This window comes from Oncorhynchus keta, chromosome 13 (genome assembly GCF_023373465.1).
Source record: "Oncorhynchus keta strain PuntledgeMale-10-30-2019 chromosome 13, Oket_V2, whole genome shotgun sequence".
Classification (NCBI taxonomy): Eukaryota; Metazoa; Chordata; class Actinopteri; order Salmoniformes; family Salmonidae; genus Oncorhynchus; species Oncorhynchus keta.
Window position 1 is genome coordinate 30,815,717 of NC_068433.1, and position 143,213 is coordinate 30,958,929.

At 43.7% G+C, this 143,213-nt stretch overlaps 6 protein-coding genes across 20 annotated transcripts in view; 5 read left to right on the forward strand and 1 right to left on the reverse strand.

The window, feature by feature from the left end:
• Positions 1-10,195, forward strand: part of LOC118392175 (E3 ubiquitin-protein ligase TRIM39-like) — an 11,254-nt gene extending 1,059 nt beyond the window's left edge. Inside the window, exons 2-8 of the mRNA XM_035783879.2 lie at positions 1,898-2,475; positions 2,739-2,834; positions 3,942-4,175; positions 4,710-4,857; positions 5,067-5,093; positions 5,266-5,447; positions 8,990-10,195. Of these exons, the coding sequence (XP_035639772.1) occupies positions 1,898-2,475; positions 2,739-2,834; positions 3,942-4,175; positions 4,710-4,857; positions 5,067-5,093; positions 5,266-5,447; positions 8,990-9,355 (1,631 nt within the window). The 3' untranslated portion in view covers positions 9,356-10,195. The remainder of the gene's footprint in view (positions 1-1,897; positions 2,476-2,738; positions 2,835-3,941; positions 4,176-4,709; positions 4,858-5,066; positions 5,094-5,265; positions 5,448-8,989) is intronic.
• Positions 10,196-40,076: 29,881 nt separating this feature from the next.
• On the forward strand, positions 40,077-45,542 carry LOC118392176 (E3 ubiquitin-protein ligase TRIM39-like). 2 transcript variants are annotated; one of them, XM_035783880.2, is made up of 8 exons: positions 40,077-40,151; positions 40,778-41,355; positions 41,513-41,608; positions 41,832-42,065; positions 42,222-42,369; positions 42,466-42,492; positions 42,771-42,952; positions 43,231-45,542. In XM_035783880.2, exons 2-8 carry the CDS (start codon positions 40,780-40,782, stop codon positions 43,627-43,629), a joined length of 1,662 nt encoding a protein of 553 aa, XP_035639773.1. In that variant the 5' UTR covers positions 40,077-40,151; positions 40,778-40,779; the 3' UTR covers positions 43,630-45,542. The 2 variants fall into 2 exon arrangements, with proteins under 2 accessions (XP_035639773.1, XP_035639774.1); XM_035783881.2 differs by having other exon boundaries at positions 40,095-41,355.
• Positions 45,543-48,045: 2,503 nt separating this feature from the next.
• On the forward strand, positions 48,046-60,338 carry rpgrip1 (RPGR interacting protein 1). The gene is made up of 28 exons (XM_052460680.1): positions 48,046-48,261; positions 48,560-48,793; positions 49,024-49,077; positions 50,057-50,174; positions 50,305-50,516; positions 50,970-51,072; positions 51,580-51,726; positions 51,934-52,039; positions 52,169-52,192; positions 52,288-52,434; positions 52,543-52,616; positions 52,868-53,088; positions 53,386-53,492; positions 53,640-53,690; positions 53,808-53,987; positions 54,272-54,389; positions 55,397-55,909; positions 56,161-56,456; positions 56,713-57,064; positions 57,503-57,699; positions 57,806-57,865; positions 57,991-58,329; positions 58,750-58,825; positions 58,947-59,044; positions 59,168-59,357; positions 59,467-59,551; positions 59,685-59,818; positions 59,985-60,338. The coding sequence occupies exons 2-28, from the start codon at positions 48,706-48,708 to the stop codon at positions 60,230-60,232; spliced, it is 4,338 nt and encodes a 1,445-aa protein (XP_052316640.1). The 5' UTR covers positions 48,046-48,261; positions 48,560-48,705; the 3' UTR covers positions 60,233-60,338.
• Positions 60,339-60,617: 279 nt separating this feature from the next.
• Positions 60,618-79,433, forward strand: fam113 (family with sequence similarity 113). Of its 5 annotated transcripts, none has more exons than XM_035783889.2 (13): positions 60,618-61,236; positions 61,646-61,727; positions 62,081-62,160; positions 62,715-62,795; positions 62,948-63,099; positions 75,917-76,067; positions 76,292-76,538; positions 76,766-76,831; positions 77,300-77,398; positions 77,692-77,769; positions 77,991-78,133; positions 78,436-78,622; positions 78,878-79,433. In XM_035783889.2, exons 1-13 carry the CDS (start codon positions 61,234-61,236, stop codon positions 79,015-79,017), a joined length of 1,509 nt encoding a protein of 502 aa, XP_035639782.1. In that variant the 5' UTR covers positions 60,618-61,233; the 3' UTR covers positions 79,018-79,433. The 5 variants fall into 5 exon arrangements, with proteins under 5 accessions (XP_035639782.1, XP_035639784.1, XP_035639787.1 ...); XM_035783890.2 differs by lacking the exon at positions 60,618-61,236 and adding an exon at positions 61,259-61,477; XM_035783891.2 differs by lacking the exon at positions 77,300-77,398.
• A 75-nt stretch (positions 79,434-79,508) lies between these two features.
• Positions 79,509-108,651, reverse strand: LOC118392177 (dynactin subunit 1). 7 transcript variants are annotated; one of them, XM_035783887.2, is made up of 32 exons: positions 108,479-108,651; positions 104,298-104,552; positions 100,824-100,908; positions 100,467-100,498; positions 100,267-100,284; positions 99,566-99,589; positions 99,073-99,126; positions 98,192-98,362; positions 97,850-97,873; positions 97,252-97,449; positions 96,831-97,035; positions 93,309-93,387; positions 93,007-93,166; positions 89,955-90,059; positions 89,471-89,662; positions 89,124-89,240; positions 88,768-88,920; positions 88,473-88,639; positions 87,029-87,197; positions 86,642-86,710; positions 86,353-86,474; positions 86,182-86,272; positions 85,850-86,011; positions 85,051-85,182; positions 84,744-84,869; positions 84,442-84,584; positions 83,936-84,102; positions 81,574-81,704; positions 81,073-81,271; positions 80,878-80,951; positions 80,672-80,761; positions 79,509-80,572 (listed from the first exon to the last, which is right to left on the reverse strand). In XM_035783887.2, the coding sequence occupies exons 2-32, from the start codon at positions 104,523-104,525 to the stop codon at positions 80,435-80,437; spliced, it is 3,825 nt and encodes a 1,274-aa protein (XP_035639780.1). In that variant the 5' UTR covers positions 104,526-104,552; positions 108,479-108,651; the 3' UTR covers positions 79,509-80,434. The 7 variants fall into 7 exon arrangements, with proteins under 7 accessions (XP_035639780.1, XP_035639775.1, XP_035639776.1 ...); XM_035783882.2 differs by lacking the exon at positions 108,479-108,651 and adding an exon at positions 106,354-106,488; XM_035783883.2 differs by lacking the exons at positions 97,850-97,873; positions 108,479-108,651 and adding an exon at positions 106,354-106,488.
• Positions 108,652-123,669: 15,018 nt separating this feature from the next.
• The window catches only part of tdrd7b (tudor domain containing 7 b), a 27,037-nt gene continuing 7,493 nt past the window's right edge, over positions 123,670-143,213 (forward strand). The window contains exons 1-11 of one of the 4 annotated variants that reach the window (XM_035783895.2): positions 123,670-123,854; positions 125,365-125,577; positions 127,551-127,695; positions 136,180-136,396; positions 138,452-138,531; positions 139,327-139,580; positions 139,980-140,608; positions 141,483-141,678; positions 141,898-142,009; positions 142,133-142,335; positions 142,595-142,729. In XM_035783895.2, coding sequence (XP_035639788.2) covers positions 125,365-125,577; positions 127,551-127,695; positions 136,180-136,396; positions 138,452-138,531; positions 139,327-139,580; positions 139,980-140,608; positions 141,483-141,678; positions 141,898-142,009; positions 142,133-142,335; positions 142,595-142,729 — 2,184 coding nt within the window. In that variant the 5' untranslated portion in view covers positions 123,670-123,854. The other 3 variants (XM_052459979.1, XM_052459980.1, XM_052459981.1) reach the window with 3 other exon arrangements.

Consider the following 143,213-nt stretch of genomic DNA (forward strand, 5'->3'; position numbering starts at 1 on the left):
TGATGGCGTATTGATGCAGAATGCTGTGGTAGCCATGCTGGTCAAGTGTGCCTTAAATTCTAAATAAATCCCTGTCAGTTTCACCAGCAAAACACCCCCACACCATCACACCTCCTCCTCCATGCTTCACAGTGAGAACCACACATGCTGAGATCATCCATTCACCTACTCTGCATCTCACAAAGACACGGTGGTTGGAACAAAAAATCTCAAATTTGGACCAGACCAAAGGACAGATTTCCGACCGGTCTAATGTCCAATGCTCATGTTTCTTATATCTCATGTTGATTGGCCCAAGCAAGTCTCTTCTTATTGGTGTCCCTTAGTAGTGGTTCCTTTGTACAAATTCGACCATGAAGGCCTGATTCACACAGTCTCCTCTGAACAGTTGATGTTGAGATGTGTCTATTACTTGAACTCTGTGAAGCATTTATTTGGGATGCAATTTCTGAGGCTGGTAACTCTAATGAACGTACCCTTTGCAGCAGAGGCAACTCTGGGTCTTCCTTTCCTGGGGCGGTCCTCATGAGAGCCAGTTACATCATAGCGCTTGATGGTTTTTGCGACTGCACTTGAAGAAACTTTCAAAGTTCTTAAAATGTCCCAGATTGACTGACCTTCATGTCTTAAAGTAATGATGAACTGTCATTTCTCTTTGTTTATTTGAGATGTTCTTGCCATAATGTGGTCTTGGTCTTTTACCAAATAGGGCTATTTTCTGTATACCACCCCTACCTTGTCACAACACAACTGACTACCTCATGAAGCTGGTTGAGAGAATGCCAAGAGTGTGCAAAGCTGTTATCGAGGCAAAGGGCGGCTACTTTGAAGAATCTCAAATATATTTTATATTTAGATTTATTTATCACTTTTTTGGTTACTACATGATTCCATATGTGTTATTCAACAGTTGTGATGTCTTCACTGTTATTTTACAATATAGAAAATAGTACAAATAAAGAAAACCCCTTGAATGAGTAGCTGTGTCCAAACTTTTGACTGGTGCTGTACAGTATGACATTAAAAAGGCACTGTCACGTTATACTATTTCAAAGGTGAGAAATATACTGAACAAAAATATAAAAGCAACAATGCAACAATTTCAATTATTTTACTGACTTACAGTTCATACAACGAAATCAATGGACATGAATGAATTAAGCTCTCATCTATGGATTTCACAAGGCTGGGCAGGGGCACAGCCAATAAGAAAGAAAAAAAATCCCCCCACAAAAGGTCTTTATTTACAGACAGAAATAGGTTCTGGGGTGATGTAGTTACACGTGGTCAGCAGTTGTGAGGCCAGTTGGACGTACTGCTAAATTCTCTAAAGCAACATTGGAGACTGCTTAAGGTAGAAAGAGTAACATTAAATTATTTGGTAACAGCTCTGGTGGAAATTCCTGCAGTCTTTGGCATTGTGTTGTGTGACAAAACTGCACATTTTAGAGTGGCATTTTATTGATCCCAGCACAAGGTGCATCTGTGTAATGATCATGCTGTTGAATCAGCTTCTTGTTATGACACACCTGTCAGGTGGATGGATTATCTTGGCAAAGGAGAAATGCTCACTAACAGGGATATAAACAAATTTGTGCATACAATTGGAGAGAAATACGCTTTTTGTGCGTATGTCACATTTCTGGTATCTTTAATTTCAGCTCATGAAACATGGAACAAACACTTGCCTACATGTTGCGTTGATATTTTTGTTCAGTATAGTCATTGGTCGTCCACTCAACACTGACTTCCTCTCTCAGTGATCATTATGGACTGTATAATGTCAAACTGTCTGTGTCCTAAATGTCTCCCTATTTCCTAGGGCTCTGGTCATAAGTAGTGCACTACATAGGAAGTAGTTTGCGACGTACACTATATGTTCCTCTTTTCTCTCCAGGGATGGCTTCCCCTACTAGTCTGTTATCAGAGAATCAGTTCCAGTGTTCTGTCTGTCTGGATGTGTTCACTGACCCAGTCACGACCCCATGTGGCCACACCTTCTGCATGGCCTGTATCAGAGGGCTCTGGAAGATCAGTTATGGCTGTAAGTGCCCAACCTGTGGGAATACCTTCACAGTTAGGCCCCAAATTAGCATCAACGTTGCATTCAAAGAAATCACCGATCAATTCAAGAGGATTCAAGTTGGCGTCTCAAACCTAACTGTGGCTAAGCCTGGTGAGGTGGCCTGCGATGTCTGTACCGGAGGGACGATCAAGGCCCTCAAGTCCTGCTTGGTGTGTCTGACCTCTTACTGCGAGCCTCACCTGGAGCCTCACAAGAGAGTTGCTACGCTGAAGGTCCACAAACTGATTGACCCTGTGGAGAAGTTGGAAGACAGGATGTGTAAGAAGCACGAGAAGCTCCTGGAGTCGTTCTGTAAGACCGACCAGATGTGTGTCTGTCAGTTCTGCACCGAGACGTGCCACAAGACTCACCACACAGTTGCTATAGAGGAGGAGTGTGGGGAAAAGAAGGTACTGTAGGCATTGGGGGATGAATGTTGATACACAATAGTGATTAACTTTTTCGTGATCAATTTCTTTTTTTCCCTTTTTTTTTTAAAGGACTAGAATCAATAGGGCCCAAACTCTGACATTGGGTTTAACCCCAGTTTGGAAAAATCTACTCCTGCCAGCTCATCTTGACCCAGATCTTCACCCAGAATTGCAACAATTACTTCCAAACTAGTACTACTACACCTTCTTCTTAGATGGTTTGCCTGTCCTTCTTTCTGTAGGCTCAGATAAAGAAGATGGAGTCAGGAGTTCAGCTGATGATCCAGGTCAGACAGAATAAGGTGGAGGAGATCAAACATTCAATGGAACTCAGTAGGGTAAGTTCTGCAAACAATCACAGATGGATGCGCGATCAATACGGCAGGGTTGAATTATTGTCCAAATGTATTTAAACTAAAAGGTGCAACCCTATATTATGTAGTTGTAAGCTGAGCATTTCTGTCTTTGTGGGGTAACATAGGGTCAGTGGTATAAAATACTTAAGTAAAAACATGACTATTTTTTTATATATTTTTTTACAACTTTTACTTTTACATTCCCAAAGGAAAGATGATACTTTTTACTCGATACATTTTTCCCGGCACCCAAAAGCACTCGTTACATTTTGAATGCTTAGCAGGACAGAAACATGGTCAAATTCACATACCAATCAAGAGAACATCCCTGGTCATCTCTACTGCCTGATCTGGCGGACTCACCAAACACCAACGCTTCATTTGTAAATGATGTCTGAGTGTTGGAGATAGCCCCTGGTTATCCATAAAAAATAAATAACAAATAAAATAAAAATGGTGCCATTTGGTTTGCTACATATAAAGGAATTTAAAATGATGTATAAGTTTACTTTTGATGCATAGTCTTTCCTGCAGTCAGATGACCTAGTGGACTCATGGGTGGAATGTTATTAATAGTTTTCATAATTTCATAATTAATAAACATTATTTTAAAGATCCTGCCGAAAATACGATGTTTCTATTTCACACAGTTGTGCTATTTTTCAGTGTTCTGTGATGTATATAAAGTGTAATATTGGGATGCAAACTCAAACTTGAATACATTTCAACTCTATATCTCACATGGTACAGGTGTCTTCTTTTTTGTAAGCCCATAACCATGTGTGTGAGGTGTATACTTTTGTTCCAAAATAGATTTGTTTAAAACTACTAAGAAACACTCTGTGTGACCCTGATTTAGCCCACTTCAGTAAATTAAGTATATTTTAGCAATTACATTTACTTTTGATACTTAATTATATTTCAAACCAAAGCCTTGTAGAATTGTACTGGGTGACTTTCCATTTTACTTCAATCATTTTCTATTAAGGTATCTTTACTTTTACTCAAGTATGACAATTGGGTACTTTTCTCACCACTGCACAGGGTTCAAGTCTCAGTCCAACTTTTTTCGAAATGTATTTCATTTAGATAACTTCTAAGAAAGAGATGGAAGATGGTGCACAGATCTTCACCGCTCTGGTGAAATCCATCGAGAGAAGCCAGGCCGAGCTCAATGAGGGGATCGAGGAGAAGCAGTCAGCAGCAGAGAGGCGAGCTGAAGGGCTCGTCAAAGAGCTGGAGCAGGAAATCACTGAGTTACAGAGGAGAAGCACTGAGCTGGAGGAGCTATCAATCACTGAGGACCACCTCCACCTCTTACAGGTTAGTGTCCCTCTATCTGGTCAATATGGACAAGTGAACTTATACATTGATTTTAAGACTTGACTAATCAATAGACCATGGGTCCCCAACTACATTCAGTCACGGTGGTCGGGGGACCGGAACATAACTATAAATCATTTGTATATTGTAAATTGACTGCAAGAAGCCCAAACAGACATAGCACTTGACAAAAACATAATAATTTCAAACCTTGATGACATTGATTACATTGGTATACGATCACATAATGTCTCTCTATTTATGTGTGGGAATATTTGAGGAGATATTCACTTCATTGCAATCACTTGGAGCTGATTTCCTGGTGAATTACAGTATTTTAGGTACAACAAATGAACATTTTTATCAAATCAAATCCTCCGAAAACTTGGGTGACCAAATAAAATCCTACACAGGCAGAATTTGGCCCCCGGGATGCAAGATTGGGAACCCTGCAATAGGCCGACTAAACAATCACAAGACAAGACATCATTCTCCAGAAAGATGGACGTGTTTCTTTTTTTTGTCCTGTCTTAGAGTTTGCCATCGCTGTGCACCACTCCACCCACCAAGGACTGGTCTGAGATCAGTGTTGACTCTGACATGTGTGTGGGGAATGTGAGGAGAGCTCTATCTCAACTAGAGGACACACTTAAGAATGAGTTAGAGACCCTGAAAGAGAGAGGTAAATTAAACGCATTCTGCTTTTTTTAGGACTTGCGGAAAACCTATGCATATGCACAGATACAGTATCAACGAAGTGGGAAATTATACTAATCAAGCACATGGCTATAATATTATACTGCATGTTACTTTCATGATGAGAGTAATATGTAGTTCTGGTAATGTATTCCTGTAACAACTGAGAATATTTCATTTTCTATTGTGCCGCAGAATTTAAGAGGATCCAGAAGTATGCAGGTATAATTTCCCTATTACTATTTTCATAATGACTCTCACCCTCTTCATCATTCTCACTATCTTCATACTGCTCCATGCCTGCAACTCTGAGGTGGTATGACTGCTTCTAAAAGGCAATATAACACTTCATAAAGCATTTACGAGGATTTCCATGCTCTCTGTATCTCAACAGTGGACGTGACTTTGGACCCAGACACCGCACACCCCAACATCGTCCTGTCCTCTGACTGCAAGCAGGCACGGCGCGGTGACATGTTGCAGATTCTCCCTGACAACCCCCAGCGCTTCGACCCGGTGCTTTGTATCTTGGGGAAGAGAGGTTTCTCCATTGGGAGGTTCTACTTTGAGGTTCAGGTAGACAAACATTGGGCGAATCCTAACTTCCACTGATATTAGATCAGTTTCTGCAGTTTTTCTTTGCCTAAACCCTGTGTTGGGGAAGCTACTCTGAAGATGTAGTTTACCAAGCTACCAATTACTTCACAATAGAAGAAGTTAAGCTACCCTAAAGCTACCATTATGAAAAATATAGTTTAGTTAAATAAAGTTACTTTGAATAAGTAGTTCACTGCATCTAAACTATCATATCTAAATCTGAAACATCATAGACTACAAATTGCAAGAACAGATTACACTGGAGTCAGCCTACTAAACAAAAAAACAGTTTGAAGTGATAATTTGGCATGTCTGACATTCTTGCCTATGTAGCCGATGTGAAATGGCTAGCTAGTTAGCGGACGTGTGCAGAGCGTCCCTGGGTCGCGCCCAGATCGGGGCGAGGGGACGGACGTAAAGTCTATACTGTTACACCTACTTCACCCATATTTTCATTTATTTTTACAAAAAAGTAGGGTGTAGTTCAGTGGAGGCTCCTCAGAGAAGGAAGGGGAGGACCATCCTCCTCAGTGAATTTCATAAAAATAAAAATAGTGAAAAATAAAAGTAATCCTTTTTAGATAAAACTACTCTAAATATTTTCACATACCAACAAATAATTTATAAAAATACACTGTATTTGAAGGTCTATAGTAGCCTCAACAGCACTCTGTAGGATAGCACAATGGTGTAGTCGGAGGACAGCTAGTTTCCGGCCTCTTCTAGGATACATTGACTTCAATACAAAACCTAGGAGGCTCGTGGAACTCTTCCAAGTCAAGGTAAACTTTTGTTTTTATTAATTTATTGCCAGCGGGGCTCCCCGGTATGACTGCTAAACTGATTGCTAACTGTACACCGCACTGCACGATTGTAGCAGGTTTACTAACGCGTTAGTTCTAGTAGCTATGTTTACTTGACGTTAGCTAATATGTTTGTAGCGTTAGCTGTTATGAAAGTTTGCCTTGGAAAGTTTTTTTTGCCTGGTCACAGACAGCTGATGTATTGAACACTGAAGTCCATAGGCGAGGGGAAAAGGTGAGAGGAGGAAAGTGTGTAGATGCAAAAAGGAATTATACAATGATTAAAGGGATCATGCTGTCTGTATGTGGCTGCTATGAAAGCGAACTGTTTGCGTGTGATCAGGGGGGTATTTATTCCACAGATTCTGTTGAAAAACATTTCTTAAGCGGAAGCAAACAGAACGAAACACGGATAAACATGCCTGAATTTGTCCAATAGAAACTCTTGTTTGCAACTGTTGGAGTAATCATTTACATTTACATTTAAGTCATTTAGCAGACGCTCTTATCCAGAGCGACTTACAAATTGGTGCATTCACCTTATGACATCCAGTGGAACAGCCACTTTACAATAGTGCATCTAAATCTTTTAAGGGGGGGGGGGTGAGAAGGATTACTTTATCCTATCCTAGGTATTCCTTAAAGAGGTGGGGTTTCAGGTGTCTCCGGAAGGTGGTGATTGACTCCGCTGTCCTGGCGTCGTGAGGGAGTGTGTTCCACCATTGGGGAGCCAGAGCAGCGAACAGTTTTGACTGGGCTGAGCGGGAACTGTACTTCCTCAGTGGTAGGGAGGCGAGCAGGCCAGAGGTGGATGAACGCAGTGCCCTTGTTTGGGTGTAGGGCCTGATCAGAGCCTGGAGGTACTGAGGTGCCGTTCCCCTCACAGCTCCGTAGGCAAGCACCATGGTCTTGTAGCGGATGCGAGCTTCAACTGGAAGCCAGTGGAGAGAGCGGAGGAGCGGGGTGACGTGAGAGAACTTGGGAAGGTTGAACACCAGACGGGCTGCAGCGTTCTGGATGAGTTGTAGGGGTTTAATGGCACAGGCAGGGAGCCCAGCCAACAGCGAGTTGCAGTAATCCAGACGGGAGATGACAAGTGCCTGGATTAGGACCTGCGCCGCTTCCTGTGTGAGGCAGGGTCGTACTCTGCGGATGTTGTAGAGCATGAACCTACAGGAACGGGTCACCGCCTTGATGTTAGTTGAGAATGACAGGGTGTTGTCCAGGATCACGCCAAGGTTCTTAGCGCTCTGGGAGGAGGACACAATGGAGTTGTCAACTGTGATGGCGAGATCATGGAACGGGCAGTCCTTCCCCGGGAGGAAGAGCAGCTCCGTCTTGCCGAGGTTCAGCTTGAGGTGGTGATCCGTCATCCACACTGATATGTCTGCCAGACATGCAGAGATGCGATTCGCCACCTGGTCATCAGAAGGGGGAAAGGAGAAGACTAATTGTGTGTCGTCTGCATAGCAATGATAGGAGAGACCATGTGAGGTTATGACAGAGCCAAGTGACTTGGTGTATAGCGAGAATAGGAGAGGGCCTAGAACAGAGCCCTGGGGGACACCAGTGGTGAGAGCGCGTGGTGAGGAGACAGATTCTCGCCACGCCACCTGGTAGGAGCGACCTGTCAGGTAGGACGCAATCCAAGCGTGGGCCGCGCCGGAGATGCCCAACTCGGAGAGGGTGGAGAGGAGGATCTGATGGTTCACAGTATCGAAGGCAGCCGATAGGTCTAGAAGGATGAGAGCAGAGGAGAGAGAGTTAGCTTTAGCAGTGCGGAGCGCCTCCGTGATACAGAGAAGAGCAGTCTCAGTTGAATGACTAGTCTTGAAACCTGACTGATTTGGATCAAGAAGGTCATTCTGAGAGAGATAGCGGGAGAGCTGGCCAAGGACGGCACGTTCAAGAGTTTTGGAGAGAAAAGAAAGAAGGGATACTGGTCTGTAGTTGTTGACATCGGAGGGATCGAGTGTAGGTTTTTCAGAAGGGGTGCAACTCTCGCTCTCTTGAAGACGGAAGGGACGTAGCCAGCGGTCAGGGATGAGTTGATGAGCAAGGTGAGGTAAGGGAGAAGGTCTCCGGAAATGGTCTGGAGAAGAGAGGAGGGGATAGGGTCGAGCGGGCAGGTTGTTGGGCGGCCAGCCGTCACAAGACGCGAGATTTCATCTGGAGAGAGAGGGGAGAAAGAGGTCAGAGCACAGAGTAATGATAATGATTACACCCTAGATCAGCTAGATGAAGGCAAGAGTGTGCAAGGCGGTATTGAATGTGTCAGTCTGTCCACTTTGTAAAGTTTCATTCATAGGCTAGGTTGTAGCAACTTCATGATGGGTGTAGAGATATTTCGGTTATCATGTAGTAGCCTAAAACTATACATTGAGCTGGGTAAGTGGAATATGAATGACAGTCATCCAATATGCTGTAATAGAAATAAGACCACGCTCATAACTAAAATTACCGTCCTCCCTTATCTTAAACGGCACCAACCGCCACTGGTGTAGTTCCAGTAGTTAGCTACACCGCTACATGGCAAAAAGTTATTAATTACTGAAAACACTACCTAGATTTAAATTTAGTTCAACTACCACCAAGCTACTGCAAATTTGGTTTGATTACTTGTTGAACTACACATAGTTCACTACCCAACACTAAACCTAAGCCTAAACTTAACCCTAACTCTAGCCCTAGCACTAATCCTATTTTTGGTCTTCACAGGTGGGGGACAAGACCTACTGGGATCTGGGCTTGGTCAGAGGGTCCGTCAACCGGAAGGGGATGATAACTTCGACCCCAGAGAACGGCTACTGGACCATTAGGCTCAGAGGAGGGGAAGAGTACCGGGCCCTTGCATCCCCCTCCATTCTCCTCTCCCTGGGGGAGAAACCCCAGAAGGTTGGGGTGTTTGTGGATTATGAGGAAGGGTTAGTGTCCTTTTACGATGTGGAGGCCAAGGCTCATATCTATTCTTTTACTGGATACTCCTTCACTGAAAGGCTCTATCCATTCCTCAGCCCCAGTGTTAGTGATGATGGTAAAAACTCAGCCCCATTGGTCATCTCCCCTGTCAATCATGAAGGTTAGGTTTCTGATTTGCCTCTAACCATTCCTCAGTTCCAGTAGGTGTGTTCAGCAGGACACAACGTTTTGGAACTTTCAGATAGAAATATGCAATGTAGAACACACGTGCCTCTCTGACATGTAGAATAACGGTTCACATCAGCTCTATTTATGGCATTTCAATCTGCAACATTCAACAATATTTGGTTATTTAATGTGGCACACACGACACAATACGAATGCAGCCATTGTAAAAACATATTTTACTTGTATTTTACCTGGTTGACTGAAAACACATTCTCATTTACAACAGTGACCTGGGGAATAGTTACAGGGGAGAGAAGGTCGGAATGAAATGAGACAATTGGAAGCTGGGGATATTTAGGTGGCAATGATGGTACGAGGGCCAGATTGGACATCGGGGTTAACACCCCTACTCTTACAAGTGCCATGGGATCTTTAGTGAACACAGAGAGTCAGGACACACATTTAACGTCCATCCAAAAGACAGCACCCTACACATGGCAATGTCCCAATCACTGCCCTGGGGAATTGGGATCATTTTTTTGGACCAGAGGAAAGAGTGCCTCCTACTGGACCTCTACCACCACTTACAGCAGCATCTTTGCTCTCCCATTCAGGGATAAAATAACCTTGTGATTAAAGACAAACAAGTCGCTTAAATGCTTTGATTGACATTGCACTTAATCTTGACCAGTTGTCTACAAATTCTAAGAAATGTATTGTTTTAGATTTTTCAATTAAACTGTCTCTGATAAAAGTTTGCATCAATACTTGTCACATTACTTATTACGCCCTATGTATTATAATACTCAATGGGAATAAACATTTTGAATGTGCTCATTTACTGTAATGTCATGCTTTTCCTTCCATCTGAGTGTAGCTTACTAGTTTGCATCCACCCAGAACCAGAGTTTCCATGTGTTTTGCATAGGCCTACTGGTGCTGAGAGCTCAGATGCATGCAGAGACCTCAGAGGACATTGTCTGCATCCCAAATTACAAAATATTCCCTTTATGGTGCACTACTTTTCACTGGGGCTCTGGTCAAAAGTAGTGCACTATTTACTGTAGGAAAGAGGGTGCTATTTGGGACTTGATCATTTGCTAAATGAATCACATGCTTTTTTAAAGGGGCAATCTTGGATTCAAACAACAACAAACACTTGTTTATTGTAAATGCCTCAAATGATAGTGTTCTTCCACGTCTTATCAGTCAGTGAACCATACCAGGAATGCTAAAAAAAAATTACATTCTCAGGTTCCAATTACAATATTTATATATGCTCCTATTCTAATAGTTTACTATAGGGTTCTCAAAGTTTTTGCGTCCGGGGACACCTTTCGTGTTGGCAAATTCATCAGGGATCCCCTTCATAATCAGAACACCACTTGAGTGCGATAAAAATAGCCTACAAGGAGTTGTACTATGACGTCTTCAGTACATGTCTGTACGAACCAAGTCTCTGGCCCGGAGAAAGAACATTTATAAGGCCCACCTCTTGGCATCGGAGAGAACATTTAGCAGTTGTCATGCTAATTACCTGCAATTCAAGGGGAAGAGATATGTTTTGTTACTGCAGCTTATTACATTATATTGTATTACACACTTTACACTTATTTAATGGATCCCTTGGCTTAAAGTTGTTTAATCTGTTGTTAGTAATATTGATTTTAAAAAATGAAATGCACTTTTTTTGTTATGTATTTTTTTATATAACTACAGACTCCCAGCAATAACTGGGCGGACCCCCCACTTTGAGCAAACCGAGGCTAGTAGACCCTACAACTCTAACGGCCCACAGAAAGAGATACCTATTGCATTTTGAAGGTCAGGTTCAACTTGTGGACTGGAGAATATGTCTTAGAAACAGCATGTTTACTCAATAAAGGAAAACGTGATTTGGTTGACATAGTCACAGTGATCTAGCCCTAACCCTAACCTTAACCCTTACCCCAACGTAACCTTAGCAAGCAGTTGCTTATCAACATGTAGTTTGTTGATAGTACTACAGATTAAAAAACAGGACTATCCAAGTAAAGTGTGACCTGCATTTCCCCCACTAATGGTTAGGATTGAGGAAGGGGAAGCTGATCCTAGATCTGTGTCTAGGGGTAACTTCAAGGAGCCTAACACACATGCTCACATACAAGGTGACTGAGTAAAGGGGAAGAAGGCCATGTCACCTATATGTCTAATGTTTGCATCTTTCCATTTCATCCCAAATGGCACCCTATTCCATAAGTAGTGCATTACTTATGACTAGGGCTCTGGTCAAAGGAAGTGCACCATGTAGGGTGCCATTTGGGACACAACCTCCAGGTCAGAGAGAGAAAAGACCCAACTGTAAAGGAGGAGGGACAGATAAAGAAATAGGGAGAGAGAGGGTGCGGCAGTGTATCTCTGGGGCTGTCTTTGCATCATACACAGAATTGCATTTCTCCACAGGGCTGTGCACCCTCTCCTCCTGCCTCACCCATGAGTACAACTATGTTAACAACCCTAAGAACTGGACTGAGGCACAGAGCTACTGCAAAGAGAAGTACACTGAGCCGGTCACCACATTGGCTGTTCAACACTGATAATGGATCAGTCTAGATACCTGGAGAAGGGAGACACCATGGTGTGGCAGTAGTCTCTGGCAGACAAACATTACTACAGGGATGGATTAACCAGTATTTTCCATTAGCGCCGAGGTACGCAAAAACTGTCACACCAGTCGTTATTGAGGGCCAAGAAAGCAAGAAAGATGGTGGCGGCACAAGCACGGTATGCGTTGCCATGGTCATTTCAGTAAACAAACAGTGCAAATCAACATCCGGTAGATAACAACACAGCAGACAGCAAAAGTTTAAATATTTGAAGTCAACATCATTTACGTTCGTTCTCTCATTGAAAACAATGACATCCGGTTTGCTGTCCATCGTCTACCCGGTTCCGTCTAAACACAGCATACGCGGTAAAGAGTCGAAAATCACTTAGCCTAATTATTGTTTTCTGGCACATTCATTTATTTTCTTTTGCGTTTCACATAGCCAGCCAAGCGGAGTCTAGACGTATTTCAACTATTGACTGTGCTTTGATTGACAACTGAACAGCAAGTGTTTACTAATCGATAAAAGATGTCGAACTGACTGAATAAACTCGATCTCCTATATCCCTTTGCCATTCATAAATCATGCAACGTGGTTATATGTCCATGGTATCACATCCCGAAAAGTAAATCCAATTATTTCCTAGGTTTCCATTCTTAGGATGTCGGGGCTTGCTAGACAGTGGCGCTAAAGTGAGTGACTCTCCCCTTGTCAATCAGTAAGTAGCCTACCGAATGAGAGCCGATCATTTAGCTCCCTAATTTGCATAGGCCACTGGTAGTAGATCTAGACATTTTGGAGATTATCTGCAGAAAAATTATGAAAACATTCGATGAGGATGGTGAATCATCACTGCAGGAACAATAGAGAGAGAGCCTCAATCTGGTCCAAATGATGTAAATCAGGGCCGTCACAAAATCCAGGCTTTGAAACAGAATTCAACAATATTCAAAAATGTATTGACCTTAGTAGAGAATGAACTAAATGCAACTATATCCAAAAACCTAAATTTCTCTGATTGGTCTGCTGGTGTGATTTAAGAACTGTTGTGCTTTTATTTTACCCGTCTACCAATCAGTGCCCTTCTTTGCGAGGCATTTAAAAATCTGCATGGTCTTTGTGGTTAAATCTGTGCTTGAAATTCCGTGCTCGACTGAGGGACTTTACAGATAATTGTATGTGTGATGTTCAGAGCTGAGGTAGTTATCCAAAAATCATGTTAATATTGCACACAGAGTGAGTCCATGCAACTTATTACAGGACTTGCTAAGAACATTTTTACTCCTGAACTTATTTATTTAGACTTGCCATAACAAACGTGTTGAATGAATACTTACTGACTCAAGACATTTCAGCTTTTCATTTTTTGTTATCTGTAAAATTTTGTAAAAACATAATTCCACTTTGGCAAAATGGGGTTTAGGCCAGAAACAAAATATCTCAATTGAATCCATTTTAAATTCAGGCTGTAACACAGCAAAATGTGGAAAAAGTCAAGGAGTATGAATACTTTCTGAAGGCACTATATTTCTCTGGGAGTGAGTGGATACATAGCAATTTGCAAAAAACATTATTATTTGTCTGTAATAGATTCTCACCAAATACATGTCTGTTACTATCTAATCATGCCATGATCAGATAGCAAAAAAAATCAAATCTCTTCTATAATTTCTTTAAACAATAAAAGCTCATTTACCAACATTTCTGAAAATGGACATAGCATTTTAGCATTTTGGAATTAAACTCTTCATATGTATGATCCATATAAATCATGTTTGAAATTAATTATAAACGTGTTTGTAAAGTACTAATTCAATACATTTGAGTTAAACCTTGTAACTCTGGGCAGTGAAATAATTTCCACTTCTGTGTAATGATGTCATGGCCGCTGGTAGTGTGACTGTGAAGGTTTGGGCCTGATGTACCTTCACCTCTCACCTGCTGCATCCTCAGTCTCAGCTGGGAGGGACAGTGGAAACACTGAGCTTTTCCGGTCTGTCATTCAAAGCCACATGTTGGCAGCCTAATGCCTAGGCTTTAGCTCAGTGGTTCTCAACCCTCTCCTTGGGGACCCTCAAGCATTTAAACATTTCTGAACTACCTTATAAAGGGCTTGAGGATTAGTTGGAAAGTTGATTCAGTTGTGCTAGCTCTGGAAAAAAATAAAAACCATGGAATGGCTGGGGGTCCCCGAGGAGAGGTCTGAGCATCACTGATTTAGCTCATAGGTCTAACAGTTGTCTGGTGAACACAAGTGACCCAGGTTCAATCCCAGTTGGTCACCTTAGTCACATTCATCACTGGCCATTGGGATTTGCTAGGCTAATGAAGGGAGTGCCTATTACCATGGTGAGCGAGCCTAGGGAAATGACCGGTCATTAGGAGTCGCTAATGGATGACTTGGAGTTTCACCTGTGGAAGTCTGCTTATGGGCATTTTCACGGTAATGGAATTATGCTTTGAATCAGATTTTTCACTTTAGAATGTATGCCAAACAAAAACCATTGATTTCTAACTGCTTTGAACAATTTACACATTTATTGGAAGAACTGTGCAGATGCAAAGTTTGTTAACAGAATTAGGGTAAAATCTCGACCACATTTTCCAAAAACTCCAACTTGAGATTCAAAGATGTCTGCAGAAAGAATGGGGGTCAGTTATGACATGACACCTTGAGTTTGAAAATATTTGTTTTGGTTATTGAACAACAGTAGGTGAAGTGGATTTACATCCGGTAAATATATAAATATCATTCTCTTCATGGTGATGTACATTTACATTTGAGTCATTAGCAGAGGGCCAAGAGTCCAGAGATGGCAGAGTGGAGAGGTTGGGTTGCAGAGTTTTGAGCATAGTCTGAAGGTAGCATAGTCAGCATAGTCAGTTCCTCTTGCTTCTCTATAGGCAAGCACCATGGTCTTGTAGTGGATGAGAGCTTTGACTGGAAGCCAGTGGAGTGTGCAGAGGAGTGGGGTGACATGGGAGAACTTGTGAAGGTTGAAACCCAGGTAGGCTGCAGTGTTTGAGATAAATTGTAGGGGTTTGATGGCACAAGCGGGAAGCCCAGCCAACAGTGAGTTGCAGTAGTCCAGACGGGACTACTCCTGGATTAGGACCTGCACCACTTCCTGTGTGAGGTAGGGTTGTACTCTACAGATGTTGTAGAGCATGAGCCTGCAGGAGCGAGTCACTGCTTTGATATTAGCAGAGAACAGGGTGTTGTCCAGGGTCACACCAAGGATCTTTGCACTCTGGGAGGGTGACACTGGAGTTGTCAACCGTGATGGAGAGGTCTTTGAGCAGACAGGCCTTCCTTGGGAGGAAGAGCAGTGCCGTCTTGTCGAGGTTGAGCTTGAGGTGATGGGCCGACACCCAAGCTGAGATATCTGACAGGCACGCAGAGATGCGTGTTGCCACCTGTGTGTCAGAAGGGGGAAGGTGAAACGTAGTTGAGTGTCATCCACATAGCAATGACAGGAGAGAACATATGAGGATATGATGTGGCTGAGTGACTTGGTGTATAGAGATAAGAGAGCCTAGAACCAAGCCTTGGAGGACACCAGCGAGTACATGGTGCAGACAGATCCTCTCCACGTCACCTGGTAGGAGCGGCCTGCCAGGTAGGATGCAATTCAAGAGTGTGCAGAGCCTGAGACGCCCAGCCCTGAGAGGGTGAAGAGGAGGATCTCATGGTTCACGGTGTCGAAGATAGATCTAGGAGGATGGGAACAGAGGAGAGACGAGTCAGATTTGGCAGTGAGGAGAGCCTATGTGACACAGAAAAGAGCAGTCTCTGTTGAGTGACCCATCTTGAAGCCTAGTTCGAGTCAAGGAGATTGTTCTGAGAGAGATAATGAGAGAGTTGATGAGAGATAGCACACACAAGTGTTTTGGAAAGAAAAGAAAGGGATACAGGTCTATAGTTTGACGTCAGATGAGTCGAGTGTTGGTTTCTTGAAGAGGGGAGCAACTCGGGCCATTTTGAAGTCAGAGGGGACGCAGCCAGTGGTCAGGAATGAGTTGATGAGGAAATTAAGGAATGGGAAAAGGTCTCCAGAGATGGTCTGGACAAGGGAGGAGGGGATGGGGCCGAGTGGGTAGGTTGTCGAGCGGTCCGACCTCACTAGTCACAGGATTTCTTCTGGAGATAGGAGAGAAAGAGGTCAAGGCGTAGTGTAGTACTGTTTGAGTGGAACCAGTGGACTCAAACGGCTGAGTGAATGAGGAGCGAATGTCATCAACCTTCTTTTCAAAGTGGTTGACAAAGTCGTCTGCAGAGAGGGGGGTGGAGGATTAGGGAGGGAGGGATAGAGGCAGAAGCTTGACGTTTAGAAAGTGGCTTTAGCTGTGGATACAGAGGAAGAGAATGTAGGGAGCGGGCCGTGAAAGGACAATAGGTCTTCCGGAAGTTTAGTTTTCCTCAATTTTCGCTCAGCTGCTCGCATACCTGTTTTGTAAGCTCACAATGAGTCACTCAGGAGCGCAAGGCCAAGCCGGTTGTGAGGAAAGGGGACAGTACGAGTCATAGGATGCGGAAAGGGAGGAGAGTCGGGTCAAAGAGGCAGAATCAGGACACAGGAGGGAGAAGGATTTAGCAGAAGTGAGAAATTATAGGACAGAAGAGGAGAGAGTAGTGGGAGAGAGAGCGAAGATTGTTAGGGTTGGGTTGGAGGAAAGGGAGAAAGAAAAGTAGTGATCAGAGACCTGGAGGGGGGTTGCAGTGAGATTAGAAGGCGAACAGCCCTGACCTTAGAGAACCTTTATTCTCGATCATTATAATGATCGTGACAGAAGATCCCACCACAACTGGACCAAGCAGCGTGCCCGGGAGGAGATGGCATCCTGGTCTTTGGAGGAGGTAAAGGAGAGAATATCCTGGACTTGGGAGAAAGTCTTGGCAAGATATGAAAGCCTGCCGGGGAAAGAGACAACAGAAGAGAAGGGAGGACGGTGACGATGCCGGGGTTCGCGGCCACAGAGTAAGCCCAAAAGACGTGACACCAGGAGGAGCGTGACACCAGTCCGGTGTCATATGCACCAGTTTCACGCACCGGTATGTCCTGTGTCTCCTCCTCGCACTCTCCCGGAAGTACGTGTCCCCAGTCCGGTACAACCTGTGCCAGCTCCCTGCAGTTGCCGTGCGAAGATTGTCATCTGTCCAGGACATGTTGTGCCAGCTCTACGCACCCGGCCTCCAGTGTGTGTTCCCAACCCGGTACGCCCTGTGCCAGCTCCATGCACCAGGCTTCCAGTGCGTCTCCCCAACCTGGTACGTCCTGTGCCAGCTCCACGCACCAGGCCTCCTTCAACGGTCTGCAGTCCAGAGCCTCCAGTGACGGTCTGCAGTCCGGAGCCTCCAGCGATGGTTTCCAGTCCGGAGCCTCCTGCGACTGTTCCCAGTCCGGAGCCTCCAGTGATGATCCACGGCTCGGAGCCTCCAGTGAGGATCCATGGGCCGGAGCCTCCAGTGATGATCAGGCCCCGGAGCCTCCAGTGATGATCCAGGGCCTGGAGCCTCCAGTGATGATCCATGGATGCTCTGGACGAGGAGTAGTGGTTGATCCGAGCCTTCTGACCTAAAAACAACAGTCGATGCACCCAAGCTAACTGGCTAACGTTGGCTAGCTTGCTAGCTACTTCCAGACACAAATGAGAGAACAGCTCACTGACCATTGAATTCGCCCTTGCAGAGCTGGTTAGGCTGTTTTTATGTTATCCAGAGCTTTGGTGAATGCAACTGTGCTGCTGGCAACAATTTCATTGCACTTTTTTGCCAACGTTTGCTGACAACGGCCATATTCAACTGGTGTTGAGTGTTCATAAATTCATCAGTTATTCTGCGCTCTGGCACACTCAGACAAGAGTGCTCTGAAATCGGAGTAGATAGCCAGACCGAACATTCTATTGAAATAGGTACTTGCATAGCGGAGTCGTTTGTTTAGACATGTAGCTAGCCAGCTAGCTAAACAATTAACCATCATCCCAACTCATAATGCTACTACCCTGAATGAATCTGCAGGTAGCTAACCAACCAGGTTCAATGTAAGCTAGCTAACATTAGGGTATAACTAGCAATGCAAACAGATCATACACGTAATTTAGCTAGCTCGCCAGCCAGCTAACGATAGCTAGCTAGCTAACAGTACTCTTTAACTTTAATTGAAAATTAATTTCTGACAAAATTAGAAATGTGTAATATCTGAAAATGTAGCTAGCTAGACTCTCTTACCTGTATACATGGATAGACGCTTCTCCCTCTCTGTCACGGACGCCATGGTTTCACAAAGTTTGAAGATGTAATCCGGAGACAGGTCTTTTATACAACAGCCTTCTTCTGTGTGTTCTCTTTTCGACTCTGTCTGCTTAATTTCAATCAAATGCCAGAATTTTCTCCATCTCCTTAGCTATCATACACTAATTCCACTGATTTCAAAACCCTGTCCTCCAGACAGCAGAGAGCAACACTTATGCAGTTCTACTATGTGATATATATTTTTTTTTAAAGCTGCGGTAGAAAGGATTACCTACACATACTGAACCAGCTCATGTTACAGACAGAAGCGTGGTACATGGCAGACCAATCCAAAGTCATCTCTCGGCATGTCCAACCCACTCATTATCTCAACCAATCATGGCTTGCGGGAAGGTTGCTGCCTTTTTCAAGTATTTTTATGGTGAAAATTATCTTCCCCAAACTTGAAACTCACACATATATGTTTTGAAAAGGTTTGTAATCACAACTAAAGTGGCTAAATAACTTCTTAAAATGAAGCACATTAACCCGCTTTACAACTGGTGTAGAGCCTAATTGGCATACATAGGCAGCGTGTGAGTTTCAAGTTTGGGGAAGATAATCTTCACCATAAAAATGCACCTTTATAATAAAAGCATTCCATGCATAATTACATTTGCAGTCACTTTAAAAAATTGTGTTTTTCACTAATGGAACATTCACGCTTATAGCCTGCTGCCGTGTGCGCATTGCTGCACTAATAATGTGAAGAAATAGCCTAATAGTTTATCAACATTTTAAGCTAAACGTTCTCATCTGTTACGTCAGGCTCATTGCTTAAAACAGTTTTTATTTATGCTAGTGGTTGTATTAATTTGGGATCTATCGTATCCCACCATTGTTCTAGACTATGTTTGGAATATTTATTTTTTCGCACAGAATAGAATAGATCAACTTTGGTACTATGGGGGATAGCAGATTGTCATAGGCTAGAGCTTTTGCTGTTTGTTAGGCCTACTCATTTTGTTGGCTGACGAAAAGTAAATGTCTACAATTCTTCCAATATCTTCAATATAAGCGCAGTTGCATCCCCGATGTGTCTGTCTTCACTTGGAGCCTGTGAGAATGACCCGATCACGTGGCAGAGAGACCTGTGAGTGAGAGGTGCTTCGGCATGCAGCTGGGAGAAGGGAATTATAATTACTACATTCAGCCCAAGGGCACAATGGTCAGTGGCTGCAAAAGGCCTGGATTATTTAGGGAGCATTAGAGCCACAACAAAGGGGATGCAGTTGGGAAATTCGAGGCATTATCAAGTGCTCGTCAAATTGGGAATGAGAGACTGATGAAGTGTGTGCAGCCTGAGCAAAAAAACAAAGCAGAGCTGATGCCTTTCATGCAACTTTTTTCAAATCATCATTGGAGTCGCATCATGCAGCCTTATAATGTATTTAAAAAATCTAAAGATATAGCCCAGCATTTGTATCACAACTAAAGTTACATAAATAACTCTAAATTAAGCATATAATGTCTTTGTTAACTGCTCAACACAGAATAGACACATGTGAGCACTCCCTCAAATCGTTTGGAGAAAATATCCTTTCTATTTTATTCAGCTATGTTAAATTGTATTCCTAATACTATAAAATAATATAAAATAATGCCACGGAATTCTAAGCAAATCTTGTCTGCTATGTGAACAAGTGTATCCCACAGCCATACGGCATAGCCAGATCAGACCCTAACATAAGGACAACTCAGAGTACGCTATTCATTCTGTTTTTCTGATTTAGGCTACATTTTCTTCATATCATGTTTCTTTAGACCTATCTAAAATAAATAATGGATTTATTGTGGTGTGGGCTATATTACATGGATTTATTAGACTTTTTAAAATGTAGATGTTCCAAAGGTCTGCATCAGTGGCTTGTAGGCTGTGTGTGGAAGCCAGGAGATTCTACGTGTGTTTATATTCATTAACGGTCAATTACCATGAGGCTGGCAGTTATTTGCTTGACAATCACCAGCTGACAAAATTACACGACCGCCACAGCCTTAGCTCCACCCCCAAACAAGACCACATTATGTTGGTCCGACCAGACCAAATATGAAACAATTATAGATGTCTGTGTTTCACAAGTTTGGACATCACAGTACAGCACAGTAGAGTACAGTACAGCACAGCACAGCACAGTAGAGTTCAGTACAGTACAGTAGAGTACAGTACAATACAGTACATTAAACTGTACTCTACTCTAGTGTGCTCGACTGCATGTACTGAACACCACTGCACAGCAATCTACTGTACAATACTGCACTCTATTTGTCTCTACTGTACTCTGTTGTGCTGTCCAAACCTGTAAAACATAGACGTCTATGATTGGTTCAGATTTGGTCTGAACTGACCAAATTTCAACTACTTTTCAACGTCCATAGACGCCCGGTGTCAGTCGGTGCTCAGGCATGAGGATGCTTGTTACAGTGAATGGAAAGGTGGTAGGTGGTAGGTATCATGGTACAGTAGGTGTCAGTTAGAGCCGGGAGAGTATACATTAACTGGAGAGAGAGAAGATAGAGAGCGGCAGAGAGAGAGGGAGGTTGAAAGTGGTGGAGGTTCTCTAGACTGTTTTCAAAGTCTTGCTGTGACCACTAGACAACAGAAAGATAAAATTACTCAATAATTCATAATGTAAGGTTCTGAACAAATAGAGTAAACATTCAAACGAACGAGTAGGAAAAAGCTCAAACCAAGTTTATTCACCCCACTGGGTCATACAACTGCAAAGACAACATACAAGTCACATATGCACATCTTTATACCGTCTAACTAGGTGGAGTTATCTACTTGCATGTCTAAGATAGACACTCCTCTGTTGTTAGGAAGGAACACAATAGGTTCCTCTTACTGGTATTTTCATTGCCCTTCCGAAGTCTAGGACCCTTATGGGCGTGGAAATGTGTCTGCTAGATAGGACTGTAATCAGATGGTCTTTGAGGTGGGCCCCTGTGGCCAACCTCCCAGCAGTCTTCTCTCTTCAACTGTTGACGTTATCTGGAGTTGAGTTCCACATCCCTCAAGGTCCTGGTCCCGCACAGGAACTGCCTTATCAGGAACCGAAACTAGACTGTGGCACTTTGCCTCCCTCCTTAGGAACATTCATATTCAACAACAAAATATTTGAACAGAATATGAACTTCCCCTTTTCTCACTCAGTAACGTTCCATATCACTCAGTAACTTTCCACACACAAAGTTCCTTGATCCCTAACCCCTAGTTCTGATATGGTAACATGAATAAGTACATTTCAAGCTAGAATCTAACAATAAACAAACTTGAGATCATTAAAAACACTATAGCTAATTGGTAGGTCTACTTTTACTCATTACTTCTGAGAGCTTTCATTATCCTCTTGCCCCATGAGGGCCATGCATTATCATGCTGAAACATGAGGTGATGGCGGGGAATGAATGTCACAACAATGGGCCTTAGGATCTCGTCACGCTATCTCTGTGCATTCAAATTGCCATTGATAAAATGCATGGTGTTTGTTGTTTTGAGTTGGGGCGGCAGCGTAGCCTAGTGGTTAGAGCATTGGACTTGTAACCAAAGGTTTGCAAGATCAAATCCCTGAGCTGACAAGGTACAAATCTGTTGTTCTGCCCTTGAACAAGGCAGCTAACCCACTAGGCCATCATTGAAAATAAGAATTTGTTTTTAACCTCTAGTGACTCCCCATCCCGCATGAGGGAGCGTAATCTTCGCCTGACACTAATTAGCATAACGCAAAGGACATAAATATTCCTAGAAAATATTCCTATTCATGAGTGTTTTCTATCCTAAGCTGTCAATTATATGCATATTCTAGCATCTTGTCCTGACAAAATATCCAGTTTACTACGGGAACGTGTTTTTCTCCAAAAATGAAAATACTGCCCCCTAGTCACAACAGGTTTTTAACTGACTTGCCTAGTAAAATAAATTATGCCTGCCTATACCATAACCCCACCTCAAAAGGTGTTGCGTTACACTAATCGCACTGGTGACCTACTGTCTTCTACAAATTGTCCTCTTAACAGTGATGTACACACTAGTCCTGGTCTGTGTGCTTCTTGAGCTGTGTTAGTTTTAACAGGACGTGCAACCTCATCTACCCCCTCTCCCAATTCATTTCAATGTGATAATCCATCCGAGTTATTTGTCAAAACAGTTTGTTTCTCTTTCTGCTACCAAAATGTCGCTGACTGTGTTCGGCAGGTTGTCCTCTAACCAGTGCTGTAAAAATATGTCCAACAGCACATATCCCTCCTAATCGATGAGTGATTTATTGCCACTTGACAAAACAGGGGTTTTGGTTTGTGTGTAGTTTATAAGGTGGTTGTTTAAAAAAATATAAGTAAAATGATTGCTAGTATCGTTTTAAGGAAACCAATGCTAATACACTGCACCGTGAAAGTCCAGCATGTTCGTGGCACTTGGCCAGTCAAGTTTATTTGAAGTGCAAACATTTGTTTAAAAAATACCCACCCAGGATGATTTTAAAACCCATCCACAACAAACGTCTGAGATTTATCATAGTAAATGAACCCCAAAAAAGCTGGTGTGATGCTCAGAGCTACTGCAGAGTTCGCTACACAGACCTGGCCAGTGTGAGGAAGCAGGATTAGATACAGACACGAGTAGACAATGAGGCTGTGTGGCTCGGCCTGTTCAGACTCCTGGAAGTGGTCAGACAGAAGTGACTCCTCCTTCAGATACTGGTGGCCTTGACAACCCAATAATGACAGATGGATTCAGTCCTGTGATGCTGCAGTGCACAAGGCACGAGACACGTGGTCAGACAGATGGTTCAATTGGAACTGGAATGACAGCTATCCTTTCGTTTGCTACAGTTGTGAGTTACTGTATAGACTCTTCTACTAAAGTGTGAAAGAAATACAGTATTCTGTATTCTTCCATTTGTGGTCTTTGAGTGTTATACAAAATTATACTGTTGCAACCGTGAAATATAGTTATAAACAGTTTTCCATAAACAAGGTCTAAAACATGTTTGATGCAATTTGTAAGTAAAAATTTGTGCAGAACAAAAGGACGGTATAACTTTCCTTTTACTTTGTAACATTCACTGCGATCAACATGACGTTTTATCCACGTCGGTGTATTTGTAAGCTCCTCCGGTGAAGAAGACAAAGTCGGTGGTGAGAATGAGGCTGACCCCAAATGACCAGAACATGGACCTGAATGAACCTTGACTCATTCCACATTTTGTTGTGTTACAGCCTGAATTCAAAATGGATTAAATCGATTTTCTCTCTCTCCCCCATTTACACACAATACAGCGTAATGACAAAGTGAAAACCTGTTTTAAGACATTTTGCAAATCTATTGAAAATAAAATACAGAAATATCTCATTTACATAAGTATTCACATCCCTTTGCTATGGCACCCCAATTTGGGCTAAGGTGCATCCAATTTCCTTTGATCATCCTTGAGATGTTGCTACAACTCGACTGGAGTTCACCTGTGGCCAGTTAAATTGTTCGGACATGATTTAGAAAGAAACACGTCTATATATAAAGTCCCAAAGTTGACATTACCTGTCAGAGCAGAAACTTTACCATGAAGACAAAATAAGGACAAAAGAAGGACAGAAGAAAAAGGAAAAGAAAGAGGACAACAAGGTGAAACAGTTAGCACTTATATTGCAACTTCGTATTTCGTCGTCCTAACGTAGTCTACACTGCTATCTGCCCAGCAGCTAGCCAGCTAGCAAACGTCCACCGTCTACCGAATAGCAGCACTGTAGAAACTATTACAATCAACTGAACGACTTGATTAGTGTAGTGTTACCTAGCTACATAGTTGTCTTTGCTGTCTTCGTATCCAAGATAATTGTGTAGTTTAGAGCGTGTAGTCTTAGAGTGATTATCTTAATTTACCGAGGTTAGCTAGCCAGCTATTTGTCGTCCTTAACGTAGGAGACACTGCTAGCTAGCCAACAGCTAGCCAACGTCTACTGAATAGAACTTCCGCACTCAACAACCGGTCGCATTCCGCTCGCTCCACAGGTAGTATCACATTTTCATTTAATTTCATTACAGCACAACGGTTTGATTTGTTTGATCGTAGCTAGCTACATAGCTAGCTACATAGCCGTCTGTGTATCAAAGATAATTGTGTAGTCTAGAGCGATTTTCTAGGTTAGCTAGCCAGCTATTGTCGTTCTTTTAACGCAACGTAACGTAATCAACACTGCTAGCTAGCCAGCTAGCCCCGAATAGCAGCACTGTAGAAACTATTACACTCAACGGAACGACTTGATTAGTGTAGTGTCAACAACGCAGCCACTGCCAGCTAGCCTACAAAGTCAACAACGCAGCCACTGCCAGCTAGCCTACTTCAGCAGTACTGTATCATTTTAATCATTTTAGTCAATAAGATTCTTGCTACGTAAGCTTAACTTTCTGAACATTCGAGACGTGTAGTCCACTTGTCATTCCAATCTCCTTGCATTAGCGTAGCCTCTTCTGTAGCCTGTCAACTATGTGTCTGTCTATCCCTGTTCTCTCCTCTCTGCACAGACCATACAAACGCTCCACACCGCGTGGCCGCGGCCACCCTAATCTGGTGGTCCCAGCGCACGACCCACGTGGAGTTCCAGGTCTCCGGTAGCCTCTGGAACTGCCGATCTGCGGCCAACAAGGCAGAGTTCATCTCAGCCTATGCCTCCCTCCAGTCCCTCGACTTCTTGGCACTGACGGAAACATGGATCACCACAGATAACACTGCTACTCCTACTGCTCTCTCTTCGTCCGCTCACGTGTTCTCGCACACCCCGAGAGCTTCTGGTCAGCGGGGTGGTGGCACCGGGATCCTCATCTCTCCCAAGTGGTCATTCTCTCTTTCTCCCTTACCCATCTGTCTATCGCCTCCTTTGAATTTCATGCTGTCACAGTTACCAGCCCTTTCAAGCTCAACATCCTTATCATTTATCGCCCTCCAGGTCCCCTCGGAGAGTTCATCAATGAGCTTGATGCCTTGATAAGCTCCTTTCCTGAGGACGGCTCACCTCTCACAGTTCTGGGCGACTTTAACCTTCCCACGTCTACCTTTGACTCATTCCTCTCTGCCTCCTTCTTTCCACTCCTCTCCTCTTTTGACCTCACCCTCTCACCTTCCCCCTACTCACAAGGCAGGCAATACGCTCAACCTCATCTTTACTAGATGCTGTTCTTCCACTAACCTCATTGCAACTCCCCTCCAAGTCTCCGACCACTACCTTGTATCCTTTTCCCTCTCGCTCTCATCCAACACTTCCCACACTGCCCCTACTCGGATGGTATCGCGCCGTCCCAACCTTCGCTCTCTCTCCCCCGCTACTCTCTCCTCTTCCATTCTATCATCTCTTCCCTCTGCTCAAACCTTCTCCAACCTATCTCCTGATTCTGCCTCCTCAACCCTCCTCTCCTCCCTTTCTGCATCCTTTGACTCTCTATGTCCCCTATCCTCCAGGCCGGCTCGGTCCTCCCCTCCCGCTCCGTGGCTCGACGACTCATTGCGAGCTCACAGAACAGGGCTCCGGGCAGCCGAGCGGAAATGGAGGAAAACTCGCCTCCCTGCGGACCTGGCATCCTTTCGCTCCCTCCTCTCTACATTTTCCTCCTCTGTCTCTGCTGCTAAAGCCACTTTCTACCACTCTAAATTCCAAGCATCTGCCTCTAACCCTAGGAAGCTCTTTGCCACCTTCTCCTCCCTCCTGAATCCTCCTCCCCCTCCCCCCTCCTCCCTCTCTGCAGATGACTTCGTCAACCATTTTGAAAAGAAGGTCGACGACATCCGATCCTCGTTTGCTAAGTGAAACGACACCGCTGGTTCTGCTCACACTGCCCTACCCTGTGCTCTGACCTCTTTCTCCCCTCTAACTCCAGATGAAATCTCGCGTCTTGTGACGGCCGGCCGCCCAACAACCTGCCCGCTTGACCCTATCCCCTCCTCTCTTCTCCAGACCATTTCCGGAGACCTTCTCCCTTACCTCACCTCGCTCATCAACTCATCCCTGACCGCTGGCTACGTCCCTTCCGTCTTCAAGAGAGCGAGAGTTGCTCCCCTTCTGAAAAAACCTACACTCGATCCCTCCGATGTCAACAACTACAGACCAGTATCCCTTCTTTCTTTTCTCTCCAAAACTGTTGAACGTGCCGTCCTTGGCCAGCTCTCCCGCTATCTCTCTCAGAATGACCTTCTTGATCCAAATCAGTCAGGTTTCAAGACTAGTCATTCAACTGAGACTGCTCTTCTCTGTATCACGGAGGCGCTCCGCACTGCTAAAGCTAACTCTCTCTCCTCTGCTCTCATCCTTCTAGACCTATCGGCTGCCTTCGATACTGTGAACCATCAGATCCTCCTCTCCACCCTCTCCGAGTTGGGCATCTCCGGCGCGGCCCACGCTTGGATTGCGTCCTACCTGACAGGTCGCTCCTACCAGGTGGCGTGGCGAGAATCTGTCTCCTCACCACGCGCTCTCACCACTGGTGTCCCCCAGGGCTCTGTTCTAGGCCCTCTCCTATTCTCGCTATACACCAAGTCACTTGGCTCTGTCATAACCTCACATGGTCTCTCCTATCATTGCTATGCAGACGACACACAATTAATCTTCTCCTTTCCCCCTTCTGATGACCAGGTGGCGAATCGCATCTCTGCATGTCTGCAGACATATCAGTGTGGATGACAGATCACCACCTCAAGCTGAACCTCGGCAAGACGGAGCTGCTCTTCCTCCCGGGGAAGGACTGCCCGTTCCATGATCTCGCCATCACGGTTGACAACTCCATTGTGTCCTCCTCCCAGAGCGCTAAGAACCTTGGCGTGATCCTGGACAACACCCTGTCGTTCTCAACTAACATCAAGGCGGTGACCCGTTCCTGTAGGTTCATGCTCTACAACATCCGCAGAGTACGACCCTGCCTCACACAGGAAGCGGCGCAGGTCCTAATCCAGGCACTTGTCATCTCCCGTCTGGATTACTGCAACTCGCTGTTGGCTGGGCTCCCTGCCTGTGCCATTAAACCCCTACAACTCATCCAGAACGCCGCAGCCCGTCTGGTGTTCAACCTTCCCAAGTTCTCTCCGTCACCCGCTCCTCCGCTCTCTCCACTGGCTTCCAGTTGAAGCTCGCATCCGCTACAAGACCATGGTGCTTGCCTACGGAGCTGTGAGGGGAACGGCACCTCAGTACCTCCAGGCTCTGATCAGGCCCTAGACCCAAACAAGGGCACTGCGTTCATCCACCTCTGGCCTGCTCGCCTCCCTACCACTGAGGAAGTACAGTTCCCGCTCAGCCCAGTCAAAACTGTTCGCTGCTCTGGCCCCCCAATGGTGGAACAAACTCCCTCACGACGCCAGGACAGCGGAGTCAATCACCACCTTCCGGAGACACCTGAAACCCCACCTCTTTAAGGAATACCTAGGATAGGATAAGTAATCCTTCTCACCCCCCCCTTAAAAGATTTAGATGCACTATTGTAAAGTGGCTGTTCCACTGGATGTCATAAGGTGAATGCACCAATTTGTAAGTCGCTCTGGATAAGAGCGTCTGCTAAATGACTTAAATGTAATGTAAATGTAATGAAGTTCAGGGACCTGTCCGGAGATCTCGTAGATACAATTGTGATGAGGCAAATGTCTGGGGAAGGGTATACAACTATTTCTAGAGTGTTGAAAGTTTCCAAGAGCACAGTGGTCTCCATCATTGGTAAAATTCAAAAATTTGGAACTACCCAGACTCTGCCTAGAGGCACGTGAAAGACTCTGAGATTATAAGGCAAAAGGTTATGTGTTCTGCTTAGAGAGAACTGTAACTCTTTGGCCTGGAGAAATCCAGGGACAGCTCATCACCCGTCTAACACCATTTCTACCGTGAAGCATGGTGGTGGCAGCATCATGCTATGGGGATGCTTTTCAGCGGCAGGGACTGGAAGACTGGTAATAATAGAGGGAACAATGAATGGAGCCAAATACAGGCAAATTCTTAATGAGAACCTGCAAACGACCTTAGAGTGCAAACGACGGGGCGAAAATTTACATTCCAACAGGGCAATGACCCCAAGCATACAGCCAAAGCAATGCTGGAATGACTTCAGAACAAGAATGCAAAAGTCCTTGAGTGGCCCAGCAAAAGCCCAGACATGAGTCCCGTTTAAAAAATTTGTGGAAAGACTTGAAGATTGCTGTTCACCATGTACCGTTTCCAGCTAAAACAGTCATTTACAACATTAACAATGTCTACACTGTATTTTTGCTACATTTTATGTTATTTTAATGGACAACAAATGTTCTTTTCTTTCAATAACAAGGACATTTCTAAGTGAACCCAAAATGTTGAATGGTAGTGTAGGTTCTGGATAGCAGGAAGCTTTGCCCCAGTGATGTACTGAGCTGTACGCACTACCCTCTGTAGCGCCTTACGTTCAGATGCAAAGCAGTTACTATACCAGGCGATGAGGCAACCGGTCAGGATGCTCTCGATGGTGCAGCTGTATAACTTTTTGAGGATCTGGGGATCCATGCCAAATCTTTTCAGTCTCCTGAGGGGGAAAAGGTGTTGTCGTGCCCTCTTCACGACTGTCTTGGTGTGTTTGGGCCATGATAGTTCATTGGGGATGTGGACACTAAGGAACTTGAAACTCTCGACCCGCACCACTACAGCCCCGTCAATGTTAATGCGAGCCTGTTCGGCCTGCCTTTTACTGTAGTCCACGATCAGCAACAAGAGGTTGTTGCCCTTAGTTGAAGATGTAATCTGTAGCCTTCTGTGTTCTTTTTTCGACCCCGTCTGCATATTTGCAATCAAATGCCAGAATTGTCGCCGTCTCCTTAGCTAATACACTCTAATTCCACTGATGTCAACACTTGGTCCTCCAGAAAGTGGAGAGCATCACTTATGCAGTTCTACTACGTGCCATCTTTCAAAAAAGCTGTGTCAGAAAAGATTACCTACACATACTGACCAGCTCATATTATAGCTAGAAGCGTGCTACATGGTAGACCAATCCGAACTCATCTCTCGGCATGTTCAGCCCACTCATTATCTCAACCAATCATGGCTAGCAGGAAGGTTTGCCGTATTTTTCCATGGCTAAACAAACTAGGCTCGTAATTTAACTATTTATTTTATATTTACAGATGGCATACAAGTTTGCCATTGAGGCACATGAAAGTTCACATGTTCCAGAAGGCATTTCTGCCAAAAAAATGCATTTGGATAAAAAAATAAATGTCAAATGGCGCTCCTGTGAGGTATTGACACATGATATATGCTTAGTTTTCTAAAACGAGTCACATTTGGATAATAATGCATTTAAAGACTGACAATTAGTTGTTTTCCAGATTTTAAATATATATATCGATTTTTTTTAACGATGATTGACGGGAAAAGTATTGTCATACCCATTGGGTATCTCACTGGACCCTCATTTACCATGTGTTGAAATATGAAGACAGACAAATTAAAAGTACATTTCCATTGTAATACTTCTGACAGCCAACTCTCTAACTCCGCCCATAACCTTTGTACTTTATAACATTCCCAGAAGGCATGGATTTTTATTATGTAATGAAAAATTAGCCTGGTAAATCTAATTTAATTTACTGTGGGCCTAAGACCTATGGGTTTAACCTTATGAATTAATTATTATATGAGTTCCCGAGAACCCATCCATTACACAAAAAAATGACAGGAATGTATTTAGCCTAATTGTTTTTATGACTATATATAGTAGGCTATTAAATCTATTTTCCTGCATGAATTAATTTGTCTGCATGTCTATTCAACAGCATCAATATAGCTTCCCTCCCTCTCCTCGCCCCTACCTGGGCTCGAACCATGGGACCTCCACACACATCGACAACAGTCACCCTCAAAGCATCGTTACCCATCGCACCACAAAAGCCACGGCCCTTGCTGAGCAAGGTGAACAACTACTTAGCCTAAAGTAGGCTAATGCAATTGAAGGCAATAAATAGTTGCTTACTAAAACACCCAAAGTCGTCCAATTTCTTTAATAGGATTTGAAGCAATAGCCTACCCGCGTGTTGTCAATTATTTCAGCACCGTTTTGAGCTTCTTTGAGACTAGCATGGGGATTGGTTTCGATAAATCCGATTTTTATTTTCACTGAATCTTTGTTTGGATATTGGTTAGGCTACAATTAGGCTGTGGAAATGCAGTGGTGGAAAAAGTACCCAATTGCCATACTTGAGTAAAAGTACCTTAAGATACCGTAGTAGAAAATGACTAATATAAAAGTGAAAGTCACCCAGTAAAATAATACTTGACTAAAAGTATTTGGTTTTAAACATACTTAAGTATCAAAGGTAAATGTAAAAGTATGGATCATTTCAAATTCCTTATATGAGGCAAACCAGACGGCACATTTAAAAAATGTGTATACAAATAGCCAGGGGTACACTCAGACAATTTACGAACAAAGCATTTGTGTTTAGTGAGTCTGCCAGATCAGAGGCAGTAGACCAGGAATGTTTCCTTGATACGTGTGTGAATTTGACCGTTTTCCAGTCCTGCTAAGCATTCAATATGTAACGAGGACTTTTGGGTGTCAGGGAAAGTATATGGAGTAAAAAGTAAATTATTTTCTTTAGAAATGTAGTAGAGGAAAAGTCGAAGTTGTAAAAAATATTAAAAGTAAAGTACAGATACCCCCAAAAATGACTTAAGTAGTACTTGACACCACTGTGGAAATGTTAGGATTATTTAGGCGTACTAAATGACTGGTCAAGGTGTACAGCGCCACATTTTCCTAACGGAAACCCTGAGGCCTACATATGCTACTGTAAAATGCATTTTTTGTTTTTCTTGGAATAGAAACACCATATTGATCAAAGATGCCCTCTGGTGGTTGAACTAGCATTAATGGCAACAATGGCCGACAGTAAAATACTATGATGTCATGCACTCAAACATGCCATGCCATACCATACTTACTGCAAGCAGCTGTGCTGTGGTATGACGCAACTTTTAAATGAGGACCCACTGTAGTATTTGAAATAAAGGTTTTAGTATATCTACCATACTGTAATGTGTGTTTATTCTTAGATAAAACAGAACACTGTTGTCATAGCATGTTCTACCCCCATTGGACACTTGAAAACCATTTACTGTGTTATGCTTGGGATACGTCCCGAACGGCACCCTAGTCCCGGCCTATATAGTGCATTACTTATACAAAAGTAGTGCACTATATAGGGGATAGTGTTGCATTTGGGATGCATTTGTAGCGGTCTTTATATGTACCATAGAATAACCAAGAAATGAAAAGCGACACCACGGCTGTCTTTTTGGGCATTTATGTAGATCAGCAAAAATATTGTGAAAAGACAGGACAGGAATACATCGGTCTCCAATGCACCATATGACAAGTTGTTCTTTCTCTCAGTGTTTTCTATGACTCACACAATTACATTCATGCGTATAGCCATAATGTATAGAATATTTAATACAATGACTATATAAGAGTAATTCTTAGACAATAGAACCATACCTGCAATAGAATTATGAAAAGACAGGACAGGAACACATCAGTCTCCAATTCACCATCTGACAAGTTGTTCTACAGAGGAGCATGAAGAAAGGTAAAACACATACCCTGTCTTACATCTCCAATACATTACTAGGTGCTTTCAGTGTTAACAGTATTAAAATACAACAACTCATGTAGAAAAACACCGTAATACAAACAATCTACAACGTGAAATCGCATTTATCCCGTTCAGACCTTTGAGGGTTAAAACTACATCTCCCATAATGCAATGCTAGAATAAATAAACAGCTCAGCTAACCATCTACACCACAGAAAGACATGCAAGCTCTGTAAAACTATATCAATAACGATAAAGCTCTGAAAGTTACATGTTTCAATAGTCTCACACGCCCTTATAACAATACCTATAGCATTAACCTTGGGATGCTTTATTAGTTAACGTTATGGACTTCTAATCTGCGACACACCTTTCTCTCAATGTTTTATCGGATGAGGAGAACGGGAGCTACGGGTAGTACCAGGGTGATTGTAGGTAATGTATGCACCCAGATGAAATAAAACACATTTAATTTGAAAAACCCCGAAGATGTTAATATCATCCAGCTACTGTAGCTGCCTACGTAATATCAACAGGCAGTACGAGTAGTTCAACAATTGAAAATAGAAACCAAAAGTAAAGTTCCTGTTGATCATAGCGATCTGACTCCCCCTTCTGTCTGAACTTGGAATATTCCCTTTCGCGGGATTTGGCAACTGATCCTTAACCTGGATATATTTTCTGCGTTGTGCACTATTCTAATAATTTCAAATTTGATGGAATAACCATACACATCCATGGTCCCAACAACTACAAGGAAACATTTGGTAAGGAACAGAAAGGGGAAGCCCTTAAGTGAGAGGAAGCCCCAAAGTTTTTCTGAGACAGAATGACATCCTGGATAGTATCATTCCATTATGTAATGTTCTGAGTGTACTGCATTTACATGGAAAGATGTCTCGAGTCAGCTCCAGAATTCATGCTCCCTTAATGTACAGCATGTGTCACATTACGACCTGTGACTATAAATGGAAATAACAGTAAAACGTCACATTACAGTGCCCTTTTTACTATGTAGATTTTATCCAAGTGTTACCATAATTGGCTTACTGGCATGGTGAAACATGGCACTCATAAACATGTGACAGAATGTCTGTGGTCTGTCTGATGATAATGTTGTAATGTAGTTCATTCATCCTTGTGGAAATACGTAGTTACTCTGTAGCTGCCAGAAACTAAGGTTGTGTCCCAAATGTCACTCTATTCCCGATGGGTCCTGGTCAAAATTAGTGCAATAAAAAATAGGCTTCCATTTGAGGCACAACCTGACAAGAGAAAAAAAATATTTAGAAAAGAGATTTTGATGAGGAGCTCGCAGAACCCTGAACACTGAGGAAATGCAAATAACCATTGCCATAGATGGATCTGTGCCATTCACTTTGAACTGGGCATGTATAGGTCGGAATGCAGTTGTTTTGAAATCAAAGTGAAGGCTCCTAGTAGCCACATTTGCACATTTGTTCATATTCTTTGCTAGTAAGTGAGTTATTAGCCCAGTTATAGCTAATTTCTAGTCAACAGTGGTTGCTTTCAACAAGTGCACAAAATGTGTGCATTTCTAGCCATCTTTGAAAAGCATTCAGGTAGAGAGTGTTTTTTTGTCTTAAAGGGGCAGTGTTGTATTTTGAGACATCTTGAAAAAGCTAAGTAGCCACTAGGCAGAGTTTAGCGTAATTTGTCTGATTGTCTGTAAAAATGGTATGTGAATAATAATGCATTTTATTTTGTAAATGGATTTCTTTCATCAAACACAACATTTTCAGTCACCTCCTTGTCTGAAAGACAGGTGGATGAACGGGTTAATGTCAAGCTCTGCATGTTTTTTCCCCCAGAAGTCTCATGGAATGGTAGGCCTACATTGAACACCACACATTGGCTGCTACTGTAGGCCGAATGATAGAACAGCTATTTCCATGTTAAAATGTTATGGGATGCATTTTCTCCACGTTTTTGATGGTAGGCCACTCTGGTAGGCCTACATTATGATCAAATAGCCACAGTAACTTACTTGGCCACTGTTAAAACTGAAACTTTGAGCAGGTACAGCCTCAGTGTTCACAGTAAACGATCATTTTTAGTTAGGGCTCAGCAGACCTGAAATCAGTGCTGAAAATTCTTTGAGGGAACATTGGTAGGGGTGCTATCCTGGCCACAGGGTAAACCTAATCATGGAATAAAAAGTATTTTCAATTGAGATTCTCCATTAGGCCTAGTAATAGACATAATTTAACAGTAACAATATATTACTGCCACGTTGTATAATGATAGGAGACAAGCGCAGGAATACGTAATAGGCTTTTTATTTTCTCCACCCAAACAAAGAGCGTGGTGTAACCCTCTAAATACTACACAGGACGAGACCCGTAAAACAAGTGCACAATAACACATAGCATGGAAGCCGATACAACAGCACAGGTGCTCACAAGAGCAACGGACATGGTAGCAATAACCGACAAGGACAATGGGGAACACACATATACACATACTGATCAGGGGGAATTGGAATCAGCTGTGTGTAATGAGACAAGACAGTCCGGGGTTGCTGGTAATGAATCCAGTTCAGTGACGCCTAGAAGGCCGGTGACATAGACCTCTGGAGCTGGTGAGCGGAATGAGCAGCAGTACAGGGGGATCCTTGACAATTACCTGATTGTTAAACAAATCACTTAAAAAAGTAGGCTACCTGTGCATGTTTGTCCACTCCAAAATAATTCCAGCATCCAAACAGTGCGCTGCATGTACACTCGCTCCATCTGATGAACGGAAATAGACATCGGTTAACAAAACACCAAGCAGTGTGCCTCATGACATTCAGCGATTGCCATTGATTAGGCCTACATTAATAGATGTGTCTTGCTGATAAATTGACTTTTGTTGTAGCCTGAAAAGTTGGGACACCTGAAATGGGGCTGAAACTGTCCAGGGAAAAATGGGATGGTCACCCTAACACACATGGCCATGTAACGGATCTCGTCCTCCTCTTCTGAGGAGGAGTAGCGAGAAGGATCGGAGGACCAAAACGCAGTGTGGTAAGTGTTCATGATATAATATTTAATGAATCAAAACTGAACACTGAAATACAAAAACAATAACGTGAACGAACGAAAACCGAAACAGTCCTGTCTGGCGACATACACAAAGACAGAAAATAAACACCCACAAAACACAGGTGGAAAAAGGCTACCTAAGTATGATTCTCAATCAGAGACAACTAATGACACCTGCCTCTGATTGAGAACCATACTCGGCCGAACACAAAAAACCAACATAGAAAAACAAACATAGACTGCCCACCACAACTCACGCCCTGACCATACTAAAACAAAGACACAACAAAGGAACTAAGGTCAGAACGTGACAGGCCAGTTTATTAGACTAGGCCACAATGTGTATTACCATGAACATCAAATAGGCCTACCGGTAACAGTGACGTGGTGGTAAAGAAATAGGTGGGTAGATTCTGATCGCCGGTCACGGTGAAAAAAGTACTCTCCCTACTCTTTCAACAATGCATTTTTGGGGGAAAAAAGTGGGTAAACTGTGTTTACTTGCATTTACGCCTGAGTAACAGGCAGTTTACTTTGGGCACGTCAGTCATCCGAAATTCCGAACAATAACCAGTATGCCAAAGAAGTTATTAAAGCAGCAGAGAGACAGGCTGAAGGGCTCGTCAAAGAGCTGGAGCGGGAAATCACTTGGCGACAGAGAAATGTGTTTGTGTGTGTGTGTGTGTGTGTGTGTGTGTGTGTGTGTGTGTGTGTGTAGACAGAGGTTTCTGGACATCGCATCACAAGGAGGTCGAGTGCTTAAGAAGTAGACGGGTACATATTGTTATCCCATGGTGTAGGACTGCAAAACTATGATTCACACTTAGTGGAATATCACATCCTTGAAACAGTTCAATTCAACTCTTGTCTAGCTAAAGTGAAATCAACCCAGTTAAGCCATGGTTTATTTTTTACCTTTCACTACTAAATATTTCACAGGAATAACAAATCATTGTCTTCAGTAAGGTGGGGTTTAAGACATTATTTTGAAGATACTGTAGATAATGAATCATACATTTTGCACCAAACAACTCACCTGAAGATAATTCAGGCTAAGATAAGTCAGGCTAAGATAATTTAGGCTAAGATAATTCCAAGTGTTTTCCCCTACCTTTACCATGGGATCACTTACAAATGTCCTTGTTTTCTAAATAAAAGCTAAAAAAATTTGTCCATTAAAATAACATCAAATTGATCAGAAATGCAGTGTAGACATTTTTAATGTTGTAAATGACTATTGTAGCTGGAAACGTGTTAAGGGATGTTTTGTCAATAATGACTAATTATGTATACATTTCAATCAGGACTGAATAATCAGAATACTATTATGTTACTGTATAGATGTATGCATTTTCTTTTAATCCTAGTACTGAATATAATGTGTGTAAATATAATCAAGAATTAGAACAATGACTGTATGTTCCTTGGTAGAAATGAATTAACTTATCGTCAGACTGGCTAGAATGCTTATCTACACAGGGAGACCTTGGCTCGGTCATAAATTATATTTAATTGGTAGGGAGACGATGTGTGAAGGCTTGAGATACTGCCTTTGTACCAGGGTGGGAGAAGAGACGGAACAGTTCGAAAACTAATGACGTCATTTTCAGTTTATAACCTGTGGTAAACTGTATCGTGTTCAGTACTCTCGAGAATAAACGCTACTGATTGATTTTGAGACTGGTCTCTGTCCATTTTATGCAAATGAGGGTCTTACAAATTCTTAGGAGTGGACAGAGTGTTTAATTGAATTGGTTAAATAAAACATAAAGGAATTTAATTCCTGTAAACAAAACTGCAGATTTTTTTTATGGAATATCTACATAGACGTACTTCTAGACAGAGTTGCAAAGAAAAAGCCATATCTCAGACTGGCCAATAAAAAGAAAAGATTAAGATGGGCAAAAGAACACAGACACTGGACAGAGGAACTCTGCCTTGAAGGCCAGCATCCCGGTGTCGCCTCTTCACTGTTGATGTTGAGACTGGTGTTTTGCGGGTACTCTTTAATGAAGCTGCCAGTTGGGTACTTGTGAGGCAAAGTGAAATGGTCTCCCCACACAGACAGCATGGTGAATAAGGTGCAACAGCGCCCCTTCAACCTCAGGAGGCTGAAGAATTTTGTCTTGTCACCGAAAACACTTTTACAGATGCACAGTCAAGAGCATCCTGTCGGCCTGTATCAAGGCCTGGTATAGCAACTGCTCCACCCACAACCATAAGGCTCTCCAGAGGGTAGTGCGGTCTGCACAACGCATCACCGGGGACAAACTACCTGCCCTCCAGGACACCTACATCACCCGATGTCACAGGAAGGCCAAAAAGATAATCAAGGACAACAACCACCTGAGCCACTGCCGGTTCACCCTGCTATCATCCAGAAGGCGAGGTCAGTACAGGTGCATCAAAGCTGGGACTGAGAGACTGAAAAACAGCTTCTATCTCAAGGCCATTAGACTGGTAAACAGCCATCACTAACATTGAATGGCTACTGCCAACATACAGACTCAAATCTCTAGCCACCTTAATAATTAATAATTGGATGTAAGAAATGTATCACTTAAAACAATGCCACTTTATATAATGTTTATATACCCTATATTACCAATCTCATATGTATATACTGTATTCTATACCATCTACCTGATCTTGCCTATGCCACAAAGCCATCGCTCATCCATATTGTCACGAGTCCGACCGAGGGTGTTTCCCCTTCCCGGGCGGGTGGCGCTCGGCGGTCGTCGTCACCGGCCTATTAGCTGCCACTGATTGTTTTTCCTCCCCCTCCTTGTATGTTTAGTGGTAGCACCTGTTCATGTTTAATTAGTTTGTCTTTATTAGTCAGCCGGCCCGCCTGGTTGTTGTGCGGGATTATTTCTATGTAACCTTCGGCTCTGTTGTAGAGGTACGTGTTAGTGCCTAGTCGTGATTTTTTCCATTGTACTTTTTGATTCCCTGTGGTTGGGAACGTAACTTTTGTGAGCACCCTGTGGTGCGTTGGTGCTATTAAAAGACGCACAGCATTGAACTCTGTCTCCTGCATTTGACTCCACACCCACGACACCCGGAGCATTACACATATATTTATATGTACATATTCTTATTCATCCCTTTACACTTGTGTATATAAGGTAGTTGTTGTGAAATTGTTAGATTACTTGTTAAATATTACTGCACTGTCAACTAGAAGCACAAGTATTTCACTGCACTCGCATTAACATCTGCTAACCATGTGTATATGACCAATAACATTTGATTTGATTTGTTGTTGTCATGTTGTGTTGCTACCATGCTGTGTTGTCATGTGTTGCTGCCTTGCTATGTTGTCTTAGGTCTCTATTTATGTAGTGTTGTCTCTCTTGTTGTGATGTGTGTTTTGTCCTATATATATATTGTATTTTTTTTTTTTTACATCCCAGGCCCCATCCCGCAGGAGGGCTTTTGCCTTTTGGTAGGCTGTCATTGTAAATAATAATTTTTCTTAACCTCTTGAAACTAGGTTGTAAATAAGAATTTTTCTTAACTGACTTGCCTAGATAAATAAAAAAAATGAGTCCTGTTCTTTGAAAGCGACAGGTTTGGCTTCTGTTGGCTTCTGTTTGGGGTATGTACGTACAATCACTGTGGGGAAGACGTCATCGATGCACTTATTAATGAAGCCAGTGACTGATGTGATGTACTCCTAAATGTCATCGGAAGAATCCTGGAATATATTCCAGTCTGTGCTATCAAAACAGTCCTGTAGCTTAGCATCTGCTTCATCTGACCACTTTTTTATTGACCGAGTCACTGGTGCTTCCTGCTTTAATTTTTGCTTGTAAGCAGGAATCAGGAGAATATAATTATGGTCAGATTTACCAAATGGAGGGTGAGGGAGAGCTTTGTACGCGTCTCCGTGTGTGGAGTAAAGGTGGTCTAGAGTTTTTTTTCCCTCTGGTTGCACTTTCAACATGCTGGTAGAAATGAGGTAAAACGGATTTCAGTTTCTCTGCAATAAAGTCCCGGGCGACTAGGAGCACCGCCTCTGGATGAGCATTTTCCTGTTTGTTTATGGCGGTACACAGCTCATTTAGTGCGGTCTTAGTGCCAGCATCAGTCTGTGGTGGTATGTAGTAGGAAGCTACAAAAAAAACTGATGAAAACTCTCTAGGTAGATAGTGTGGTCTATAGCATATCATGAGATAATCTACCTCAGGCGAGCAAAACCTTGAGACTTCCTTAGATATCGTGCACCAGCAGTTGTTTACAAATATACATAGACCGTCACCCCTTGACTTACCAGAGGCTGCTGTTCTTTCGTGTCGATACAGTGTGTAACCCGCCAGCTGCATGTTATTCATGTCGTCGTTCAGCCACAACTTGGTAAAACATAATATATTACAGTTTTTAATGTCCTGTTGGTAGGATATACTTTCTTTTAGTTTGTCCAATTTATTATCCAGCGATTGTACGTTGGCCAATAGGACCAATGGCAAAGGCAGATTAGCTACTCGTCGGCAGATCCTCACAAGGCACCCGATCTCCTTCCGCGATACCTCTTCTGTCTTTTTCTCCTGCAAATGACGGGGATGAGGGCCTGTTCAGGTATTTGATTTTGAGAAATCATGGAAATTTATTTTTTGTCCTTCTGAATACCTGCCTATTTTTTGTCCTTCTGAATACCTGTCTGTTTTTATCCTTCTGAAAACAAATACATTTTACCTTAATTTAACTAGGCAAGTCAGTTTAGAACAAATTCTTAATTTCAATGATGGCCTAGGAACAGTGGGTTAACTGCCTGTTCAGGGGCAGAACAACATATTTGTACCTTGTCAGCTCAGGGATATGAACTTGCAACCTTCCGGTTACTAGTCCAACGCTCTAACCACTAGGCTACCCTGCCACCCCAATACCTGTCTGTTTTTTGTCCTTCTGAATACCTGTCTGTTTTTTGTCCTTCTGAATACCTGTCTGTTTTTTGTCCTTCAGAATAAAAGGAAAGGGAAAGGGAACACCAATACCTTCCTGTTTGACAGTGACTTTTTACATTGGAGTAGCACCAGGAAGACATCTTTACTATTGTTTGTGTTTCTTCAAGTATTGTGGTGCAATGTTATAATGTGTGTCAATGTAGCTCAGTGGTGAAATGGAGTGGAAAGAGTTAATACATCAGGAAGTTCCCATACATACACTATCCCACTGTATGAAGGGGAGGGGCTTAAGCAATTGATTGGAACACAGCGGAACCTAGATAACTCTACTCTGTCACCTGAGGGCAAACCCTTGTCTGCCAAGGTAAGTGACAACTTTGATGGGGATAAGTTTAGTTTCAAGGAAGAGGTTATGACTTCACAACGAGGCAAGAATTAAGGAGAGAGAAACTCTTAAATGCAGTTATTTCCTATTGACTATAACCTAAAACGCTGGGTTGGCTGTCACAGTACACTGGTTTCCTGCTCTGAGTATGGGCTATGATGACTCTTTGTACTTTGACCGCTGATGTTTTTCACAGACAGCTGATAAGGCACAAGGGCTGTATTCACTAAGAATCAAACAGGTCGAAACGGGGAGGGACTAACCTGAACTTTTCCAATAAGAAACGCTAGATTTCATCGAAAAATGTTCTGCTATGGTGTGCACTAATGAATACACCCCGGGGCTGAGTTTTAAGGTCATGGTTTGTCGCTAAAGCAACTGCATGCAGGGAGCTACACTATAAGTTTGAGTTAACTGTTTGATTTACTTTCTCTGAAGCATAGTGTTTTACATGGGATTATAATACATTTGAGTTTTTTTTTTTTTATGATCAAATTAGGGAGTATTTGATTCCATTTACAGCCGAAATACATTTGAAAGACTGCTTGGGCTATTTTGGGCTGCCTTTCTGAAACGGTGTTTGATCCTATCTGTTCTATCTGAAGACATGGCTTCTTCAGGCGATATATTATCTGAAGAGCAGTTCCAGTGCTCTATCTGTCTGGATGTCTTCACTGAGCCAGTCTCCATCCCATGTGGCCACAGTTTCTGCATGGCCTGTATAAAGAGACACTGGGATAGCAGTGATGCCTGCTATTGTCCCAAATGTAAGAGGGTGTTTGCGGGACGCCCTGATCTCCTCGCGAACTCATTCGCTAAAGACATTTCAGAAAAGATCAGGGCGAACAGACGGAACGGAATCAAGCAATCGGATGCCAAATCTGGAGGCGTGCACTGTGATGTCTGCATGGGGAGAAAGCTCAAGGCCCTAAAGTCCTGCATGGTGTGCCTGACTTCTTACTGCGAGACTCACCTGGAGCCTCATCAGAGAGTGGTGACTCTGAAGAGACACAAGCTGGTGGACCCTGTGGAGAATCTGGAGGACAGGATGTGTAAGAAGCATCAGAGACTCCTGGAGCTGTTCTGTAGGAGTGACCAGAGATGTGTGTGTGTGCTCTGCACGGAGACGGAGCACAGGGCTCACGACACCGTTCCAGCAGAGAGAGAGAGTACGGCCAAGAAGGTAATGCTCTGATTATTCTTTCATTTTGACTAAATCTCATATGTATTTTTAGCCCAGACAAATTCCTACGTTCCTGATTTTCATTCGGAATCTGTTTCCAATTCCGGTTCCATTATCTGGTTTCAATTCTGGTACTTCATCTGATTCTGATTGACAGGCTCAGATGAAGAAAACTGAGGCAGAGGTGCAGCAGATGATCCAGGCCAGATTGAAGAAGTTGGATGAGATCAAACACTCAATCAAACTTAGCAGAGTGAGTCCTTATGTTGAGCATCTTGTTATCTACTATCACTGATTCAGTTCCATAGGCACACCTGAATGTGACTGTTTTCTACAGTATTTCCTTGTTGTCATCAAGCAAGTTCCAAGAAAGAAATAGAGGGCAATGTGCACAACATCAATGTTCATTTCTGGGTGGGGTATCATAGGGTTCAACTCTCGGCCTAACTGTTTTCAAATGTATGTCATTTGATCAGATAAATTCAAAGAAAGAGATAGAGGATGGAGTGCAGGTCTTCACCGCTCTGGTGTGCTCCATCGAGAGAAGCCAGGCTGAGCTCATCGAGTTGATCGAGGAGAAGCAGTCAGCAGCAGAGAGGCGAGCTGAAGGGCTCGTCAAAGAGCTGGAGCAGGAAATCACTGATCTACAGAGGAGAAGCACTGAGCTGGAGCAGCTCTCACACACTGAGGACCACCTCCACCTCCTAAAGGTCAGTGTCCCTCTCTTAAGTTGAATTTTCACCTACTCCCTCATTTCCATCAATGAATGACGAAATGAAAATCCGACTTAAGTGGAAGTTAGGATTCACCTCACTGTCAACATCAGAGGATGTTGTCTGAAGTGTTTCTCCTGTTTCCCATGGTAGATTTTTCCATGCCTGTGCACCCCTCCAACCACCAAGGACTGGTCTGAGATCAGTGTTCACTCTGACCTGTGTTTGGGGAATGCGAGGAGAGCTGTATCTCTTCTGGAGGAGACAGTGGAGACAGCAAAAAACAAACTGTCAATTAAAGGTCGTTGTCATCTTCTGTCTTCTCACTACAGTTATGAAATCCATTGTAAAGACGTACATTTTTATGTTGTGTTTTCTGTGGTTCCTTACCTTGCAGAGCATGAAAAGATACAGCTGTGTGCAGGTAAAGTTTTCTTTTATTGTTGGAAATGGAAATGTATCATTTGAATTAATACTTTTTCTCTTCATTGTTCAGCTGTTGCTTCCGTGATGGTGATTCCCTAGAAGAATGGCCATGCAGTACAAATATAACAGAATCATTTGAACGTTGACACATGTAAATGTTCAATGTGTTTAATGTTATATGCCTGTTGTTACCTTTTGACCCTGTAAATTAGAGCGCCAAAGAAAAATATGGACAATAACATTTTGTTTTCTTATCTATTTTCTGTCTCCTCAAAGTTGACGTATCCCTGGACCCGAGCACTGCCAACCCCTGGCTGGTCGTGTCTGAAGATGGTAAGCAAGTCTGGGACGGGGACATGGAGCCGAGCCTCCTGAACGGCCCTCAACGATTCGACACGGCACCCTGTGTCCTTGCCATGGACGGCTTTGCCACCGGGAGGCACTACTGGGAGGTCGAGGTGGGTTTGTACTGAAATTAAAAGGAAAAAGCATGTTATATGTGTTGAATAATTGATGTAGGTCTATCAGACTAAAACATTGGTTAAAATACATCAAATCTGTGGGGCATCATGATCACCAAAGTTCTGGAGATTCTTTTATTTTTCAGTGTACAGTTTTTCTCCATACCCCTGGTAATACTGTAGGTATAGGTAAGCCTATAGGCACCTTACCCTTAAGTATTGGTAAAGCTACTGGACTATAGGGGTGTGAGTTATACTTTTTTCAATTGGTCAAGGTCGGAGACAAGACGGCTTGGGACCTGGGTGTGGCCAAGGAGTCCATCAACAGGAAGGGCATGGTCACACTGAGCCCTGAGGACGGCTATTGGACGATATGTTTGAGGAGAGGAAGTGAGTACAGAGCATGTGAGGGACAGTCGGTGTTGCTCCACTTCAGAGAGAAACCACGGAAGGTTGGGGTGTTTGTGGATTACGAGGAGGGGAAGGTGTCGTTTTATAATGTAACCGACAGGTCTCATATTTATTCGTTCACGGGCTACCAGTTCACTGAGAGGGTGATCCCTTTGCTCAACCCAGATGTGCGTGACAGCGGGAACAACATATCACCGCTCATTATATGTCCTGTTGGTGTTTTCAATGGAGGCGGTAGTTTGGATGATGACATAACAATATGAAATTTACTTTGTCATGGACAATACATTTCATTTTGAAAGTGTCCTAAAGAGGACAATAGAAAACAAAATGGACTTAAATTGCCGTGGACTAAAATTGATAAATGGGTTATAGAAAGATTCAGTAAGATTCACTCCATTTAATTTTGTTGAATTCAATTAAATTATGAATGCTCTTTTAAATGCAGATAGGTTGTGTTTTATTTATTTATATTTTATGTCATTGTCTGAGAAGAAGACAGAAGTTAATGCAACTATCCAAACCAATCTTTATTAGCTCATGTCATTAGCAACGGTCATCAACATTTTTTTTTTTTTTTAACTATTTGAATGAATGCAACAGTTGTACAATAGATGGAGATATTCCAAACTTTTCAAATCCATCATATACTGACTGAATAAAACATTGTTCTAGCATGGACAAATCGTTTATAGATTTGGGGTATTTAGGTTGGAATTCAGGTATTCAATGTACTGTAAAATGTTTTTAAAAATATAAACGTTGTGAAAAATAAATCTATATGTGCCTCATTTGCATACACTATCTATACACTATATGTATTTGCATACATTAATAAATTAACATAAAGGGGTGGAACAGGGCTACAACCACCAAAAAATGTATCTGTCTCAGACTACCTGAGCTGTCTAGACAGCCTCATTAATACTTTTGTCACATTTTATTACATCATTTAATAAGTGTGTCAATAGAAGGATGATGTAGTAACCAAAAAAGGGTTAAACAAATCAAAATTGGTAAAAGACAAAGTCCATATTACGGCAAGAGCAGCTCAAAAAAAGCAAAGAGAAATGACAGTCCATCATTTCTTCAAGACATGAAGGTCAGTCAATCTGGAAAATTTCAAGAACTTTTAAAGTTTCTTCAACTGCAGTTGCAAAAACCATCAAGCGCTATGATGAATCTGGCTCTCATGAGGAAGGAAGACCCAGAGTTACCTCTGCTGCAGAGGATACGTTCATTAGAGTTACCAGCCTCAGAAATTGCAGCCCAAATAAATGCTTCACAGAGTTCAAGTAACAGACACATTTCAACATCAACTGTTCAGAGGAGACTGAGTGAATCAGGCCTTCATGGTCAAATTGCTGCACAAAACACTACTAAAGGACACCAATAATAAGAAGAGACTTGCTTGGGCCAAGAAACACGAGAAATGGACATTAGACCAGTGGAAATCTGTCCTTTGGTCTGATGAGTCTAAATTTGAGGTTTTTGGTTCCAACCGCTGTGTCTTTGTGAGACGCAGAGTAGGTGAACTGATGTTCTCCTCATGTGTGGTACCCTACCGTGAAGCATGGAGGAGGAGGTGTGATGGTGTGGGAGTACTTTGCTGGTGACACTGTCAGTGATTTATTTAGAATTCAAGGCACACTTAACCAGCATGGCTACCACAGCATTCTGCAGGGAAACACCATCCCATCTGGTTTGCGCTTAGTGGAACTGTCATTTGTTTTTCAACAAGACAATGACCCAACACACCTCCAGGCTGTGTAAGGGCTATTTGACCAATAAGGAGAGTGATAGAGTAGTGCATCAGATGACTTGGCTTCCACAATCACCCGACCTCAAACCAATTGAGATGGTTTGGAATGAGTTGGACCGCAGAGTGAAGGAAAAGCAGTCAACAAGTGTTCAGCTTATGTGGGAACTCCTTCAAGACTGTTGGAAAAGCATTCCAGGTGAAGCTGGTTGAGAGAATGCCAAGAGTGTGCAAAGCTGTCATCAAGGCAAATGGTGGCTACTTTGAAGAATCTCAAATATAAAATAGATTTTGATTTGCTTAACACTTTTTTGGTTACTACATGATTCCATATGTGTTATTTCATAGTTTTGATGTCTTCACTATTATTCTACAATGTATAAAATTATAAAAAATAAAGAAATACCCTTGAATGAGTAGGTGTGTCCAAACTTTTGACTGGTCGTGTATGTTTGCGAGATCAGACATAATATTACTATAATTCGAGTGCTCATTTTTGGAAGATGCTTTCATCTGCAAACATTTCAACTGTATTAAATCTTACTTTTTCAATTGCACAAAGAATTAAGACCCACTTCTCTTTCTTGTGATGTAACTGTCGAGCAAAGCGTTAGCGCTTTTATCCATGCAACAGAAAGCCAATGTCTTCCATTGAGCCCATTTTAGCCATTGCCGGAGTGTGTTTGACAGGTCATTACAAATGTTTCCGCAATCGTTATGTTAACAGGAAAACACTAATGTTACAAGCAAGTGTGGGAAAGATTTAAGTGACACATGGATTTTAAAAGCAATCAATCCACTGAGATGTAGGTCCAGTAGCAATTTTAGCATGTATATCTTGGTGTGGCAAAACAAACAAAAAGATATGCATGCCAGCAAAGCCACTACAAAACACAACACTAAACAGTACATTAATTGCACTATAATGGTGACAAACGGTGCCCACAAACTGTTAGGGCCTACATAAAGCTGTCCCAACACCTTACCACTGCTACACCTGGCTATCATCGGAGCCTTGTCTGGCAGCGAAACAGTTCATGCAGCCTCATTTACTGCCTTTTAAAAAAACATACCTGATATGGCTGACTTGTTTAAACAAATGTGGTTTCTACTGACAATTGAGATGTACAAACTATGGCATAAGGGAACGATGAGCGGACAAGAGGCAATCCATAATGTAGAATAAGATATTAATGAGCAAGCTAGGATGGACGTAGTGAATATAACTATTTGTTCAGCACTTTTGAAATGTACAGCGACAGAATTCAGGACATGGCCCGTTCTTACCTTATTCTCCCTGTACACCAAGTCAGAACCGTAGGATAAATAACAGAAGCAGACAATGAAAGCTCTTACACTATTCAATGGTAACATTTCTCTAAAACAGTCTATAGGCTACATGTGCACCACCAAGTCAGAACAGTAGGTGAAATCAAGACCAGAAAAGGGACCAACTTATTATCAAGAGGCACATGGGCTACTAACAGGTTACTACACAATATACACTTAGTATTACTTTGTTTGCTACAGTATACATATCTCCCTGACATATTACATAATTTATGCAGCAACATACAATACATTTTTGGAGCTGTGTTCACTGCCTTCCAAACAACTCATTGTTGAATTTGCGATTTCCAACTTGTTGTGTAATGTTTATGTCCATGATACGTTTTATCTATACTTTCTCTTCATTATTTATCCTCATATGACAAGGATTGAAATGGATTTGTCAGTAGATTGTTGACTTGATTCATGATGACGACTGCTAGATAAGATTTTGAAAGTATGATGTTGGCATGATCAGTCCAATCAAAGCTACTGTACATATAACATGATTTGACATAATTTTATCTGTGGCCAATGACATTCCAATGTAACTCTATGGCAGCTCCCAAAGAGCTAGAATTTTCCATGTCTACCCTTAGACTTTGCAGTGACGTAGTGTCCCCAGTGACAGAACACTGAGTCAATCACGGTGCAACGCTCCGTATTTTCTGCTGGCTTGCCCAACCACCACAGAAAGCACTGAGCTAGGATGAAACACCTGCATTTTAGAGCTGCCTAACTCAAGAAAACAAAAAAAGAGACCATGTTTGTGCATATAGCCTAGCTCAGACTGTATTAACTCAATGACATCATTTTTTTTTACATTGTTTGCGAATTGATATGTTACATGTATTAACATTTATACTTTTTTTGCTAAAAATGTGGGGCTCAAAACAGGTTCTGCCCCACCTGCCTTTAATGACGGGTTGCCACTGTTTAGGTGATTATGTGGATGTTGCACCCCTCAAACACAGGAAATAGATTGCTGAAAAGGAAAGATCCTCAGGTGGGCGGGGCATGCATGTTGCTAATGTCTTGTATCCCTCCTTCTTCTTTTCCTTCTCTCCTCCTCCCCCTTCACCTAATAACCACAAGTGCCCCTGCCCACCTCTCTTCCTCTCACCCTCTCCTCCTTGCCCAGTTGTCTGTACATATCTAGGATCAGTTTATCCTCTCCTAATCCTAACCTCAGCCAGTTAAGCCAAAACCTAAAAACTGACCCCCAGTGTCTAACTTCATCCTAGACCATTCCTTCAGCCTAGCTAATCAGATTAAGACTGAGATAGGATTAGTAAAGGAGCAGGTGGGACACTAAGACTGTGTCCAAAATGGCACCCTCTTCTCTACATAGGGTCCATTCGGGCTCTGGTCAAAAGTAGTGCACTAAATAGGGTGCCATTTGGGATAAAAACTGAGACAGGCTGGAGGCTGTACACCAAGGAAGACAGAGACAGAGAGAGAGACAGAGACAGAGACAGAGACAGAGAGAGAGAGAGAGAGAGAGAGAGAGAGAGAGAGAGAGAGAGAGAGAGAGAGAGAGAGAGAGAGACAGAGAGAGACAGAGAGAGACAGAGAGAGAGAAGTGGGGGGGAGGGATCCTAAGGATTAGTTCTATTGGGCTCTATCATAGTAGCTGAGTTAGAGACACTTATAGTGCCTGGAAGATTGTGACGGGACAAAATGTAACCCTCAACTACTTCATTTTTTCACAATTGGTATCGTCATCATAACATTTAACAGCATCGACTTTGTCATCCTCAACACTTCTTCTGTAACTGATTACCTGCATGCTACTGTGACGAAACAGGTAGGTGACAACACTGCTTGCTACCATACTGACACTGTGCTGTGCTAAATGAGCTGCAAAAGGAATTCAGCTTAATGTCTGGGCTTGAAATGTCAGTGAAGTAGAGGTAATATGCTCAAAGGTAAGGCCCTTACTATCGTTTATGTTAAAAGTACAGAGTAAATAGGCATTATTCTTAAGATCTATTCTCTGCCATGTATGAGTCATCTGTGTGTTTTCTCCTAGCTCAGAAATTATTGTAAGGGACAACAAACATAATATCTGGAAGTCTGCTGCATCGTATTCTGTTGTTTATCAGGAAGCACCAAAAGAAAATGGATTCTGTGATCATACCGACCCACTACGTGTGATGTCAGTCCCATCCTCTGTGATGACATCACCACCAGAGCCCCATCTCCATAGAAATAAGCATTGTGATTGGCTGAACCTTCATTAGGACCAATCATGTCTCTGACAGTGGACGAGACAGCCGGAGATCTACCAGTGAGGGACGTAGGGCTGATGAGAGGAGGGCTGATGCCCACCGTACCAGGTAAGAAGGATGGAGTGGGGGAGAGTGAGATGGGAGGGGGTGGGGGGAGAAGAGTGAGGGGACAAGAGAAGAAAAGAATGTAGAAGAAATGAGTAACTGAACAAAAGTGCATTTACATTTTAGATTCATGTCGTATAAAAGGTTAGTATCAGGAAATAAATAGATTTGATTGAAGCAATGTGGTTTAACACCCTGTCTCCTTCGCTTTCTGTCTGTCTCTCCTTTGCCAGACTCTGTGAGAGACGGAAGGTCATGGAAGAAACCACAGGTGCTCAAGTTAAAAGGTCAAACAAAACCAGGAACTCACAGATCAAAACCAGGAACTCACAGATCAAAAGGACAATGTATCTATTTCTGGGAGTTTTTCACCTCTAATCCCTTCTCTATCTTTCTTCCTTCTCTTGTCTTTCTTCTCTTAGTCTCTTCCTCTCTTTTTTCTTCCCTCTCTCTTTCATCCCTCCTAATTACATTTCTTTCTCCTCTTCTTCACTGTCAGTTTCTTCCACCTCTCCCTCTCTCTTTATTCCCTCTCTCTTTCTCCCCTTTCTCTTTATTCCCTTTCTCTTTATTCCCTCTCTCTTTATTCCCTTTCTCTTTATTCCCTCTCTCTTTATTCCCTCTCTCTTTCTCCCCTTTCTCTTTCTCCCCTTTCTCTTTATTCCCTTTCTCTTTATTCCCTTTCTCTTTATTCCCTCTTTCTTTATTCCCTCTCTCTTTCTCCCCTTTCTCTTTATTCCCTTTCTCTTTATTCCCTCTCTCTTTATTCCCTTTCTCTTTATTCCCTCTCTCTTTCTCCCCTTTCTCTTTATTCCCTTTATCTTTATTCCCTCTCTCTTTATTCCCTTTCTCTTTATTCCCTCTCTCTTTATTCCCTCTCTCTTTCTCCCCTTTCTCTTTCTCCCCTTTCTCTTTATTCCCTTTCTCTTTATTCCCTTTCTCTTTATTCCCTCTTTCTTTATTCCCTCTCTCTTTCTCCCCTTTCTCTTTATTCCCTTTCTCTTTATTCCCTCTCTCTTTATTCCCTTTCTCTTTATTCCCTTTCTCTTTATTCCCTTTCTCTTTATTCCCTTTCTCTTTATTCCCTCTCTCTTTATTCCCTTTCTCTTTATTCCCTTTCTCTTTATTCCCTTTCTCTTTATTCCCTCTCTCTTTCCCCTCTTTCTCCCCTTTCTCTTTCGCTCCCCCCACACTTTTCCTCACCTCTGTTCCATTCCCTTATTTTCCCTCTCCTTCTTCGTCTTTTTTCTTCCTCCTCTCCAACAGACCGCCAGAGGGTGTTCCAGGTGCCCAGGGAGCAGCTGGAGGACCAGTGTTTCCGTCTGCAAGAGGAGAACAACCTACTGAGACAGCACACACGCACACAGGAACAGAGGCTACGCCGGTACTTTTCCAATGAGACACACTTCTTTTTGTTCTGCATTACATAACATTTTGCTACGGTGTGCCCTAATCAACACAACCCAGCTGAACCAGACCACCCAGTGTATATCCTCCATATCCTCTCTCCTCAGGATGTCCACCAAGTTGATGCGTCTAAGGGAGGGGCGTCCGGGTGAGGCCGGTACCAGGGTCAGGGAGGGGGACATGGAGGACATGATCCAGGAGCTGGAGGCGCGTGTGGCCACCTTGGAGAGCCAGAAGGGGGCACTGCAGAGCAAACTCAGCATGGCCAGGCAACACATCATGGACCTGGGGCCTGGACGGAGTTACCACAGACACAGAGGTACTTAGCTGTCTGTGTAACTATAGAGCAATATTTTGAGTCATCTTTGTGAAAATAATTTTACACAATATTGTTTATGAAATTATATTTATTGTCCTCCCTCCCTGTACGTCATCACTGATGTGACATGACCAAATCTCCACCTGGTACAGCCAGAAGAGGAGTGGCCAACCCTCAGAGCTTTGTTCCTCTCTAGGTTTCTTCCTAGATTCCTGCCTTCTAGGGATTTTTTTCCCGAGCCACTGTGCTTCTGCATCTGCATTGCTTGCTCCTCGAGGTTTTAGGCTGGGTTTCTGTATATCACTTTGTGACAACTGCTGGTGTAAAAAGGGCTTTATTAAATACATTTGACTGATTGAGTAAAGGAGTGAAAGCTATCCAGTGGATCCTCTGTAGGCTTCCACTGATCCAATCACATATCCAATCATACAACTTTCCCCTTTCTCCTTTCAGGGCGGGGAATGGATGGGCAGGGAGGAGTCACACGAGCAGCACAGACAGCTCCGCCCCACTACGGCCTCAGCCTGGAGGACACCAGAGGAGAGACAGAGAAATTGTAAGGAGAGAGCGAGGGAGAGGGAGAGAGTGGGTGTGTGTGTGTGCACGCAAGAGACCACGAGCAAAAAAAAACAGTTGAGTAGAGAAGCAAGTGTCCAACATTCGTCCAACATTCTTCCTTCCACCCCTCCACTACTGTACCACTACTAAACAGACATACGCTCCTCGGGTCTGTGAGTGAATGCCTGTCTGCATAAGAACAGACCATTACAATTGCAAATCACTCTGATGTAGAGCTGGGCAAGCAACCCATGAGGCAGATCATAGGCCATGTTCCAATATCCACACAAGCAAACCACTTAGAATACATGCTTCATTTAATACATTGCTTCATTCTAAGTGGTATTACTATGAAACCACATCAATTGCCTAACAGTACACTAACAGAGCCATAGATGACAATGCTTTGCTGTGAGGCCTGTGTGATCTTGCCTTACCAGAAGCATAACTACTCCTCTTTCCTCTCCCTCCTATATTTCTCCATCTTCCTTCCTCTTTGATCCAGCAGGTCCAGTGTGATCGAGACCCAGAAGGTGAGGGTGACAGAGCTGGAGCAGGCTGCCCAGTCCCTGAGAGACACACTTGGGGAGAAAGAGAGAGAGATAGAGGACAGTATGAAAGAGATGAGGAGACAACAGGCCAACGGACACAGGTGGGGGCAGTTCACACACACACACACACACACACACACACACACACACACACACACACACACACACACACACACACACACACACACACACACACACACACACACACACACACACACACACACACACACTTACCCATTCCTACTTCTTAGCACACCTCTGAGCTGTAGTATGTTGTGAATCTGAACGATGACCTTTTCCTTCTCCAGGATCACTATAAAGGACAATGTGGACGTGATCCGCCTGCAGAAGCATCTGTCAGACAAGAGCGCTGCCCTGCGTGTCAGCCAGGAGAAGTTCAACGTGTTGCAAGAGGTGGGGGGGGCTCTCTCTAGCTCGTTCATCCTTCTTTCACTTCATCATGATGAGAAACTGACAACATCTACCTTGTTCTTTCTTTTTCTCCCCCTCTCTTTACCCCCCCCCTCCCCCCCCCATTTCTAGGCTTATGAAGCTCAAATGGAAGAGGTAGTAAGAGAAACCTTCAGTGTGACTATGAACAATCAATCAATAACATGAAAGAACTTGTATTGACCGTCTAATATTCCCTATGTCCGCTAAAGGGTCAGAGGTCACTGAAGGAGAGCCAGGGGGCATTGCTGGAGAAGGTAGAGGAGCTGAGTGAACAGCTGAAACAAGAGAGACAGAGAGCGCTGACACTGGAGGGACAGCTCACCGCTGCCACTCTTTCCATGCAAGCCCTCGAGGAGGTATTGCAACGAGTCTGCAAGTAGGGGTGGAGGAAGTAGGTAGAAGTTGTCCCTCCCTACCCATTGATACAAGGCCAAATACTTCTAACTGCATACTATTCCATTCAGTTCCAAGAGAGAGTGTCAGACCTGGAAGGAGAGAAGAACCTACTGAAGGACAGCTATGATACACTCCTGGAGAGGTGAGGAATTAATTAACTATCGTAAATGGACTGACACTGTTTCTGTCTTTCTCTTTCTTCACCTGCCCACCTCTCTCTCTCTCTCACTCTCTCTCTCTTTCTCTCGCTCTCTCTCTCTCTCTCTCTCTCTCTCTCTCTCTCTCTCTCTCTCTCTCTCTCTCTCTCTCTCTCTCTCTCTCTCTCTCTCTCTCTCTCTCTCTCTCTCTCTCTCTCTCTCTCTCTCTCTCTCTCTCTCTCTCTCTCCTTCTCAGCACTTTATCTGCCCACTGTCATGTGGAGGAGAAGGTGGATAGAGAGAGAGAGCGGGAAAAAGATAGGGAGAGAGAGAAAGAGGAGATCTGGAGGATGGACATAAAACGGCTTGAGGAGATTCTGCGAGTGGAGAGGGAGGAACGAGGGAGGCTGGAAGAGGAGAAAGAAAGGTTGCAACTGGACAAAGAGAGGATAGAGGAACAACAGGAGAGGGAGAGAGGTGAAGGAGAGAGAGATGGAGTTCAATACTACTTATTGGTAAAGCCAAGAGTTTCTTCTTGACCATGTGACCTGACCTAGGAAATGGTACACTGGCTATTCTCAATTTTAGTGCACTACATGAGGAATAGTGTGCCATTTGCACAAAGCTCTGGCATATAACTAGGACCTAGGGTTTTTCCCGGTCAGGTCATGTGGTCAAGGAAAACTCCTTACTTATTGGGTATCAATTGTGTTATAAATATCATAGGCAGTCTATTCTGTTGTTTGACAATTCTTTTTATATGCATTTTCATAGAGTCCGTTGAGTCGATTAGAGGAAAACATGATCGAATGGAACAGGAAGTTCTACAGTACAGACAAGAAGTGACATCACTGCAGGAGAGACTGGACTCAGTCACAAAGGTGAGAGATTATTATTGACACGAATAACATGTTAAGAATATGTTAATAACAACTTAATAATATACTGTATGTTATAAAACTGTTTTGCTCCGTTTTTCATGTCTCTCCATTCTCTCTTTTTCTTCTTTCTCCCTCCGTTTCTCTCAGGAGTTTGACATGAGTGTTGAGGACCTCAGTGAAACCTTGATACAGATTAAGGTTAGTCCCTTCTCAGATTAGTTAAATAACGACAATATAACGAGCTAACAATATAAGAGGTCCTTTAAACCTTATTAACTTTCTCTCTTACTGTGCCTTTTGAAATCCCTTTCGTAGACATTTAGGTTACAGCAGGAGGGCCGTGAGGGTCTGCGGTTCCTCGGGATTGATGGGAAGGTGGAGGACTCATCGAGAGAGCTGAGGGACCTCCAGGCATCCCAAGCAGAGACTGTGTTAGAATTACAGAAGACCAGAGACTTACTGTTACTGCAGCACCGCATCAATAATGATTTGCAGGTAGGCAGACAGGCCTACTTGTTTTTCTTTTTAATTTCTATAATTGTAAAGCAATTTTGGGTCCTTGAAAAGAGATATATAAATCCCATGTATTATTATTATTATTAACACACACACACACACACACACACACACACACACACACACACACACACACACACACACACACACACACATACACACAGACACGCATGGACGCTTGCATACACACAAAGGTAATTATAAAGGTTATCTTCAATAACCCCCTCTCCTCTGTTCTCATTCCTATTCCTGTCCTGTCACAGGCTGAGTTGAACACAATGATAGAGAGAGCAGAAAGAGAGCGGGAGGAGACCAAGAGGAGGTTAGCGGAGAAAGATAAACTACTTGGAAGAAGAGCCTTGCAGATCAACACTTTACAAGGTACGAAGAATGTGGTAACACTTTATTTGAAGGTACACATATTAGCCACTAATTTGTAGTTTATAAGTGTGTAAATTAGTAGCTTATAAGGCCATTATAATGTCTTATTAGCCATATATTAGGTCTTAAGGAAGTGTTTTCTAATTCAAACATTATAAGTCACGTTTTACCGGCCAATCCTTAATAACCTCATTGTAAGCCATAAGAGCATGTTACACAAGAAACACACTTTTAGTAAGCAGTCTCATTGTGGGACTCATAAGGGCACAGTATCTCAACATGTGATCCCTATCATAAAGTGTGACGACTTAAAATGTTTGAATAAGATATCACTAATTCAATTCAAATGGTATCTAAATAATTATTCTTCAAAGGAATAGTCCGCTCAAAAATGATCTTTCGTATTTTTTTCATCACTCTACTGTTGATACAGTCCCAAAATGTTTTGCATGTCAGCAATCAAGTTTTCACGATATATGACTTTAAAGAAGCAAAGTGTAATGCCGCATTCACATGCTAGTCGGAACTAGGAAACTCTGAAATATCCGACTTTGTTTTTTTTTGTTTCCCCCCCACCTTTATTTAACCAGGTAGGCTAGTTGAGAACAAGTTCTCATTTGCAACTGCGACCTGGCAAAGATAAAGAGTTGCTGATTCATTGAACGCGGCAAGTGTATAACTACAAACAGTTAGCAAGTTGGAAATGTCAGAGTTTCCTAATTCCAACTAGCACGTGAACGAGGCATTACTTGCCACATCATCATCATGATGCGTTTTGCATCATATGATTCATTTTCATGATGTGGCAAGTTACGCTTTTCATTTTAAACGTTCAATATCTTGAAAACTTGACTGCTGACATGCAAAACATTTTGGGCAGAAAAGAAAAAAATACATATAGTTTTCGAGTGAATTATTCCTTTAATATCAAACATTAAATTGAGCGTTATCTACTAAAGCTCAGCTCAATGAGTTTAAAATCACTTTTTTCTTCTTCTTCTTTAAAGCGCAGCTGAAGGAGTTAGCCTACAGCCCTAGGAACTACAAACGGAGCATACCACTACAGTACACCTGGCCGGGGTGGGACCAGGAAGTGGTACAGCCCATTGAAGACGACACCACTTTCTCTCAATTACGAGCGGGGGAGTCCCTTTTGGAGATCCACCTCAGGGGGGCAACTTTCACCCCTGAAGGGCTACGGACCATGGGGGGCGCCCGGAAAGGGGCGGGGTCAAAAGATGAAGCGGTCGTGACCTTTTGCACTTACGCCCTCCTGGACTTTGAAATGCACTCCACACCCCTGGTTTCGGGAGGGCAGCCCAACTACGGGTTCACATCGAAGTACCCCCTCTCTGCCCGTGATTTGGGGAGGCTGGGGGGTCAGGGGGGAGGGGTGCTGGTGGAGCTGCACCAGGCATTGGGAGGGGTGCGTTTTGTGACCCGAGGGGGGGCACAAGTGCCACTGGTTGGAGCGGTAGAGAGGAGAGGGGAGCAGGTGAGCGGACGAGTCAACATCGCAGGTAAGTCTTAGCATCACCTGGTGTCATTATATTGCAGCAACAACGGTTTCAGCTATCATGGATCAACCACTGTTATAGCCACAATTGTGGCTTTATTATGTGTTCTAATGGGCATAATTATTAGCAGACACTATGCGAGGCCATGCAAATGTGGCCCAGTAGAACTGAAACATTAGATATACAGTATACCAGTAATATGACCTACTGTGTGATTGCGCCCATCACTGAGACTCACCTATTATCCCTTGAAGGCTCGGAGGGAGATGTCATAGGGATCCTGGACTTCTGGGTGCGTCTCTTCCCTCCTGCGGAGCCCGTGGACACACTGATAGAGAGAGGAGTGGACAGAATGACAGAGAGAGGAGCAGACAGACGGATAGAGAGAGGAGCAGGTCGAATGACAGAGAGAGGAGCAGACAGATGGATAGAGAGAGGAGCAGACAGGATGACAGACAGACTGATGGACAGAAGGACCATCAGTCCACAGAGACAGTGGAGCCCCATCTGGGCCCAGAGAGGTCTAGGCTTGGAGGACAGTCTGCGTGAGGTAGGCTACTGAGACAATTTTACAACAGGTCTGTCATTTAAAATCCCCAGGTTTTATAGAAATCCTAATTGGAAGATTTCCTGATATCCAGCTTATTCCCTCCTGATTCCAGGAATCTTCTAACTGGGATTTCTGTAAAACCTGGGAATTTGGGGAAAGTTACCGGAATATTGTAAGCCTAGCTCTGCTCTTAAAAGACCAAAGATTCACTGGGTGGTTGAATTCATGCAGAGCACAATGTTATTTTCCGCTACAGCAGGAACTATTTGACTATGGCAGAGGTATACCCAACGAGCTGGAGGTTGTGCTAGAGCATTGCGTGGGTCTAAGCGCCCGCTGGCCGGAACTACTTCCGGACTCCTACCTCATGTACCGTCTCTACGACCTGCCGCCTCACGCCTCCCCCACAATACCGTGCAGTGCCGACCCACTGTTCAACGACACGGTCAGCTACCCTCTGGCCGTGACCACTGACGTTCTGGAGTACCTAAGAGGGTGCAGTCTCTGGGTCTATGTGTTCGATGACAATGATGATCAGACTCCACCTGCTTACCTGGCCAAGACACCCATACCACTCCGCCCGCTGGCAGCAGGACGACCTATCAGAGGTGAGAAAATGACAACCCTAATCATACCCTATCTATCACCAATTCTGTAGAGCTACAGGGTGCCCTTGATTAGATCCGTCAGGTGTCTTAGTGCTGAGTTGGAGTAAAACCCTGCAAAACCTTAAACTCTTCACATTGTTAAAGACATAATAGATCATATTGTTTCATAGAAATAAAAAGTATGTCTCACCTTCATGCTCTGACCTCTCAGGTGACTTATCCTAAAGGTCTGTGTTCCCAAACTGTGCCCCCCCCCCTAGTTCCCAAACTCTCCATCAACAAGAGGGGTGTGAACAGTGTGTCATGAAGCTGATCCTAGATCTGTACCTAGGGGAAACTTTGGTCGCACCCCGAAGCCATGCTTCCTGCTATACCTCGCTTCCATCTGCATCTTGCTTCCTACCTTCCTCCCTTCTTTAATTCCTTCCTTACTCTCAGGTGACTATGTTCTGAGGGACACGGGTGGCGGCCGGCGGGGGATGGTCCGCGTGTTCATACGATGGATTTACCCCTTCCAACCACCAGAGGGCAGCACCCAAAGACACAAGGAGATGGACAGGATGGAGAGAGCGATGGAGAGGAGGAGCGAGAGAGCAGAGGAACTGCCGAGGCCTATTGCCAAGCCTAGGGTGAAGGTATGGTTCACATTTCATTTTTACATAGACTGGTCACATTAATTGTTAGCATCTCCTTTCTCTTAAAAACCTTTTTCTACCTCTCGTTATATTCTCCTTATTTCAGTCAAAGGCTGTTGAGCCCAGAGTGGACAGACCTGCTGCACATAAAGAGACCAGCATTCAGGTATGGCACACACTTGCACACAAACAACCAACCATTGTCATCTGAATATGCAACAAAGTATTTGCTCTATTATGAGATTTGAAAACCTCAAGAGATACTGAGTTATCACTCTTTCTACTTGTTAGCCCAAGCCCCGTCCTCCACCAATCAAGCTGCGATTACCCCAACCCAACGCCCAATCAGAGCGAGCCACACCTGTGACGTCCCCGGAACCCAGTGTCGCCACACCCCTCCAATCTCCAGCGAGAAAACGGTCCACGCCTCTTAGATCACCTGCCACACTCTTGACACCTGGGACGAGTCAAGCCACGCCCTCCCAGTCGCCCACCAGGAAGCAGGCCACCCCTCTGAGGCTACCTGAGGTCAGAGGTCAGCGTTCGCCTGTGTCAGAGTTGACCCCATCTCGACCTGACTCGGCTCGTTCCACCAGGAGTTCCGCCAGTGATGATAAGAGTTATTTTAAGGTGAGTGGATATAGATAGTATAGCAAAAATGTAAATGCAGACAAGGGCCATAAGCAGTGCAGGAAAGACAATTGGGCTCCCGAGTGGCACAGCGGCCTAAGGCACAGCATCTCAGTGCTAGAGGTGTCACTACAAGACACGCTGGTTCAAATCCAGGCTGTATCACAACCAGCCGTGATTGGGAGTCCCATAGACCGGCACGCAATTGGCCCAGCGTTGTCCGGTTTTGGCCGTCGTTGTAAATAAGAATTGTTTTATGTCTATGTCTATTTAAATAAAGGTAAAATATATAACGAATTATAGGGAATAATTTCAAAAGCAGGATCCCATTTAAAAGGTGTGTACTAAAAGGACTAATGATTTGATCATCATATGTTTAAGAGTGAACGTTTGACACCTTTGTCTCTTCCTCCCTCTCAGGACACCCCCCCACTGGAACAGGTGTCTATGGAAGAGGAGGAAGAGGAGGAGGAGCAAGAGGAGAAAAGTGACGAAGGTGATCATTCATTACAGTGCTATCTATATCCTATTTAAGAACAATAAAGTACTCTTGTCCTGGAGTTGAATAGGAATCTCCTGATGTCATGAACAGTCATTGGTTCTACTTCCCTCTGTAGCCCAAGTGGATCGTGAGGTCATGGAATCCAGAGAATCAAGGACCTCCAACCGTAGTGACGTCCTCATTATTCCTCCATCTTCAAGGAGAATCAGAAAGGTAAGAATCAATCAATCAATTGGGTCTGGTGACTAACTGATTGAGGTAAGAATGAGAAAAATAGAAAAATAGACATCTTACATTTTTCTCATTTTCATTGAAGTCTTTATTTCTGTGTTTCAGGGAGACAAGTTGAGAGTGGAGATTCTCTCTCTCTCTCTTGAGCCCACCTCCCGAGTGGCTCTCGATGAGTCAGTGCAGCGTGTCTATGTAGAGTACCGCCTCCTGGGAGTTCCCATGGAAACCACAGAGACACCCATGTCACTCCGTAAACCATCGGAAGGGGAGGAGATACATTACAACTTCACACGAGGTGTGTGTGTGTGTGTGTGTGTCTGTGTTTGGATGGGTGTAGGTGTTGATACTCAAAATCCCTGTCTCACCATATATTCTTTATTTCCCTCATCCTCCCCTTCTCCCAGTCATCTATGTGGATGGCTCCGAGGCAGCCCCACTAAGACAGTACCTGTACACCATGCTGGAGGGAACTGACCCAAACCAGGGCAGGTGAGAGAGAGAGAGAGATGACCCCCCCCCCCCAATTTATAGTGCCACCAGCCATCACTGGATGATACCCCTGAATGTGTATGTGCCCTTTTCAATAGAGTCAATACATGCTATACTGTGTGTGTCTACCCAGGTTGAAGTTCACAGTGGTCAACGAGCCAATGGATGATGACGATGATGAGGAGTGTACCGACGTTGGCCACGCTTTCCTGGACTTACAGGAACTGCTGCTAACAGGAAATGACATCACCGAGCGGCAGATCGACAGTGAGATTCTATATTTCTATTGTTGTAAATATTTCTGTGACATATTCTGTAATATCTCCTCCCTTATGCACTGCATTTCTTACTCTACTCACCCCTATTTCTCTACCACTCCTCTTTCTCTTCCTCTCTCCTTCTCTCCATCTCCCCCTCTCTCTCCCTAAATTAGTTGTCAGTGTGGATGTAGAGAAAGAGGTGATGGGAAAACTCAAAGTCTCTCTGGAAGCAGCAAAGACTTTGACTGGGATATACTGGGACTGTCGCCGGAAGAGAGATCAAGAGACCAAGAAGGATGAAGAGAATGACGAGAAGGAGGAAGAGGAGGAGCAAGAGGAGGAAGAGAAGGAAACATTGAAGAAAGGCAAAATACAAGTGATAGATTATGACATTGATGATGATGACAGTGACTTTTACTAAAAGTGGAAATATGAAAAGAATATCATGAAACAGATAGGAATTGTGGTCCCTGTGAATAGATTGTGTGACTGACAAACTGACCACTCTTAAAATAAAGAATATTGAATAACCGTAAACGTCTGACTTTGTATAATAAAACATATTACTGTCTGATAAAGTTATTATTTTTCAGCGTGTAAACTAACAAAATACTCTATAAATAATATTTGTAGAATCTTGTAGAAATGGAGATCAAACTGCATCTAAAAAAAATTGCTGCATGTTTGTTTGATCAATGAGTCCAATGGCAATGATACTGTTTATCATCTCGTTATGATCACAGTGACTTTAATTTACTACCATCTGCTGGACAAAGTTGGTCATTACGACCGATGAGCGCTCATTACGACGCCCGCTCCGCCAAGTTCAAATTCACAAATCAAATTTCACGGCGTGAATGGTTTGCAGATAGATGGAAGTCATCGGACCCAAAGATTAGACACATTTCGATGCAAAATTATTACAGTATTTTATCAAACCATAGAGAACTTATTGTCTAACGCTAATTGAAAATACATTTATGTTGATGGCTTTCTCGCAATGCAGGTGGAATTGGACTTCTCATTCCCTGTCTTGCTGGCTGGCTACTACTGGCTAGCAATACAGGTGCAAATTGGTATTGCAATTAATTCGCGTGCGAATGACTAGTCATATGTTCAATAAAATCAGACGAGGATTGTTGTGGCGAAAGAATCACGTACAAAAACTGCATATTTAACCAAACCGCTCTGGAAAATCAAGTTACCAGCAAACTGCATTATTTTTTTCGCTCCAAAAACTCACGGGTTTGCTAACGTTACTAGCTAATTGTAGTAGCAGCAGCCAACTAATAATTGGATCATTTGGACAATAACTCGAGTATTCAGATCAGGGGCGTCCTGGTTAAGAGGTTTGACTTCAACCACCTGCCTACATTTATTAATGTTAATAGCTCAATCAAGATTATTAAAGTTCAACCAATCATGGTAAGTATGGTGACCTGGTTGATAGCTTTGGTCCATGTGCGTTAGTGTCCGTGAGGAACGAGCACGAACGCCTTGAACCAGAGCTAACCTGAGACATTATCAAGGATTTAACATCCTTGTTAATAACAGTCTGACATAGTTGCAATGAGTTACCAGATAGCCTTTTGGCCTGCTTAGCAATATGTGTTAGCTTTATGTGGAATCTGCAACAATTGGACCCCATGCATTGGTGACTGTTGAAGTGAGTAGGCTACTTCCCAGCAATGTCTATGAACACACCACTAACTATATAATTGCTACTCTGTCCTCTGAACCTCTGTTATCCAATCAGTGCTCACACAATTTTAAATCAACGTCTGATAGGCACTCCTATAAATATTGGGAACCTAATCTGTACTTTAATGAACAGAGGGAGAACATGAAGGCTGTGAGCCAGCAGCAAGCCAGCCAGCTCTTACACAACAAGTTTGTTGTTGTCCTGGGGGACTCAAGTAAGTGAACCACTGACATACATTGGTTTGTACAGTCTTGCAATATCTCCAGGCCCAAGAAGCCCTAGCCCAGGGGTATCAAATCTTACCCAACGAAGTCTGGACACTGCAGTTTTTTTTTGTTCAACCTGTTAATGAATTGCACCCACCTAGTGTCCCAGGCCTAAATCATTGCCTGATTAGAGGGACACAAATAAACACTAACAAACAAAGCAGTAGAACTGGCTTCTGGGGTCCAGATTTGAGTGCTTGCCTGTGGTTATCAAATTGAATGTGCAGTGCACCCTTTGGATGACAAATTGCCAACTGAACTTATGTTCTCAGTCAATGTCCATAATTTGTGTTCTCCACAGTTCAGCGCTCCGTGTATAAGGACATTGTGCTTCTGCTGCAAAAGGACAAATATCTCAGCTTGGCTCAGCTCAAGAGTAAGGTAAACCTTGACTCACAGATTTGGTAGGTGAATGTGAGATATCCCATGCAACATTTCTAGAAAGAAATTGTATCTATAGATTAAGTCTGGGTGATATATTGTCTTTTAAGGTATAACGGTATGGATCCACATACCGGTATGGATTTTTACAATACAGTGCTAAATAAATGAAAACTTCACTGTCAGTTTTGTCATAGTTTGGTTGAGTATAAAAACAACATTTGATTGGAGAAAGCACAATAAAACTATTTAGAATGCATTAGTTGCCATCCTAGGGTCATGCATGACTCATAAAATAGAAAACGTGTATTATTCAGAAACATAAAATACTATCAAAACGCCATACTGTAAAAAATAAGAAAAACATTGATATTATATTTTGACCATATTGTCCAACCCTACTGTAGATACATTCTATCTCTCTATTGTAATATTTTTGCAGCTTGTCTTTCAATGTGTCCTAAAAAAAAACAGATCCATGATTGATTTAATAATACCAGGACTAAAGTGGCTTCTAGCTTCTTCCCCCTCACAATCTACCCCCTCATCACCAGGGAGAGATGAGCTTCGAGCAGGACATCCTGGTGGAGGGCGGACGGCTGGGTCAAATCACCAACGGGACGGAATACCGTGAGGTGCGTCACTAGGATGAGAAGACGGTGATTCTTTAGGAAGTATACCTGCACTGGGAATGAATGGTCCTATTTGACACAGTTATAACTCTTGGCTTCCACGTGCACTCCCTGATCTCTTATGACATCGGTCTTCTCCTTTATCTCGTCCTAAGGTGCGTCAGTTCCGCTCAGACCACCACCTGGTGCGGTTCTACTTCCTGACGAGGATCTACTCGCGCTACATGCAGAGCATCCTGAGGGACTTTGAAGACGGTCTCAAACCAGACGTCGTCATCGTTAACTCCTGTCTCTGGGACGTCTCCAGGTGACCATTCTGTTAAGGATGTCTGCAGGTTTTACACACACTTTTTTTTTTGTCCAGCATTCATGATACCTACTAGGTCTGTTTTATAGTGTTGACATAGTTAATCTTCTCAATCTGAAAAGTCCAAGAAGAAAAGGGGGCAATCAACTAAAAGGCAAGACGAGGACATTCTGCTTATGGATAATTCCTGTTTTCCTTTCACGTCTTCAAATCCGAAATAAGTTTAAGTTGTCATATTGCTGAAAACAAAAAAGCACTCGTTGTACAAGTAGATAATGATGAGCGAAGATAAAGAATGGGTTCCATTTCTCATTACTGGTGATGCGGGTGGGGCTAAATCTCTAGTCCTGTATCATTGGTCAAACACATATCCTTTCCAAACCAAGCCTTCAAAATAAGAGTTTGGTGTGTTGTGCGACAAATCTTTGTTTTAGTTGCAGATGCCAATTCTGAATAAACCAATAAGCCATTAGAGACTGAATGGTTTTATTGGTTCTGTAGGGATGTGTAATGGACTCTAGTTTTCTTATTATGGTAAAGTGTTTTCTAAAAATGTTTTTTTGCTGTGGCGGTTGACTTTGCATTGCCTCCTTGAGGGCTGGCTGCTCCAGTCATAGCTTTAGGCTATTTCATTCGGAAGATATTCAGACCCTTGAATTTTTCCACATTTTGTGACGTTACAGCCTTCTTTTAAAATTGATTTAATAGTTTTTTCCCCACCTGAATCTACCCCATAATGACAAAACCTTTAAAAAATAATAATAATAATATCACATTTACATAAGTATTCAGACCCTTTACTCAGTGAAGCACCTTGGGCAGCGATTACAGCCTCAAGACTTCTTGGGTATCAAATCAAATGTATATAGCCCTTCGTACATCAGCTGATATCTCAAAGTGCTGTACAGAAACCCAGCCTAAAACCCCAAACAGCAAACAATGCAGGTGTAAAAGCACGGTGGCTAGGAAAAACTCCCTAGAAAGGCCAAAACCTAGGAAGAAACCTAGAGAGGAACCGGGCTATGTGGGGTGGCCAGTCCTCTTCTGGCTGTGCCGGGTAGAGATTATAACAGAACATGACCAAGATGTTCAAATGTTCATAAATGACCAGCATGGTCGAATAATAATAAGGCAGAACAGTTGAAACTGGAGCAGCAGCATGGCCAGGTGGACTGGGGACAGCAAGGAGTCATCATGTCAGGTAGTCCTGGGGCATGGTCCTAGGGCCCAGGCCAGTTGAAACTGGAGCAGCAGCATGGCCAGGTGGACTGGGGACAGCAAGGAGTCATCATGTCAGGTAGTCCTGGGGCATGGTCCTAGGGCTCAGGTCCTCCGAGAGAGAGAAAGAAAGAGAGAAGGAGAGAATTAAAGAACGCACACTTAGATTTACACAGGACACCGAATAGGACAGGAGAAGTACTCCAGATATAACAAACTGACCCTAGCCCCCCGACACATAAACTACTACTATGACGCTACAAGCTTGGCACACCTGTATTTGGTGAGTTTCTCCCATTTTTCTCTTCAGATCCTCAAGCTCTATCGGGTTGGATGGTGAGTATCGGGTTGGATTGGGAGTATCGCTGCACAGCTATTTTGAAGTGTCTCCAGAGACGTTCTAGGAAGAGGGTTCAATTCCGGGCTCTGGCTGGGCTGCTCAAGGACATTCAGAGACTTGTCCCGAAGCCACTCCTGTGTTGTCTGGGCTGTGTGCTTAGGGTCGTTGTCCAAAGGGTCTCTCTGTCCTTTACCCTGTTAATCTTTCCCTTGATCCTGACTAGTTTCCCAGTCCCTGCTGCTGAAAAAATCCCCACATCATGATGCTGCCACCACCATGCTTCACTTTAGGGATGGTGCCAGGTTTCATCCAGACATGACGCTTGGCATTCAGGCCAAAGAGTTAAATCTTGGTTTCATCAGACCAGTGAATCTTGTTTATCATGGTCTGAGAGTCCTTTATGTGCAAACTCCAAGTGGGCTGTCATGTCTTTTACTGAGGAGTGGCTTCTCTCTGGCCACTCTACCAAAGGCCTGAATGATGGAGTGCTGCAGAGATGGGAGAATCTTTCCAGAGGGACAACCTTCTCCAGTGACCATCGGGTTCTTGGTTACCTCCCTGACCAAGGTCTTTCTCCCCCGACTGCTCAGGTTGGCCGGGTGGCCAGCTCGAGGAAGAGTCTTGATGGTTCCAAACTTCTTCCATTTAAGAATGATGGAGGCCATTGTGTTCTTGGGGACCTTCAATGCTCCTGAAACTTGCTGGTACCCTTCCCCAGATCTGTGCCTAGACACAATCCTGTCTCGGACTGCAAGAGGACAATTCCTTCGCCCTCATGACTTGGTTTTTGCTCTGACATGCACTGTCAACTGTGGGACCTTTTTATATAGACAGGTGTGTGCCTTTACAAATCATGTCCAATCAAATGAATTAACCACAGGTGGACTCCAAGTTGTAGAAACATTTAATGATCAATGGAAACAGGATGCACCTGAGCTCAATTTTGAGACTCATAGCAAAGGGTCTGAATACTTATGTAAATAAGATTTTTTTTTTTTTATACATTTGCAAAATAAACTGCTTGCTTTGACATTATGGGGTGGATTGGGGGGTGTTTAATAAATTTCAGAATAAGGCTGTAATGTAACAAAATGTAGAAAAGGTCAAGGGGTCTGAATACTTTCTGAATGCACAGTATATATTACCGTCCCAGGGTGTACAGTCCAGGCATTGCAGGAGCGAAGGTCGCGGGAGGCGTTAGACAGTCCCCTCACAGGTTTCCCTCCCAAACCGATCCCTAGTGTAGTTAGTCTGCTTAAATAAAAGATGGGCTTTTAATTAATGCTATTATGATGTTGACCTTTTTATTGTTAAGATGGCTTATGTTTGTTTTAAGTAGTAGAAATATGTAAAGTTTATAATGTAGGCCTGAGTTCATGAACCATTGTAGAGGTAAATCATTATTGTCAAATCAAACTATATTTGTCACTATATTTGTCACTTGCGCCGAATACAGCAAGTGTAGACCTTACCGTGGGCCTTACTTACAGGCCCTTAACCAACGGTGCAGGTCAAGGAAGAGTTAAGGAAATGTTTACCAAATAAGTTAATGTAAAAAGTTAGTAACACAATAAAATAACAATAACGAGGCTAAATACAGGGGTACTGGTACCGAGTCAATGTGAGGGGGTACAGGTTAGTCAGGGTAATTTGTACATGGAGGTAGGGGTGAAGTGACTGCATAGATGAACAGTGAGTAACAGCAGTATACAAATCAAATGGGTTTGGGGTGGTGTCGTCTTTGTAAATCATCTTATGACTTGGGGGTAGAAGCTGTTAAGGAGCCTTTTGGTCCTAGACTTCGCTCTCCGGTACCGCTTGCCGTGCGGTAGCAGAGAAAACAGTCTATAACTTGGGTAATTGGACACTGCCTAGTACACTGCTCAAAAAAATAAAGGGAACACTAAAATAACACATCCTAGATCTGAATGAAATATTATTATTAAATACTTTTTTCTTTACATAGTTGAATGTGCTGACAACAAAATCACACAAATTATCAATGGAAATCAAATTTATCAACCCATGGAGGTCTGGATTTGGAGTCACACTCAAAATTAAAGTGAAAAACCACACTACAGGCTGATCCAACTTTGATGTAATGTCCTTAAAACAAGTCAAAATGAGGCTCAGTAGTGTGTGTGACCTCCACGTGCCTGTATGACCTCCCTACAATGTCTGGGCATGCTCCTGATGAGGTGGCGGTCTCCTGAGGGATCTCCTCTCAGACTTGGACTAAAGCATCCGCCAACTCCTGGACAGTCTGTGGTGCAACGTGGCGTTGGTGGATGGAGCGAGACATGATGTCCCAGATGTGCTCAATTGGATTCAGGTCTAGGGAACGGGAGGGCCAGTCCATAGCATCAATGCCTTCCTCTTGCAGGGACTGCTGACACACTCTAGCCACATGAGGTCTAGCATTGTCTTGCATTAGGAGGAACCCAGGGCCAACCGCACCAGCATATGGTCTCACAAGGGGTCTGAGGATCTCATCTCGGGACCAAATGGCAGTCAGGCTACCTCTGGCGAGCACATGGAGGGCTGTGCGGCCCCCCAAAAATGCCACCCCACACCATGACTGACCCACCGCCAAACCGGTCATGCTGGAGGATGTTGCAGGCAGCAGAACGTTCTCCACGGCGTCTCCAGACTGTCACGTCTGTCACATGTGCTCTGTGTGAACCTGCTTTCATCTGAAGAGCACAGGGTTGCCAGTGGCAAATTTGCCAATCTTGGTGTTCTCTGGCAAATGAAAAATTTCCTGCACGGTGTGCGGCTGTAAGCACAACCCCCACCTGTGGACGTCGGGCCCTCATACCACCCTCATGGAGTCTGTTTCTGACCGTTTGAGCAGACACATGCACATTTGTGGCCTGCTGGAGGTCATTTTGCAGGGCTCTGGCAGTGCTCCTCCTGCTCCTCCTTGCACAAAGGTCGGAGGTAGCGGTCCTGCTGCTGGGTTATTGCCCTCCTACGGCCTCCATGTCTCCTGATGTACTGGCCTGTCTCCTGGTAGCGCCTCCATGCTCTGGACACTACGCTGACAGACACAGCAAATCTTCTTGCCACAGCTCGCATTGATGTGCCATCCTGGATGAGCTGCACTACCTGAGCCACTTGTGTGGGTTGTAGACTCCGTCTCATGCTACCACTAGAGTGAAAGCACCGCCAGCATTCAAAAATGACCAAAACATCAGCCAGGAAGCATAGGAACTGAGAAGTGGTCTGTGGTCCCCACCTGCAGAACCACTCCTTTTATAGGGGGTGTCATGCTAATTGCCTATAATTTCCACCTGTTGTCTATTCCATTTGCACAACACCATGTGAAATGTATTGTCAGTCAGTGTTGCTTCCTAAGTGGACACTTTGATTTCACAGAAGTGTGATTGACTTGGAGTTACATTGTGTTGTTTAAGTGTTCCCTTTATTTTTTGAGCGGTGTATATAGGTCCTGGATGGCAAGAAGCTTGGCCCCAGTGATGTACTGGGCCGTACGCACCGTCCACTAGCGCCTTATGGTCAGATGCTGAGCAGTTGCAATACCAGGCGGTGATTCAACCGGTCAGGATGCTCTCGATGGTGCAGCTGTAGAATGTTTAGTCTCCTGAGGGGGAAAGGGTGTTGTTGTGCCCTCTTAACGACTGTCTTTGTATGTTTGGACCATGTGTGGACACCAAGGAACTTAACTCTCGACCCGCTCCACTATAGCCCTGTCGATGTGAATGGGAACGTGTTCAGCTCCCCTTTTCCTGTAGTCCATGATCAACTCCTTTGTCTTGATCACATTGAGGGAGAGGTTGTTGTCCTGGCACCACACTGCCAGGTCTCTGACCTCCCTATAGGTTATCTCATCGTTTTCGGTGATCAGGCATACCACTGTTGTCATCAACAAACTTAATGGTGTTGGAGTCGTGTTTGGCCACGCAGTCGTGGGTTAACAGGGAGTACAGGAGGGGACTAAGTACACACCCCTGAGGGGCCACAGTGTTGAGGATCAGTGTGGCAGATGTGTTGTTGCCTACCCTTACCACCTGAGGGTGGCTCGTCAGTAAGGCCAGGATCCAGTTGCAGAGGGAGGTGTTTAGTCCCAGGGTCCTTAGCTTAGTGATGAGCTTTTTGGGCACGCTGAGCTGTAGTCAGTGAACAGCATTCTCATAGGTGTTCCTTTCGTCCAGGTGGGAAAAGGTAGTGTGGAGTGCAATAGAGATTGTGGATCTGTTGGGGCGGTATGCAAATTGGATTGGGTCTGGGTATCCGGGAGGATGCTGTTGTGAGTCATGCCCAGCCTTTCAAAGCACTTTATGGCTACCAACGTGAGTGCTATGGGGCGGTAATCGTTTAGGCAGGTTACCTTTGCTTCCTTGGGTACAGGGACAATGGTGGTCTGCTTGAAACATAGGAATTATAGACTCGGTCAGGGAGAGGTTGTAAATGTCAGGGAAGACACTTGCCAGTTGGTGCATGCTTCGAGTACATGTCCTGGTAATCCGTCTGGCCCAGCGGCTTTGTGAATGTTGACCTGTTAAAGGTCTTGCTCACATTGGCTACCGAGAGCGTTATCACAGTCGTCCAGAACAGCTGGAGCTCTCACATGCATGCTTCAGTGTTGCTTACCTCGAAGCCAGCGTAAAAGGCATTCAGCTCGTCTGGTAGGCTCGCGTCACTGAGGGTCTCCCTTTGTAGCCCATAATAGTTTTCAAGCCCTGCAACATCCGAGGAGCATCAGTCGGTGTAGTAGGATTCAATCTTAATCCTTTATTGACGCTTTGCTTGTTCGTCTGAGGGCAAAGTGGGATTGCTTACAAGCATCCGGATTAGTGTCCCGCTCCTTGAAAGCGGCAGCTCTAGTCTTTAGCTCTGTTAGGTTCTATTTATCAGAGTAAGAACTTGACGGACACCTTGAAAGCTTAAACTAGTGATGCACCGATATTACATTTTTTTTGTCCGATACCGAAATCCAATATTTTCCTTGCCCAAAAAAACTATACTGATAACCGATATTAAAAATGTTAGTGGCCTTTTAAGCATTCTAGTACAGTTAACTATTTAACAGGCACACGGACGCAGTGGTCTAAGGCACTGCATCTCGGTGCAAGAGGCGTAACTACAGTCCCTGGTTCGAATCCAGGCTGTATCACATCCGGCCGTGATTGGGAGTCCCATAGGGCGGCGCACAATTGGCCCAGCGTTGTCCGGGCCATCATTGTAAAACTGTCTTAGTTAAATGAAGGTTATACCCACACACATACACCACACTCACCACTAGTTATTTTGTAGGCATTTACTTTTTGTCCCCATTACCAGTAAAACCGATTTCTTTCACTTACTTGCTGTGCTGTTTTGTTCAGTCATTTCATTCTCAACCAGGATTTCTATTGAACGGTGTTTGTTTTTGTGTGTACCACTACTATTTGACATGTTAAGTAAACACTATTTTTACTAATCAGGACCTGAATACAACATAATATGACATCACATAATGTAATACGTTAGTTCATTTGTTACGTAGTAATTACACATTGATTACACTTTCCCTCGTATTTCATATGTCACAACGATTCATCGATACTTATGCTATGAAGCTGGTAAAGTTGTCTTGGGCACCTGCAGGGCTGGTCATTAAAAAAATAAATGCTAGCTAGCTTATGGATGCAAACAATGTTCTTCCCCAAAAATATAGCAAGCTAGCTAACTATATAGCTAGGTGTCATCTAAAATAACCCTAATTTATAAGACAGTTATTTGATTAATGGTGGTCGGACCCATCTATGTGAAGCTAGCCACAATAAGGATTAGCCACAATAGTGGACTTTGCGGTTAGCCTTCAAAATCAAAGTTTGGCATAATTCTATTTGTATTAATTTGCATCAATGACACTTATTTTGAAGGCAAACATCAAATTCCACTTTTGTGCCTAATCCTTACTATGGCTAGCTTCACAACACATTACTCGTCCGGTCAAGCTCTCTAGACTGAAGCTAGCTGGCTGCTTATAACGTTAGCTTTGGGCAACAGGGTTAAGCAGCTGGCTAGCTATTTATTTTCATGAACTGAAGTTCAATTTCAATAGACTAACAACAAGTGGCAACCTAGCTAATACTTACTCACAAGGATTCCTAAATCATTGCTAAGAATAATGAAAATAACTGCAGTTTCAATTGGTCATTGTTTTCAGGCTTGTTGTATTGGTGCTTGCTAGGTACCAAGCTAAAGCTAGCTATCCCAGAAGTTGCGGTATTGTAAACACATCATTCGTGGTCTGTGTTTGCTTGTTTGCAAACTTTTTTTGTACAGCTTTGACAGTGCTACTGTATCTTTTTTGACACCCAAAGACCCAAACGGCATTCCATAGTATGTATGTATGTATGTATGTCGTGAAGCTAATAGCAGTGACGCTATTACTGTGTGACTCTGGTAGGGCAACATCTGAAAAATAGCGCACTTGGTAGTGTGTACAGGTGCTTGACCAGTCGGCAAAAGCCAACATCCACGACAGAGAACGGTTGATTGTCAAGGGCTTTAATGGATTTCACCTTTGAGTTGTCTCGCTGAAATTCTCTTACTCTTTCAAATGACTGCTCGACTTGTTGACTGCTCTTTTCACACAGCAGTCATTGTGTGTGCTAGGTTAGGAATTCTGTGTTTGCCACGTTAAATTTTATTTTTATCGCTAAACATTGCATATTTATTGCTTGGCAGGAAACTAAGTGATACGGGCAATAAACGGTTCCCTTAACGTGACCTGACCTTGACCCCCTTATCCAAGGCTCTCTCCCCTTATCAGTACTTCCACATGTGACCATTTTCCCTGCACTCAGCCCATTCCAAGCTTAATTGCTCCCACCATAACCCTTCCTCCTACAGATAACCACTAACTCCAGATAACCATTAAGACCCTCGGCTATGGCACCCCTCATGTCTCTATTATAACTAATGATTAATAATAATAGGCTAATAATGGTTAAAGCTCAGAAATCCAAACCCATCAGCTCGATGCAGATGTTGCCTGTAATCCATGGGTTCTGGTTGGGATATGTACGTACGTCGTCAATGCACTTATTGATGAAGCCGGTGACTGAGGTGGTATTTATAACAGTTAAAACGGCCAAGAAGTAGCCAATTCTAATGGAGGCCTATTCATGTTCTAGAGTACAGACACAATTAAAACATTGACAGATTAAATTGTTTCTGTAGGGCCTATAAGCAAACAATAAATAATCGGGCACATTTGAAAACGGGCATAGAGCCACTTGGACCATGAGATCAAATCTATCCCCAAAATGCTTTTCTGGCCATCCCTTCCCATTTTCAACTCCCATTTGCACCTTTTTTTCTTAACTGAATTACACATGTTAATGCCACTGAATAGTGGCTACAAAGCACAATAAGGCCGACATCAAACGCCATAACGGCTACTCAGCGAAAGCAAACGCAGGACAAAAGTGGAAATAAAAGGCATAAATCAAAGGATTGGTTACACACTAATCACGGGAGCGAAGAAACTCGACTGAACAAATGGAGAAATCAGGAAGTAGGCCTAGACTACAAAGGAAAACTCCACGTTTTTAAAGGGAGCCGAGGCCACGACTGGCCTTATTCAGCACAGCTTAACAGACAGCGCATCTCCTGCATCTCCACTCTTTGTCACTGGTACGCCTATAGCGGAGCTCTGTGGTGCTGAAATGGACAACTCCTCTGTTCAGTTGACAACAGATACTGTATATCCCCTTTTGGGGAATTTTTGACTGGTTATAGGCATTGTCCTTTTTTGCCTCAGTGGATTAACGTGAACTTTTTCTGACCAGAAAGTTGACGCAATTGGGGAAGGTATTTGGTCCACTAACCGAAATGGAATAGAATGCTTAAAACCTTGGTATTATATCTATGGCTTAAAACACACAACCACCTTTAAGGTCACTTGTAGCCTAAGCTTTCCAAATCATGGTCCTTTGCTTTCACAACAAATGCTCAATTCTTATTTTGAAAGCTAGGTTGGACAGGATATGCATATGGTAAATGAGATGGGACTACAGATATAGCCCCACCCACATAACAAGTGATGCGAAAAATAACTAATTCCTTATTTTCTCTCATTATTTTGAAAAATAGTGCTTTTACATTTTTGGCAGTTTTTAGGCTAGTTCCAACTAAAAGCAACTTGTTTTTTTGATATTATGGATTTTATTTACCTTTTATTTAACTAGGCAAGTCAGTTAAGAACAAATTCTTATTTTCAATGACGGCCTGGGTTAACTGCCTGTTCAGGGGTAGAACGACAGATTTGTACCTTGTCAGCTCGAGGATTTGAACTTGCAACCTTCCAGTTACTAGCCCAACGCTCTAACCACTAGGCTACCCTGCCGCCCCAAAAGACATGAAAATGTGAACAAATTTTGAATTATGTGGAAAACCATTTAGCATCTGACAATTTTGGGCATAAAAATGGCCTAATATGTTTTTCTTGTTTGGACCGATGACATAAGCACAGTTTCACCGTTACTACATTTAGTTTAATTATTGGAGTGGCTCGCAACGCGAGTGAAGTGGATACGTAGATACCTTTTCATTTCGCCTGTAAGAACAAGTTCTCCAGTCTGACTAGTCTTCGCTGTCACTGCCATAGAGGAATAACGGAGCACAGTGACAGTCATGCTTGCACCTTAACATCACTGAAAACCGCAAGTTTCTAGCCCAAACCCCATTATACCGCAAATTGGCGCATATGTTATATAATTTTATAAACCATGTCGCGGACTGTTTTTTAAAAATGACTCTTGGTCTGTGAGGTTTTTGGTTTGATAACACACGACCATGTTTAGTCATGTTGCCTGGCTTGCTAGCTAACATGGTACCCCTTGGTGATGCACACATTTGGATGGCAAAAGAAAAAGGGATAGTTGGCCTACTCATAGTAGTGCCTCAAAAGTAGGAAGCGTATGTCTAATCAATGTAATTCTAAGCTAAATCTGAATCCAAAATCCATATTTTTCTGATGTTCCTTATTTTGTTTGGTGCCTAACTTTAGGGAGCAGTGTGTGTGTGAGAGAGAAAATGGATGTGTGTGTGAGAGAGGGAGAGTGTGTAGGCTGTGTGTAAAGTTGTCTGAAGAGTAGGCTATAGATGTGGGGTCCCCCGCCATCCTTAATGAAAAGGTAGATCATTATGCGTTTATATGACTTACTTACATTCCTCCTGCCCACATGTAGGCCTTTGGATATGTGCAAATCAGCTGTTTTCTGCAATAGCATTTTCTATTATACAGTAAAAAGTTCAGTGTTTCCCCTATATTAATTTAGCAGCGGCATACCACTGCTGCAAAATAAACTCGGCAAAAAAAGAAGCAACCCTTTTTCAGGACCCTGTCTTTTCAAAAATAATTCATAAAAATCCAAATAACTTCACTGTAAAGGGTTTAAACACTGTTTCCCATGCTTCAATGAACCATAAACAATTAATGAACATGCACCTGTGGAACAGTCGTCAAGACACTAACAGCTTACAGACGGTAGGCAATTAAGGTCACAGTTATGAGAACTTAGGACACTAAAGAGGCCTTTCTACTGACTCTTAAAAACACCAAAAGAAAGATACCCAGGGTCCCTGCTCATCTGCGTGAACGTTCCTTAGGCATGCTGCAAGGAGGCATGAGGACTGCAGATGTGGCCAGGGAAATAAATTGCCATGTCCATACTGTGAGACGCCTAAGATAGCTCTACAGGGAGACAGAACGGACAGCTAATCGTCCTGGCAGTGGCAGATCACGTGTAACACCTGCACAGGATCAGTACATCTGAACATCACACCTGTGGGACAGGTACAGGATGGCAACAACAACTGCCCGAGTTACACCAGGAACGCACAATCCCTCCATCAGTGCTCAGACTGTCCGCATTAGGCTGAACTGAGGGCTTGTAGGCCTGTTGTAAGGCAGGTCCTCACCAGACTTCACCGGCAACAACGTCGCCTATGGGCACAAACCCACCATCGCTGGACCAGACAGGACCGGCAAAAAGTGCTCATTGCTGACGAGTCGCAGTTTTGTCTCACCATGGGTGATGGTTGGATTCGCGTTTTTCCGTCAACGGAATGAGCGTTACAACGAGGCCTGTACTCTAGAGCGGGATCGAATTGGAGGTGGAGGGTCCGTCATGGTCTGGGGTGGTGTGTCGGAGCATCATCGGATTGAGCTTGTTGTCATTGCAGGCAATGTCAACGCTGTGTGTTACAGGGAAGACATCCTCCTCCCTCATGTGGTAGCCTTCCTGCAGGTTCATCCTGACATGACCCTCCAGCATGACATTGCCACCAGCCATACTGCTCGTTCCGTGCGTGATTTCCTGCAAGAGAGGCCAGCTAAGAGCCCGGATCTCAATCCCATTGAGCAAGTCTTGGACCTTTTGGATTGGAGGGTGAGGGATAGGGCCATTCCCCACAGAAATGTCAGAACCTGCAGGTGCCTTGATGGAAGAGTGGGGTAACATCTCACAGTAGGAAATGGCAAATCTGGTGCAGTCCACGAGGAGATGCACTGCAGTACTTAATGCAGCTCGTAGCCACACCAGATAATGACTGTTACTTTTGATTTTGACCCCCCCTTTGTTCAGGGACACATCATTCCATTTGTGTTAGTCACATGTCTGTGGAACTTGTTCAGTTTGACTTAGTTGTTGAATCTTGTTATGTTCACACATATTTAAACATGTTAAGTTTGCTGAAAGTAAACGCAGTTGACAGTGAGAGGATGTTTCTTTTTTTGCTGAGTTTGTGTATATCTTTATTTATTTTTATGAGTCACTCTGATGGCATAACATGGCAAAATGTATAGAATTGCAGGAAATTAGCTTTAAAACAGCAACATTTTCTCTGCGGCCAAGAGGGCCTATATAATCTAGTCAGAAACCGCTCTATTGTCCACAGCCACTACTACGCCCCGCCACTCCCCCATGCAAACTTTGCTGCTGATGAAAAATATCCTAGGGGAACACTGAACTGTGAAGTTAAATTCAATTTGTTGTATTGTGTTGAGGTGTAACTATCAGGGACAGGTTTTTGTGCAGAATGTATCCAAAACGGGAACATGTGTTCTGGGGGGGGACAGGGCTAACCCCTTGGGTATCCCGATACTACTCTGTATTGCGACAACTTCATCCTGAAAATAGACACATTTTCTTGCATTATACAACTTTTTTGTGTGCACATTTAAACAACATCTAACTTTTTTATGGCCCTCACCAGTTTGTCCCTGGTCTTGTCACCCAGGTATAACCCTAAATGGCACGATGAGTACCAGGAGAACCTTCATAAGCTCTTTGACAAGATGAACTCCATCCTGCCTCCTGAATGTCTGGTCATATGGAACATGACCATGCCCCTGGGGAAGAGGATCGTAGGGGGCTTCTTCGTTCCTGAGGTAGATGGATGACGAGGCCGGGTTGTGTTCAATAAGCGCGGATTTGGAACCATCTTGATTTACTACCCAAACTTGAACGCTTATTTTTGGCTTTCCGCTTTAAGAATGTTTGCTCCTATTTAATGTGACCCAGTAATTTCTCAATTATAGTAAATGATGTACAGTGCACAATAATGATGGCTAAAGAACTATTATAGCTTCCCCTTTTAATTTCTCCCAACCAGATAGAGCACAGGGGCCAAACGCTGTGCTACGACGTGATCCAGGCCAACTTCTACAGCAACAAAATGGCCGACGCCTACGGCCTTGACGTCCTGGACCTTCACTTCCAGTTCCGCTTCTCGCTTGAGCACCGCATGAAGGATGGGGTCCACTGGAACTCTCTGGCCCACCGACGCATCACCACCTTACTACTGCAACATGCTGCAGAGGCCTGGGGAGTGGTGCTGCACTGTCCTGCCACTACGATTGGTTAGTACACACACACACACACACACACACTGGAACTCTCCAGCTCACTGATGCTTCACATCCTTACTGCTACTGCACAGGTCTGGGGGTTTGTGCTACACTGTCCTCTCACCACCGTTAGTTAGTAGAACACCACACACAGAGTATAAGAAATATACATACACACATCACCTGTCTGTTTTTGAATTTGACTGTCAGTTGAAAGACTGGTATTCTTCTCCCTGTAGAGCACATTGATCATTCAGAGCAGCAGCAGCTCAAAGCCTACACAAAACCCATGACCAAGAACACAGGTAAGTGGTGGCTTCCTCCTCACTGTATTGGTCAGTACAGTTTTACCATGCCAGGTTATTGTGACGTTGAGGTTATAAGAATATTTTGAAGATAAATACACAACACAGAGGATGAGAAGAGTAAAAACTAGAGTACTAATGGGGAATTGTAAATAGGAGTTGGGTTTCAGTTCAACATCTGTTTAGAATCTGTGGAATGTCACTTGAACTCATAGCTACGTGTGCTACGGTCTGTACATTGAGTCTGGAGCAGGATACTTATTTGGCCATTGGCCCAGTTGTACTGCAAAGACTTCTGATTGGTCAACCCCAGGCTAGGGTGGGGGGGGATTATAAATGGCATCCTGTTCCTTTTGTTCTGTGGACAAAAACTGAGGACAGGGGAGACTGAACATCTACCTCCCAGCATAACATCTGATTTGTCCTTCTCAAATAAACCTATTTTTCTCCCCCTGATTTGCTTTGGAGTTGGTGTTATTCCCTCATTGCTACACACCTGGCACTACCCAACAGAGCCTCATTTCAGGAGACCAGACCCCAGGATGATGAACCCAGGTCACTGCAGTGGTAAAGTGATTGACTTGACTGCCTGGTTCACTTGACTACTGTGGAGTTTAACCTGCATCTTCACCTAATTCCACTGTAAAAAGGCTGCTGTCATTCACACCCACTTGACTTGCCTCCTTCACACCTGTCCCTCTGTGCACAGCACCTGAGTAACCAATTCATTCACAAGTCCCACAACTGCGTAATGATTCATGACCACAGGTTATGGGAGGGTTTGGATCCTAAGGAATCTTTCGGTGAGTGGAGACAAATGTATGTATAATGTGTACTGACCCTGCGATGTAATTCACCAGTTGCCTGGGCAACGGAGAGGTTTGGACACTATGACGGATACGAGCCTCAGGCAAACTATTTCACTCCCAATTCAGCAGGTATGAATCAGATATTTGTATAATGACAACGTCCTAATACAGCTCTTGTGAAACCTTTCTGGGAAGAACAATTCTGTATTCTTTAATTCAACTGCAACATCCGTCTCTCCTCGTGTCCTGTATCTCTAAAAGGTGGCAGCCTGCATTTGACTCTGTCCTTCAGATCTATGGAAGGATAGCTTACGTACATTAAACTGAACAACATTTCTCTTCTTTTCTAGCTTTTCTAGGATGGCATCCTGCTGAGGACTCGGGCCTTGAGCCCTACAGACCAGCTTCGGATGAACCCTACAGACCAGCTTTGGATGAACCCTACAGGCCTCTGGAAGGGAAATACAATGACTGCGGAGAACAGTTCCACGAGGTAAGGGGCAAACACCATTGAGGTTTTTAAAGGGACACTTCACCACTATTTCCTGTTTTCTCATGTAGATACTGGTATGTTGCTTGAAATTATGACCCCTTTAAAAGTGGTGAGGTTGAAATTGCACTTAACTCCACCGTTTTAGCTTGGCCTTTAATCTGTGATTTGATTGCCTTTTTACTTTTAATTTTATTTTTATTGAAGTGCTGCGATTCTAAATGCACTTTTAAATTGTCAAGTCACAATTTAACAATGTCCAACACATTTAAAAATGAATAGACAATTTGACTTGATTCTATGAGGACGCGTTCCCCAAGTCCGGCGCTGGCTACTTCGGCTTCGAGGAGAACCAAGCCAACAGACCGGTCAACAGACGGCCAACTGCCCCAGTGCATCACAGACACACGGCGGTCTACAGACATCCCCCAGTCAACAGACACTCACTGAACAACAGATGCAGTGAAAATAACAGGATGGTCCGGAACAGGAGTAAGTTGAAACGCGTGCACACAGTAGTTTAAACATGGGACCTCTGACACTGGCCGTAGTAGGCAAGACAGATTTTGGACACAGCCATGAAGTGTACCTATCCTTCTAGATTCCATTGTGAAGTCTCTCCTCCCTTGCTTGACGCAAAATGAATTTACAAGTAGAGCCTCTGCTCTGTAGCCAAGAATTGTATCAATCCTGGGGTGATTGGGCTATAAATGACTGTTTTAGCACTCTCCCTTTTCTCTCTTCCAGCTGGACACTCCAGGCCGGTGCAGCATAATGAGGGCTACCACCCCAGACCCTACGTCCCTCGCCGTCCTGAGAACAAGTATGTGATGAGGAAGAAACAACCCAGGAAGCACTACGCCCCATACACATGCCAGAGATACTGACTGGAAAGCTGTTATACAGGCCATGTAGCTCTTTGCTGTGGACTGTGCAAACTAGGACAGAGCTTTTCCTGGTTGGGTTAGGGGGGAAAACTCCTGGCCCTAAGGAGGGAGTGGCACATTGGGTCAGGAGTTTTTCCTGGACAATGTATATAGTGTTTAAAGTCATGGTACTTGCTCGTGTATGGGCAGTGCTTAAAGTTATTTCATAATTCTGTCATTTGCTCGTGCCTCACAACTACATTCCTAGAGGGCTGCGTTGTCTTCTGCTCAAGAATGTTTTTTTTTTTTTTTTTATTTTGAGGCTGAAAGGCTAACATTCTGTCAGTCTATATCTTAGTATGTTCTTGCCCTGGTGGGGGTTGGTTGTATGTTTAGGCATACTGGAAAAATTTTACAATAAACTTACACTGATTTAATGTTTAGTTCTCATTGAGTCTCCTTGTGTTTTAGTCCAGGTCTAGGCATGGAAGGAATTTCATGTTACCAAGTAATCAATTTTGTTAGGTAAGAACTTTATTGGTCTGTTTTTGGATACAGGACAGATGGATAGTCACTCAGTCCACAATGAACACTGGAGAGTAGGTATATATGGTTGAAATGTTCTGCACTGAACACGTTATACAGTATCATGGCTTTTGAGATTAGGATGTGGCTAGTGCTGAAAGTTAGACTATTCAGCATTTACAATTCATGTCTTTTCCACCCAGACATACATCTACCATAATGACACACCAACACTATCAGTGAAACCTGGTTGCTGTAGGCATGTCAAACACCCTACATTTCTCAAATTAGCATCCCATCTCAACATAAGTTAAAGGTGTCTGAATTGGAACTTAATTGTCATAGGGTGCCTTGACACCCTGATTTAGAATACATTAGTCTATCTCAAACGGGAATCACACATTAACGTGGCTAAATGGCATTTATTTCAGTGGTGAATTTGCTTGGTCCCGACTGCTGGTTTATACCGGTGTAGATTTAAATAATCACCACAGTACAAAAAAAAAAAGTGCAATGCATGAATAATTGTGCCATCTGCCGTTAACCAATTTCTGCTCCATCTCGCTTGGTGTGCATACATTTTGTTGTTTGTTTCTCCATACTTTTAAATCAATTCTAGAGATGCAACATTTACGAGTCAAGTCGTTTTAAAAAGACTTCTGACAATCATGTAGAACGTGTTGGTAAAGAATAGCAATTACTCTATGTATTATAACTAGACGAGAACACTTGTGTGTCTCTTTGGCATAGATCGGTAATACCTTTTGACCAGGTGGTGTAGTGTAACCGTGTCCTGAGAGAATCTGATGAACAATAGGAAATGGACTGGAACTGAAAACATTTTTTGCATCTGCTGTGATCTGATTGGAGGAGCTTGCTATCACTTGTGGACGCAGGCCAATGGGATGGCATCTTAGGTCATGAGGAGGCGGTGCACTTGCTGCAGGTGCTGCTGTGATAGGACAAGACGGTGCACCTGCTCCTGGCCCTTGGCACATGGGATGGCCACGCGCCCTATGAACACCGTACCCCCCTGCTTCTCCTCCTTGGCCTGAGAGGACAAGAGAAGAACAGGTCAAAGGACAACAAATAAAGTCTTATACCTAAACCAGGTATTTATTTGAGTGCCTACAATGTGTGTGTGTGTTACCTTGACGAAGGAGGAAATGGGGAAGGTGGCAAAGTCAGAGGAGACCTTCGCCCCAGGCTGCTGAGAAACCACATGCTCTGACACTTCACCCTGAGAGAGAGAGATGTGTCCATTTCCATGATAGACAGAGAGATAGGTGGACAAAATCTGTCTGGTGTAGAGAAATACTGATTATTACTAGGGTTGATCATATAAATTCAGGTCACCTTCAGTTTGTCCAGAGCGTCACTCAGAGACTGCAGTCGAGCTGTCTGGTCCAGGAGCTGAGCACTCGCACTCACTGTAGTGGAGAAAGAGACGGTACATATGAGATTTTATTATCTTAACGCAAATACACACGTACTGAAAAACAACGACGCTACACACTCACAACACCCTTCACACACCCACATCCCTCCCACCTGGAGTCTTCCCGGTGATGTCGACCACCTTAACGGCGGCACTCATCTTGAGCAGGGTCCCCAGGAGCTGGTCTGTCTTCCTGTAGAGAGCCCCGTGGAGAGGCCCCTCAGCAGGGGGAGAGGTGGAGGCCTCTCTCAGAGGAAGCTTGGGGACGTGGAGGGGAGGGAGGGAGGCTAACTGGGCTCTCATCTTCTCTGCCTGGAGGAGAGCGATATACAGAGTTATCAATAGAGACAGAGACACAGTCATCAACACAGAGCCAACTACAGTCAAACATACATGCATACATTAAAATGGACAACTAGTGAATATATGTTCCATGGTAAATAGACTTCAGTGAACTACATCAAGAGAAGCATACAACACAGACTTCTGTATGTTTGCAGATCATTGTTCTCATTACTGGTAACAAGAGAAAGAATGAATCCATATTTTGATTAGGACAGTAGAGCTGGCACTAAAAGTGACACACACAAGTCAGTTCCCTGCAGTGTTCTGACCTTCAGTCTGTTGTTCTCGTTCTTCAGGTGTTTGATGCCCAGTCTCTGGGTCTCCACCTGCTGACGGAGGAGAGGGGAGTCCACCACCTGCATCGGCCCAGACAGGCCCCCTGCTCCTGGGGCAACACCCGCTGGAGAGGAGGAAGGGAGGGGTAAGACATTTGTAAATTAAAACAGTCGGAACATATTTAGCAGATTATAAACCCTAATCACATGGCTTTAGGATTGGATGATATTATGATAGTATCATCTATCGAGGATGATTGACAGCCATCGATGGTGATGTGACAGACGATACCACGCCTATTTCAGCTTGACTGTGGCCGAGTCAGGCAAAGCCAGCAGAGAGTTTCATGGGTGACATTGAGCAAATGGCCTTACTTCAAAAAAAGTCAATGAATATTCATATTGTTACTAGATGTAACACGGGTATTTTCAGATTTCGACATTTACAAAATGTTGTGAAAAGTACAGTAAATGTAAAATGCACATAAAATCAACAGTCTTGTATCAGGTCGAACAACTATTGCGTCCTCACCTTTGGTCGGATCATTTCCTCATCATCTCCAAAGTGTTCCCTGTCAATTGCTACCATGGTCATGCATATGCTTTTTATAGTTCTTCTATTAGGAACATTTAACATCACCTTCAGCATTCAAATGTTTGTAAAATAGCTTGCACAAAATTACGCTTTATTAGTTGAGCGACAACCAATGTAATATCGTAGGTTATTTTTTATCAAATGTGCTGTTGAAAATTGTGTTTTACCAGAATAAGAGTAGCATAAGCTACCGCCAGAGATAACTCATCTGGCTCACATGCTGATCGGGGGCACTTACATTCAATTTCATTTTATTGCTGAGGGTGAACCTGAACAATTAGTTTTGGTAGTTTTGCTTGAAACAAAAATCTGTATATTTTAGATATACATGGTAAAGTTGATCATTTCACAACAAGGACAGCAATCACCAAGTCTTGTCCAAACGTAAACTGTCTAAATCATTCGATTATGAGACGGAGTACATCCAAAGTTGTGCTTTATATTCCTTGGCTAGGTTATACCAAATGTTTTAATTCAATCTTGCTCTAACACTTTTTTTTAAATAAAATTACAAATTAATTAGTGGGTGATGTTGATTTCAGATCAAAAGTGTGGGGGGGCGGGTGGTTGGACGAAAATAGCTAACATTTAACAGGCTGACTCATCTGCGTTGCCAAGAGCTAAAATAAAAGTCAGTTCTGTTTGTGACGCAGATCGCGGTGCAAGTCCTGCCTCTCCCATCTCCTCATTGGTTTATAGAAGCAGGTACCCACGTGCCATCTCCTCATTGGTTATACCCACGTGGGTGACTGAAAGACGAACGAGGTCGGTTGCGGTAATGCACCTAATTTATGAAAGTTGCCAATCGCAATATAAAGTCAAGAGAAGAAAAAGCCTAGAAGGAGGAGATATGACTAGAAACTATTCGGTTGACCGTTTTATGTGTGGATTAATTGTCGGAGTAGAGGACCTTGTGCATTTTAGCAACTGCAAGCTAGCTAGCTAAATTGCCATAAATGTTTAATGCTTTTCGACCTGTCCTCAAATTAATGTAATTGGTTCAGAGTTTGTTTTGATATTTTAACCTGTGTGTCGTGATAGCGTTTGGTGTGGGGGGGCAAAATAAATGTATGCACGATGGCGCACGCGCGCAGCCGGTTTGGGTTCCGTGTGGGGTGGTAAGTTTCCCTTATGGCTTAGCTCAGGTGCCTACATACACACACATATCACCTCAGACAGATCCAGCTCATGATCTCCATCAGCAGAAGATTTTAAATTTAGAACGGAAAGCTTGTGTGTGTGTGTATGCAACAAATGTTAGTGCACCGGATTGTACCGCATCGATCCCTTCCTCTAATCAAACCAATCGCATCGCTCATGTAACGTTTCTGAGCCAATGTATCGAGATACGCATCGAATTGTCTTGAAAAGGGAAAGATGCATATCCCCCCCAGACAGGCCACAGCTCCACCAGAATGGAACAGGGCAGGCTACTGGAATATATTTAGCTTCAATAATTTGCTTTGTCAATGTCATGGTAACCCTGTCCCTCCCGTAGCACGCAAGCTCGCTGTCTTAAAAAAAAAAAAAAAATACAAATTACATTCGTATTTGACATTTTTGGGATGGCCGCTGGGAGGGGATAATATAGTCTATCAGGTGATTTTCTAAGTACAAACTCACGACTAAAGTTGATTTCATCCAAAAACCCACATGGCTTTTTACATGTCAATCTTCTGAAAAAGCTTCATCAGAATGTGCGTGATGGTATAATGTGAGGTATAAAGGCGTGTGAGGTATCAAAAGACTCATGAGACTCACCTCCGGCGGTTCCTGAGACGATGGATGCGATGCCAGAGGCAGGCGGGGCCCTGAGGCCCTCAATGGTCACCTTTGACTGGTTGGAGAGACGCTGCTTCAGCTCTGCTTTCTCTGCCTCCAGCTGGTCGATGTCTGCCTGCAGGGCGTCCATGGTTTCCTCAAACTCCCTGGGTTGGGGAGGGAGAGTGAGAGAAAAAGAAAACGTAGGTTTTACACAAATACTTGATCAATGTAATACATTCACTATGTGAATTAAAATAATGTCCTCTCCTGGCTCTACAGCAGGCAACGATGTGAAAATATGCCATCTCTCCACCAAACAGACTATCTACCATCTTCACCCCTACTCCCCTCTTACGTCTCCCATATGTTGATCTGAAAGGCACTGGGATATGAGAAAGCTAAATTCTTTGCACACAACTATACACAGACAGAAGTGTCCTGATTCTAGAACATCCTCCTTCCTTGCTTAATAGTCCCACAGCCACCGCGTTCCCCAGTCCTACTTCTCTTTCTTCTTGAGCAGGGCGAGGGTCTCATCCAGTTTGGTCTGGATCTTCTCCACACGTTCGTCTGCATCTTTAGTGGACGTATCCAGCTTCTTCTCTAGCAGGCTGAGACGGACGTGGGCCTCACTCAACTCCTCTCCCTGGGTTAGAGAGACAGGGAGAGTGTGCGGGTGTTAATGTGAGAGATGGTGAGTGCATGCGAGGGAAAAATGTGTGTGTATAAGAAAAAGTGCAAGGATGAGAATAACCGTGTGTATCTTTGTGTGTGCGCGAGTTAGAAAGGAGAGACATGTCCGTACTTTGATCTTCAGGGACTTCTTGAGCTCCTTGATGACAGTGTCTCTGTCCTCCAGTTTGACTCCCAGACCCTCTGCGTCAGTGATCTCTGCCCTGAGGGCCACTGCACGAGCCTCTACCGGGGGAGTCTATGCAGGGAGGGGGAGACAGGAAGGGGATGAACTGTGAATGTCAATTAAACGAGGGGCAAACGTGCTACAGACGTAGTGTTCTTAGTTTTGAAAAGGCTAGAAAATGTGAAGAAATTCAGTCTCCAGCCATACCTCCCGCCTAGTGTCATACTCCCCCCAGCCCTAGTCCCGTACATACCTTTCCCTGTGGTCGCTCGGCGTCATACTCTCCCTCCTGCATGGCGGTAGCCATCTTGTTCATGGTGGAGATGACAGAGCTGCAGGACTGACGCAGACACTCATGGGGATTCAGGCCATGGGACCCATACACCTGGAGAGGAGGGAGAGACAGTCAGAGTGTTTGAAGGGGTCAGTTTGAGCAAGACAGAATCACTATTCTTGATCAGAAAGTAGTTCTTTGGGATGTAAGGTGATATTTTCTGTTTATTATTATTATTGTAATTTCACCCCATTTCTCTCCAATTTCGTGATACACAATTGGTAGCTACGCTCTTGTCTCATCGCTGCAACTCGCCAACCAGCTCGGGAAAGGCGAAGGTCCACCAAAACATGACCCGCCGAGCCACGCTGCTTCTTCACACACTGTTCCCTTAACCAGGTAGCCAGCCGCACCAATGTGCCAGAGGAAACACCTTTCGACTGAAGTCAGGCTGCAGGAGCCCGGACCGCCACAAGGAGTCGCTAGAGCGCAATGAGACAATGAAAGTCCCCCGGCCAAACTTTCTCCTAATCTGGACGGTGCTGGGCCAATTGTGCGCCGCCCTATGGGGCTCCAGGTCACGGATCAAACCCCAGACTGTAGTGGCACCTCAGATCTGCAATGCATTGCCTTAGACCGCTGCGCCACTCAGGAGTCCCTCAAGGGGATTTTTAATATTAGATCAATGATTCTGTGCAATCCAACTGCAATGTAGTCAATCGCAAACATGCAATGATCAGTCTATACTCAATCTATATTCAGTATATGGTCACAGTACCTGTTCAACAGCCTTGAAGGCCACGTCCTCCAGTTTGAGGGTGTTGAGCCCCTCCTGTTCTCCTAGAGGGGCGACCATCTGCGCCCCCGCCGCAGCTACCTCCTGGAGCACGGCAACCACCCGAGTCAGCTGACGCCTGCAGTCCGTTAGAGGCTCTGACACCTGGCATTGGTCCACAGAACTGTCAGTCAAATTCTCATGCAGTAGTCCCGGTTCCACAAATGCAAAGTTGAGTTGCATTACTGTACTTTATGAGCTACTGTAAATACTTGGCCCAGGGCTAAAACTTCCCAACCTAAACATAAGACCTAAGCATAGCACTCGGCACATACCGGTGCGCCAAAGGCCAGAGCGGCGGGCACCCCTGGCACGTCGGTCCCTGGCATCCTGCGTCTGATCTTCTTGCAGAACTGTTTGATGTCGCTGCAGGGGGTAAATGACAAAAGTATAAATTGAGATAAATTGATCTACATAGAAATTACATATTAAGTATTGTATTCGACCTGCAGGATGTGTCTAGGTCCTTCAGCAGGATGTTCAGGTCAGCCCCCTCTTGCCCCGGCTGCAGGAAGGCCCTGAGACGCACCACCTCCGCACCCATACAGTCCAATGCACTCTGGATGAACTGGAGGTCAGAGTTCAGAGGTCAAATTCGGTTCAGTGTTATAACTGATTTTATGTAAGATATGTTTGTAATAGGCTACAAGGGTATTTTCTTATTTTAAATATAGTCTTTCTAGCAATTATATAATAAAATGTAATTGCGCTTTTGTTGATGAAGGATGGTTGTACCTTGATGTGATCAGCCAGCTGCACGGTGCAATCTTCAGTCTGATCAGCCAGGTGGATGCTGTACAGTTGCTGCAAAATAAAAACAGATTAGTCAATGAGTGGCTTACAAGGCCTTACTCATAGCATTGATTAACTTGATAGTATGTCAGTGCTGGGGTGTGCGAGTTGAGAGAATGAGCACAATTGAGTGGACAGAGCGTGTGGAGTGTTCTGTCAAGAGTGGCCAAATAATGGTATGGTGAAGCAATAGTACGTCTTGGTCCTAGCGCTTTCTCAAGAGTGTACAGCATGTGCGGTCAATTGTGTGTTATATATTGAGTGTCAACAAGAGTTTGTGTGTGAAGTGTGTGTTCTCTGTTGCGAGTGTTCAGGGTGTGTATTGCGTACCTGGTAGTACTTGATGGCCTTGGTGAGAGGCTCCACGTGTACAGTCTCATCCAGCTGGTCTTTGTGCAGCAGGTCTATAAAGAAGTCTAGAGAACGCTCATGGACACTCATCTCTGAGTAGAGAGTCCCCATCCGCTTATACACCTCCACACTGCAGCAGTTCAGAGATCTGAGGGAGAGGGGAGAGAAAAGGAAATGTATGAACTTCCTGATTTGGCCTCGTTTTCAGTAAGAAATTAAGTGGCCATGATTGGAGCCAAACAAGGGATGTCTTGGGGGGGGGTTAATGTGGGTCTCTCATGTGTGTTCGCACGTGGCAAGCGTTTGTCCATTCACTCTGCCAAAACAGTACAAAGTCATTCACCCATTTAGATAACTTACCAGGTCTTGTGTCTTGAAGTCACCTAGGCTAGCTAGTGCTAGTCAACTTTTCTCACCAATTAGTTTCAGCTGGCTGGTGTGCAACCGTGGTAAAGATGGTTTGGCATTGGATAGCCTATCTCTGTGGCTAGTTATGGATCGTAAATAAATGAACAATGTAAATGTTACACATCTTAGTTCTCATTAAATGCTATTAATATTTGTATATACGCATTTCTACAATGCATAGTTGGTTTGAGGTTTTTAAGTTATTGAAATTTGGAGCTATCAACCTTTTAATATATTGTCCAATATTGTGTAATTTACTGATGGTCCCCAACTAACCCCATGGGGATATCGAATGTCAAACCAAATTGACCGTGGACATTAAGATCGGGCCGTGTGCAGCTGCACTCCAAATTGATACTTACTTGGGTGCTGCCAGCTGTGTGCAGGATTGAAATAAACCCAACCCAAGAAAAACTGTTACGTTACCCTTCATTCCGTGACATGCCCTTTTTTCCTATCATGCAAATCTGTTTTGGACGAGGCCGACTTCATGACCAAAATGATCCTATTTACACGTTGTAGTCCATTTTACACTAGAATAAATGTTTCTGACTCAGATGCTACATAGGCCATTTTCAAAACAAGAAGTTGCTTTTTTTTAGGGGCATTCGCTCTTTCAAGAACATGGCACTCCTTGATTTCCCCTTGCTCGATTATCATTAGATGTACACTATTGGAAAACAAGTGTGATCAGGCAGGCGAGAGAGACAAAGCAACCACTTCAATATGCTGTTACTATTTTAGAAGTATAAGTGGGATTATAAACTGGGTGGTTCGAGCCCTGAATGCTGATTGGCTGACAGCCGTGGTATATCAGACAGTATTCCACAGGTATGACAAAAAAAATATTTGTACTGCTCTAATTACATTGGTAACCTGTTGATAATAGCAATAAGGCACCTCTGGGGATTTCGGTATATGACCAATATACCACAGCTAAGGGCTGTATCCAGGCATTCAGTTTTGCCCTTAGCCGTGGTATATTGACCATATTGCTTAATTCGATCCTCCTTACTGTTCATATTTGTGCAGCGTGGCCTGTAGCAGGGTTAGAGAATACACCAGTCCAGAGGCAAAGCTGAGTTGTTCTCCAGGTGGTCCTCTCATCTTCATCCCAGTCCTCTCCACTGGGTTACCATTCAGATCAAACTTCTCTTGGGCCTGCTTGCTGATCAACTCAGCCTACAGAGAGGGAGGAACACACACATTAGGCACACTCACACACAGTAAGAACCTTAAATACTCACACATTCCGTCAAATTCTGAGCTTGTAATACTAATCAACTGGAACACACAGACGCACACAATACCTTGCAAATGAGTCTTGGTATGAGCAAGAGCACCAGAATACAGTCGTGGTCTCCTCCATGACGCAGGAAGGAGTCGGGCATGAAGGAGGTGAGGAGAGACACCTGTCGGTTGGCCTGGCCCACCTCCATCTTTCTCAGCTCCATCTCGATGGCCTGGGGAGACAAACGTGAATAGGATAAACATGTTATTTGTTGTTGCAATGGTAGAATCTCACACATCCTGAGATAATAGGCCTTTAAACTACTACATTCACTGATAAATATCTGATGTAAAAAAAAATCAAAAAACAGTGATCTGGTGGTCCCTGTAAAGGAACCACTGCACTAAAATGTATGTGTGTGGCACACTTTCTTACCTTGGCGTAGGCCTTGGTCTCAGCAAACTTGATCTTGAAGTCAAACAGCTCAGCAGGAGGCTGTTGGACCTGCTCTGCATTGGCATTCTGAGCAATGGTCAGCTCCCTGTTGGTATCCTACACACACAATTCATATACAAATAACCAAAATAAACCAGTCAGCTAACAAGACCTTTGCCATTTTGCCTAAAGGCTGATGTATTCAGGATGTCAGTAAAACCCTGACTGAGGCAAAGAAGTTCACAGAATCGTTTTTTTAAACTATTAACAACAATAGTGTTAAGTGTCCTTCTCCCGATTGCATGTTGTATGACACTACACCGAAACAATGAATTCAAACTCTATACCTGTAGGCTGGTGGTGAGCTCGCGATACTTGTTGATGGTCTGCTGATAGTCAGCCACTGTCTCCTGAGCGGCCTCCACCCTCTTCTGGGCCTCTCGCACCCTGGCCCCGTTCAAGTCCAGCTGCTCCCTCAGCTCCATCTCAGTCTCCCTGCTGTTCTCCTGCAGCTCGTCATTCATCTCGTTGATCGCTTCCTGGAATGGGTCAGAGGTGGAAGAGGTGTCTTGTGTGGTGGTGTGGGGAGTATTGAGTGGACAGGGTTCAAACACAAAGGGGTGTATCTCGGTCTCTAAAACAGTGTCCTTACCAATATAGTGTGTGCACATCAGGGGCATAGCGTTGACAGAGTTGGTTATTCAAAACATACCAACAGAGTTGGTATGGGTGTGTGAACTCAAATCACTGACTACTCAAACCATACAAAGTAACAGGGTTGACATTGATATTAAGGTAACAGGGTTGACAGGAGTATTGATTTGAACTCACCAGGTCTGTGACAGTCTCTCTGAGCTCTCTGACTTTCTCCTCCAGGTCCAGATTCCTCTCAGTCAGAGTCTCCACCATCTCCTCTGCCCCGAGAGCAGCATCAACCTAGGACACAAATACGTATGATGCAAAGCTCTTAAAAGCAACCGAGGCATATACAAAAATAAATTATACACATACAGATGAGAGTAATCAGAAGTGACACTAGCATAGAAAAACGTCCTATGTTGTTCATGGAGATCATTAGGTAACCTCAACCTGCTTCATCACCTCAAGTAGTATACAGTGCATTCGGGAAAGTATTCAGCCCCGTTGACCTTTTCCATATTTATGTTACAGCTTTATCCTAAAAATCGATTAAATAAAAAATGTTCCTCAATCTACACACAATAGGTGAAAATAGGTTTTTAGAAATTTTGGCAAATATATTAAAAGTTAAAAAACCTTATTTAAGTATTCAGACCCTTTGCTATGAGACTAGAAATGTAGCTCAGGTGTATCCTGTTTCCAATGATCATCCTTGAAATGTTTCTACAACTTGATTGGTCAACTCAATTGATTGGGTAGATTCATTGGACATGATTTGGAAAGGCACACACCTGTCTATATAAGATCCCACTGTTGACAGTGCATGTCAGACCAAAACCAAGCCATGAGGTCAAAGGAATTGTCCATAGAGCTCCGAGACAGGATTGTCTCGAGGCACAGATCTGTGGAAGGGTACCAAAATTGTTTTGCAGCATTGAAAGTCCACGAACAACAGTGGCCGCCAACATTCTTAAATGGAAGATGTTTGAAAACACCAAACTCTTCCTAGAGCTGGCCACTCAGCCAAGCTGAGCAATCAGGGGGAGAAGGGCCTTCGTCAGGGAGGTGACCAAGAACCTGATGGTCACTCTGACAGAGTTCTAGAATTCCTCAGTGGAACCTTCCAGAAGGACAACCTTCTGCAGCACTTCGCAAATCAGGCCTTTATGGTAGAGTGGCCAGACAGAATCCACTGCTCAGTACATGACAGCCCGGTTGGAGTTTGCCAAACAAGATTGAACTATTTGGCCTGAATACCAAGCTTTGTGTCTGGAGGAAACCTGGACCATCTGTACGGTGAAGCAGCATCATGTTGTGGGGATGTTTTTCAGTGGCAAGGATCGAGGGACAGATGAACGATGATGAAGTCCTGAACGCTCTGGAGCAGGTTCTCAGACTGAGCACACAGCCAAGACAACGTGTCTTCGGGACAATTCTCTGAATGTCCTTGAGCCAGAGCCCGGACTTGAACCCTATCAAACATCTCTGGAGAGACCTGAAAATAGCTGTGCGGCGACACTCCCCATCCAACCTTTATTTAACTAGGCAAGTCAGTTAAGCACAAATTCTTATTTTCAATGAAGGCCTAGGAACAGTGGGTTAACTGCCTGTTCAGGGGCAGAACGACAGCTCGGGGATTTGAACTTACAACCTTCCGGTTACTAATCCAACGCTCTAACCACTAGGCTACCCTGCCGCTCGAGAGGATCTGCATGCAGAATGGGAGAAACTTGTAGCGTCATACCCAAGACTCAAGGCTGTAATCGCTGCTAAAAATGCTTCAACAAAATACTGAGTAAAGGACACTTATTTAAATGTGATATCAGTACATTGTTTATACATTTGGAAAAATATCTAAACCTGTTTTTGCTTTGTCATTATGGGGTACTGTGTGTAGATTGAGAGAAATAACCATTTAATCAATTTTAAGGCTGTAACATAACAAAATGGGGAGAAGGTATAGGGGTCTGGGGGTCTATAGGGGTCTGAATACTTTCCGAATGCACGCACACTCAAAAGTTTGGGTCACTTAGAAAAGCACATTTGTTGTCCATTAAAATAACATACAATTGAACAGAAATATAGTGTAGACATTAACAATGTTGTAAATGACTATTGTAGCTGGAAACGGCAGATTTCTTATGGAATATCTACATAGGCGTAAAGAGGCCCATTACCGGCAACCATCACTCCTGTGTTCGAATGGCACGTTGTGTTAGCTAATCCAAGTTTATAATTTTAAAAGGCTAATTGATCATTAGAAAACCCTTTTGCAATTATGTTAGCACAGCTGAAAACTGTTCTGATTAAAGAAGCAATAAAACTGGCCTTCTTTAGACTAGTTAAGTATCTGGAGCATCAGCATTTGTGGGCTCGATTACAGGCTCAAAATGGCCAGAAACAAAGACCTTTCTCATGAAACTCGCAGTCTATTCTTGTTCTGAGAAATGAAGGCTATTCCATGCGAGAAATGGCCAAGAAACTGAAGATCTCGTGCAACGCTGTGTACTACTCCCTTCACAGAACAGCTCAAACGGTCTCTAACCAGAATAGAGTGGGAGGCCCCGGTGCACAACTGAGCAAGAGAACAAGTGCATTAGTGTCTAGTTTGAGAAACAGACACCTCACAAGTCCTCAACTGGCAGCTTCATTAAATAGCACCCAAAAAAACAGCTCTGGGTCTTCCATTCCTGTGGCGATCCTCATGAAAGCCAGTTTCATCATAGTGCTTAGTGGTTTTTGCGACTGCACTTGAAGAATCTTTCAAAGTTCTTGACATTTTCCGGATCGACTGAGCTTCCTGTCTTAATGATAAACTGTCCTTTCTCTTTGCTTACTTCAGCTGTTCCTGCCATAATATGGACTTGGTCTTTTACCAAATGGGGTTATCTTTTGTATACCACCTCTACCTTCCACAAATTAACCGCTTACAAGGCAAACCTGTTAATTGAAATGCATTCCAGGAGACTACCTCATGAAGCTGGTTGAGAGAATGCCAAGAGTGTGCAAAGCCATCATCAAGGCAAACGGTGGCTACTTTGAAGAATCTCAAATATAAAATACATTTTGATTTGTTTATCCCTTTTTTGGTTACAACATGATTCCATCTGTTATTTTGTAGTGTTGATGCCTTGACTATTATTCTACAATGTAGACAATGGTAAAAAGAAAAGAAAAACCATGGACTGAGAAGGTGTCCAAATGTTTGACTGGTACTAAAATATAAATAAACTGGCTGACTAACCTGCTCCTTCAGCTCATCAATGGTGGCCTCAGCCTGCTTCATCTCCTCCTGTAGCTTCTCCTTCTGGGTCCTCAGAGTCTCCAGCTCTCCATTCTTCTTCTCCATCTGCTTCTGGAGCTTCACATGCTCCTGCTTCTCAGAGGAAGACAGGTCACGCATCCTGGGAGGAGAGATAGTTATGTAAAAGCTCAAACCAAAGGATAGAAATGATGGATTGGTTTTCTGGACACACATTAAATTGAATCCTGGAGTAAAATGCATGTTCAAGGGAGATGGGTGTGTTTTTTTTTAAACACACTCACCTGACCAGAGCCTCTTTCAGTCTGCTGTTCTGCTCCTCCAGCTGCTTGACATGGTAACTGGAGGCAGCTCCATCAGAACCTGGTGAAGAAATGCAGTTAGGTTGTCTCAACTTGCCAAGCAATACTGGATAAATCCTCTTAAAGAATAGCTACTTTGTTTGTTTGTCTAAGGAAGTCTCAAGGTTTTGCTCACCTGAGGTAAAGCATCTCATGATAAGCTGTAGACCACACTATGTATTGTTCGTAGCTGTCTACATACCACCACAGACCAATGCTGGCACTAAAACCGCACTCAATGAACTGTATACCACCATAAGCAAAGAGGAAAACGCTCATCCAGAGGCGGCGCTCATAGTGGCTGGGGACTTTGATGCAAGGAAACTTAAATATATTTTTCCTCATTTCTATCAGCATGTTATATGTGCAACCAGAGGGGGAAAAAATTCAAGACCACCTTTACTCCACACACTGACGCATACAAAGCTCTCCCTGCCCTCCATTTGGCAAATCTAACCATAATTCTATCCTCCTGATTCCTGCTTACAAGCAAAAATTTTAAAAAGGAAGCACTAGTGACTTGGTCAATAAAAAAGTGGTCAGATGAAGCAGATACTAAACTACCGGACTGTTTTGCGAGCACAATCTGGAATATGTTCCGGGATTCTTCCGATAGCATTGAGGAGTACACCACATCAGTCACTGGCTTTATCAATAAGTGCATCGAGGACGTAATCCCCACAAATGTTGTACGTATATGCCCCAACCAGAAGCCATGGATTACAGGCAACATTCAAACTGAGCTAAAGGGTAGAGCTACCGCTTTCAGGAGCGGTACTTATAAGAAATCCCGCTATGCCCTCCGACGAACCATCAAACAGGCAAATCGTCAATACAGGACTAAGATTGAATCGTACTACACCGGCTCCGACGCTCGTTGGATGTGGCAGGGCTTGCAAACCATTACAGACTACAAAAGGGAAGCACTGCCGAGAGCTGCCCAGTGACACAAGACTACCAGATTAGCTCAATTACTTCTATGCTCGCGTCGGGGCAAGTAACACTGAAAAATGCATGAGAGCATCAGCTGTTCCGGACGACTGTGTGATCACGCTCTCCGCAGCCGATGTGGATGTTGGCCTGTTTAAAGGTCTTAATCAAAAGTCCACCTGGCCATGCTCCTGCTCCAGTTTCAACTGACCTGAGCCCTAGGACCGTGCCCCAGGACTACCTGACATGAAGGCTCCTTGCTGTCCCCAGTCCACCTGACTGTGCTGCTGCTCCAGTTTCAACTGTTCTGCCTTATTATTATTCGACCATGCTGGTCATTTATGAACATTTGAACATCTTGGTCATGTTCTGTTATAATCTCTACCCGGCACAGCCAGAAGAGGACTGGCCACCCCACATAGCCCGGTTCCTCTCTAGGTTTCTTCCTAGGTTTTGGCCTTTCTAGGGAGTTTTTCCTAGCCACCGTGCTTTTACACCTGCATTGTTTGCTGTTTGGGGTTTTAGGCTGGGTTTCTGTACAGCACTTTGAGATATCAGCTGATGTACGAAGGGCTATATAAATAAATTTGATTTGATTTGATTTGAAAAGGCCGCAGGGCCAGACAAATTACCAGGACGTGTACTCCGAGCATGCGCTGACCAACTGGCAAGTGTCTTCACTGACATCTGTAATACCAACATGTTTCAAGCAGCACACCATAGTTCCTGTGCCCAAGAACACTAAGGTAACCTGCCTAAATGACTACCGACCCTTAGCACTCACGTCTGTATCCATGAAATGCTTTGAAAGGCTGGCCATGGCTCACAGCTACACCAGAAACCCTAGACCACTCCAATTTGCATACCGCACCAACAGATCCACAGATGATGCCATCTCTACTGTACTCCACACTGCCCTTTCACACATGGACAAAAGGAACACCTATGTGAGAATACTATTCATTGACAACAGCTCAGCGTTCAACACCATAGTGCCCTCAAAGCTCATCACTAAGCTAAGGACCCTGGGATTAAACACCACCCTCTGCAATTGGATCCTGGCCTTCCTGACGGGCCACCCTCAGGTGGTGAGGGTAGGTAACAACACATCCGCCATGCTGATCCTCAACACGGGGGCCCCTCAGGGGTGCGTGCAAAGTCCCCTCCTATACTCCCTGTTCACTCATGATTGCACGGCTAGGCACGAATCCAACACCATCATTAAGTTTGCTGATTAATACAGTGGTAGGCCTGATCACCGACAACAATGAGACAGCCTATAGGGAGGAAATCAGAGACCTGACTGTGTGGTGCAAGGACAACAACCTCTCCCTCAACGTGACCAAGACAAAGGAGATGATTGTGGACTACAGGAAAAGGAGGACCGAGCACTCCCCCATTCTCAACGACGAGGCTGTAGTGGAGCAGGTTGAGATCTTCAAGTTCCTTGCCATCCACATCACCAACAAAATAACATGGTCCAAGCACACCAAGACAGTCGTGAAGAGGGCACAACAAAACCTATTCCCCCTCAGGAGACTGAAAAGATTTGGCATGGGTCCTCAAAAGGTTCTACAGCTGCACCATCGAGGGCATCCGGACGGGTTGCATCACTCCCTGGTATGGCAACTGCTCGGTCTCCAACTGCAAGGCACTATAGAGGGTAGTGCGAACGGCCCAGTACATAACTGGACCAAGCTTCCTGCCATCCAGGACCTCTATACCAGGCGGTGTCAGAGGAAGGCCCTAAAAATTGTCAAAAAGACTCCAGCCACCCTAGTTATAGACTGTTCTCTCTGCTACCGCACGGCAAGCGGTACCGGAGTACCAAGTCTAGGTCCAAGAAGCTTCTAAACAGCTTCTACCCCCAAGCCATAAGACTCCTGAACAGCTAAATCGAATGGGTACCCAGACTATTTGCATTGCCTCCCCCCACACTGCTGCTACTCTCTGTTATTATCTATGTAAAGTCACTTTAATAACTCTCCCTACTGTACATATTACCTCAATTACCTTGACACCAGTGCCCTAGCACATTGACTCTACCGGTACCCCCTGTATATTTCCCCACCATTGTTATTTACCGCTGCTCTTGAATTATTTGTTATTCTTATCTCTTACTTTTTGGAGGGTATTTTCTAAAAACTTGTTTAAGGGCTTGTAAGTAAGCATTTCACTGTGTTGTATTCAGTGCATGTGACAAATATGATTTAAAAATGACAAATTATTTGTTTCTTAGGAAAAAAATAAAAATACATTTGAGTAGCTACTCAATAATCCCTGTAGTAAAAAGGGATTGACATTAAGTTCCAGGAAGAACGAAACGCCATAAATTTAGCAATTGTTCACACCAACACACTACTAGTGAATACTGACCTTTCTCCTCAACCTCACAATCAGAATTGTATTACTTCCAAATTTGGTAACATTAGCCATAAGGTCCATTCAATCCAAACAACTTTATTTTCCCCCTTAAGAGTAGGTCAACATGCTACCAATCAATTAACATTACCACCCTGTAGAGTGAACTCTGACCTTTCTCCTCGACCTCGTGTTTGATGATCTCCAGGTCCATGGTGAGCTCCTCCACCTTCTCCTTCAGTGACTCCACCTCCACCTGCAAGCTCTCCGACCGCTCCTCGGCCATCTCCTTGTCCAGTGTGGCCATCTCGATGGCGTCCGCCGTGTCTGACATCTCCTCCATGTAGCGGTCCTTAGACTCCAGGGCCTCCCGAGCATCCTGAATGACGAGAGTTGACATCAGTAATCTCACTTCACATACAAGACAATTACATCAGTTACCCTATAAGAAAAATAAGAATTTCTGCCAAATAGAATATCATGTTTTACTGTTCATTGAAAATGTTTCTTATCTAATAGGGAAAGTGGACAGGTACCCATAAAGAGACATCAACGTGATTTATTCATTTCTATGGTGGGTACTATTACTTGTTACCTTCTTGGCCTCCTTGAGTTGTTTCTGCAGGTCGGCCTGCTGCTCCTGCATCTTGGTCTTCCATTCCTGCAGCTGCTCCAGCTGGATCTTGTACTTCTCCAGCTCCTTCAGCTTGACCTTGTCCTCTGCCCGCTTCATCTTCAGGGTCTCCAGCTTCTCCTCTAGATCCTTCACCTGACCTCGCAGAGACTCCTCCTCCTGGGGGAAGAACAGAATAAAGAAGTGGAAAGAGCGAGGCAAGAGGGAGGTGCACACAGAGAATCACTTCATGTTGATGTGTGGTCAATTTGGAAAGGCATTTTTAACAACGAGAGAGGGGATAGTTGACATCTCAGAGAGTGACTGGAGTCTAAAGCACCCGCATATAAAACCCCCACATAGCTCAAATACATGCTCCCACCACCAAGGACCATCGTTACAGTGACACAGTTCCACTGACATGAAACTAAAGATGGAAACTCTGCCCTCTGTGGGCACATTGGGGAAGTGCAGTAGTAGTGAGGTTGAGGAGAAGCACTCTTCTGAAACACCCTGTGAACTCAGTCAAACAACATGCCCAGGCCAGATCTACGCATGCGTCCAGGTAATGTTACCCTACCTGCTTCGCTACGGGAGGCTCAGCCTGTTTACAATGGCAACATGAATAGAACAGTCAACAGATGATATGACAAATGAGGAAACAATGGATTGAGGTGATACCTTGGCCTTAGATTAGTGTTCCCCAACTCTGGTTCTGGAGAGCTTCAGTTAAGGCAGGCTTTTGTTCCAGCCCAGCACTAAAAACATCCATCAACTTATCAAAGTCATAATGACTATTTGACTATGGTGTTTTCTTGCTGTGCTAGAACAAAAGCCTACACACAGTACATACACAGAAACAGAATTGGTGTACACTACCTTAGCTAATGATCTGATTGGCTAGGGTGGGTTGTGGACTGACCTTGCTAGGGGTGGCAGGGGGAGGAGCACCGGGCGTGGTGGGGGTGCCGCTGGGCAGGGGGACAACGGGAGCCCCCAGTGCACCCTTGGAAGACAGGCTGCCCTCACTGACATCCTCCCTGGAAAGAGAGCTGGACAGACCAGAGGCCGGGGTGGCTAAGACTCGGGGGGTCTGGGGAGGGGAAGAGTAGGGGGGCAGGGAGAGATGGAGAAAAGATAGAAAGAGAAAAGGGAGAGAACAGGAAGGAATCGAGAAATAAAAGTAAAACGCATGTAAAAGAGAAAACAACATCCGTGAGACAGTACCATTACCTGTTAATCCCAGTGATCATAGAGGAAACAGACTGCCACCCAGAACACAGGTACATAGCCTGGTCCTAGATCCATTTGCTGTTATTTGCCCATAAGGAGTTGGTCAAGAGAGCAGAAACAGACTGGCACGCAGGCTAAGAACAGACAAACAAACCCAGGTGAACTAAGGTCAACCCATGGTAAAGTGAACCGGTCATAGTGAGTCAACACACCTGGCACACAGGTGATAGAACGCCACACCCAGTGCCATATAAGTCTCCCCTTACAGTACTGATCTGGCCTACACTAAAAAGTATCAACTGTCCTTGAAGGAACTGGCACAGGTTTACTGAACTATATGGAAAAAGGTGAACTCTGGTTGTAGATGGTTGCTAAACTACAGCAGCAAGTTACTATTTCCCTTTTGTGGGAACTTGGTTTCAAAAACAAACTATATACACGCTGTAGTCATTCCAGTTATTGTAGGGATTTTGACCATTGACCAATGACCAGAAAAACCAGAGTTCACCCCTCCAGGATGTGAGTTGGTCTCTCCCTGGGGGAGGGGGTGGTTTGAGGCCTGGAACGTACCATGAGGAGGGAGGGGAGGGAGCTGGAGGAGGAGAGGCGATCAGGAGTGTTCAACTGTTGTTGTGTGTGATAAAGTAGACTCTGTTAGGGCTCGAAGAACTGTCTGCTGCTGTGATCTCTCTTCCTGTGGGCATTCTCTACATATCAACTTTACACACTACTACACCCACATTCTATAGTTAGGCCGATGCAGATACACATACACACACTCCATGTAGTGTGTGTGAAATACTGCATGTTAATTATTGGCTACTATCAGATTAGACCTATATGATGTACACTGTAGCAGGAATATCGCACACTGAACATAATTTATAGACTGTAGATGACCTTCTGCATTCCTAATCTGTTACATTCCTACAACATCCATATCTAAGAGCTATAACCCATGTTTCATTTCATGTGATACACAAAATTACAGACAGGTGAACTCTTCCCTCTTAGTACCCCTGTTACCTCACTGAATGCCTCTGCCTGATGTTCAAAGGCTCACCTTGGTACTACGGCGGGTTACGAACTGGAGGAGGGTGGGTAGAGGCGGAGGAGAGGATAGAGGACACATACACAGATAGACATACATAGGCCCAGCAGAGTACGCGAGGGCAGCAAATAGCAGTACGAGAGGAGCAGAAATACACAGGGTTAAGATTAGTCTACACACAGAGATATCACTCTTACAGGCAGGATTACTACTGTGTGTTACTGGATTAACCACTTAAGTCTTTATGCAAGTATGTACTGACCATAACTACTGTGTTCAAAATCTGAAGACATACTGTAATAGATTCGTGGGTGAAGTTGATTTTTAAAAGTATATGAAATTAGTTCAAATTCAAAACCCAAGTGATGTGCAGGCACAAACACGGCGCATCACAATGCAAGCAAGCATACACTTGTCTCAGAAAGGTTCACCAAAAAATAAAATCTAAAAACAATGTGCGTAACAGCCCAAAAATGTGAAATCATGCTCCCAAATGTCTCAAGAAATCAAAGGGGAAAAATGAGCACACAAAATGTCCATGTAAAACAGTTGAGGTATAAACTGCGAAAGACAAACTACAGAAAATATATTACTGTTGAGCACAAATATAACCCAGAATAGATCAATTCTAAATAAATAAAAAGTGTTGGAAAAGAAAACGTGACAAGCAAGCACCATGGCAAGGCAGATGAGCACAGTTTAAATATCTATACCTTCTTGGGAATGGGCATCTGTAACGGTATTCGGGGGGGAAAGGAGAGGGAGAGAGAGAAGTAGGGGAAAGGGAGGACAATCACTTGAAAAAGGAGAAATGGGAGGAGGGAGGGGAAGAAGAGAGGGACGGGGTATAAATCAGCACAAGGGCACAAATCATTCTAAAACAACCCATATATTGACTGTATTGTTACTGCACCTGTTTGACTGATTTCGGAGTCTCAGGAATGTCTGGGGGGGAAAAAAAGATTTATCTCAAACTCATTCTAGTTTACAAACTACTTATAAATGCTTTTTTGGTATCATCAATGTAAAGTTTTACAGTGTAGTCTTATGAGTGGAGCATACGAGGAACACCAGGGTCAGTATTCACAGTCTATATACGAGTGCTGATCTAGGATCAGGTCCCCTCTGTCCATGTAATCTTACTAATAATCATTTGAAAAGGCAAAACTGATCCTAGATCACACTCCTGCTCTGAGACGCTGTATGAGCATGGGTCCAGAACCTGTAGGAGGCCTAAATGACAGTATAAAAGCTTTGTTATCCAGCTCACCTTTCTGCTTGGGCAGGAACTTGGCAGTGGCCGCCTCTGGGGTGTCTGGAGAGGTGGCACTGGATCCATCTTCCACTAGCTGGATCTGACAAAGATAAAGAGCGAGAGAGATGCTCAATACGTCAGTCCACCACAGAGTGTGTGTTTGTGAATACTATTGTTCCAATGCAAGTAGTTTATGCCCACTAAAATGAATGTCTCGTCATCAAATATCTTCTCTTCCCCTTATGCGTGAGTGCGTGCATCTGCATTGGAGTGCATACAGTGCATTCGGAAAGTATTCAGAACCCTGCTGTTTAATTATTTGTTACTTTTTCTATTTTTTACTTATCACTTTTTTTTCTTAACTTCTTAAAGCATCGTTGGTTAAGGGCTTGTACGTAAGCATTTCACTGTAAGGTCTACACCTGTGACAAATATGACAAATAAAATTAGATTTTTTTCCACATTGTTACTTTACAACCTTATTCTAAAATGGATCAAATAATTCCCCGCCCCTATCTACAAACAATACCCCATAATGACCAAGCAAAAAAAAAAATGAAATATCACATTTACATAAGTATTCAGACTTTACTCAGTACTTTGATGAAACACCTTTGGCAGCAATTACAGCCATTGGTCTTCTTGGGTATGACACTACAAGCTTGGCACACCTATATTTGGGCAGTTTCTCCCAGTATTCTCTGCAGAAGCTCTGTCAGGTTGGATGGGGAGCGTCGCAGCACAGCTATTTTCAGATCTCTCCAGAGATGTTTGATCGGGTTCAAGTCCAGGCTCTGGCTGGGCCACTCAAGGACATTTAGAGACTTGTCCCGATGCAACTCCTACATTGTCTTGGCTGTGAACCTTTGCCCCAGTCTGAGGTCCTGATCGCTCTGGAGAAGGTTTTCATCTGTACTGGATCTCTGACTAGTCTCCTAGTCCCTGCCGCTAAAAAAACATACCCACAGCATGATGCTGCCACCACCATGTTTCGCGTAGGGGTGGTGCCAGAACAGGGCTCCGGGCAGCCGAGCGGAAATGGAGGAAAACTCGCCTCCCTGCGGACCTGGCATCCTTTCACTCCCTCCTCTCTACATTTTCCTCCTCTGTCTCTGCTGCTAAAGCCACTTTCTACCATTCTAAATTCCAAGCATCTGCCTCTAACCCTAGGAAGCTCTTTGCCACCTTCTCCTCCCTCCTGAATCCTCCCCCCCCCCCTCCTCCCCTCTCTGCAGGTGACTTCGTCAACCATTTTGAAAAGAAGGTCGACGACATCCGATCCTCGTTTGCTAAGTCAAACGACACCGCTGGTTCTGCTCACACTGCCCTACCCTATGCTCTGACCTCTTTCTCCCCTCTCTCTCCAGATGAAATCTTGCGTCTTGTGACGGCCGGCCGCCCAACAACCTGCCCGCTTGACCCTATCCCCTCCTCTCTTCTCCAGACCATTTCCGGAGACCTTCTCCCTTACCTCACCTCGCTCATCAACTCATCCCTGACCGCTGGCTACGTCCCTCCCGTCTTCAAGAGAGCGAGAGTTGCACCCCTTCTGAAAAAACCTACACTCGATCCCTCCGATGTCAACAACTACAGACCAGTATCCCTTCTCTCTTTTCTCTCCAAAACTCTTGAGCGTGCCGTCCTTGGCCAGCTCTACCGCTATCTCTCTCAGAATGACCTTCTTGATCCAAATCAGTCAGGTTTCAAGACTAGTCATTCAACTGAGACTGCTCTTCTCTGTATCACGGAGGCGCTCCGCACTGCTAAAGCTAACTCTCTCTCCTCTGCTCTCATCCTTCTAGACCTATCGGCTGCCTTCGATACTGTGAACCATCAGATCCTCCTCTCCACCCTCTCCGAGTTGGGCATCTCCGGCGCGGCCCACGCTTGGATTGCGTCCTACCTGACAGGTCGCTCCTACCAGGTGGCGTGGCGAGAATCTGTCTCCTCACCACGCGCTCTCACCACTGGTGTCCCCCAGGGCTCTGTTCTAGGCCCTCTCTTATTCTCGCTATACACCAAGTCACTTGGCTCTGTCATAACCTCACATGGTCTCTCCTATCATTGCTATGCAGACGACACACAATTAATCTTCTCCTTTCCCCCTTCTGATGACCAGGTGGCGAATCGCATCTCTGCATGTCTGGCAGACATATCAGTGTGGATGACGGATCACCACCTCAAGCTGAACCTCAGCAAGACGGAGCTCCTCTTCCTCCCGGGGAAGGACTGCCCGTTCCATGATCTCGCCATCACGGTTGACAACTCCATTGTGTCCTCCTCCCAGAGCGCTAAGAACCTTGGCGTGATCCTGGACAACACCCTGACGTTCTCAACTAACATCAAGGCGGTGTCCCGTTCCTGTAGGTTCATGCTCTACAACATCCGCAGAGTACGACCCTGCCTCACACAGGAAGCGGCGCAGGTCCTAATCCAGGCACTTGTCATCTCCCGTCTTGATTACTGCAACTCGCTGTTGGCTGGGCTCCCTGCCTGTGCCATTAAACCCCTACAACTCATCCAGAACGCCGCAGCCCGTCTGGTGTTCAACCTTCCCAAGTTCTCTCACGTCACCCCGCTCCTCCGCTCTCTCCACTGGCTTCCAGTTGAAGCTCGCATCCGCTACAAGACCATGGTGCTTGCCTACGGAGCTGTGAGGGGAACGGCACCTCAGTACCTCCAAGCTCTGATCAGGCCCTACACCCAAACAAGGGCACTGCGTTCATCCACCTCTGGCCTGCTCGCCTCCCTACCACTGAGGAAGTACAGTTCCCGCTCAGCCCAGTCAAAACTGTTCGCTGCTCTGGCCCCCAATGGTGGAACAAACTCCCCACGACGCCAGGACAGCGGAGTCAATCACCACCTTCCGGAGACACCTGAAACCCCACCTCTTCAAGGAATACCTAGGATAGGGTAAGTAAGGGTAAGTAATCCTTCTCACCCCCCTTCTCCCCCAAAAAAGATTTAGATGCAAGTGGCTGTTCCACTGGATGTCATAAGGTGTATGCACCAATTTGTAAGTCGCTCTGGATAAGAGCGTCTGCTAAATGACTTAAATGTAATGTAAATGTGCCAGGTTTCCTGCACTGTCAAGGGTGGGACCATATAGACAGGTGTGTAACCTCAATGTCCAATCAATTGAATGTACTACAGCTGGACTCCAAGTTGTAGAAACATATAAAGGATGACCAATGGAAACAGGATGCACCTGAGCTCAATTTCGAGTCTCATAGCAAAGGGTCTGAATACTTATGTAAATAAAGGGATTTCTGTTTTTAATTTTTAATAAATTTGATGACAGTTCTAAAAAACTTTTTCGATTTGTCATTATTGGGTATTGTGTGTAGATTGATGAGGACAAACAATTTAAATCAATTTTAGAATAAGGCTGTAACGTAACAACATGTGGAAAAAGTCAAGGGGACTGAATACTTTCCTGAATGCACTGTATGAAGTGTCTACATTGTGTGACGTGTAAACTTAGCTTACCTGGGACTGGCGCACGAAGATACCACAGTTCTCATCACACTGAAAGTATCTCTTCCCCTGGACCGTGCCGTCGTTCTTGCCCTTGGGCTCGTCCAGGATCACGCCCACCCACTTACCAGTGGCGAAGAGCGTGGCGCCCACGTAAGCCACCGTGCCACGCTGACCCTTACCGATCACCTCCACCACCGAGCCCACCTTGGCAGGCTTGCCGCCCCCGTCTGCACTCATCTTGCTCAGGAGGGGGCTGCTGAAGAGCTGGGGAGGGAGGAGAAAGAGGGGGACACAGCGGGTCATTAGAGGGTGGAGCAGAGTCAACTAATGGTTGCTGGAGGGACAGAAAGCAAGGACTGTTGTTGTACACTGAGCCACTGTAAGTGGTCAGTAAGAACACTTTGATTTTGTTATCATTAAGACTTTAAACCATGAAATGTGTCATTTAAGTGAATAATAGTTGTTGAGGGGGAATGGATGTGCCATCAACTCAATGACCTATTAATTGCCTGGATACCCAGACTCGCTGCACCAACACTGCACCACGCCCAAGGACATTAGTTTCTTCTCTGCAAGGAGTCTGGATCAGAGTACCTCCCCGACCCTTCACCGAATGTGAACACATTTGAGCCCATCTGATTGGTCCAGAAACTGATGAGTTGGGTCGGAACATGTGGGTAAAGCAGCAGTTTGTAAATTTATCATTGGCTTTGATACTCTGAATGGTTAGAGCCAACCCAATCGCCGATGACTTTGTTTTGCACAATGCCTCACGTCACCAGAAACAACTTCAATGTTGGCAGTCTCAGACTCAAGTGAAGAAGTGGGCTCCCAAGTGGCACAGCAGTCTAAGGCACTGCATCTCAGTGCTAGAGGCATCACTGAACACCCTGGTTCGTATCCAGACTTCATCACAACCAGCCGTGATTGAGAGTCCCATAGGACGGCACACAATTGGTCCAGCATCGTCTGGGTTTGGCCGGTGTAGGACGTCATTGTAAACAAGAATGTGTTCTTAACTGACTTGCCTAGTTTAAAAAAATATATATATAATTTTTTTTTTTTTTTTTTTTTTTTTTTGTGAGCCATTAGGCATAGTTCCCTGTGAATATCAGACAGCTGACTTCTGTCTACTAGCAAGGCCATATAGACAGCTAATAAGAAGCTGAGAGGGAAAATATATGATAAAAGGCCTATTCCACAACAAGAACTAGATTCAAAAAACATATTGTTGATGACATATCATTAGGCCTAGTTCCCTTTGTCTGAATGTCAACCAGCTGACTCGTCGATAGCTAGGACACAGATAGCCTGAGGACACAGTCACACACCCAGTCATATGGTTCAGCACCCTGTAACCATTACAGCCAGCAGACACACAGAGAGCACCACTCACTGTCTAGACACAGAGGAACTCATTCATAAAAATGGTCAAATGGGGGCAGTGGAGGATCTTGGTCTCGGTCTTCGGCGAGGCAATGCCATGTGAGAGGAGACCAGATTCACGGTAGCTAGCCTTCTGGATATCGTCCGAAGGGCAGACAACTGGGAGGACTAGCCAGGATCCAATCATGGCAGGAATGGTGTTAGAAACAAGAGAAGAAGGAGAAACTGAGCTCCCATGTATGCCATTGGTAATAACATTGGAATAAAAATGATCCACCAGGAAATACCCTTCAAAACTGGAATAGACCACCCATCCTAACAATGACTTCTTCAAATGAAGAGGTGAACAGATCATGGAGCCACTCCATGTTAGATCATCATCACCAACATCATCATCTACAGGACCTTGCTGTATCGCCTGCACTGTGAGTAAAACCATGATTTTATATTAATTTATTTGCCAGCAGTATCAACAAGAAAACTCCTCTTGATTACAGTTCTGTTCTCAAAAAGTGGCACAATAACAAAAAAAAATTAAATGTAAATCAAATCAAAATGTAGATAGCCAATTACTAGTCATAGGCAAAAATAGCTGACTGTTGCTGTTTGTTCAATCAAATAAATGTAGCTATAGCCTAAAGACAAGCCTAGTCTTAGGCAGAATATCAGATAGACTCACCAAGCTGCCCCGGCCAATACCCAGGCCCATCGCCGGGACGGCCACAGAATGCCGCCTGCGCATTCCAGCCATATTGACTTGTCTTATTTATCACCAAAAACAATTGTATAAAACAAGGAGTGAAAGCTTCTCTCTCTCTCTCCTCTTATATGTCCTTGCAAGAGGAGACAGGAGAGGGGTGCAAAAGAGGAGGGCCTAACCGGATGCTATAGAGTGGTGAGGTGGAGTCGTCTACCGTGTCCGGAAGAGACTTCACTCAAACAATGTTTAAGGCTTTCCTTTAGCATTAACAGTTCAAAATGATTTTGGGACTGTAAATCGATTGGCTCTCTTTAAATAGATATCATCTGATGTAGCCTATTGTTTCAGTCTCTGAATTGTTTCATCTAACTTTCTGTCTCCTGAATTAACCTAGTGTGCATGTGCGCCCAGCTAAATGCTGTTCCAAGCTTGTTTTTTTCTCTTGCTAAACTATTCCAGTTATCACCAATGACCAACTTCATAAATACTAGACCCTCAACTTCAAAACTCCTTTGCTAGTTATACAATAATTTCACTAAGAAATCCGCTGGAAAGAAACTTACATTATTTATTGTTTGTAGAATAGTCATGACTGGTTCAAACCATCAGACAACACTGGCAAAGGATATAATTTCTACTTAACGCAGATCCATGTTCAATTTTGAGATCCACAGGCGTCATTGGATTTATTTAACCTTTATTTAACTAGGCAAGTCAGTTAAAAACAAAATCGTATTTACAATGACGACCTACCCCGGCCAAACCCTAACCTGGACGATGGTTGGGCCAATTCTGCGCCGCCCTTTGGGACCACGGTCTGTGGTGATGCCTCAAGCACTGAGATGCAGGGCTTTAGACCATTGCACCACTCGGGAGCCCCCAAGGGTTAAGGTTAGCTGGACGTTTCTGACTGGTCTTGGAACTGTGACAACTGGCAGCCTCTCCCTGCTTGGCTCAATGGGATATGTAGTGTTTTTTTCCAACAGACAGAACACAGTCCGGTACCTTTAACGTTTTATAAACTGACTATCATAGTTCTTGATTAAATCAGACTTTATTCATATAATGACACGAAAAAACTAGAGAAAATAGCAACTCTACAGAACGCAAAAGGTGTACAATGAATGGCTAAATTACTTCCGGACACAAAGAGTCTGCAAAGCTCCTCCTCACCATTATTTTTGGTGCTTCGGGATTCAACAAACGTCACAATTCTTTGAAGTGAACCGGTGTAATTCTGCCCAATCCCAGTAAATAAAACAATAACATTGTAGTCTCCCTGTAGTAGACTGATAAGGATCTCTGTAGCTACTCAAAAAAAGAACATCACTCAGTCAGTGTGAAAGAATGCGTTCCTGATTATGCTCACGCCAGCACTGTCACCAATGGAAATGTTCATCCTGGGGAGTATCTATTTCAGAGGTTGTTAGTATCATCCTGCCCTGTAAGGTCAGGTGAAAGTATCTGTCATTTAAATGAACAATTTTGACTTTTTAAAAGTTACCTGTCACCTTAAAAGTAACCATCGAAATGTAATTGCTAGTTGCGGGACCAAGCTAGGTGAAAGCGTCATCAAGCACAAACATTATGACAGTTGGCAAGCGAAGATACCTAGCTGGCTAATTAGCTTCAGTGGTTCAAGTTAAGGGAACGTCAGTTAGCTAACTGGTGAGAGGGACAAAACCGGCGTATGCGCGACTAGCTAGATAGTTAGGGTGTGTTTCGCGGAGGACGAGGCAGTTAACGTTACACCAAAGATTATGGTAACGTTTCCTAACCAGCTAGCTAACGTTAGTCAGTCAATATATGATTGTAAAGTTAGCTCGAGCAAACACATCAGCTAACGTTTGCTAGTTAGTCTGTCAGTACTGTTAGCTACCCTGACTACTCTACTAAATATCTCTTCATAGCTTCAGTTTTCCAACAAAAAGTAGCACTAACGTTAGTGCTTTATAAACTAAATTAATTTGCTGCTAGTTACAGTGGCTAAATCAACAACAAATGCAATTTCATTAGCTAGCTAGTGAACATTAGCTAAATGCTAACGTTAAATGGTAGTCTAAACGTCAATCATCTTGAGAAGATAGCTAGCTAAGCCACTTACTTGCAAATAAACAAAGTTATGTTCGTTGAAATATATCAACTGATTTCCCAACGAACTTGTTGATGTAACACTAGAAAAATATCTACAGGTAGGGTTAGTTAGCTAAATACAATGTCCACCTAGCTAACGTTACACCAATTTACAGTGTTCGTTGCACATTTTTGTCAGCATAAAAGTCGTCTACTTCCGCTTCTTTGGAATTCAGTATAAAAGTCCGTCTGACAAAAGTGACATTTGAAATGTGTTCATTAGAATTTTATTACAGTAGTTTCAATAACAAGGCCCAATACATAACACATTTCAAAACAGCTGAGCCCTATACTACGAATCAGGTTTAAGTCAGCAAGGTCAAATGAGTTCAACTCCACGAAAGTGTCTCACCTTTCAGCTTGATACATTTCTATGGCAATGAATCGTTCAGAACTAACCTGCTCTGGGGCATGTTAACTCAGGACTAACGCCACAACCCAGCTAACAACAAATGTTCCCATAACTTTTGGGGCAGCGGGTAGCCTAGTGGTTAGAGCATTGGACTAGTAACCGAAAGCTTGCGAGATTGAATCTCAGAGCTGACAAGGTTCTGCCCCTGAACGAGGCAGTTAACCCACTGTTCCTAAGCCGTCATTGAAAATAATAATTTATGCTTAACTGATTTGCCTAGTTAAATAAAGGTCATATAAAAAACTTATAAAGAACTTCCCCAAGACATAGACATATCTGATATTGGCAGAAAGCTTACATTCTTGTTAATCTAACTGCACTGTCCAATTTACAGTAGCTATTACACTGAAATAATACCATGCTATTGTTTGAGGAGAGTGCACAATTTTGAACATGAAAAGTTATTAATAAACAAATTAGGCACATTTGGTTAGTCTTGATACAACATTTTGAACAGCAATACAATGGTTCATTGATCAGTCTTAAACTTTGCACACACCTTGACGCCATCTAGTGGCCAAAATCTAAATGGCACCTGGGCTGGAATAATACTGTATGGCCTTTCTCTTGCATTTCAAAGATGATGGTACAAAAAATACAAAAGAACGTTTTTTTTTTCTTTTAATTATCTAGATCTCTCCAGATCTATTGTGTTATAATCTACTACATTCCTTTCACATTTCCATAAACTTCAAAGTGTTTCCTTTCACAAGACCTATCCTTGCTTCAGGGCCTGAGCTACAGGCAGTTAGATTTGGGTATGTCATTTTAGGCGAAATGTTTTTAAAAAAGGGGCTAATCCTTAAGAGGTTTTAATGTTCGAGACATGTTAAATGAGAACTTTGCAAGAACATTCATGTCCATTCATGTCCAGTTTTCTGTGGGTTAGGAGAATAGTCCATCAACGTCCCACCAAACATACACAAAACATGGATTCCTTGTTCTCAGAACATAAGATATTAATGTTCTAGACGCATTTTATATGAATGTTTCAAAAAACATTTATGTGTCCCAGAAAAAACTAAGCTATATGGAATTATTTTAAGAAGGTCATATCGAGAATCATTTTGCAGTATGGCTGGTGGCTTTGTCATGCTGGAGGGTCATGTCAGGGTGAGCCTGCAGGAAGGGCACCACATGAGGGAGTCTTCCATGTAATGCACAGCGTTGAGATTGCATGCAATAACACAAGCTCAGTCCGATGATGCTGTGACACACCGCCCCAGACCACAACGGATCCTCCACCTCCAAATCGATCCCACTCCAGAGTACAGGCCTCCGTGTAACTGTGTAACGCACATTCCTTCAACGATAAACGCAAATCCGACCATCACCCCTGGTGAGACAAAACCGCGACTCATCAGTGAAGAGCACTTTTTGGTCCAGCGATGGGTTGGGTGGGTTTGTGCCCATAAGCGACGTTGTTACCGGTGATGTCTGGTGAGGACCTGCCTTACAACAGGCCTACAAGCCCTCAGTCCAGCCTCTCACAGCCTCTAAGTTTTCTTAACTGTGACCTTAATTGCATTCCGTCTGTAAGCTGTTCTTGTCTTAATGACCATTCCACAGGTGCGTGTTCATTAATTGTTTATGGTTCATTGAACAACCATGGGAAACAGTGTTTAAACCTTTTACAATGGATTTTTACAAATTAACTTTGAAAGACAGGGTCCTGAAAAAGGGATGTTTTCTTTGCTGAGTTTATAAATTTGGTGTCAATATGATATCTTATTGACTGATGGCTAACTTGATGGCAGTATAATATATTGGCATTGTACATTTGGACAGTGTACATTTCCAATGTATTTAATGAGGGATTTTACCATCACCAAATGGACAGGCTGAAATCAACACCAACGAGCAGGACATTGCACCAACGTCACATTGCATCTCATTGCACCAACGAGCGATGGAGAGGAACCACTTTAACTGCTCGTCCATCCCGAGTTCAGCGAGCCAGTCAATTGGGCATTTCTGCACTATATTAGACCATGTCCAATTCATGATGGTAAATGCCCATTGTAATACATTGCAAATGGACAGCTGTGTAATTGAACGGGTTACCAGGAGTGATTTTTAATATGGCTTTAAATGGCTTCAGGGGGTGCTAGGGGTCCATGGCCGGGTAGGGCGCACCCCCCACCCGGGTCCTGCCAATGGGGGGCACCCCTGGTCATTTTGGAGGTTTTTCCATTTCTCTGATTGCACCACCAAGCGATGGAGAGGAACCACTATCACTAATCGTCCATCCTGAGTTCAACGAGCCAGTCAATTGGGCATTTCTGCAGTATATTAGAGCATGTCCAATTAAGGATGGTAAATGCCCATTGTAAGACATTGCAAATTGGCAGTGGACAATTGTACATAAAGTGTCTGTCCTATATCTGAGAGCGATAAGAAAGATCAGGAAATATATATATATATTTTTTACATGTATTTGTACTGCTTATTTCTGGCACTAAACAGTCTCAATATATAGTGTACTAGCATTTATTTTCATACTGATACCAGGGGACTTTCACACGAATCTGTGTGAGCCTGTGTGAGTCCTAGAGCAAAACAACCAACATGTACGTGTTGATAAGAGTCTCACCTCTTTTATGGATAGCCATGTGCGCGCTCCAACACTCAGACATAATTTACTAACAAAGCATGTGTTTAGTGAGTCCATCAGATCAGTCAGTAGGGATGACCAGGGATGTTCTCTTGATAAGTGTGTGATTTTGGCTGTTTTCTTGTCCTGCTAAGCATACAAAATGTAACGAGTACTTGTGGGTGTCAGGGAAAAATGATGGAGTAAAAAGTATAATTGTCTTTCGGAATGTAGTGAAGTTAAAGTATGTTGTCAAAAAATAGTAAAGTACAGATACTGACAAAAACTACTTAAGTAGTACTTTCAAGTATTTGTAATTAAGTACTTTACACCCCTGTCTAAGGGAGTATTTATATGCCAACTCAACCCTTCTGTCTCTCACTTGCTGTTTTGCAGCAACAGTCTTCGAATGACCTTCCACCTCCCAACCACCACCAACCTTCCACCTCCCCACCACCACCAACTAAAGGACCATCTTCGGATCCCTGTTCTCCCAGCGGGGGAGTGTTTCGATGCCAGCTGCCCAGCAGAGTGCAACATGTCATCAGTATCTGGCTCTGAGGAGCATTCCTCTGAGACGAGGCCTACCCCAAACTATTCAATTAAATTCCATGTTGCATTCTGTCCTTGTTGTCATTCAGTTAAGCCTGTACTCGATTGAACTATGTACTGTATGTTTGGTGGGACATTGATGGAATATTCTCCTAACCCTCAGAAAACTGGACACATTAATGTTCTTGCAAGGTCCCATTAAATGCGTCTCGTACATTAACATTATTTTTTTCTGAGAACATTGTAAACAGGTTCTATATAAGTTCTGACATTAAGGGAATGTTCTAACTATAACACCAAACCATGCTAAAAAGGTTCTCACTAACATAGATAGAATGTTCCCCTAACTAACAGAAAACTGGACACTCAAACATTAGAGGAACATTACGGGTAAGATTACAAAAACGTTCTCTCTCCCTAGAATTGCTAGCTGGGAAGTTGAGGACCAATGAAATCAGATACCGTACCTCTCACAAAGATTGTGTCATCATCACCTTTATTTGAGGAAGACTACTGATTCAATATTTCATTCATCAACTGTTTTTTGTGTGTTTTATGTCAATGGGATGCTTCAGGATATTGGCAATCGTATCCTTTATCTACTTCCCCAGAGTCAGATGAACTCATGGATACCATTTTTATGTCTCTGCATCCAGTATGAAGAAAGTTATAGCACAATGACTGGAAGTGTATGGTATCAATTAGCATGCTAGCCGTTACCATAGACTTCCAATCATTGCACAATGACATCGTGCAGACACATACAAATGGTATCCACAAGTTCATCTGACTCTGGGGAAGTACATAAAGGGCTTCATTGCCAAAATCCTGAAGTATCCCTTTAAAATACCTATCACATTACAAATTTAGTAATGTCAGCATTTGCTTTCCAAACTACATTTTTCATTTGATTGTATTTTGAAATTTGCAAAAGGCAAACTGACAGCCGCAACCAACCATAGACACATAGGCCTAATCCATCGATTGCAGTTCGCAATCAAGTCAAGACTGGCAGCCATTCTTCAGTCAAATTGCCAGGGTTAGGGGTTCCAAACCCCTTCTATGGATTCTATGTATATGGCCAAGAGTGAAATGAGTGGCAAAAAGTAGTCAAAGCACATCAAAGACTGCATTAACAATTGCAGAGGCGTCATCCCCATTGGGGGCACAGGGGCACGTGCCCCCTCAGATTTATCCTGTTAAAAATAATTAATAAATATTAATCATATTTTTGGTTGGTGTCTCTCTGTAATACTACTAGCCACCTAGACATTTTATGAAGTTAGCCATTTCAGGCTATCAATCAAGTTAGAGTAGCTAGATTGTCAAACTATTTTAGCTGGCATGCCTGTGGCAAGGTTGGTAGACTAGAAAAGCAAGCAATAACCAGATGTACTGAATAAGACTCACATTCATTTCAATATTTTACACTGTTATTAGCAGCAATGCAGAGAAGCATATTTAGTTTCTTTAAAAAAGAACCACCCGTGCAAAATTATCCAACCCCCCCAGCCATCCTCACATATTTGTGCCCCCCCTCACTTTTGGAGTGAATGACACCCCAGATAAACTCAAATAAAGATGGCACTTCTAAAAGCCTATTTCACACCAGAATTTGCAAAATAACCTTTATTTCATTTTGATTACGGTACAAATTAAAATGTGGCACTGACTCGCACATGGGTTGATGTTTCAGCATTGTCTCAATGAAGAACTTAGCGTTCAACTAGCCATATGCGACATGCACATGCGGTTACAAGCCTGCTAGAGCCGCAGACAGACGAGCAATATCCACCATTGCAGTACAGAAGATGCCTGGAATGTGAAGCTAGCTAGCTTTATAAAAGCCTGAGTAGATCTAGCTTGCTTCGTAGAATACCACTATGGACATGATATCACATAATGTAAACATAAAAAAACAAGTAGACCTACATTCTAATCACACACACCTGCTGGGTGGATAACTATGTGCACGTGATAAATCCACGGTGGACTACCAGAGACGGAAGAGGAAGTGAGACACCTCACTTGCTCCTTTTTTTCTGGTTCATATACAGAATATAATACAAGTGCTATGATCTACCAACAGAGCAACAAAGGACCATGTGCAGTGCCTTCAGAAAGTATTCACATCTCTTGACTTGTCACTGACCTACACGTAATGTCAAAGTGGGATTCTTTTTTGTAATTGTTTTTACAAATTTATAAAAAATGAAACGAGTCAGTTAGTAATCAATCGTTTTGTTATGGAAAGCCTAAATAAATTCAGGAGTAAAAATGTGATTAACAAGTCATTTGATAAATTGCATGGATCCACCATGTGCAATAATAGGGATTAACATGATTTTTTTAAATGACTGTACGCCACACATACACTGTAAGGTCCCTCAGTCGAGCAGTGAATTTCAAACACATATTCAACCACAAAGACCAGGGAGGTTTTCCAATGCCTCACAAAGAAGGGACCCGATAGGTAGATGGGTAACAATAAAAAAAGCAGACATTGAATATCCCTTTGAGCATCAGGTTTTTTGTATGGGCTGCGTCTCAATCCACCACATCCGCCTATGCAGTGGGGGAAAAAGTACCCAATTTTCATACTTGAGTAAAGTAAAGATAACTTCATAGAAAATGACTCAAGTAAAAGTGAAAGTCACCAAGGAAAATACTATTTGAGTAAAAGTCTAAAAGTATGTGGTTATAAATATACTTAAGTATCAAAATGAAAAGTATAAATCATTTCAAATTCCTTATATTAAGCAAACCAGACGCCACCATTTAAATATTATGGATAGCCAGGGGCATGCTTCAACATTCAGACATCATTTACAAATGAAGCATGTGTTTAGTGAGTCCACCAGATCAGAGGCAGTAGGGATGACCAGAGGCGTTCTCTTGATAGAGTGGCTTGTGAAACTATTCACCCCCCCTTGGCATTTCTCCTATTTTGTTGCCTTACAACCTGGAATCGATATGGATTTTTGTGTTGGGTTTGTATCATTTTATTTACACAACATGCCTACCACTTTGAAGATGCTAAATATTTTTTATTGTGAAACAAACAAGAAATAAGACAAAAAAAAAACTGAAAACTTGAGCGTGCATAACTATAAACCCCCCCCCAAAGTCAATACTTTGTAGAGACACCTTTTGCAGCAATTACAGCTGCAAGTCTCTTGGGGTATGTCTCTATAAGCTTGGCACATCTAGCCACTGGGATTTTTGCCCATTCTTCAAGGCAAAACTGCTCCAGCTCCTTCAAGTTGGATGGGTTCTGCTGGTGTATAGCAATCTTTAAGTCATACCACAGATTCTCAATTGGCTTTGACTAGGCCATTCCAAGACATTTAAATGTTTCCACTTAAACCTCTTTAGTGTTACTTTAGCAGTATGCTTAGGGTCATTGTCCTGCTGGAAGGTGAACTTCCGTCCCAGTCTCCAATCTCTGGAAGACTGAAACAGGTTTCCCTCAATAATTTCCCTCTATCTAGCGCCATCCATCATTCCTTCAATTCTGACCAGTTTCCCAGTCCCTGCCGATGAAAAACAGGGTGGTTTTCTCAGGGTGATGAGAGTTGTTGGCTTTTCGCCAGACAGAGCATTTTCCTTAATGGCCAAAAGGGCAATTTTAGTCTCATCTGACCAGAGTACCTTCTTCCATATGTTTGGGGAGTCTCCCACATGCTATTTGGCGAACACCAAATGTGTTTGTTTATTTTTTTCTTTAAGCAATGGCCTTTTTCTGGCCACTTCCATAACGCCCAGCTCTATAGAGTGTACAGCTTAAAGTGGTCCTATGGATTTGCGCCCCCCTTGGGTTGTACCGTGGCGGAGATCTTTGTGGACTATACTCGGCCTTGTCTCAGGATGGTAAGTTGGTGGTTGAAGATATCCCTCTAGTGGTGTGGGGGCTGTGCTTTGGCAAAGTGGGTGGGGTTATATTCTTCCTGTTTGGCCCTGTCCGGGGGTATCATCGGATGGGGCCACAGTGTCTCCTGACCCCACCTGTCTCAGCCTCCAGTATTTATGCTGCAGTAGTTTATGTGTCGGGGGGCTAGGGTCAGTTTGTTATATCTGGAGTACTTCTCCTGTCTTATCCGGTGTCCTGTGTGAATTTAAGTATGCTCTCTCTAATTCTCTCTTTCTCTCTTTCTCTCTTTCTCTCTTTCTTTCTCTCTCTCGGAGGACCTGAGCCCTAGGACCATGCCTCAGGACTACCTGGCATGATAACTCCTTGCTGTCCCCAGTCCACCTGGCCGTGCTGCTGCTCCTGTTTCAACTGTTCTGCCTGCGGCTATGGAATCCTGACCTGTTCACCGGACGTGCTACCTGTCCCAGACCTGCTGTTTTCAACTCTCTAGAGACAGCAGGAGTGGTAGAGATACTCTTAATGATCGGCTATGAAAAGCCAACTAACATTTACTCCTGAGGTGCTGACTTGCTGCACCCTCGAGAACTACTGTGATTATTTTTATTTGATCATGCTGGTCATTTATGAACATTTGAACATCTTGGCCATGTTCTGTTATAATCTCCACCTGGCACAGTCAGGAAGAGGACTGGCCACCCCTCATAGCCTGGTTCCTCTCTAGGTTTCTTCCTAGGTTTTGGCCTTTCAAGGGAGTTTTTCCATGCCACCGTGCTTGTACACCTGCATTGCTTGCTGTTAGGGGTTTTAGGCTGGGTTTCTGTACAACACTTTGAGATATCAGCTGATGTACGAAGGGCTATATAAATACATTTGATTTGATTTGATTTGAGATACTTCAATATCCACTGTGGAGCTTTGCAGCTCCTTCAGGGTTATCTATGGTATCTTTGTTGCCTCTCTGATTAATTCCCTCCTAGTGTTCTCCGTTTTGCTCTAGGACCCCCACAAGTGTCAAGGTACTCGTTTGAGAGTAAGCCAATGGAAGTATAGAGGTAGTTTTGGTGCCAACAAAAAAAATCAAATATTTCCTGAGCTTTCTTATATCGGCTACATATAGGACAGACACTTATGTTCCTTTTTTTCAATGGTAATATGGCATGAGTGGGACATTCATCCAAAATGTTTGGTGAGTACACAGGTTGGCGATAGAGAGTATAAATAAATGTTGTTAAATGTTCTCTTCGCATGTGATATTGTACAAATGTGGGAAAATGGGCCTGAAATTGTTAGGAACATAAACAAACATCAGCAAACATTTTCAAACTGTTTTTGGCGTGAAATAAGGGGAGAGTAGCTAACGTGGCATGCTCAACTTGTGCTCATGGTCACATAGCACATAGCACAACAAAATAATAGCCTAACTTTTTATACATTTCTTTCAAAACAAGTTTGTCTACTTGGTGGGTGGGCATTAATGAATTAAAACCCAATTTCAGAAAAAAAACTGATTCAAATATTTGTAGTGGTTTGCCACACATATGATCAATAGATTATAATAGTACATTTCAAAAAAAAAAAATGGGATTGACTTTTGCCCATTCTGATTAAATTGCATATGTTGAGGTAGTTGTGTGGGTCACCATTAATTACTCAGATGCAAAAGATATTCAGAGCATTTTATTAAATTAATTGGTAGGCTATCTCAAATTGGCACTCCTCAGACCCTGTTTCCTCTCTAGGTTTCTTCCCAGATACCTGACTTTCTAGGGGGGTTTTCCAAGCCACCATGCTTCTACATCTGCATTGCTTGCTCTTTGGGGTTTTAAGCTGGGTTAATGTATAAGGACTTTGTGACAACTGCTGATGTAAAAAGCGCTTTATAAATACATTTGCTTGATGGATTGCATTTGACTGCTGACTGTTTAAAGGCCCTCTATGATGAACCTTGAATGTTAGCGTGACTGTGATTTGTAAAGGTCTGACAGGCTCTTTGGAGTTAGAGGTGACTAGCCTATTTAAATGGCATCCAGTATACTATTACACTTTCATAGGGCTTCAACCTCAGGATAACACTCTGGAGATAACATTAGATACCATTTATTGAATAAAATCAAAATGACAAATAGAAATTCAATTGGAGCTCTCTTCTATCCTCCCAACTCACTTGGCATGAGAGGACTTTAACTTTAACATGCATTCCAGTCCAATAGTTATCCAACCATCTGGTTCTGGAGAGATTCCAGTCGGGAAGGAGCAGAGCGCAGCAGCACAGAACTATGTGAGAAATGTGAGGGAGAAAAAAAGAGAAAGACTGAGTGTGGGTAGCTCAGCTGTAGTGCAACTTGACCCTATGCAGTGTAGCCCAATCCTTCCATCTGAAGTACTAACTGAAGTGTTCCACTGAAGATATTCAATGTTGAGCTCTCAGCTCTCTATAAGAAGTAGAGAGACAGAAACTGCGAGAAATAGCCTACAATGTCGCACACAGTGACAGAGAGTAATGTTTTGCCAAGTGTTTTTTTTTCTCTCACTCAAAGACAGTTGTAGCATAGGCCTACCGATGAAGAAAACCAAAGTAGACCTAGATGGAATACATCACCTATAATAAATCCTTCACCACATTTACACAATATTCCGTTATTAATCGGGATACTCATGTATTCTGTTTTTAAGTTGACGCATAATCATCATATCCCGTTTACAATAACCCGAATAAGCTCCTATCCCAGTTTTGAGAAACCCAAATACGATGCTGATCTTAGACTGGATACTGTGGCATGTCAACATCTTATCCCATTTACTGTTGTTTTTTTCACGCAGACTTTGCAGCCTCAGTTTTGCATAATAAGCCTATCACCTTTAAATTTCAGATGGGAACAGTAAAAGCTGGCAGCCTTTTGGGGGCCCGAAGTGAGATTTGGTTGAGGGCCCCCCCTCTTGGCAACGGAGAGATAAAGTTAATTTCCTGCTATTCTAAACATTTTGCCATGGGTGGAGAGAGAATCTAGCAATTTTATAACACAATTCTACTAATTTTACCATGTGTGAGCGAGCCATTTTTGCCATTTTAAAGATAATTTCATGCAATTCTACCAATTTTGCCATGGGGTGGAGAGACATTTTAGCAGATTTAGAGCTAATTTCCTGCAGTTCTAGATAACTGGCTAGCCTAACTTACCAATCTAAAAATGTAGTCAGTGACTGACAAAACAAAGAGAAAAACTGCTGATGCACAACCAGATGTCAAACTTGCACCTGTATTCTTCTATTCTATTCTAACTCTCAACAGTAAAAACAGAAGAAAAGAAAAATACTATCAGAAACATTTTGGGATAGTTTTCAGTTTTTAATTCCCTTCAAACTGGTCAACAAACTGATGTCATTTGAAAATTTGTCACGGAAAATCTCCCTGATCCCAAAATGTATTGATGTCAACTATATTGTTGATGATGCATTCATTCTATCAATTTATTACATTATTCTGGTGAGCAAGGCTATATTTAGTACTCTAGAGCATCAAGGAATGACAGAAGAGAAGCTGCATGTATCTAACTATAGACAAATTGACTAACAAATTGCCTACCAAATGTTGGTAATTATATGCAGAAAAATCTATTTTTTTAAATGTATTTTTTATACCCTATTTAAATTGCTTTTAATATCAAATCAAATTATGAATATTCCATAGTATTTTAAAGGGGGTAGATCAGCTTTAATATTGCTGATAGATTGATAGAAGCCACCAATGTAATTGTTTGCACAATTTCCAATCCCTCATATTTGTTGCGGTATATACTGTATATGTTCCTTCTATATTATTTTCCCCTTGGAGTAAACTAATGGACAACAGTACTTAGGTTTCTACTTTCAGTTTATACATACATACTATATACATTTGACAGTATATTTTATTCAATGTTTTACTCCCCGTACCTGCTTCGCCTCTCCAGCGTCATTCCATGTGACATGATTAGGATGAATAATATCTGACATTACCTTTTTAATTCTATATACTATGACATTTGGTAGAATTTTGGCATCACAACACTGGAGTGTAAGCAGCGTCCAATTTTTTAGGTGGACTGGATCTTTATATTTACCACCTGGGTCGTGTTTCAGCAATAGTGAAATCGGACCTTCTTGCTGAGTATCTGATGTTCTACCATTTTTATAGAAGTAGTTAAAACATGCTAATAATGGTCCTTTGAGTACATCAAACAATATTTGAAATACCTCAACTGGTATGCCATCAAGCCCTGGCGTTTTTCCGGACTTGAAGGCTTTAATTGCATCTAGAAGTTCCTCCTCTGTAGGTCTTTCTGTACAGCTGTTACACTATTAATAGAGAAATAAAATCCCTACAATTAACTTCAGAAGACTGAAATTAAAACATACGCTTAAAATACTTTGCCTCCTTTTTCAAAATATTGTTTGTTGAATATGTTGGTTGTGTGGGTTATAGTCTATGTATAGTTGCCTGCGTTAGCACTAGTGGTTATAGCGTCACGGTCGTTGTTTTGTTTGTTAGTTTGCTTAAGTATTCTTCGTTTAATAAAGAGGAATGTATTCTCACCACGCTGCGCCTTGGTCTCCTCGTTACGACGAACGTGACACATTTGTTTTTGTTTTTCCTCTTAACTTATTCTGTCTTTATGTTACAGTTTTTATTGCTATCTATCTGTACTGATATCCTGAATATTATCCTCATGTTAACGTGAACAAAAATATAAACGTAACATGTAAAGTGTTGGTCCCCATGTTTCATGAGCTGAAATAAAAGATCCCAGACATTTTCCATACCCACAAAAAGCTTTATTTCTCTCAAATGTTGTGCACAAATTTGTTTAAATCCCTGCTGGTGTGTATTTCTCCTTTGCCAAGATAATCCTTCCACCTGACAGGTGTGGCATATCAAAAAGCTGATTAAAATGCATGATCATTACACAGGTGCACCTTGTGCTGGGGACAATAAGACAACACTCTAAAATGTGCAGTTTTTTTTTTTTTTTAAGGGAGTGTGGAAATGGCATGCTGACTGCAGGAATATCCACCAGAGCTGTTCTCAGAGAATGTACTGTTCATTTCTCTACAATAAGTTGTTTTAGAGAATTTGGCAGTTCGTACTACCTGCCTCACAACCCCAGACCACGTGTAACCACGCTAGCCCACGACCTCCACATGCGGCTTCTTCATCTGCAGAATCGTCTGAGACCAGTCACCTGGACAGCTGTTGAAACTGTGGGCTTGCACAACCAAAGGATTTCTGCACAAACTGTCAGAAACCATCTCATAGAAGCTCATCTGCTTGCCCGTCATCCTCACCAGGACCTTGATCTGACTGCAGTTCAGCGTTGTAACCGACTTCAGTGGGCAAATTCTCACTTTCGGTGGTCACTGGCGCACTGGAGAAGTGTGCTCTTCATGGTTGAATCCAAGTTTCAACTGTACCGGGCAGATGGCAGACAGTGTGTATGGTTATGGTATGGGCAGGCATAAGCTATGGACAATGAACACAATTTGCATTTTGTAATTTGAATGCACAAAGATACAGTGACGAGATCCTGAGGCCCATTGTTGTGCCATTCATCCGCCACCATCACCTCATGTTTCAGCATGATAATGCACGGCACCATGTCGTTGAAGATCTGAACACAATTCCTGGAAGCTGAAAATGACCCAGTTCTTCAATGGCCTGCATACTCACATGGCACTCATTAAGCATGTTAGGGATGCTCTGGATCGACGTGTACGACAGCACGTTCCAGTTCCCACCAATATCCAGCAACTTTTCACAGCCATTTAAGAGGAGTGAGACAACATTTCACAGGCCACAATCGACAGCCTGATCAACTCTATGAGATGGAGATGTGTCGCACTGTATGAGGCAAATGTGGTTACATCAGATACTGTCTGTTTTTTTAATCCACGTGTAACCGATGTGAAATGGCTAGCTAGTCAGCGGTAGTGCGCGCTAATAACGTTTCAATCGGTGTAGTCACTTGCTCTGAGACCTTGAAGAAGTGGTTCCCCTTGCTCTGCAAGGTGTCAGCTTCGTGGATGTCAGTTGTCTATGTGTGCAGAGGGTCCCTGGTTCGAGTCCGGGTAGGGACGAGGGAATGACGAAAGTTAAACTGTTACAGACGTCCATTCCTTTTTTTAAGGGATCTGTGATAAACAGATGCATATCTGTATTCCCAGTCATGTGAAATCCATGGATTAGGGCCTAATGAATTCATTTCAATTGACTGATTTCTTTATATGAACAGTAACTCAGTAAAATCTTTGAAATTGTGGCATGTTGCGTTTATATTTTTTTCTTCAGTGTAAAATGGACAATAACAAAGATTATCTATTATATTGACAAGATGGTCGACTGACTGCTCTAACAATGGAAAAGGTCCGCAAAAGACGCACAGGAGGAGGTGCAATCAGGTGGGAATATTTTAGCCAATGAGAGGACGCGTGTGAACAACAGGCACAACTCCGATATAAAATTGTTTTTCTCAAAGTTTCATATCACTACACTCATAACAACCTAAGCATTATGAAACTTCTAGATCAAATAAGCCTCACCTTTCAACATAGCAATTAACTTTTACCTTGAGCAAATTCTACACTCTCTCATTGCCCCCGATACAAAAACTCCTCACTTGTTATCACTTATTTTCTCACTGACAGATTTTGGGCAGAGCCGACCTTCTCGCTTCGCTTCTACGCTAGCTTGAGATCCCCCCCCCCAAAAAAACGCCACTTGAATACATCTATGACCAGAAGTGTCTTTTTCGTAGCTGGTTAGGGTCATTTACAGGGCAGGTTAGGTAAATTAAGGTAGCAGGTTAGGATAATTAACGTAGCAGGTTAGGAGAATTAGGTTAAGGTCAGGAAAGGAGTTAGACTTAAGGTTAGTGAAAATGCTCTCCTAACCTGCTATGAAAAGTCACTTCCAGTTGTAGCTGTATCGAAGTAGCATATTTTTAGGGAGATCCACGCTAGCTTCGCCCTCATGCGGGTGCTAGTAAACTAACAAGAATGCTAGGTAGCCTATGGCTACTAGGTATCAACAGCCAATCCAGTAGGGGCTGGCAAGTATAGTGAGCTTCGATTGGTCAATGGCGCCGCAATATTGTTGAGTACTTGCATACATTTCAGCTTTCCCCAATTTAGGTCCCGCCATGATGATGCTCTTGCGCCCATGCTTGCACTGCCCAATGGTCCCCGCCCACTTCGCTTTCCCCCGCCCACTTCACTTTCCCCCATTGAAAATGAATGGCTTCCGATGTTTCATGGTCGTCACTGTCTTCCATAGCCACAAAGTCATAAACCCTGCCCATTACTACAATTTATGAACCTAACAATAACCATAGCCCTAACCTTAACCACACTGCAAACCTTATGCCTAACCCTAAGACCAAAAAGCTATATTTTTGTAGCCAATTTTGACTATGGCTTTGGAATCTGACTTTGTGGCTATGGAAGCTTGTGGAGACCATGTTTCATCGCCCCCAGTGCAAAGCTGCGAAGTTGGCCAAACACATTAAGTTAGCCAATCACATCACGGCTGAGGCATAATTCACTTCTGTTTAAATTTATAACAACATTAAACCCCATGATCTGGTCCAATTGTGGCATGTTTGCCATTTTTTAAAATCCGTTTGCATCAGTTTCAATGGGGAACTTTTATTTTGAATGCAAACTGCCGATCCCACACTTGTTGCTCACGTTAATGTTGTTCACGACACACACGTGGCTACACCAACCACAAACCGGAGGACTGGGAGACGCTTGGCTTGGTTCAAGCGCAGCGTTGAGTGAGAGAGGGGATAGCTCGGAACAGTCAGGGCTAAACTTTCAGGGAGTGTGACGAGCAGGTCGTGAATAAATTAACCGGGTCACCATCCCCCGTATTCATTCCCAGCAAGGTAAGAGTTTATTGAATGTGTGATTATTGAATTATTTCACAAACATTGGATAGATGAACGATTTCAGTTTGATATTAGCCTATTTGTTGGCGGTGAACGCTTTGGATAAGCGCTCTTTGAGTGCCCCCAAGTAGTGACATGAGTACGGAACTCGATAGAGCGCAACGTCGCTTGACATGACACTTGGGGCTTGTTGCTGTTGGTGACAGTTGCAAATGCACATTTAGAATTTAGATTATATTTGACAGCCTAATTTATGCCAAGAAATCATTTGCTTTTTCGGTTTTTAATGTCCGCGCATAGAGCGCCAACTTTATCCAATTCTCTGTTGGCATGGAGGGTATGGATGTGACATATTACGTCACCACTTGTTCTCTATTCTCTGTGGAGAGGAAATCCTGTGAAGAGAGTGGCACGAGACGCGTTCACTGACCTATTATAAACAATTTATCACGTTGACATATTTTGTTTTTCATCCACAATTTATTTTGTATTTAGACCCACTTAAGTCATCGGTATTTACAAAAAGTCGAGGGAGAGCGTAAAAGAAAGTTGCTGGAGAAAATTGAGGGCGTGCCTTTCTGTGCCAAATTCGAGAACTGTCTGTGTCTTATATGAAATCAAATAATTGAAAATAAACACCAAATCCTTTTGCGATAAAAATGACTCTACAAGTATCTGTTTGAAGCTAAATCAAACTGCATGCACTGCAAATTCCAGATTGGGGCGTTGTGCAGTGTGCTGAAGTTCTACACGAAACTGAATGCCCTCGATTACAGTGAAATGTAATAGTGAAACTTAATTTGACCATCATGAGAGAAAGTCAACATGTTGACTGCAGTAACTAGTTATGCAAATACCTTAATATTATTATTATTTTAAGTTGCTTTCAATATAGAGACTGCTTTCTATGTTTACCTGATATTAGTTTACAATGTGGGGCTATGATTTTAGTTTTGAACATGATTCTGTTATCGGCTACAAAAGTTGTATTTAGACAGATACTAATTGTATCATAAACATCTATTATTATATATTTTTGTTTTAAATTTGTCAGTGTCAGATATTGAACTTAGTTGATGTTTATACTGAGGTTAAACTTTTACAAACTGGAGGGCCCGGTGCCAGTCTGTTTCAACAAAAACAGACTGGAACCCACCAGAGAAACTCCAGATCCTGCGCTTTTCTCAGATCAGTGATGAGAAACCTGTTTGACAAGGCACCCCTGACCCAATGGACCAATCCTTTTTAATACAACAAATCTGTATTGTCCCCAAAGACAGGTTCAGAAACATAGGCCTACAACTATAGCTTTGTTACCATAGCAACTATTACCATGTTATTTCCACTTTGTTATAATGTAAAGTGCTACCAACCAGTTTGCCAGGCCTCTTCCCTCTTGGCATCTATCCCTCCTTTGAAAAATAGGTATTTTGACTTCATTGGGATGACCAGGTAAAATAAAATAGAAATGGTCATATATAAAATGTCCTTGTTTTGTGTTATCGAGATGGCAGACGTAGAGCTGGTGAAGAAGATGTTACGGGAGGTGCTGACGGCCAATAAGAGCGGACCCGGGGTGTCTTTGTCCCGCCTCCAGTCTGAATACAAGGATCTGACTGGTGAACAGATCCCTCATAAGCAGCTGGGTCATGGCAACCTGGACGCTCTGCTGCACAGCATGCCCAGCGTGGTCCGCATGGAGCGCAACCGCTCTGGGGAGGTGAGGAGAGAGTGTGTATACAGTGCCTTGCGAAAGTATTCGGCCCCCTTGAACTTTGCGACCTTTTGCCACATTTCAGGCTTCAAACATAAAGATATAAAACTGTATTTTTTTGTGAAGAATCAACAACAAGTGGGACACAATCATGAAGTGGAACGACATTTATTGGATATTTCAAACTTTTTTAACAAATCAGAAACTGAAAAATTGGGCGTGCAAAATTATTCAGCCCCCTTAAGTTAATACTTTGTAGCGCCACCTTTTGCTGCGATTACAGCTGTAAGTCGCTTGGGGTATGTCTCTATCAGTTTTGCACATCGAGAGACTGATATTTTTTCCCATTCCTCCTTGCAAAACAGCTCGAGCTCAGTGAGGTTGGATGGAGAGCATTTGTGAACAGCAGTGTTCAGTTCTTTCCACAGATTCTCGATTGGATTCAGGTCTGGACTTTGACTTGGGCATCCTAACACCTGGATATGTTTATTTTTTAACCATTCCATTGTAGATTTTGCTTTATGTTTTGGATCATTGTCTTGTTGGAAGACAAATCTCCGTCCCAGTCTCAGGTCTTTTGCAGACTCCATCAGGTTTTCTTCCAGAATGGGCCTGTATTTGGCTCCATCTTCCCATCAATTTTAACCATCTTCCCTGTCCCTGCTGAAGAAAAGCAGGCCCAAACCATGATGCTGCCACCACCATGTTTGACAGTGGGGATGGTGTGTTCAGGGTGATGAGCTGTGTTGCTTTTACGCCAAACATAACTTTTGCAAAGTTTAATTTTGGTTTCATCTGACCAGAGCACCTTCTTCCACATGTTTGGTGTGTCTCCCAGGTGGCTTGTGGCAAACTTTAAACAACACTTTTTATGGATATCTTTAAGAAATGGCTTTCTTCTTGCCACTCTTCCATAAAGGCCAGATTTGTGCAATATATGACTGATTGTTGTCCTATGGACAGAGTCTCCCACCTCAGCTGTAGATCTCTGCAGTTCATCCAGAGTGATCATGGGCATCTTGGCTGCATCTCTGATCAGTCTTCTACTTGTATGAACTGAAAGTTTAGAGGGAAGGCCAGGTCTTGGTAGATTTGCAGTGGTCTGATACTCCCATTTCAATATTATCGCTTGCACAGTGCTCCTTGGGATGTTTAAAGCTTGGGAAATCTTTTTGTATCCAAATCCGGCTTTAAACTTCTTCACAACAGTATCTCGGACCTGCCTGTTGTGTTCCTTGTTCTTCATGATGTTCTCTGCGCTTTTAACGGACCTCTGAGACTATCACAGTGCAGGTGCATTTATACGGAGACTTGATTACACACAGGTGGATTGTATTTATCATCATTAGTCATTTAGGTCAACATTGGATCATTCAGAGATCCTCACTGAACTTATGGAGATTGCTGCACTGAAAGTAAAGGGGCTGAATAATTTTGCACGCCCAATTTTACAGTTTTTGATTTGTTAAAAAAGTTTGAAATATCCAATAAATGTCGTTCCACTTCATGATTGTGTCCCACTTGTTGTTGATTCTTCACAAAAAAATACAGTTTTATATCTTTATGTTTGAAGCCTGAAATGTGGCAAAAGGTCGCAAAGTTCAAGGGGGCCGAATACTTTCGCAATGCACTGTATATACACACACACACATACACCCACCAACAGAGAGATGTATGGATGAGCAGACAGACGGACACACACACACACACATAAACTGAGACACTAAGAGCGGGGTACCACCGAGTACATACACTCTAGAGCTCACACCAGCTGGATGCTAATCGTTCAGAATCATTGACTTTTGAAAACATCATTTTCCAGCCAGCCAGCCACTGGATAAAATGAACAGTTCAAGCGTTCTAATTATCCCATAATTACCAGTTCAAAAGTCAATGCAGACTGATAATGTAGCTATTAGCTAACTGTTGTTTGTGTGTGTGTGTGTGTGTGTGTGGGGGGTTCTCTCTTCCCTCTCCAGATGGTGTATTTCGCCTCAGTCTCTGGCGAGACTGCCCACGTTGCCAAGCTTGTGGCTCGCCAGCGTACCTCAAAGAAGACTGGACGACCCCAAATGGTCAACTGTCAGATGAGAGTGAAGCCTGCCGCCCCTCTCGTCCTCAACGGTAGGGCGCGCGCGTGTGGGGGGTCTGACTGCCTAAATCCATCTGCTTTTTCCATAACCATTAGACTTGTAGACCTATAGAATGGCAAATTGGGTCTTATCTGAGTAGAGGAGGCTTATGTGACTGTCACTGAATGCCTTTTATTGTATTAGCTGAGAGGGGAAATTCAAGTGTTTTGAAACTAAGATTTCACCTCATACTGATTCCATGGAATGCCACCTTTTGGATCAAACCTGGGGAACATTCAGTTAACTTATCAAATTACACAGACACTTGAGCTTGTTTTTAGAATACGCCTGAACTCAATGCCCTACATAAGTTTGCAATGGGACAATGATGTAGGACAATGTAATATTCTAAGTTGACAGGTTGAAAGATAATTTATAGATATTTATAGATATTTTAGGCCGGTCCAAAGGTACTAAGAATAAAAGCCTCGTACAAGACCAGACGCTGCACCGACACATACACACTAAGAGTTTATTTCCAAAATGCTATATCCACCAATTTTTCACATTGGTGTTTTTTTAAATCAGAAATGATTACTTATGGGTACATTCATGTATGTGTAAAATACTATACTCCAATTTTTAATTCATAGATTTTAGATGTGTATGAAAATGTTTTATTTTGTTGCTAAATGCTATATATCCATTGTTGAGCTGGAATGGAATGTCCATATCCTGTATGTTTGACTGTGATATTTGGTTGTCTCACCTAGCTATCTTAAGATGAATGCACAAACTGTAAATCTCTCTGGATTAGAGCATCTGCTAAATGACAAAAAATGTCAAATGAAGATGTTTTACATACAGATCTCATATTTTAGTTTTTATTTTGATGTATAATTTGTGAAGTTCTTTATTAAAAATGTAGTTATTTGTTATATTTGACTGTAAAACCTAGCAGTACTACTTGTTTCTGTGAGAGTGAGGCGGATATATAGCATTTTGCAAAAAAACATGATTATTTGTCACTCTGAAACCATTAAGTGATAGATTTTAAACATAGGTGTCTGTCAACCCCATTCCATGATTTGACAGTGAAAAAACACACCAGTCTCTTTCAAAATGTCTTTATACAATAAAAGCTCATTTACAAACATTTCAGAAAATGGATATATCAAATCAAATTCAAATCAAATTGATTTACATAGCCCTTCTGTCATGCCCTTACCTTAGAGATCCTTTTTATGTCTCTATTTTGGTTTGGTCAGAGCGTGAGTTGGGGTGGGCATTCTATGTTTTTGTGTTCTGTTCGGAGGCAGCAGGAAAAGGGAACCAGCGATATGAGGGAACATGGCTGGCAAGGAAGCCCGAGAGGCAGCCCCCCCCCCCCCCCAAAAAAAAAAAAAAAAAAATGTGGGGAGTGTGGCAGAGTCAGCAGTCAGACCTCAGTCGCTACAGATCTCTGAGCCCGGTGCGCTACATTCCAGCTCCCCGCATCTGCCGGGCTAGGGTGAGGATCAAGCCAGGACGGATGGTGCCAGCCCTGCTCTCCAGACCTCCAGTGCATCTCCTCTGGCCAGGATATCCTGCGCCAGCTCTTAGCACGGTTTCCCCAGTTTGCCAGGAGAACCCAGTGAGGCCTGTTCCAGCTCCCAGCATGTGCCGAGCTAGACTGGGCATTCAGCCTGGAAGAGTGGTGCCAAGGCTACGCACCAGATCTCTAGTGCTCCCCTAGCCCGGTCTATCCTGTGCCTCCTCCACGGACCAGGCCTCCAGTAGGTCCAGTAGGTCTCCCCAGCCTGGTGAGTCCTGTGCCTGTTCCCAGAACCAGGTCTCCTGTCCGGCGCTGCCAGAGTCGCCCTCCTGTCCGGCGCTGCCAGAGTCGCCCTCCTGTCCGGGGTTGGCGGTGAGGGTCCCCGCTCCAGAGGCGCCACCTAAGTGGGCCAAGCCTAAGGTGGAGCGGGGTCCACATCCCGCACCAGAGCCGCCACCGCGGATAGATGCCCACCCAGACCCTCCCCTATAGGTTTAGTCCGCACCTTTTGGGGGGGGGTACTGTCACGCCCTGACCTTAGAGATCATTTTTATGTCTCTATTTTGGTTTGGTCAGGGCGTGAGTTGGGGTGGGCATTCTATGTTTTTGTGTTCTGTTTTCTATTTCTGTGTGTTTGGCCGGGTGTGGTTCTCAATCAGAGGCACCTGTCTATCGTTGTCTCTGATTGAGAACCATACTTAGGTAGCCTTTTCCCGCCTGTGTCTTGTGGGTAGTTGTGTTCTGTTTTTGTGTCTGCACCAGACTGAACTGTTTCGGTTTCGGTCATTCTTTTTGTTTTGTTATTCAGTGTTCAATTCAAATAAAAAAGATGAACACGTACCACGCTGCACCTTGGTCCTTACCTTATTCCACCAACAGCCGTTACACCTTCGTACATCAGCTGATATCTCAAAGTGCTGTACAGAAACCCAGCCTAAAACCCCAAACAGCAAGCAATGCAGGTGTAGAAGCACAGTGGCTAGGAAAAACTCCCTAGAAAGGCCGAAACCTAGGAAGAAACCGAGAGAGGAACCAGGCTATGAGGGGTGGCCAGTCCTCTTCTGGCTGTGCCGGGTGGAGAGTATAACAGAACATGGCCAAGATGTTCAAATGTTCATAAATGACTAGCATGGTCAAATAATAATCACAGTAGTTGTCGAGGGTGCAGCAAGTCAGGATCTCAGGAGTAAATGTCAGGTGGCTTTTCATAGCCGAACATTAAGAGTATCTCTACCACTCCTGCTGTCTCTAGAGAGTTGAAAACGGCAGGTCTGGGACAGGTAGCACGTCCGGTGAACAGGTCAGGATTCCATAGCCGCAGGCAGAACAGTTGAAACTGGAGCAGCAGCACGGCCAGGTGGACTAGGGACAGCAAGGAGTCATCATGCCAGGTAGTCCTGAGGCATGGTCCTAGGGCTCAGGTCCTCCAAGAGACAGAAAGAGAGAATTAGAGAGAGCATACTTAAATTCACACAGGACACCGGATAAGATGGGAGAAGTACTCCAGATATAACAAACTGACCCTAGCCCCCTGAGACATATAAACTACTGCAGCATAAATGCTGGAGGCTGAGACGGGAGGGGTCAGGCGACACTGTGGCCCCATCCAATGATACCCCCGTACAGGGCCAAACAGAAAGGATATAACCCCACCCACTTTGCCAAAGCACAGCCCCCACACCACTAGAGGGATATCTTCAACCACCAACTTACCATCCTGAGACAAGGCCAAGTATAGCCCACAAAGATCTCCGCCACGGCACAACCCAAGGGTGGGGCGCCAACCCAGACAGGAAGATCACGTCAGTGACTCAACCCACTCAAGTGATGCACCCCTCCTTGGGACGGTATGGAAGAGCACCAGTAAGCCAGTGACTCAGCCCCTGTAATAGGGTTAGAGGCAGAGAATCCCAGTGGAGAGAGGGGAACAGGCCAAGCAAAGACCGCAAGGGCGGTTCGTTGCTCCAGAGCCTTTCCCTTCACCTTCACACTCCTGGGCCAGACTACACTCAATCATATGACCCACTGAAGAGATGAGTCTTCAGTAAAGACTTAAAGGTTGAGACCGAGTCTGCGTCTCTCACATGGGTAGGCAGACCATTCCATAAAATTGAGCTCTATAGGAGAAATCCCTTCCTCCAGCTGTTTGCTTAGAAATTCTAGGGACAATTAGGAGACCTGCGTCTTGTGACCGTAGCGTATGTGTAGGTATGTACGGAAGGACCAAATCAGAAAGATAGGTAGGAGCAAGTCTATGTCATTCTTTGTAGGATAGCAGTAAAACCTTGACATCAGCCCTTGCCTTAACAGGAAGCCAGTGTAGGGAGGCTAGCACTGGAGTAATATGATCAACAAAAAAAAAGTACTAACTGAAGTTTATTTAGTGTTTTATCCAGGTAGCCAGAAAGTAGAGCATTGCAGTAGTCTAACCTAGAAGTAACAAAAGCATGGATGAATTTTTCCGCATCCTTTTTGGACAGAAAGTTTCTGATTTTTGCAATGTTGGAAAAATGCTTTTCTTGAAACAGTCTTGATATGTTCGTCAAAAGAGAGATCGGGGTCCAGAGAAATGCCGAGGTCCTTCACAGTTTTATTTGAGACGACTGTACAACCATCAAGATTAATTGTCAGATTCAACAGAAGATCTCTTTGTTTCTTGGGACCTAGAACAAGCATCTCTGTTTTGTCCGAGTTTAAAAGTAGAAGGTTTGCAGCTATCCACTTCCTTATGTCTGAAACACAGGCTTCTAGCGAGGGCAATTTTGGGGCTTCACCATGTTTCATTGAAATGTACAGCTGTGTGTCATCCGCATAGCAGTGAAAGTTAACATTATGTTTTCGAATGACATCTCCAAGAGGTAAAATATATAGTGAAACCAATAGTGGTCCTAAAACGGAACCTTGAGGAACACCGACATTTACAGTTGATTTGTCAGAGGACAAACCATTCACAGAGACAAACTGATATCTTTCTGACAGATAAGATCTAAACCAGGCCAGAACTTGTCAGTGTAGACCAATTTGGGTTTCCAATCTCTCCAAAAGAATGTGGTGATCGATGGTATCAAAAGCAGCATTAGGTCTAGGAGCACGAGGACAGATGCAGAGCCTCGGTCTGATGCCATTAATAGGTCATTTACCACCTTCACAAGTACAGTCTCAGTGCTATGAGGGGGTCTAAAACCAGACTGAAGCATGTCTTCAGGAAGGCAGTGAGTTGGTGCGCAACAGCTTTTTCTAACATTTTTGAGAGGAATGGAAGATTCGATATATGCCGATTAGTTTTTTTTACATTTTCTTGGTCAAAGTTTGGCTTTTTCAAGAGAGACTTTATTACTGCCACTTTTAGTGAGTTTGGTACACATCCGGTGGACAGAGAGCTGTTTATTATGTTCAACATAGGATGGCCAAGCACAGGAAGCAGCTCTTTCAGTTATTTAGTTGGAATAGGGTCCAGTATGCAGCTTGAAGATTGAGAGGCCATGATTATTTTCATCATTGTGTCAAGAGATGGAGTACTAAAACACTTGAGTGGCTCTCTTGATCCTATGCCCTGGCAGAGTTGTGCAGACTCAGGACAACCTGAGCTTTGGAGGAATACGCAGATTTAAAGAGGAGTCCGTATTTGCTTTTTGATGATCATGATCTTTTCCTCAAAGAAGTTCATGAATTTATTACTGCGGAAGTGAAAACCATCTTCACTTGGGGAATGTTGCTTTTTAGTTAGTTTTTTGACATTATCAAAAAAATAATTTGGTTTGTTCTTATTTTCCTCAATTAAGTTGGAAAAATAGGATGATCGAGCAGCAGTGAGGGCTCTTCGTACTGCACGGTACTGTCTTTCCAAGCTAGTCGGACGACTTCCAGTTTGGTGTGGCGTCATTTCCGTTCCAATTTTCTGGAAGCTTGCTTCAGAGCTCGGGTATTTTCTATATACCAGGGAGCTAGTTTCTTATGACAAATGTTTTTAGTTTTTAGGGGTGCAACTGCATCTAGGGTATTGTGCAAAGTTAAATTGAGTTCCTCAGTTAGGTGGTTAACTGATTTTTGTCCTCTGATGTCCTTGGCTAGGCAGAAGGAGTCTGGAAGGCCATCAAGGAATCTTTGTGTTGTCTGAGAATTTATAGCACGACTTTTGATGCTCCTTGGTTCTGGTCTGAGCAGATTATTTGTTGCAATTGCAAACGTAATAAAATGGTGGTTCGATAGTCCAAGGATTATGAGAAAAAACATTAAGATCCACAACATTTATTCCAATGGACAAAACTAGGTCCAGATTATGACTGTGACAGTGAGTAGGTCCAGAGACAAAACCCACTGAGTCGATGATGGCTCCGAAAGCCTTTTGGAGTGGGTCTGTGGACTTTTCCATGTGAATATTAAAGTCACCAAAAAGTAGAATATTATCTGCTATGACTACAAGGTCCGATAGGAATTCAGAGAACTCAATGAGGAACGCTGTATATGGCCCAGGAGGCCTGTAAACAGAAGCTATAAAAAGTGATTGAGAAGGCTGCATAGATTTCATGACTAGAAGCTCAAAAGACGAAAACGTCTTTTTTTTTTTGTAAATTGAAATTTGCTATCGTAAATGTTAGAAACACCTCCACCTTTGCGGGATGCATAGGGGATATGGTCACTAGTGTAACCAGGAGGTGAGGCCTCATTTAACACAGTAAATTCATCAGGCTTAAGCCATGTTTCAGTCAGGCCAATCACATCAAGATTATGATCAGTGATTAGTTAATTGACTATAACTGCCTTTGAAGTAAGGGATCTAACATTAAGTAGCCCTATTTTGAGATGTGAGTTATCACGATCTCTTTCAATAATGGCAGGAATGGAGGAGGTCTTTATCCTAGTGAGATTGCTAAGGCGAACACCGCCATGTTTAGTTTTGCACAACCTAGGTCGAGGCACAGACACGGTCTCAATGGGGATAGCGGAGCTGACTACACTGACTGTGCTAGTGGCAGACTTCACTAAGCTGGCAGGCTGGCTAATAGCCTGCTGCCTGGCCTGCGCCCTATTTCATTGTGGAGCTAGAGGAGTTAGAGCCCTGTCTATGTTGGTAGATAAGATGAGAGCACCCCTCCAGCTAGGATGGAGTCCGTCACTCCTCAGCAGGCCAGGCTTGGTCCTGTTTGTGGGTGAGTCCCAGAAAGAGGGCCAATTATCTACTAATTCTATCTTTTGGGAGGGGCAGAAAACAGTTTTCAACCAGCGATTGAGTTGTGAGACTCTGCTGTAGAGCTCATCACTCCCCCTGACTGGGAGTGATATATAGTGTTTTGGAATGAAACTCTTTACACACACACCAAGTTGCTGTACTGATACACACACACACACACAGTCGTTGTATAGACACCCTCGCTTGGATCAATAGTCTTAGCTGGGATCAGCCCCCGTTCAGGAAATGTGAAGAGAGAGAGAGGGGAGGAGAAGGGAGATTGAGCAAGCGAGGAAGAGAAAGGAGGGAGGGAGAGAAAGAGCGGGTGGGAGAGAGCGAGGGGGGGAGAGCAAGAGACAAAGAGAGATGGAGAAAGAGAGGGAGTCTAAACGGACAGAGAGAGGTGGAGGAGGAGAGAAGCTCATGCAGTCTCATCGCAGCAGCGAACATCGGATTTAGAAACAAACGTTGAGGTGCTGATTCACATGCCAACGCAGCAGCCTCCCTCTTCCTGCGTCCTCTCTCTCTCTCTCTCTCTCTCTCTCTTCATATCTCCTGAACAGGGGCTGATCACAGCTAGGAATATTGATCCTTTCTGAAATAGAAAACCAAGGGACTCTGGGACTGTGATGCCGCTACTGATGCTGTGTCTGCCGTCTTTGTCTCGCCACCACCGGTGTCGCCTCACCTAACCTCAGACGGCATATCCCTAGAGGGAGAGGGTCACTGGTATGCATTGAGACAGGCCAGCGCGTACTGTAATTAGCTATAGTCACAGCCTATATCTGTGAAGGAGGTGGGATACGGAGGCTGCCGATGGTTGCTGCTGTGGTGTCTCATTCTCAGCAATAGCAAGGCTTGGTGAGTACTAGGTTCTGCAGAGGAGTGGAAGGGAGGAAGAGAAGAGCGGAAAGGATGAACAGAGGAGCAGGGAGGGAGGAGGAGACAGTCAGGCTGAGAGGTGTGGTGTGTAAGATCTGGGCTGTTTGTTGTGTGATGTCGTTTCAGCTGGGTTGGGCTGATATTGATGATTTATTACCAGAGTGGGGCTCAGGCTGATGATGTCATACTAGGGCTGGATCGGATCAGAGCCTTTACAATGTAAATAGAAGGCTCTGGATTGGATAGGATGTCGGAACTAGGTTAATGGGTGTGATGTTAGCGCTGCAGGGGTATTCTTTGTAGAATATCTGGCATCCAATCAGAGCTTGGATAAAAAAAAGAATATGACGATGCCGGGATTGAGCAGATTAGAAATCTACAATGTCATCAGTTGGATGACGATCACACTGAAGGTTTTATGACTTGTCAACCTTGCTTTAAGTTATTGCAGAGTGAACTAGAAGGTATCACATCAAATGTATTGGTCACATACACGTGTTTAGCAGAATGCTTGATGTATTCTATGATGTAGTCTATTCGCTGCACAGCAAGGCATAATGATGACAATGGTGGGATCTACAGTGACAGTATTAGTCACTCGGCTGTTTTTATGATTGACTTAAAGATAAGCAGACAGCCCTTCTTCAATGTCTTGTTTACATGTATTATTTCTCCTCTTGCCAACTCTGTGTGTGTGTGTGTGTGTGTGCGTGCGTGCGTGCGTGCGTGCGTGCGTGCGTTTCAACAGTTCTTTTTTTTTCTACCTGACAATTCAATGCACCCACCTGGTGTTCCAGGTCTGAAGCGGTCCCTGATTGGTGGGGCAGAATGGGAAAAAAGCAGTGGAGCTGGCTTCCTGGTCCAGATGTGGTTTTGAGGGATATATACTGTACATATGTATGTGTGTATTTCCGATCATCCTGACATCACTATCTTTCTCTCCTCCCCAGCCAAGCCCAGAACCTCCCTAAGACAGCCAGACCATAGGGGTCGTGGTGTGGGGCGAGGAGGCGGGGGCGGCCGGTCAGGGGGCCAACATGACTTTAGACAGGGGAGGGACATGAGGGACACCCAATCAGAAGGGAAGACTAATCAGAGTTCCAACCAGAACAAACCAACCCATCAGAACACCCCTACCACCAGGAAGTCCTCTGTGCCCTCAGAGAGGTGAGTGGTTATTGGTGGAAACCATAGACTAGACTGGTTAGACTACACTATTAATTCTAATCATGACTGAAATTAGTTCAATAACAAATAATGGAGGGAAAAAACTTTTCTCTCCTTGGGAGCCTAGTAGTGTGAATAACTTTCCTCTGGGGTAGTTTAAAATGCTGTCTCTGTACAATTACTCTCTAGGAACCAAAAATGAGGGCTTCTTATTTGGTCCCTTTTAGGTTGTCGTGCTGTTATGTAAATAGTTTGAGTTTCTTCCTTTGTTTTAGGAAGTATTACTTTGAGTTGGAAGCATCGCCATCACTGTGAGGGGGGAATTTTGTTCCATGGTCTAAGAATCAGGGAAATGAAAGGACAAAAAGAACTAAGACAAGGATTATTTATCTGTCAGTCACTCTCCTCTCAGTTTCTTTCTTTCTCTTTCTTTCCTCCTCTGTTCTCCTCTTTTTTTTCTTTCTTCCTTGGTGCATGACCTGAATGAGAATAGAATCGTGAATGAAGGGCGCTGGAACCCAATGGTTGGTTTAGTTTAGTGGGGCCAGCCATCTCTTCCCTCCCTCCCTCTCTTCCCTCAGTCCTCCCCCCGTGCTTATTCAGCAGTAGCACCAGGGATGCAGCAGCCTCTCTCTCGCTTCCCCCCCCCCTCTCGCTCCCACCCCCTCCCTCTCCCACCTCTCTCTCCTCCTTTCTCGCTTTTCAAGCACAATGTGGCTAACAGCTAGCTAATGAAAACAACTGACCGTACCCCGATTCACTCTTTTTTTGTGTGAGTGTGTGTGTGTGTGTATCATTGGTGCTCTCTAACCAGACAATGGACCACAGGGGAGACCGGAGTGACATGGCTGAAAGCATAGGGACAAGGCAGGCTAATCCCTCTCCTATTCTACTACAGATTAACAGCCCAATGAATCAGCATATCTGTAGTCGTACAGTCTGGGCACTTTCATCTGACGCCTCCGATCAAATGCAGAGGGATGCGCGTGGGAGCACACAAACAAAGCAGCACGCACACACACAAGAGCATGGTGTGCGCACACACACAGGAATGCAGATACACAAACACACTTTTATCTGCAACTAGAGGAAAAATCTGGGTGGTGCAGCCACTGATCGCTTGGCCATTGTCAAGTACTCACTGGTGGTATGTGAGGGTTTGTGGGGTCAATCACATTTTGGCCGCTCTCAAACGCTTGTCTGGCTTCCGAGTTAACTGTTGGGGCTAATACAATTGAACAGTTATAGCAATCCATCATAATTTACAATATTTATTTTCTAATAGTTTAATGTTGATTCCAGTCCAAGTTGCATCTCAGTTGTATATACAGTGGGGACAGGAGTGTTGAACATATGCCCTCTCCTGATTAGGAAGAAACTCATAGGCTACAACTAGGGGAGTTTTTCCTGGTCAATCAGGCAACATAATGTGTTTATGACAAACTATTGGCCCCAATTATGTATGTCTGGTGTTGTGTAGCCAAAGAATGGCCTGTTTATGGTGCATCAGTACTGTTCTGCCCGGCGACCCAGTTGTATGAGCGTATGTATTCATAATGTTATGTCCCTATTGTCTAAGGTCATTCTGGGATGGAGAGACTCCCATCAGAGAGCATTCTGGGTAGCATGGTGTAATCAAGAGAGGCCATCAATAGAAATGGTGTTTGTAGGAAGGCTCACCAACCCATGGACTTGAATAGGGGCCGTTCTAGGAATTATTCTATGAGGAGACCTCTAGACTATCTCAGGCCCCTAGACTCTAGAGCCCCTGGGTATTGTTTATGGAGTGTGTACAGAATACTGTAGAGTATAGTCTAGTCTAGCACTGACGAGGGTGACTGAGTGATTTCGCTGGCTTCTTCCACCAAAGTTTCTGTTCGGTTGAGAAATGGGGACGCAGACTGAAATGATGTTTCCAAACAGGAAACAAACAAGCAGAACAATTCAACACATACGTTTGCTATTCCTCCATTGGTTCATAAGTGTGTAGTTTAGATACAGTAGAAATGGCTCAAAGTCAACACATATCATTTTCTCTCTCTTCCTTTTGTGTAGGTCCGACAAAAGGATGACACTTCCATCACGGTTCCAGAAGGAAGTGCACGCTCACCTATCCAGGAATACCCAAAGCAACAGTAAGTAGGACTCTGTAAAAGTGGCTCGGTCCAAAAGCAAGGGGCTTCAAGGCACACAGCATGGCTGTTTTCATCCTTGCACTCTAATCAGGGATGTATTTCCTCATTCAGGGGTGGCAGCGTAGCCTAGTGGTTAGAGCGTTGGACTAGTAACCGATAGGTTGCAAGTTCAAATCCCCGAGCTGACAAATCTGGTACAAATCTGTCGTTCTGCCCCTGAGCAAGGCAGTTAACCCACTGTTCCTAGGCTGTCATTGAAAATAAGAAATTGTTCTTAACTGACTTGCCTAGTTAAATAAAGGTACATTTAAAAAAAGAAAATCAGAGATGAGTCTTTACATCTGAGGCCTTTCCAGGTACTAGAACCTTATTCAAACAGTTATTAACATATGACTGGCCCCTCTGGTTCCTGGCCTTTAAATCCTTTTAAACGCAACACATCTCAAAGCACGAACATTTACAGGCTAGAGTTTAGCTTCAGGCTACAAACTCATGATGTAGTAATAAAATACAGGCTCCAGGAAACAGACTCGTTTTTTGTTGTTGTTGTGTTACCTTGATACACCAAGAGTCTCTCGCAATGTAACACGTCGTTCTTAGATAAGCTACACCTACTTAGGTCCAGGAGTTTTTCTCTGGGCCCTCGTTGCCTGGTCAGGACAGAGAGTCACTTGACTTATTTATTACATATCACCCCAATAACCAGGATATACCCGTAGAGGTTCGTACACATCCATGCCTAACCAACATCCGCTTGACTCTAAAATGTCTTCCGACCCTTATTTTCTCCTTCAGCTCCCTCAAACCTCAACGAGAGTGCTGGCTCTGGGAAGCCCAAGCCACAGCACTCCCCCAAGGACTACAACCCCTCTTCTGCTGGCGGGAACTACAGTCCCCAGCAGGTGCAGGGGCGTCTCAGAGAGGTGTTGAACAAATACAGTAATGGCTTCTGGGTGTCTAAGTTACCCCAGCTCTACAGAGAACTGTACAAACAGGACCTGCCTAGCGAAGCACTCAAAGATCTGGAGCACTGGACACACGTATGCACTGTAAGTTATATTGGAGACTTTACTTACAAGTCACATATTTTACTGAAAATGAATACAGGGAAGATAAATAAATGAAATGTGTTTGCAAAAGTGTAATACCGATATTGTACAGGGGCGCATTGAGTAAACAAATGTTCCTATAGTTAGTTAGATACTCAGCAGTAGGCTGAATTCAATCATCTGTTTTGCATGAGCAAAAATATTTGCATTTTAGACCTTTTTGTAAAAGTTGATACTCTCTAAGGCAAATAGCCTGTAGGTCCCCACAGCTGCATAGCATACAGTGACATATGTTCTATTTTACAATTCATTACTCCTGTACTATTGTTTTAGAGTGTGTTTTTAGATCGGTTGGTTCTGTGTATCTGAAGAAGGATCTGGCCTTCTCTTCTGTTTCAGGTAGAGAAACCTTGCAGCAGTAACCCAAAAGAGTTACTCCTATACCCAGCTAAAGAACCAACCCATACACAGACCCCATCCCCTGTCCCTGCCAGAGTCCTATCCCCCACCTCCGCCCCTTTCACTCCATCCACGGACATCAAACCCCAGTCAAAGCCCCCTACCAGCCCCCCTACCACCACCATGAGCCCTCTCCCCCTCACCCCCCCTTCCACCTCCCCCAGTCACACAGCCTCCCCCTCCACCCTCTCCCCCGACTTGAAACAGAAGCTCGGGGAGCTCCTGGTGAAATACAGCAACGGTCTATGGGCCCACGCCTTACCCAAACTCTACTTGGACACGTACAAGACAAAACTCCCCGAACACGTCCTGGAGAATCTCTCGCTGCTCTCCGACTTCTGCACCGTAGACTACCCCATGCCGGACAACCCCAAGAGGGCCATCCTGTACAAGAGGACCCAGGAGGAGGAGAGCTGCAACAGGAGGGAGTCAGTGGAGGAGCGCAGGGCCAGAGAGGAGGTAGGGAGGAGGCTCAGTTCCCAGGCTGTACCTCCTCTCCTCATTCCCAGGGAGGAGTACCCCTCTGTGCTGGTGGTGGAAGCTACCAATACCAACGGAGTCATACTTCGGTAAGAACCTCTGTAATAGGCACAGGCTGTTATGGCCTGTTGTTCGGTTAAGGGTGATTGGTACTGGCTCTGAGGTCCAGTTGTTTGGTTAAGGGTGATTGGTACTGGCTCTGAGGTCCAGTTGTTTGGTTAAGGGTGATTGTTACTGGCTCTGAGGTCCAGTTGTTTGGTTAAGGGTGATTGTTACTGGCTCTGAGGTCCAGTTGTTTGGTTATGGGTGATTGTTACTGGCTCTGAGGTCCAGTTGTTTGGTTATGGGTGATTGTTACTGGCTCTGAGGTCCAGTTGTTTGGTTATGAGTGATTGGTACTGGCTCTGAGGTCCAGTTGTTTGGTTATGGGTGATTGGTACTGGCTCTGAGGTCCAGTTGTTTGGTTATGTGTGATTGGTACTGGCTCTGAGGTCCAGTTGTTTGGTTATGTGTGATTGGTACTGGCTCTGAGGTCCAGTTGTTTGGTTATGAGTGATTGGTACTGGCTCTGAGGTCCAGTTGTTTGGTTATGTGTGATTGGTACTGGCTCTGAGGGCCAGTTGTTTGGTTATAGTTCATTATGAACAGGGCATGATTTGTTGACCAGCCCCTTGGTGCTGTCGGAGCTGGACTTACAGCACTGAAAATAAATGAAAATTACTTTGCTGTCCCATAAGATGTGATTGTGCTCTCGCGCTCTCTCTCGCTCTCTTCTTCCTCTTTATCACTCCTAACCCCGCTCCCCTCTTTCTCTCTCTCTGTGTGTGTGTGTGTGTGTGTGTGTGTGTGTGTGTGTGTGTGTGTGTGTGTGTGTGTGTGTGTGTGTGTGTGTGTGTGTGTGTGTGTGTGTGTGTGTGTGTGTGTGTGTGTGTGTGTGTGTGTGTGTGTATTAACTCGATCCAGGTACATAGGAGAGGGCTACTCCCAGGCCCAGGAGGCTCTGGAGGATAAGATGAGAGCGTTCTACTGTTGCCAAGACAACAACAGTCGTACCCCTCTGGCCTCTCCAACCTCGGGTCAGCTGACAGCCGTCAGGGCTGAGGAAGAGGAGGAGATACTACGAGCACAAGTCACAGAGGTCATGACCGACAAGGTCAAGGTGAGGTCAAAGGTCAATTGGTTGGAACTTAGACAATGGAATTGAATAAAGATACATGGATTTCTATTGCTTAGGTTACTTGTCATATTAAACATCCATGGTGCCATGTTAATGATTTGAGGATAGGATGAGAGTTTATGGTTTGACATTTTAGAAAATGAATTGCATCTCTCTGCTTTTTTCCACACATACTTTTTGTGTCTGTTGGCTAATCTGTAGGTTTACTATGTGGATCACGGGTTTTCCGAAGTCATCAGCAAGGCCAAAGTGTTTGAGCTGCATGATACGTTTTTCAAGCTGCCTTTCCAGGCCACCAAGTGTAAATTGGCTGGTGAGTTTTGATTAGAATTTTCAGTTATATATTTCTTTAACAATAGTGTTTACAGGTTGAGGGTTGGATTCTGATTTCTTTCTTCTCAATGAAGTGTCTGTCTGCCTCTGTTTTCTTATCCAGGTCTGGAGACTTTCTGCCAGGAGCCTGCTGTTCTGAAGAAGTTTGAGTCCATGGCTAGCGGAAAGATCCTATTGGCTGAGATCCTGGAGAGAGAGCAGACCCCATTGGTGGTCCTGTATGACACGTCGCAGGATGATGATGTCAACATCAACGCAGCCTGTATCAAAGCCCTGCAGGACAAGACCCTAGCCAGCCCACTACAGGTGCGCTACTGTTATTGTAATTTGCTGTCAGTGGGTTGAAGAGATTCTTGAGCATCCTTCATCAATACTGTACTAATCCATGTTTTTCAGTCATGATTATTTTAATCTTGGGGTAATATCTAAATATTAGCCTTGCCATTTTCAAAACCTTAATGAACCATGGAACAGATTCCCAGATGCCAGATTGCGCCTTCACATTTTTAAATATGCGGAATGGGTTCATGTCTAACCCAGCCATGGTTCTCTCTCCCCCCTGTAGGTGAACAGTGCCTATATGAACGTGGCGGTGAGAAGTGTGTGTTCAGACGGGACCATCTACTGCCAGCTCCCTTCTCGAGGCCTGGCCAAACTCACTGAGATACTGGAGAAGACCGAGGCTTACTTCCACTCACAGGTACCTGTTTGTGTGTGTGCGGGTGCGGTGTGCAACCTTGTGTATGTATGTGCCTGCGCGTGTGGTAGAGCCTCTGTCACTCATCCTTATACTCTGAGGAGGCATAGTGGCAGATAGTTGTTTCCAGATTGAGATTAAGGAACATAATCTGGGGTTAAGACACAGGCCACTTAATCTGATCACATGACACTGGAACTGACCTACTGGGACTGGCCTACTGGCCACATACTACTACTACCTAGCGTAGGCCCCCCGTTATAATTCATTAAAACCGGTCAAATTGTTCAGATTATTTCAGATGCATACAATACAGATATATACATAGCACAAGGGCAAGCTACATCATGTTACATGTATCTGGTATTTTGTTATTATCTTGATGTATTGTTGTTAGATTTTTTTTTAATTGACTGTGACAGTCACCATAGGCCTCTTGTTTCTTTTTCCCTGTGTCTGTCTCACGTTGATGACATAATCCTGCTCC

Coding starts and splice junctions, on each gene's coding strand:
- LOC118392176 (XM_035783880.2), top strand. CDS start 40,780: ATGGCTTCTTCAGGCGATATATTATCTGAAGAGCAGTTCCAGTGCTCT. Junction 41,356..41,512: donor GAGAGAGTACGGCCAAGAAG/GTAATGCTCTGA, acceptor TCTGATTGACAG/GCTCAGATGAAGAAAACTGA. Junction 42,370..42,465: donor AAACAAACTGTCAATTAAAG/GTCGTTGTCATC, acceptor CTTACCTTGCAG/AGCATGAAAAGATACAGCTG.
- rpgrip1 (XM_052460680.1), top strand. CDS start 48,706: ATGTCTCTGACAGTGGACGAGACAGCCGGAGATCTACCAGTGAGGGAC. Junction 52,040..52,168: donor AGTTCAACGTGTTGCAAGAG/GTGGGGGGGGCT, acceptor CCCCATTTCTAG/GCTTATGAAGCTCAAATGGA. Junction 56,457..56,712: donor TGGAGGACAGTCTGCGTGAG/GTAGGCTACTGA, acceptor TTTCCGCTACAG/CAGGAACTATTTGACTATGG.
- fam113 (XM_035783889.2), top strand. Junction 63,100..75,916: donor TGTCTCTGGGACGTCTCCAG/GTGACCATTCTG, acceptor CTTGTCACCCAG/GTATAACCCTAAATGGCACG. Junction 78,134..78,435: donor GCGGAGAACAGTTCCACGAG/GTAAGGGGCAAA, acceptor TGATTCTATGAG/GACGCGTTCCCCAAGTCCGG.
- LOC118392177 (XM_035783882.2), bottom strand. CDS start 106,425: ATGGCTGGAATGCGCAGGCGGCATTCTGTGGCCGTCCCGGCGATGGGC. Junction 88,640..88,767: donor TACCAAGACTCATTTGCAAG/GTATTGTGTGCG, acceptor CCCTCTCTGTAG/GCTGAGTTGATCAGCAAGCA. Junction 84,103..84,441: donor CTGCTCAAGAAGAAAGAGAA/GTAGGACTGGGG, acceptor TCCCCAACCCAG/GGAGTTTGAGGAAACCATGG.